The 106,886-nt window shown below is 48.1% G+C and overlaps 7 protein-coding genes across 21 annotated transcripts; 2 read left to right on the top strand and 5 right to left on the bottom strand.

The window, feature by feature from the left end:
* Positions 1-23,180: 23,180 nt before the first annotated feature.
* Positions 23,181-39,500, top strand: NPR2 (natriuretic peptide receptor 2). Of its 9 annotated transcripts, XM_032396757.1 has the most exons (23): positions 23,276-23,590; positions 23,705-24,214; positions 25,023-25,228; positions 30,168-30,281; positions 30,586-30,721; positions 30,951-31,045; positions 31,273-31,405; positions 31,630-31,714; positions 32,179-32,308; positions 32,471-32,545; positions 32,754-32,831; positions 33,057-33,161; positions 33,259-33,330; positions 35,182-35,341; positions 35,506-35,661; positions 35,740-35,908; positions 36,068-36,214; positions 36,688-36,811; positions 37,002-37,070; positions 38,322-38,496; positions 38,568-38,666; positions 38,940-39,031; positions 39,162-39,494. In XM_032396757.1, exons 1-23 carry the CDS (start codon positions 23,548-23,550, stop codon positions 39,225-39,227), a joined length of 3,039 nt encoding a protein of 1,012 aa, XP_032252648.1. In that variant the 5' UTR covers positions 23,276-23,547; the 3' UTR covers positions 39,228-39,494. The 9 variants fall into 9 exon arrangements, 8 of the variants coding, with proteins under 8 accessions (XP_032252645.1, XP_032252648.1, XP_032252644.1 ...); XM_032396754.1 differs by having other exon boundaries at positions 23,181-24,214; positions 32,188-32,308; positions 39,162-39,499; XM_032396753.1 differs by having other exon boundaries at positions 23,276-24,214.
* A 94-nt stretch (positions 39,501-39,594) lies between these two features.
* Positions 39,595-41,838, bottom strand: SPAG8 (sperm associated antigen 8). The gene is made up of 7 exons (XM_032396768.1): positions 41,742-41,838; positions 40,932-41,643; positions 40,637-40,811; positions 40,392-40,437; positions 40,195-40,309; positions 40,016-40,078; positions 39,595-39,911 (listed from the first exon to the last, which is right to left on the bottom strand). The coding sequence occupies exons 1-7, from the start codon at positions 41,804-41,806 to the stop codon at positions 39,723-39,725; spliced, it is 1,365 nt and encodes a 454-aa protein (XP_032252659.1). The 5' UTR covers positions 41,807-41,838; the 3' UTR covers positions 39,595-39,722.
* Positions 41,839-41,885: 47 nt separating this feature from the next.
* On the top strand, positions 41,886-85,095 carry TMEM8B (transmembrane protein 8B). 7 transcript variants are annotated; one of them, XM_032396767.1, is made up of 14 exons: positions 58,628-58,945; positions 58,982-59,385; positions 63,656-63,845; positions 64,194-64,401; positions 70,453-70,586; positions 70,918-71,186; positions 71,796-72,121; positions 75,085-75,178; positions 75,366-75,489; positions 75,584-75,726; positions 75,961-76,139; positions 83,530-83,676; positions 83,810-83,926; positions 84,177-85,095. In XM_032396767.1, exons 1-14 carry the CDS (start codon positions 58,842-58,844, stop codon positions 84,510-84,512), a joined length of 2,775 nt encoding a protein of 924 aa, XP_032252658.1. In that variant the 5' UTR covers positions 58,628-58,841; the 3' UTR covers positions 84,513-85,095. The 7 variants fall into 7 exon arrangements, with proteins under 7 accessions (XP_032252652.1, XP_032252653.1, XP_032252655.1 ...); XM_032396761.1 differs by lacking the exons at positions 58,628-58,945; positions 58,982-59,385 and adding an exon at positions 41,886-42,003 and having other exon boundaries at positions 84,181-85,095; XM_032396762.1 differs by lacking the exons at positions 58,628-58,945; positions 58,982-59,385 and adding an exon at positions 41,889-42,003.
* HINT2 (histidine triad nucleotide binding protein 2) lies at positions 42,207-45,101 on the bottom strand. Its single transcript, XM_032396771.1, has 5 exons — positions 44,798-45,101; positions 43,488-43,628; positions 43,287-43,391; positions 43,116-43,188; positions 42,207-42,994 (listed from the first exon to the last, which is right to left on the bottom strand). The coding sequence occupies exons 1-5, from the start codon at positions 45,008-45,010 to the stop codon at positions 42,903-42,905; spliced, it is 624 nt and encodes a 207-aa protein (XP_032252662.1). The 5' UTR covers positions 45,011-45,101; the 3' UTR covers positions 42,207-42,902.
* On the bottom strand, positions 47,526-56,981 carry FAM221B (family with sequence similarity 221 member B). The gene is made up of 5 exons (XM_032396772.1): positions 55,232-56,981; positions 54,916-55,056; positions 49,542-49,652; positions 49,185-49,382; positions 47,526-48,783 (listed from the first exon to the last, which is right to left on the bottom strand). Exons 1-5 carry the CDS (start codon positions 56,226-56,228, stop codon positions 48,647-48,649), a joined length of 1,584 nt encoding a protein of 527 aa, XP_032252663.1. The 5' UTR covers positions 56,229-56,981; the 3' UTR covers positions 47,526-48,646.
* Positions 85,096-85,180: 85 nt separating the features above from the next.
* Positions 85,181-89,072, bottom strand: LOC116627100 (olfactory receptor 13C7-like). Its single transcript, XM_032396769.1, has one exon. The coding sequence runs from the start codon at positions 88,412-88,414 to the stop codon at positions 87,449-87,451; it is 966 nt and encodes a 321-aa protein (XP_032252660.1). The 5' UTR covers positions 88,415-89,072; the 3' UTR covers positions 85,181-87,448.
* Positions 89,073-96,733: 7,661 nt separating this feature from the next.
* Positions 96,734-98,109, bottom strand: LOC116627102 (olfactory receptor 13J1). Its single transcript, XM_032396770.1, has one exon. The coding sequence runs from the start codon at positions 97,720-97,722 to the stop codon at positions 96,763-96,765; it is 960 nt and encodes a 319-aa protein (XP_032252661.1). The 5' UTR covers positions 97,723-98,109; the 3' UTR covers positions 96,734-96,762.
* Positions 98,110-106,886: the final 8,777 nt, after the last annotated feature.

The following is a 106,886-nucleotide window of genomic DNA, read 5'->3' as shown; positions in this document are numbered from 1 at the left end:
TAATAACCAGATAATAAGTGGTGTTAATTTATAGCAGAATGAGATCACTATGACTGAGGTTGACCTTCGTGGAAGAAATAAAGATTGAACTAGTTCTGAAAGATGAGTAAGATTTTGATGGATGCAAAGAGGGCAGATTAATTTGGATTAACCGATGTGAGGAAGAAGAGATTAAGGACCGGTACATATAGCATTCATGGTGTGACTCCCCTATCATCTATCTGTGGCAGACATCATTAATGCATCATGGTACTCGTTCTTGCTGGTAAGACTGGAACTAGATAATCGGGAAAGAAATGTAGACATCAAGTGGAGAGATATTTTGAAAGGCATCAGTGAGACTTTGTGAAAATGTCTGACGTAGGAGGTCAAGCTTTTCCTGGGGGGAGTAGGGAAGCCCTTGGTGCAGAGGCTATGAAGGGTTTCTGCTGCAGCTGTACCGAATGTACAAGCATCTGAGGGCTGTGATAGGCATCATAACCAGACTCAGAAAAATAGTGCCAGGGGAAGACAGTGCCATTTATTCTGTCAGGGGGCACCACTCAGGCTATTTTGGGCTGAGAGAGACCGTAGAATTATACCAGCCACAGAGTTGGGCCACGATTGCGGAGTAAGCAGCAAAGGCAAAAGAACATTGCTCTAGAGATCTGGCAAGTCAGAGGACCACTTGCTCAAGGAGTCCAACTTTTTCTTGCTACTACAAAGCCCCCTTCCCCTCATACAACCAGATCCATTTCAGATAGAAAAGCAGGGGAGAGGTGGCTCTCTAAGAGATCAAGCAATTTTTATTCAAGAGTTTAAAGTCATTTAAACACTTTAAATGATCAGATCTGACTATGTTAAACTGGTTGGGAACTTCTGAAGGATGTGGTGTCAGCAACTGTGAAGGTGTACAAGACCTTCATGTGAGTAAAGGGTACCAGTCAGCTCATCTCCCGACTTTGATGACGTAAGGCAGGACTGAATGTGGAATGCTGCAGGCCTGTGCACCTGCTGCCAAGAGGAGCCGACTGGGCCCATCTAGGCAGGTTAGGATAGGTGCCAGAGGAGTCTGCTTGAGACTCTCCCTCTCATTCTCCCCCCACTCACACACACACTCACTCTCTCTCAAATAAATCTTTAAAGAAGTAGCTATGTTTACGTGGTGATCTTAATGATTTTGAGGTGATCATGTGGAAGGTAAGAAGAATGTCTCAGGCAGAGGGAACAGATCACGGAGCACCTTGAAATCCATGATAAGGTGTTTATAGTTCATCCTATAAAGGGGAGGCCAGTCTAGGGTTTTACGAAGAGGAGTGAGTTGGCCAGTGCTGCATCTTGGCTGTTTTATAGACATATTGGAGAGGATCAACACTAGACTCTGGGAGACAAGTTAAAGGGCAGTTACATTGGTTCAGATGAAAGATGATGGTGGTTTGCCCTGTGTAGTGTAGAGCAGTGGAGAAGTGGATGGATTTGAGGGAATATTTTCGAGGTCTATCCAGCAAGACTTAGATGTGGACAGTGAGGGAGATGAGAATTCAAGGATGGCTTTGAGGTTTTGGCTTGAGCATGTAGGTGGATGATGGTGCCAGTTACCAGAAAGAGAACTTTGGGGTGGGAAAATCATGTGTCTAATTTTGGACATTGAGTTTGAAGTGCTAGCAAGTCCATCAAGTGAAGAGATCCAGTAGGCGACTGGATATATTAATGTAGAGGTGACAGAATCCATGCTTGGCACATGGAGATAGTTACTGGAGTTATGCATGGGTGTAGATAGAATTATTGAGAGTTGAGTGGAGAAAAAAAAGAAAATTAGGAATAAAGCCTCCAGGAATACCAATGAACCCAAGGGACAGGCAGAGGAGGAAAAGCCAGTAAGAGACTGAGAGAGCTGCCAGGTGTTTGGAAGAAACCTATGGTATGGTGGTGTCACAGAAGGTGTCCCACTACAGTCTATTGTAGAGAAATGTCAGAGTATTTGGCTGGACTCCTGGTGCTGCTGAAGTTACCTATAATATTTGATAGGGTGGGTGGGCTACAGAGGATCAGAGGAGTAGACCCAGAGTTCCCAGTCACCTTAAGTGTCTCCTTAATAACATGGCAGCCTTCTGCCTGTCAAATCTGAAGAAACCTGGACTCCGGGAGGTAGCAGGGGCTCAGAGGAAGGAGAAGGCTCCCACACAGCTGTATTACCTTCAAAGCTCCACCTTTAACCTGGTCAAGTTCAGCAGGATCCAGGGGAATCCCAGTCTAGGGACCTGAACCATCCCACAAATTTTGTTAAAACCTTACCACTTCCCCAGAGCTGATCCTCACCCTTTTTTCTGTCTTTGCCACTCTGATTCTGATGCCTAATTCATTCCCCTTGGTTCTTGATCTTTGGTTTAGTTTGGCTAGCTCTCCCTTTCTGAGTAGTAACTTCCATATATACATACTTCTTTTTTAAAAATAATTTTATTTATTTATGAGAGAGAGAGAGAGGGCATGAGCATGAGCAGGGGGAGGAGCAGAGGAAGAAGGAGAAGCAGACTCCCCACTGAGCAGGAAGCCTGACCCCAGGACTCTGGGATCATGACCTGAGCCAAAGGCAGACGCTTAACTGACAGGCGCCCCACCATATATACATACTTCTAATAACCCCTATGCATGGCTGGCAAGCCCCAGATGCTGCCTCTTTACGTACCGCCCTAATAAGCAGTCACCACAGAGTATGGCCCAGGACTCTAGATATCTAGGGTGTTAGTGGCTCTGACTCTTAGAAGTTTTGTTTTCTTCAACCATCTCCTTTTCTCCTGTTTTGCTTGTCTGAAGCTTATTTATTTATTTTTATTTTTTTAAAGATTTTTTGATTCTTTATTGACAGAGAGAGGGAGAGAGAGAACAAGCACAAGCAGGGGGAGGGTGAAGTAGGCTCCCTACCAAGCAGGGAGCCCGACGTGGGGCTTGATCCCAGGACCCTGGGATCATGACCTGAGCTGAAGGCAGACGCTTAACCAACTGAGCCACCCAGGCGCCCCATTGAAGCTTATTTATTAGCTAGATGTTAAAGGCTTATTCTACCCTTCAACAAATCTTGGCTTTTATTGCTATTCCTAGCTACTATCTGGGCCTAGTCTTGCTCATGGCCATAAGGGTTTTGATAACCTTTTCTATGGAGTAATATTCTGTGGAGCTTGCTAACACGTGCTTTCTTTCCTGCTGGGATTAGTCAAAAATTAATAAAAAGTTCTATCTTCCTATTCCAAAAGTCTATAACCTCTTTGTTCTGTGTATTGGGTCTGAGGAATGCCTATAGCCCTTAAATTATTTCAGGACCTATGATTAATATACTGGGGTCTAAATAATAAATTTGCATGCCCCCTGTAGCTTGCAGATTCATATATGAAAAGTTTAAGGGCAGAAATCTGATTGGAAGGGGAGGGAGGGAGTTAGAAGGTTTGTCTTGAAACTGAGTCCACAAGAGTAATGTGATCAGCTGACTAGGACTGACTACCAGCAAAATAATAAAACAAAGGTGTGATTAATAAAAATATGTGCTTTCTTCATTTAAGTGAGTTTTATAAATGTAGAATCTAGAGCCTTAAAAAAAAAATCTTCTGTTGGCCAATTAATTCATTTACTTAGTTTTTTCCTTCCCGCAAACAAGGTATACCATTACCTGAGAATTTCAAAGACATGCTTTGCTCACTTTTCTAGTATTTATGTATTTTTATTTGGTTTACTTTATGAAGAGGGGGAAGGAATTCATTGCCACTGATGCCAACAACTCTTGCTCAGATCCTCCAGGCAATCTTTTCCTTGGGGAGCTGTGTAAAATGCTGATCGTTACCATTGCACAACACCAAAATACCTCTTATATGTAGCAGTGACAGCGCACACGCCCACACGCAGTGGAACAAGGTCATGTTCCACCCGAAATTATCTGCATGGAGTGATGGGTGATGATGCCATGACTGCAGGTGAACTCACCAAGGAAATGAGCATGGAAAGAAGCATGCAGAGAGCTGAGGACCAGGTTGGTGGCGGGGGCTTGGGGGAAGCTCACAGTTCAGAGGAGGAAGAGGATCTTCACCACAGTAAGAGATTAGTGGACACTGAGATGGGAGGGTAACTAGGCGAAGGCGCTGTGGTAGAAGTCTTGAGAGTTTCAAGAACAAGGTGGTGGTGAACAGTGTCAAATGTGATTGAAATATAAACAGAGGAACTTAACTGTCATGTGTAAGCCAGGGACGTCTCTGTGTGCTTCCTTATCTAAATCACTTATAAAAATTTTATGCTAGATGATTCAACAAGTATTTATTGAGCTGCACACTAAGTGTAATGCAGTTGTATAAAAGAAGTATGAAGTGTTTTAAGTAAATATACTGGTAATTTATACATAAAAACTCCCCCATCAGTTTTATCTGGTATATTTGTTAAATGGAAACTACAGACCTATTTCAGTGAAATTAAAAAAAATCTTTTGGGGGTGCCTGGGTGGCTCAGTCAGTTAAGTGTCTGACTCTTGACTTCAGCTCAGATCATGATCTCAGGGTGGTGAAATCGAGCCCCACGTTGGGCTCCATCCTGGGCATGGAGCCTGCTTAAGATTCTCTCTCTCCTTCTGCCCCCCCCCCCTCCCTCTCTAAAAAAAAAAAAAGTACTTTTCTTTCTTTTTATTATTATTTATTTATTATTTATTTTTTTTATTATGTTATGTTAGTCACCATACAATACATGATTAGTTTTTGATGTGGTGATCCATGATTCATTGTTTTCGTATAACACCCAGTGCTCCATGCAGTACGTGCCCTCCTTAATACCCATCACCAGGCTAACCCATCCCCCCACCCCCCTCCCCTCTAGAATCCTCAGTTTGTTTCTCAGAGTCCAGTCTCTCATGGTTCATCTCTCCCTCCGATTTCCCCCCCTTCATTTTTCCCTTCCTTCTCCTAATGTCCTCCATGCTATTCCTTATGTTCCACAAATAAATGAAACCATATGATAATTGACTTTCTCTGCTTGACTTATTTCACTTAGCATAATCTCCTCCAGTCCCATCCATGTTGATATAAAAGTTGGGTACTCATCCTTTCTGATGGCTGCGTAATATTCCACTGTATATATATACCACATCTTCTTTATCCATTCATCTGTTGAAGGGCATCGCAGCTCTTTCCACAGTTTGGCTATTGCGGACATTGCTGCTATGAACATTGGGGTGCATATGGCCCTTCTTTTCACTACATCTATGTCTTTGGGGTAAATACGCAGTAGTGCAATTGCTTTTCTTAAAAAAAAAAATCTTTTGGTATCCTTTCATCTCTGATACCTTTTTAAAAAATCTTGTAATTTTGGGGCGCCTGGGTGGCTCAGTCGTTAAGCGTCTGCCTTCGGCTCAGGTCATGATCCCAGGGTCCTGGGATCGAGCCCCACATCGGGCTCCCTGCTTGGCGGGAAGCCTGCTTCTCCCTCTCCCACTCCCCCCTGCTTGTGTTCCCTCTCTCACTGTCTCTCTCTCTGTCAAATAAATAAAATCTTAAAAAAAAAAAAAAATTAAAAAATCTTGTAATTTTTTCTTATTACAAGAGTAATACATATCATTGAAAATAGAGTTATATAGGGGTGCCTGGGTGGCTTAGTTGAGCATCTGCCTGCGGCTCAGGTCATGATCTCAGGGTCCTGGGATCAAGCCCCATGTTGGGCTTCCTGCTTATGGGAGAGTCTACTTCTCTCCCTCTCCCTCTGCCCTTCCCCCTGCTCGTGCTCACTCTCTCTCATTCTCTCTCTCTCAAATAAATAAATAAAATCTTTAAAACACATCTTAAAAAAGGAAAAAATACAGTTATTATTTTTTTTTAAAGATTTTATTTATTTGACAGAGAGACAGCGAGAGAGGGAACACAAGCAGGGGGAGTGGGAGAGGGAGAAGCAGGCTTCCCGCTGAGCAGGGAGCCCGATGCGGGGCTCGATCCCAGGACCCTGAGATCATGACCTGAGCCAAAGGCAGACACTTAATGACTGAGCCACCCAGGTGCCCCCCAAAATACAGTTATATATAAAAGTCTAAACCATACTATCCCCAAGAGATAGCCATTCTCAACACTTGGATTTATACTGTTCCAGATTTCTACTCTGTGTGTGTGTGTGTGTGTGTGTATTTTTAATGAAACTTGGCTTGTTCCATACATGTTTCAACTTTCTGTTTTCACTTAGTGATGTGTGGTGAACAATCTTTGATATCATATATATCTGAAACAATGTTTAATGGGCTGCTCAGATTAATTATGTATGAATATAACATAGTTTAATTATACAGTGCCCTATTATTAGAAATTTAGATCTTTCCTGATTTTTTTTTATTAGTATGAACAATGCTGTGTTGGGGATCTTTGAGGCTAAATCTGTGATTGGTTTCTTTAGCTAAATTCTTGAAATGGAATCGATGGATTAATGGTAAACATTTTTTTAATTTTATATTTATTTATTTCGGTAAAAATATTTTAAAGATGTTTGATGGAAATTGGCAGGTTGCTCTCTAAAGTTGTATCAGATTTAGGGGCGCCTCTCTGGCTCAGTCAGTAGAGCATGTGACTTTTGATCTTAGGGTAATAAGTTCAAGCCCCACATTGGATGTGGAGCCTACTTTAAAAAAAAAAAAAAGAAGGGGCCCACCTGGGTGGCTCAGTCATTTGGGCGTCGGACTCTTGGTTTCGGCTCGGTTCATGATCTTGTGGTTGTGGGATTGAGCCCCAGGTTGGGCTCTGCGCTCAGCGTGGAGTCTGCTTTCGGTTCTTTCTCCCTCTCCCTCCCACTCATTCTCTCTCTAATAAATAAATAAATCTTTAAAAATAAAATAAGAATGAAAAATTATCCTCATTATTGAAGTTGTACCAGATTGTACTCCCACAGGCTGTGTATGAGAGTACCATTTTCCTGCACGCTTGCTAATATTGGGTATTATTACAAAAATTTTTTCTATAGGTAAAAAAAGTAGTCCTTCATTGTTATTTCAATTTTAAAGCCACTATAAAAAATATATGTATATGGTAAATATACTAGTGGTAAATACTTATCCTTTGAAGATAAATTTTATTTAAAAAGCTAAAAATTATTCTGAATTGATTTAATGAAGTGAATGAACAGTCTGCATACTATTGTTTTTGACTGAATGTGGATGTGACTCTGAAGTGATCGTATCCTAGTTCTGTCACTTCCTGGGTAGTCTTTGGGTAACATCTCTAAGCCTCAGTGTCTTTACCAGATGGGGACTATAATAGTACCTGTCTCAGAGGATTGTTAGGCAGATTAAATGAGGTACTAGATGCAAAGTTCATGGCCCAGTAGTTGACATATGGCAAAAATAAATATTAGCAATAATTATTGGTGAGACTGATTTTCTTGTGTGACTCTTAAGCTGAAAGGAGCATCAAAAGTGGAGTTGCAGGAACACTTTTTATTCTATTTTTTTAAAAAATATTTTGTTTATTTTTATTTTAGAGAGAGAAAGAGTGCACAAACAGGAGAGGAACAGAGGGAGAGGGGGATAATCTGCAGCAGACTCCATGCCGAATGCATAGCCCGATGCAGGGCTTGATCCCAGGACCCTGAGATCATGACCTGAGCCAAAACCAAGAGTCAGTCGCTCAAACGACTGAGCCACCCAGACTGCCCCTCAGGAACAGTTTTTAAAGACATCATCTTAGGAGTAATCATCTAGACTCTGAAGGATAGTGTTCTTCCCATCAACAAATACTGTAGGTGCTAAGGGGGTCCAAAGATGAATAAAAAGTGTCTTCTGTTTTCAAGTAGCTTACTGCGTAGCAGGAAGAATGAGATATACCCATATTGCTCTTATATGAGGCCAAAAGTTAAAGCCTCCATGGAAGAGAGGCAGATAAAACACTGTGAAGGTTCAAGTAAAAGACAATTCTCTACAGAAGGCGGCACTTGAACCAGACTTTGAAGCATTAGGATTTGAATATGCAAAACGTGGGATGGGAGTGGGGAGGGTATTCTTGGCAGAAGGAATCACCTGAGCAAGAAGGCAAAGTAAAGCTGGAGATGGAAATGTAGGCATTATTAACCTCTGGCACTAGCTAAAATCATGGAAGTGGGTAAATACGTAATTGCAGAGTCACAGACTTGGACATGCAGAGATTTTAACTTTTGTTTTTAGAACAGATGTCCTCCACCCCACCCCACCCCTGCCCCCCAACTGATAGAAGAAAACTTAGTGTTGTATGTTTCCGGTATATTTGGTTCAATTCAGTGGTGTGTGTGTGTGTGTGTGTGTGTGTGTGTGTGTGCGCGTGCATGCGTGGAAACTAAGATTCATGATTTATAACTCCCAGTCCAATTCAAAGCTCCATCTCTGGGCTTTCTGCCTGTTCCCTGCCTATTTGGTTCTATCTGTCAGAACTTGTACACAGCCAGGTCCTTATAGGGGAGGCTTATACTCTTGTTATTGGTCTCTTCTTAGTTGTTTCCTTTCTCTCTGCAACAGCATGTCATGCCCTCCCCTCTGCCACAGTTGGTTCTAAGATGATGGCCAGTGGTGGTTTTGATGGATGATGATTTTGATGGATGGTGCTTTAGCTTTTTCCATATATGGATAACCCTTTGGAAATATATCCACTGTAAACCTTACCACCAGCAGGTGACCCCGGCACATCCTCTTGCTCTTTCAGAGACCCTTAGGGTTGGCACACCAGCTGACCTTCCCTTCTAAAGCCCACAACTCCCTCTGGGCCCATGTGAACTTTTCCCTTTTCTCCACTCCTGGGTCCTCAGATGACTCAGCCTCCAACCCCCTGCACTGCATAGAAACCTGTGATGCACCATCCCGAGAAGCTGGCCACTGGAGCTGTGGACAAGGCAGGCTACACAGAGTCATCACTGGCTGACCCAATGGGCAGACTAAGTGTGTGCTTAGGGTACCAGCAAAGCAGGGCTATCAAATAGATTTAGGAGGATAAGATTTGATGTATTTTTTAAAATGTGAAAGTAATTACTTTGGAAAGAAACCAATTTATTATACTTCGTGTAAAGGATTGATTTTATTTATTTGAGGTGGGGGGAATGGAGTACTATAATATTTCAGTGCTTTGGGTTTCTAAAGGCCTTCTAAAGACCCTGTGCAGGTCCACTCTTTGACTCATCCCAGATTTTAAGGAGAGATTCAGTTATGTCCTTCAGCCCCTTCCCCATATTATCCTGAGGACCAGAAGTAGGAAACCCATAATGCTCCCATCTCTCTCATTTCCCCAAACTCTTTTTCTCTCCTGTGCTCTTTTGGGAAAAGAGGAAAATCAGTTCTTTCTCTGCACTTCTCTGCATAACTCATCTGGACTCACACCGATAGCAGTCAACTTTGAATTTAGCAGATTTTGGAATCAGGGTCTTTGCTCTCCATACCAGTAAATTCATTTTTGATTTAGTTGCCACATTTAGGGTCCAGCCGGGAAAACAGAAATCACTCTAAGTGTTTAAACCCCAGAGGGAACTTCATCCAGAGAAACAGCTATAAAAGTGAAGGAAGAGTTGAGAAGCCGTTCAAGGGAAGGTGAGGCAACCCAGAGAATTGCAAGAGCAGGAATCTTCTGTCATCCCTAGGCGGAAGGAACAAGAGGAGGAAGCCCAGAGGCCAGGGTGGGTGAGAAGCTGGAACTTTGGAGGGCCACCTAGGGCCGCTGGAGCCATCCACGTCATACAGCTTCTGTCAGAGCTGCTGGCCAAGACGCAGGGAGGAGGGGAACAGAAGTTTGGCTTCTGGCTTCCTCCCAACTCCAGTCTTCTGCCGGTGCCTCTCATGGACTGAATTCGGCAGGGACTCAGTCTGTGAGTGCCGGCCTCACTGGAGAGGGAGACGAGTGGATCGGGTAAGAAACAGACCAAGGACTGACTGGGGTGGGTTGGACATAATCACGTAATCACTTTGCCACATAAATGGGCTTTTGTCTCTTCCTAGTTAGTACACTTCTTAAGGGTGGGTGAGGCAGGGAACTGCATTCTTACTTAACTTTGTATCTTCTGAAGGCCCCTCAACAAATATTTGTTCTATTGAACTGAACTTCACAGTTTCTAAACTCTTTTGGTCACGTGTCACTGACCAGCTCCTCTTTTCAGACTTTGCAACGAAGAGATGAAAAGTTGAAAACCTTGTGCACTGTTACAAAAACAAACAAACACATTCTTTTAAAATACTTCACCTTCCAGAAGATGACCTCAAACTGCTGATGGTGGGGTCTAGTTCATTTTTGGGTAGGAAATATCCCTGAGAATTACCATCATAATTAACACGTATACAATGCTTGACAATTTACAAAGTACATTTACATTTGTTTTCTTTATGAGGAGGTTTTAGTCTGGGGATCCTGGAATCTGTTTATTTGACCCCTGTCAGGTTAGTGTAAAGCTTAGATTTGAAAGAAAAACTTTAGGGTTCTTTTCTTCTGAACCTCACATGATGGACAACCTTCTATGCCCTTTTTGTTAGACAGTTTAGTTCCTCTCAGTAGCTGATGAGGGCTGTTCTCAGCTGTCATTTGGCTGGAGACGCCCGCATCAGGTTACCACTCCATTTTTCTCTTTCAGGGACCTAGCAGGTGTTTGAGGACGATGACTGACTCATCTACTCACATGGAGTAGTCATGTAGTCATACACATCACACTTGTTGTTTTTAGCGCCCTGTTCTCATCTGACTGTCCATGAATGTACTTATGTGTTTTAATAATCAGGCTCAGTCCTCAAGAAAGAGTCTAAATCAGCCTTACAGTTCGTGTCCTGTGTTTGGTCAAGATTTGGTCTGTGGAAAAGCAGACTGCTTTCATGACTTTATTCTTGGGCCAGAGATACCCCAACCAATCTTAGCTTTGTTTTTATCACATTATACATGAAGTTATCTAAATCATGTTTGGAGAGTTTAAGTACCCATTTCTTGTAAAACATTCTAGTCCTAACTCTAAGATCTGCTAATATTGGATTATGCTTTTTCATAAAACTTTATTATCTTTTTGCCCCAAGTTACTGGTTTTCAGAAAAAGCCTCTTAGCTCTTGTCTTAGTGCATTCAGGCTGCTTTAACAAACCACCACAGACTGAGTGGCTTATAAACAACAAACATTTATTTATCACAGTTCTAGAGGCTGGGAAGTCCAAGACCAAGGTGCCGGCAGATTCTGTGTCTGGTGAGGACCTGCTTCCTCATAGACAGTGATCTTTTTGTTGTGTCCGCACATGGGTGAAGGAGCTCTTTGGGGTCTATTTTTTTTTTTTAAAGATTTTATTTATTTATTTGACAGGGAAAGACACAGCGAGAGAGGGAACACAGCTGGGCGAGTGAGAGAGAGAGAAGCAGGCTTCCCGCCGAGCAGGGAGCCCGATGTGGGGCTCGATCCCAGGACCCTGGGATCATGACCTGAGCCGAAGGCAGACGCCTAACCATCTGAGCCACCCAGGCGCCCCTGGGGTCTATTTTATAAAGGCACTAATCCCACTCATGAGGACTCACTCTCATGACCTAATCACCTGCCAGAGGTCCCACTTCCTAATACCATCACCTTGGAGGTTAGGATTTCGACATAGGGATTTGGGAGGACACAAACATTTAATCTACAACAGCTCTGATGTCACCATTCCACCCTCTAATAATTTAAATATTCCTAGTGCAGTTATGAGGAACTCATATGTGGATTTACCTATTTAAGGAAATGCCATCTTTCTCTTTGATGTCCCATTACCTTCCTGTAAAACATTTAAGGTACCGAGTACCCTATATCAACATTATATTTTTTACACTTTTTGTTTATGATTAATATTAATTTTCAACTGAAGTTTTTGAGTAATACTTGCACATGTTACAAAATTAAAGAAATACAAAATGATATATAATAAAAAAAAAAATCTGTCCCTTCTTGCCCCTTAGATACCTCATTCCTCTCATGGAGGCAATCAGTGTTACTGATTTCTAGTCTAACAACTATATTTAATTTTTAAAATTTTTTAATTTTTTTAAAGATTTTATTTATTCATTTGAGACACAGAGATACAGAGAGAGAGAGACAGCATGAACAGGGAGAGAGGCAGAGGGAGAAGGAGAAGCAGGCTCCCCGCTGAGCCAGGAGCCTGATGTGGGGCTCGATCCCAGGACCCTGGGATCATGACCTGAGCCAAAGGCAGATGCTTAACATTCTGAGCCACCCAGGCGCACCTAACAACTATATTTTAAGGCATAATCAAATACTTGGTCCTTTTTCTGAAGTCCCTCAATTATTTGTTATATTTACTATATAGAAGGATGCATCATGGCATGATACTGAAAAGTAAGTTGAATAGTGTTAAGCAATCAGAATAGTTTGGATTAAACATTGCATTTAGAAAACTGGCATCTGGCATGGACTGCTTCTGGGTGTATGCATGTCCCTAAATGTCTGACCTTCTAGCATTACTTTATCTGCATAAATAGCACTCCTTCCTCCTACATATACAAACAATCAACTGTTACCTTCCTGCTTGCTTTCTCTTAGCCTAAAATTTGTTTATCTGGGGTCCTTTGGCCCCTTCGGATGTTTTAGAGATCCTGGATCTATGTGCCCCTGAAATGATATGCAAAATTTTGTGTGTAATATGTATATGTGCCTTTATTTTTTTAATTGGGGGGAAATTGGGGCACCTGGGTGGCTCAGATGGTTAAGCGCCTGCCTTTGGCCCAGGTCATGATCCCGGGGTCCTGGGATCGAACCCTGCGTTGGGCTCCTGACTCAGCGGGGAGCCTGCTTCTCCCTCTCCCTCTGCCTCTCCCCGTGCTCATGCTCTCTCTCTCTCTGTATCTCTGTGTCTCAAATGAATAAATAAAATCTTTAAAAAAAATTGGGGGAAAATTATCCATGGCTTTTATCTGATGTTCTATCCACAGTCTGTGTCTGTCTTCTTTATTCTGCCTGAACTTTTTTTTTTTCTTAAAGATTTTATTTATTTATTTGAGAGACAGAGAGAGAGAGCTAGAGAGCACAAATGGGGGAGACAGAGAAGCAGAGAGCCTGCAGGGAGCCTGATTCGGGGCTCGATCCCAGGAGGGATCTGAGCCGAAGGCAGGTGCGTAACCAACTGAGCCACCCGGGCACCCCATATTCTGCCTGAACTTTTTTTTTTTTTTAAATGTTTTATTTATTTATTCATGAGAGTCAGAGAGAGAGAGAGAGAGAGGCAGAGGCAGAGGGAGAAGCAGGCTCCCCGCCCAGCGGGGAGCCCGATGCGGGACTCAATCCCAGGACCCTGGGATCATGACCCGAGCCGAAGGCAGACGCTTAACCATCTGAGCCACCCAGGCGCCCTCTGCCTGAACTTTTAACTCCTGGTTCTTTCTCTCACTCAGAAGATGACCTTGCCTCCTTATTTAGGAATGCAGCTGAGCTGCTTATTTCATACAACCTTTCATTCAGTTCGGCATATTGTAGCAGATATTGAGTTGAGTCCTTCCTTTTGCCCTGTAATTGGTGACTAGGGTCCAAAGATGGGGACAAAGAAACACTAAGTAACACACATTCTAGAGAGAGTTGCTAGTAATTGGGATCAGTCACCCTCTCGAGGGCTTACAAAGAAGTATCAGAACTGGCCCTGGTACCTCCAACCACTAACCCCACCCATTCCTCATTACCCCACCTCATTCCCAGTCTATATAAGATATAAGATGACTCAAGGGGGAGGGAGTCATGACCCTAGCAGGGAATACTTTCCCCTCCTTTAGCCCCCAGACCAAGCAAGAAGCTGTCAAAGAGAGTCTGCATAAAGGAGAGACTGATTTCTCATTTCCTGGTTAGATTGTTTGGACAGTGGATTTGTTCAGCTCTGCATTTATCTGAGAAGAGGAAAGGCAATTAGAGAGAGGTGGAAGGACAGGGAAGGGGGTTAGCAGTGGAATAACCTTTATTCCTTCTGTTTGGCTTAGCAAGGTTATTTGTGTTTCTTGTGGTCAAATGGACCTGAGAAGGATAGCTCGCTTCATCCATCTTGCTGGTAGCCCATACAAGAGGCTGCCTACTGGACAGAAGTTAGGAGGGTTAAGGGAAATGACTTGGAACAGGATTGTCTACATTAGGGCACAACTCAGTGGAGAGTCCTCATGGGACTTTATAAAGAACTCACTGTATGAGAGATCTGGTATTTTGATATCTGCCAAGCAACAGGCTGGAATGGCCTGTCATCCACGGCCGGGAGTGGTTTGCAATAACTACCTCGTTTAGTAAAGAGACAGTTACTTCTTTCCTTTCTGCTCTCCTCCTGGTTCCCAACCCCTGAAGAGCTAGAACCTTCCTAGAGAACCTTCTAGAGAACTAGAAGAAGAGGAGAAGCCATAGAAGGGACCATACTCCCCTTCCAACTTCAGGTTCCTTAAGCCACAGCTCAAGCTTCGGCTGGAAGAAGGGAGGAGATGAGTTATCACTGGACCTGAGATGGGCTTTTAAACCAGTCAGATTGGATTGAGTTTTTACCTAAAACCTAAAAGGGAACAGAGAGTTATAGAATCTGTCCATGCTGGTGAGTGAGAAGGAGAGACATTTGTCATGGCACAGATCAAGACTGTGATAGGGTGGGAGGTTATGTTTATGCCCAACTGAGTTCAATGCTCAACAAAGAAGTTAAATTTACCTGCCTATCACTAATTCCATCCTTGTATCCATTGTCCCATCTTTCCCTGCCATCTCAGAGGAAATAACTCTTTTTCTTGTAAAGCGAATCCCTTCATCTGTACTCTTGTTTATTCATTGATAAAACATTTCTATGACATCTAAAATGTCTTGCTCATGTTGAGGTACAAAGATTAACCATGACAGAATTATTTCCCTCATGGAATTCACAGTCTAGCGGGGTAGGTAGAAAGTAACTACCTACTTTAAAGACAATGTAGGCAGTGCTACAAAAAGTGGCCTGAAAGGCCTCAAAAGATGAGCGGTTAGTCAGAAGGCAAGGAAAGAGAAGACCTTTTAGGCTGTTGGAAAAACCGTGGGCATGGACTAGTGTGGCCCACTTAGGGAACTACAGATAGCTCTGTATGTTTCGAAGGCATTTTCGCTGCAGAGGAGGCTGGAAAGAAAAGCAGGCACCGGACTCTGATGGGCTAATGAGCTTGTTCTTTATCTTGTAGGCCAGCAGTTCGTAACAGCAGTGCTACTGCTCGTGGAGGGGCATTTTGGACATTGGTGGGACATTTTTCGTTGCTGTAGTGATGGGAGGTGGGTCTACAGGCCTTTTAGTAGTTGGGGCCACGGATGCTAGACCTCAATGGGAGAGCAAATCCACATAAGTAAGAATATTGGTTTTTTTGTTTTGTTTTGTTTTAAGATTTTATTTATTTATTCATGAGAGACAGAGAGAGAGAGAGAGGCAGAGGGAGAAGCAGGCTCCCAAGCAGCAGAGAGTCCGATGCGGGACTCGATCCCAGGACCCTGGGATCATGACCTGAGCCAAAGGCAGACGCTTAGCCATCTGAGCCACCCAGGCGCCCAGTAAGAATATTGTTTTAAAGCAGGTATTTCCTTTTCTACCTATGCTACTAGGTCATGCATTCCACAAGAGAAGGAATTTTGTCTTGTCAATCTTTGTACTTCAACACTGGCAATATATTTTCATTGTCAAAAGCCCTGGATTCTTCATGATTTAGATCTCCTGAGTTCTGTATGATTCGCAATTGTTCCACCAAACATTTGTGTAGGGTATCATATATAAATAAATTTGGTCTGTTATTACTTATCCTAACACTGGTGTTTAATCTAGTTTTTTTTTTTTTTTTTTAATGGGATGGCTTCTGATCGTCTCTTAAATCCTTATTTACTCATTCCCTTATAATTAGGTGCAAACATATGAGTGCTTCCTTGAGTGTTCTATCATAGTCCTGTCCAACCACTTATGTATTGAAATACCTATTATTTTACTACCAGTTATTGTCTTTTATTTGTTTTCTATTACAGCTAGGACATTTTATTGGTGTTTTGAAATTATGTGTATAGATAGCTTATATTATCTATGAATTTCATTTTAGGTTAGTAAGTTGCTGTTATTTAAAATATTTATTAGCAGAAGAGAGACTAACATCTGATAGGATCAAGAGTCACTATGTAGCCATTGATTTTCTTTTTATTTATTTATTTATTTATTTTTTATTTATTTATTTATTTTTATTTATTTTTTTGACAGAGACAGAGAGAGGAAACACAAGCAGGGGGAGTGGGAGAGAGAGAAGCAGGCTCTCCGCTGAGCGGGGAGCCCGATGCGGGGCTCGATCCCAGGACCCTGGGATCATGACCTGAGCCGAAGGCAGACGCTTAACGACTGAGCCACTCAGGCGCCCCGCCATTGATTTTCAAAGTGTTGTTTTATTTTATTTTTTAAAGTGGGCTCCATGCCCAATGTGGGGCTTGACCTCACGAGTCACATGCTCTTCTGACTGAGCCAGCCAGGTGCCCCTCAAAGTGTTATTTTGAGCCACAGACCTCCAGCTTGTTTGCTCGTAGCTCCCTAAAATAATAATAACCCCCTTACACAATTTTAAGTTGAAATCTCACATTTATAATCCAAGCTTACCTTTATATATTGTTAATAGGCGATGGAAAACGTCATTTTACAAGTTGGAATGAACTGAGGATTGACTGTAATTGTAACAGATATCTCATGGCGATTCGATAAAGTAGACTTTTAACTATCTTATAAATAAAGCACACTAAATACTAAATAAGTTAACTGTTTACCCGTGGTTTTTATTTAATGTATTGAATTTTTTGATGACCTGCAGAACTTTCCAGTTACAATTTTTTGGTTTATTTAAGTTAAGTTACTGGGGTCTAATTTATATATAGTAATATCCAATTATTTTAGTGTATTTCAGTTACTTTTAAGACAAAATATGTCACTAATGTATCCTCTTTTGGCTAATGAATCCCAGCCTGGGCTAAACATGCCATTTCCTTTCTCTTTCCTTTTTTTTTTTTTTTTTTAAGATTTATTTATTTGGAGGGGGAGGGGCAGAGGGAGATAGAGAGAGTCTTAAGCAGACTCTGCACTGAGTGCGGAGCCCAACGTAGGGCTTGATCTCAATCATGACTCTGAATGAGATCACGAACTGACCTGAAACCAAGAGTTGGACACTTAACCAACTGCACCACCCAGGCGCCCCTAAACATGCCATTTCCAATGCTTTTTTACCCTTTACAGAATTACGTGTATGGAGGGAAAAGGCAGGAAGCCCTATCAACTTAAGGCACCTTGATTCATCTTTAAAAGTTTTCCTAGATCAATGTCTTCATTTATGTATCCCTTTGCTTGGTGTCCCAGCATTTTTCACACCCCAGAACAACTCCTCATAATTAGCTTTGGCATGAGCGAGGGACGTGGCTTTCTTTTGTAAAGTGGGAGGTCTCTGTGAGCGCAAGGTCATTCTTTGGCAGATCAGTTTTAGGAAAGAGTACATATGGAAGACGAGGATCTGGAAGTGGATTCCTTGAAACCATCTTACATATATACACTTTGGAAAATCTGTGCTCCCCTGGTTTGAAGGGTAGAGGCCCAGAGGCTTGGGGGCTGTGTGTGAGAAGGCACTAAGGGCAGGCGGGAGGGGGTCTGGGCCTGCCCCTGCTATTGCATCTGGAACAGCTGTGCTTCATTTCTGTTTTACATTTAAGTTTGCGTTTGAAGGAAGAGTTTTGATGCTAAAAATAACAGTTTGAAAAACACATCTTCCATGGAGAACCATTTAAGGATTTTGAGCAGGGAAGCGACATACTTGGGTTTTTGTTTCAAAAGGTCACTTTGGCATCTGAGCACATTGTGGGGGATGGCTTGGAGGGAGGTGAGACTGGAGGCCCAGAGAGTTGTCACAGAGGCTGTCGAAACAGTCCTAAGGAAAAATTATAACAGCTGACAACTCTGGGTTCCATCCCAGAGTGGGGGCATCCACATTAGATGGAGCAGGGGCTTCACGGTTTGCAAACCCCCACTCAGCTGCTTCTCACATTTACATTTTCTGCCTGGCCTTTGCCTGTGTGCCCCCACCTTAGAGTAGTCTTTGACTCCTTCCTCTTCATCCTGTGGATCTAGTCTGCCACCAAGTCCTGTTGTTTCTTCCTTCATATTATCTCATATTTGATTCTCTCTCTCCATTACTCTTCCATTTTCCTAAATCAGGCACTTAGCAGTTCATGCTTGGATTTCTCCAGGAGCCTCAGAATGGTCTTCCTGCTTTTAGTCTGTCTCCCAACCAATTCTACATTGCCACAGCTAGCTACTCTTTTTGTTTTTCATGACATACTGTAGCCATGCAAAAAGAGTACAGTTTTGTCAGATCCTGTTTCAGATTTCTCCTCCTCTTCCCAGTCTTTGGTTTCTCTAGGAAATTCTAAGTAGAGCAAAAGATTTAAAAAGTGATTAATACATTTCCATTCTCTAGAAGCTGTTGTGGTCATGTTTCCTTTGCTGCTTTTTTTTTTTTTTTTTTTTAGGATTTATTTATTCATGAGAGACAGAGAGAGAGAAAGAGAGAGAGTGAGTGGTGGGAGGGGGAGGGACAGAAGGAGAAGGAGAGAGAGAGAATCTCAAGCAGACTCCCCACAGAGCATGGAGCCCGATGTAGGGCTCCTTCCCAGGACCCTGAGATCATAACCTGAGCTGAAACCAAGAGTTGGATGCTTAACCGACTGAGCCACCCAGGCGCCCCTCCATTACTTCTTTTTATGTGACGTATTTGTGGTGCAGGGAACATATGCCTCTTTTTCTCAGTGAAAGACTTTGTGAAGAAAGTAGACTTTTAAGTGGAGTGGAGAAAGAAATATAACAGAGAATATTATATCTGAAGCTTTATGTTAGCAGGTGCTCCCAGCGGGTGCTAAGTAATTACTGGGGTTGGTAATAATGGTGAAGGGTGGTATTAGGAACATAGAGAAGCAGTATATGTACCTGGGAAAACAGGCCATGTGTGGAAGAACAATGGAAACCACTGGGAATGCGTAGAGGTGGTGATCCAGGCTTTGATGGAGTAGATGGGTAAAAAATAGGGTTCACCTGGAGCTTGAATTATCATGAAGATAAACATATACAGTTGCTTCTCCTGACAATTCTTAAACTTCTCAGGAATTCCTTGAAAAACCACCCATGTGGACTGTCTTTTCACAAAACCAGTATTTCTGGCCCTCAGAGTACGGTACCAGTTCAACTTTCAGCATACATATTGGGACAGGTACCTTAGAAGCTGGGATCTGATTTGAAAATATTTTAAATTCAAAACCTTTTCAACTTATAAAAGAAAAAATGATGTGTGAATTCAAAGTAAAACCCCTTGATCCTTTAAACAATAATAGCTGCTCTTGGAGGATATTGAATATTATGAGAAGGTGAACTGGACCCAGGGTCTAGAGCCATCTTGTGCACTGCTGTATAGAGCATAAGGGGAGTAAGGAGGTGGAGGGGAGTGGGCTACATGAGCAATAATGGGGTTTGACCTGTTTTCAGGATTCTGTCTCTCCCTTACTGGGGCTAAAAGAAACAATGCAGAATTTTTGTAAACTCTCTCTTTGCCTTCAATATGTTTCACTTGTATGTATTTCTCTTTTTACACTGCCTCCTCCCCTCCCTTTATTGAAATGCTGCATTTGAAATGTATCTTTTCTCCTTTACTTTATCCTACTTTCCATGGCTGTTCTCTGCCCTCTGTTGGCAGGTTCCTTTGGACCTGTCTGTCTTGTGTGCAGGAGAAAGTTCACAAATACTTAAAGCCCCTTTCTGCAGATCGGGTCAGTCAAGCAGAGAGAAGACTGGAAGGTGTGTGGTTTTTGTTTTTTGTTTGTTTTGTTTTTGTTCTTGTTTTGCTGGAATCCTTCAGGTCTGGAGGCATGGTCTGGGGTAGAGCAAACCTGGTGTGGTCCAGAGTTAGCTGGGAAATCAGGTAAGTTGTAAAACTGTTTGGTGCTGAACTGGGAGTCAGTTTGGGGCCTCAGGCCCTGCCATGGAGAGGATTAGCATGAGCCCAAATCCCATGGTGGTCCCAGAACTCAGCAAGGGTCTTGAGCCTCCTTTGGCCTGAGTGTGACTGGAGGTAGGATTTTTTTTTTTTTTCCTGCTAAGGAACTGGGCATTTTGGAAACCACAGCAGCTTCTAGCAGCTAGCTGATTTGATGCTCGGCAGTTTAGTTCTGAATGAGAAAAGAGGTGTTTGGGCTGGTCCTATCCTAGAAGAAATTATAGGTGGTGTCTGCGAAGTAGTGGAAGGCCATACCAACCCTATAGAGAGAAAGGTGGAGCCTGGCTGGGTGCTGCTCAGGCTAGCAGTGTCTTTAGATGTCTCAGGTTTTCTATGAATTACAGTGGGGTCACCAAATATTACAGCCAAAATCTTTTTGTCCACATCAATGAGAGCAGTGATAATGGGAACTTAGATAATGGGGATATATAGATAACCAAAGTTTTCATTTATATAATATTTTCAGCCTGTCCTCAAAAATGAAAAAACAAAAACCTTTCACTGGATGTTAATAAGAAGCTGCGTTAAGCATTAACTTTTATTTCCCTGCCCTTTCCCACTTTCTAGTATTAGTGGCCAGTTGGAAAGAAGAGGGCAAGATGATTGAAAGTTTAATCCCTAACATAATCAAGAGTTGTTCTTAATATTCAGAATAATGACCTATCAGGTACTTGAACTTGTGTGGGAATCTAGGCAACAGAGGTGTTGGTGCTCACTAGGGTCTGCAGGTGTTCCAGAGAGACTTGTCTGGGTCTTTGGTGGCCATTATCCTAAAAGCATGGCTTCATACCGTAAGTTCATGAGTTAGCACAGTATCTATACAGAGCCCCACCTTAGAGAATATCTATATAGAGCCTTGCCTGGATTCCAGTCTCTGCTATTAAAAAGCCATGTAGGGTTGGGAGAGGAGTGGTTTCCCTCTCTGGGACTTAGTTTTCTGTAACTTTTTTTTTTTTTAGTAGGTTCTATGGCCAACCTGGGGCTTGAACTCACAACTCCTAGATCGAGAGTCACATGCTCTACCAATTGAGCCAGCCTGGGATCCCAGGTTTCAGTTATCTTTAAATAAGGGAATTGAACGATGTATTTATAAGACTCCTCCTAGCCCTGAAATTCAGTGATTCTGGCAAAGATTGTTTTATAGATTTGCTTCTCTTATTAAGCTGTGTATAGTTGCTTAAAACATATTTGGTTGATGTGATCTGAAGTTAGAACCTTGTCTTTTTCAGGTTGTCCCATCACCCTTTTGACTGTTTTGTCCTTCTCTTCCTTGCTCAGATAGGACAAAATTCCTTTTTACTAACAGTGTCAGGAGCTGGAATTGGAGTTATCATCCCTCTGTGTTAAAGAAGTCCTAAGGCTTCCATTTCTACTGCACTTGGGGCAAGTTGTTGCTGGGGGCTTGCCTTTGGCCCCTGTGCCCCATGGATTCCAACTACATGCTCCTCCAAGGTAAGGGCTGTGTTATTCAGCTTTTCTTGTATTCATCCCTACAGCTTGTGCAAGTCAGCTAGTGTTCAATAAAGAAATAATCACACCTAAGAATAAAATGTCATTGTCCTTAATTTCCCCCCAAACCACTAGGTGTCGCCTTCATCTCAGAGAAACTAGGCCCCTCCTCTCTCCCTGCACACCTACACCCCTCCCTCTACTTTTGGAGCTCTCAGCTTCTTGGCACTGTGATTTCTGGAGGAGAGGCTTGAAGGGGGGAGACAAACTGTGGCGCTTAGGAGGGGGAGGAGAATGGATTTATATGCATCTCCTTTATGACCGTTTGAGAGAAACTCCCCAAGGTCCCATAGCAGTCCCTCCCAGCAACCATGATATCATCCCTCATAAGCTGTTCTCAGGATCAGATTGGCATGCCAGATATGGGGTATCTGGGGAGAGCCTTCTAGGTTGGAGGCTTGGGAGCAGGGTGGAACCCAAGGGGGATACAATGGGCTTCCATTGCCAGGGGGGAATGTTCTGCTTAGTCAGTCCATGAGCTGTTATCAGGTGCAAGCCTGGGCTGTGCAGGGAGACAAAAGAGGAGAGGCTGTTCCTGGCCTGGGTCCCTGGAGCAGATGGTGTGGTAGAGGCCTAGCAGGCTATGGAGGGCCTCTGAGGACTTGGGAGACTACAGAAGGGAGCATGGGGAAGGAAGAGGGAGGTTGGAGGGTTGAGTTCTAAGGAAGAAGGAGACCCACCTATGGACTTTGTAAGGACTCAGGAAAAATCAGTCATCGGAGTCCCTTGGTCCCGGAGGGGTCAATCTTCCAGGTAGCAGGCATGTCTTCCTGGTGAGGGAGTGAGAGGTTCCTGCAATGGGAAGTGTGCTATGGTTTACTAGGTGGAGGACTAGTGAGGATACCAAATATGTGGGGATTCCTGACTGCTTCCTGGAGACTGGAGTGTTGGAGGGACTCAGGGGAGTAGAGAGGGGACCCTAAGAACAGCGGGATACGCGAGTGGGGAGAAGTTCTGGGCTCGTGGCACTGTGCAAGATGGGCAGAGTGGCGGAGTGGGCCAGGGGCTTGGGGGAGATAGGGGTAGGCCCTTAAAGTGAGAGGACGCCCAGGAACCTCGCCGGCCTGAGAGGCCCTTGCGCGGAGCCCCCGAGTTGTCACTGGGTGGGTATGAGACCTGGGATGTCCCTGGGCGCCAGGCAAGGGGGTGGGGGGAGACAGCAGGCGCCGGAGGGTGGGGCCGGAGGGGGAGGAGGAGGGGCCGCGGGGGCGGGGAAGGCGCGGGGCGGGGGCGGGCGCGGGCGGCCTGCCCGGGGAGTCACACTCGGCCGCCGCCGCCGGCGCAGCGAGCGGAGACGGGCCCGGCCGCGGCGACCTGACCTGGACGAGCGGCGCGCCTGGGGGCCCAGGCGGGGGGCGGGAGGAAGCGCCGGGCAGCGCCGGCCGCGCGGGCCCAGGAGGAGCGGAGCAGAGAGGAGCTGGGACACGGGCGGGGCCGCCGCAGCTCCGGATGGGACCAGCGCCCTGGGCCCGTTAGTCCAAGCAGGAGCTTCAGGAGAAGCCTTCACAGGGAGATTCACCCCTGCCTTTCCCTCTCCTCCGGCCCAGGCCTCGCTTCGCTCCCCGCCCGCCCATGGTCCCAGTCCTTCCGCGGCGCGGGCCCCCTCCCACCTTACCCCCTTGGTCCTCCTTTTTGCGGCTCTCAGCCCTCCTAGTCCCTTCAGCGGCGAGGTCCCCCCGGGCCTTTTCTTTGTACCAGCCTCCCCCCCACCCCCACCCCATCCCAGTCTCGGATCCCCCTTTCCTTCTCAGCTTTATCAGGCTCCTTCACCTCTCACTGTCCCCACCCCAGTCGCAGGCCCCCTTGGTCCCTCCCTTTTCCTGCCACCCTACTCAGCCCTCAGTCCTTGCCCCAGGCTGGTAGACCCACCCCCTGCCTCTACCGCTGGGGCTTCCTCCCATCTCCTCCTCTCCCGTCCCCACCACTTTCTGTACCCCAGCCTACCTAGCTGCTCCGCACTTCTCTTCCTGGCCATCTTCCCCCCAGGTTCCAGGCTGGGTGGTGCTTGTGCCTCCCCTGGAGGCCAGAGTGGCGCCGGGGTCTGGGGGTGGCGGGGCTGCTGCTTTCTCCCCATGGCACTGCCATCACTGCTGCTGTTGGTGGCGGCCCTGGCAGGTGGGGTGCGTCCTCCCGGGGCGCGGAACCTGACACTGGCGGTGGTGCTGCCAGAGCACAACCTGAGCTACGCCTGGGCCTGGCCCCGGGTGGGTCCTGCCGTGGCCCTGGCAGTGGAGGCGCTGGGCCGGGCGCTGCCCGTGGACCTCCGGTTTGTCAGCTCCGAACTAGATGGCGCCTGCTCTGAGTACCTGGCACCGCTGCGCGCCGTGGACCTCAAGCTGTACCATGACCCCGATCTTCTGTTGGGCCCCGGTTGCGTGTACCCTGCTGCCTCCGTGGCCCGCTTTGCCTCACACTGGCGTCTTCCCCTGCTGACTGCGGGTGCCGTGGCGTCTGGTTTCGCAGCTAAGAGTGAGCATTATCGTACCCTGGTGCGCACTGGCCCCTCTGCTCCCAAGCTGGGTGAGTTTGTGGTGACATTACACGGGCACTTCAACTGGACTGCCCGCGCTGCCTTGCTGTATCTGGACGCTCGCACAGATGACCGGCCTCACTACTTCACCATCGAGGGCGTCTTTGAGGCCCTGCAGGGCAGCAACCTCAGTGTGCAGCACCAGGTGTATGCCCGTGAGCCGGGGGGCCCTGAGCAGGCCACCCACTTCATCCGGGCCAACGGGCGCAGTGAGTGTGGCCCAGGCTATCTTAGGGTCAGGGGGAGGAGGGTCGCCGCATCCCTGGAGCTCAGCACTGGGAAATAAATGGTGGATGGACGTGGTGGTTGGGGTCAAGAGGCACCTGTGGACAGAGCACCTGTGACGAAGGTGAGGGCGTTGTATTAGGGGAGCCCGTGGATGGCACAGGTAGATGTAAACCAGGGATAAGATTTCAGGTAGAATGAGAAGCGAATCCTGTGTCAGGGAAGAATGTGGGATTGGGCAGAAACTGAATTTGGGGAGCAATATGAAACGAGTGCCCTGGAGTAGTGAATGTGTATCCATCTGTGAGCAGAGACTTCTTAGACTGGGGCACCAAGAGCCCTTGGTCGCAGAAAAATCGTGAGGACTCCATAAATGAACTTTCGGGTTCAGCAGATTTGTTTGGGAAAGACGGGGTAAAGCTGACACTGAGAGAAATTCTGAGCAGTCAGTGCCTTTGAGCCTAGGGAAGGGCAGGGCAGAGTGGGGCAGTGAGGAGGGCTGGGTGGGGGGCAACAAGCAGAGCTCTGGGAAGAGGAGGGGCTTAAAGCTGATAGCTCCCTTCCTCTGGGGTCTGGAGTCAGACTCTGACCTCTGCCAGATGGTCCATAAGGCCCCAGGGTACTTACGACATAGACTCCAAGGGGGAGGGATGGGGAGCATATGTTGGGTGGTTGATAGGTTAGGGCACTCTCTTCCTTGCTAAAGATGGAAATGCAGATGGTTCAGAGAGGGGGCTGTGTGGGGACCGGATCCTTTCTCAGAATGCCCCTCTGTCTTGTACCTGTTCCCAGTCGTGTATATCTGTGGCCCTCTGGAGATGCTGCATGAGATCCTTCTTCAGGCCCAGAGGGAGAACCTGACCAATGGGGATTATGTCTTCTTTTACCTGGACGTCTTTGGGGAGAGTCTCCGTGCCGGCCCCACACGCTCAACAGGCCGGCCCTGGCAAGACAATCGCACCCGGGAACAGGCCCAGGCCCTCAGAGAGGCCTTTCAGGTATCAGTTGAGCCAAACTTGGAGGAGGGGGAAGAGGAGCTTCTTTGAAGATTCTCTGTCTCTCATAAGACCCACAGAAACCCCGGGAACAGGGCAGGAATTATGAGCTACAAGGAGGGAAACGAACAGAGGCTTTTTGAGTTTCATATCGTTCTTTCTTACTTCTCCACTTTTGTGACTCTCCTGAGTGTCAGCGCTACCTCCCAAGATCCTGGAACACCCTCCTAAAGTCTCATTAGTAGACTATACTGTGAGGGAGAAAAGTTCTAGAAAAGACCTGGTCCCAGACCCCGAGAGGACTTCCATCCTTTCTGGATAAGCGAGGCATGATTGTGGTGCAGTTAACTACAAGTCTGCGAAAGAAAATGATTATGTGTCCTGGAACAGATATTAAGAACTTCAGGGGGTTCAGAGGAGGGAGAATCAATGTCAGCTGGGTTTAGGAAAGCCTTTTTATAAAGGAATAAGAATCTGTCGTGACTTGAAAGGTAGATGTCATATTCCTAGTCTGAGTGGGAGACAGGATCCAGGCAGCCTGAGCAAAGAGAAAAAGATAGGAATGGGCATATTTGGGGGACCAAGAAGATACTGACCTGCCAAGAAAGAAGGGTTGGCTTGAAGCAGATATAGGAAATAATGTTGCAGAGGTATAATCAAATTAAGGAGAGCTCTGAACCTAAGATTAAGGTACTTGGACTTGAATGTGAGGTCCTTGAGATTTTTTTGCAAAGAGAAATATAGAGACAGAATTCAGGTTGGATTAGGAGAGGAGTACTTGGGTCTCGAATGGGGTGAGGTGATGTGGGCTCCTACGCTGGTGGCAGTGGTAGGAATGCAAAGAAATGAATTTACGAAATAATTTGTAGGGGTAATTGACATGACTCTGTTCATTTCACTCCTCTGCTCAAAACTGTCAATGACTTACTTTCTACAGAATAAAGTCCTGACTCCTTATCACGACATTTCAGACCTTCTACAGTCTGTGTTCAGCTCAATTTTTCAGTCTTGCCTCCTGGTGCCCCTCATACCCTGTACTCCAGCCAACCAGACCTCTCTCAGTTCCCCAACCCCTGGGCCTCCCCGTCCTCTTGCCTTTGTGCTCTTTGCTCCTTTTTTTCTGGAACGCTCTTCCTTCCTCATCCCAAATCTCTGCCTCTTCAAATCACACCCATGAACTGTTCCCTGATTCTCTCACCAATTTTTCACTAATTTATGTATATGTGTTTCTTTCTTTCTTTTTTTTTTTAAGATTTTATTTATTTGACAGAGAGAGACAGCGAGAGAGGGAACACAAGCAGGGGGAGTGGGAGAGGGAGAAGCAGGCTTCCCACTGAGCAGGCAGCCCGACGCGGGGCTCGATCCCGGGACCCTGGGATCATGACCTGAGCCGAAGGCAGACGCTTAACGACTGAGCCACCCAGGCGCCCCTATATGTGTTTCTTATTTATTTATCCATATCTCTCCTTTTCCTGAAAAGGATTTGAGGTGGCCTATGGGCTAACTTTAAGGTCTTTTCACCTGGGATTCTTTGAGTCTGAAATTCAGTAGATGTGTATAAGGGCTGGACTTTGGTGGTCATCATCTCCAATGAGTAAAGTTTTATGTGGCTGTCATTATATATTTGGTTGTATCTGACTGTGAATGACATGTCTGGGTCGAGTCCGTGACTGTCACACTTGAACATGGGCAGTGGCAGGACAGGTTTCGTTTATGCTGTAACTTTTGCCTGAAATGACCTTCTCACCTTTGTCTGTCTGGATAATGTGTGCGTATTCTCTAAGACTCAGATGAGTTATTTTCCCTTTGAGGAAACAATCCTCGAATCCCCAGGTTGCACTGAATTTCCTGTGCTTGTGCTTAACTCTGTCTCCTGTAGAATTTACCACATTATTCGGTCGATATTTGATTCATTTGAAGATTGACTCATTCTATTAGTATCTATTGAGTACCTCTTATGTCCCGGTCACTCTGCTAGGTTCTGGTGTACAGTGGAGAACGTAATAGATGTAGTCCTTGCCTGGAACTTACATTTAATAGGATGGACAGACACTAAATAAGCAAATAAATACAAACATAGGGCAACTTGCGATGAGTGTTACTTAAAAAACCCACAAAAAACGAAGATCAAAACAAAACCAAACCAAGGCCTCTCATGTGAAGGGAATAACGAGGGAATTGTACTTTAGCTAGTGTGGTCGAGGAAGATCTCTATGGTGCTCCTAAATGGGATGACTCCAGGGCCTTTTGGGCTGTATTTTTTTTGGTGGAAGGAATACCTTTCTTTCTCATCTGGGAATTCCTACCAGTCAAGGGGCCCCAGCACTTCGGGTGGGGGAAATGAGATCTAGTCAGCTGACAGTTAGATAAATTAATTCTCAGTTTTCACACTCACTACAGGCATTATTCAGATAGAAAAACAAAGGGAGATTTTGCTAGGACACAAGAGAAGGGGGGAATCAGCAATCAAGAATATGCTGAGGGGGGAATCAAGGCTTTGGGGTGGGGTGAAGGTAAGGGGGTAACGAGGTGTTCTCTGGAAAAGCTACTTATCCTGTTCCAATGCTGGAGCAGGGCAGGGGGTGAGGGAAGGTGGGTGGTCAGCTACAACCAAGGGTGAAAGAGCAGAGAGCCCTTACCCCGGAGATACCTGGCCTACTGGGGGGAGAGGGCTCTGAAATTAAGTATATTGATATGACTTTTCTCTCATTAAGCCATAGCTGCGTGATCATGCTCAGTTTTGTATTCTACGTGCCTAGCATGGACTTACTAAACTGCATTAAGGTGCGTGTTGGGGAGAAGTGGGGAGAGGACTAGGAATTCATTTACAGAGGAGTAGGGCTAGCAGGTACCGTAAACCAAGGTGATCAACTAGGATAGGGAAGAATAAGTGGATACAATAGAACTAAGTAAGCAAACGACAGCTAAACACGTTTTTGGCAGCCTTTGCTTGTTTTTCTTCTCACCTGGGGTCCACTGTGAAAAGGGCCACCATTACTTACCTTTACCTTCTTCTCTCTATGTAGCCCTGAGCAAGCACAGAAATTCTTTGGAGGTTCTTCTTTTTTCTTTTCTTTTCCTTTTTTTACATAGCTAGTAACCACAGCAAAAACAGTCTAGCATAGCAGTTTTCAAAATGTGGTCTTGGAACCCTGGGGGCCTCTGAAATCCTTTCAGAAGGACCGTGAGGTCAAAACTATTTAAAACATAATACTAAGATGTTTATTTGCCTCCTCACTCTTATCCCTCCGCGATTGTACAGTGGAGTTTTCCAGAGGCTACATGACATGTGATGCTCTTGTCAGCCTGGCAGCTGGAGAAGGTGTACTTGTGTATTCTTGTGTTCTAAATATTTGTCAGTTTTAATTTCTAAAATGTAAATATTGATAGATATAATCCGTGTAATCAAAAGCTCTTTGTGGTCCTCAGTAATTTTTAGTAGTGTAAAGGGGGTCATGAAATCAAAAAGTTTGAGAACTGCTAGTCTAGCAAACAGAGAAGCCTAGAGAATTATGAAGTGTCTAAAAAGCATTAAAAACCTGTTATCAGCCTTTATATTGAGATATAAATTGTGTTAAGCACGATCTTTTTGAGCTCTTTTACTGATTTTTTAACATTGTCAACAATATCCTACCCTTCTATTTTTCTTTTATTCTTGAAATAGGTGTTACTGAACAAACCCTTCCAACCCCATCCTCAGCCCCCTTCTCCTTTTAAATTTTACCCGAGGGTGGGAGAGTATTACAAGCGTGTGATCAAGGACCCAAATGCTCCAGGAAGAATAATTACATTATGAAGCAAACGCTAGTCTAATGTAATGATTACATATTAGAGATTAACTTTATTATTTCCTACCTAGAATGAATTGATACAAAGTAAATCACATATATGTGATTTATCTAGTATCTCCATGTCCATACGTACTTTCAGTGACAGGAATGAACAAAACTGGTAGAAGTGAGTAGATTTTAATCTATCATTTCACAAAACGCATTGATCTGAATGAAGTCTTGCCCTGAAGTTGTGACGCCAGTTTCCCATCCAAGGCAAAGGCTGGTCTCAGTCACTGTGCAGGCCTGAGGTGTAGACAGAGGCCAATATGTCCATCAGCAAAGCAAGGGGAAATGAGTGAGGTCAGTGGGCGCCAGGAGGGCATCCCAGAGGGAGACAGAGATGCGCTGACCCAAGGCCAGTGATGTGGACCTGGCTGAGATCACGTGTGTCATTTGCGTAGCTATGAAATGTGTGTGGGCATGCGTCTATGTGTTTTCTCTGTGACACATGTCTATTACTTAGTGACGTATAGGACCATGCCCGTATGCAGGACAGTGCTGCTTAGGGTGGGTATTCCACACACGTTCAGTGAATGGGCCCACAACTTTTCACTGATGGACTCATTGTCTCCAAGTGTTACCCTCAGGTGTCCTGAAATCTGTTTAATTCACTGGGTGGAGGCACTGTGTCCAAGTGGCCCAGAGGAAAATATCAATACTTTACTGATCACATTAACAGTAATTAACACCTCAGAGAGGAGCTGTTGATCCGTGTTGTCCTTGATAGTGAGTATGTCCCCAGAAAGGATGGGACAGAGCAGCTGTGAGTGCCGTGGCCGCCTGGAAGGGGGAGGGGACAGGGAAGACAAGGGCACAGGTTTGGGGGATGGAGCTGATATCTCTATTTCCCAGGCTCCACCTTCCCAGAACCGTGCACTTTTCATGGAGGGTGCCACTCCCCTCTTCCCAGATGTAGTAAACGTACACCGCACGGACCTCCCACGCACAGGTGCATGCACAACACAGAGCTTAGTGTCCTTTCAGCCTTCAGACTCATCTGTGTATATTTTGTATCATGAATATTTCACCGAGCTTCCCTGTCCTGCTTCCTCTCTTCCCCAATGCCTATCTTGAATCCTGTTCACTCTCCCCATGTGCTGTTGGTACAGACAGTATTGGTGATCACTTACCGAGAACCCCCAAATCCCGAGTATCAGGAATTCCAGAATCGTCTGCTGATAAGAGCCCGGGAAGATTTTGGTGTGGAGCTGGCCCCCTCCCTGGTAAGTAGATCTCTCTTTCCTGAGAGTCGGGCCAGGCTTTGAGGAAAGGCTCTTCTCCCTAACTCAGCATCAAGCCTTGGCCTTGGAGCCAGCCCAATTTGGGGACTGTCTGCTGTCATCCAGGCTTTTTCCTTCTGCTCTTCTGTCCAGTGGAAGTAGGGATGGCATGTTAGGAATGACAGGAGGGAAGGAAGCAAACCAGAAGAGAGAGAAGAGGTAGAAGGAGACCCCAGAGACGGGAAAGGGGGCTGGGGAGGGGCCTGGCAGGACATTTGGAGACCCCTACTGAAGTTGCCACCCCTAGATGAACCTCATTGCTGGCTGCTTCTACGATGGGATCCTGCTGTATGCTGAAGTCCTGAACGAGACAATCCAGGAGGGAGGCACCCGGGAAGACGGACTTCGAATTGTGGAGAAGATGCAGGGACGAAGATACCATGGTAATGGAGAGGGTCAGGCAGGGGCCAGAGCGCTGCTGACGGGCCTGGGAGTGGAGTAGGCAGAAGAAAATACAGATGCCAGGGGCAGAGGAAGAGTTAGGAGGGGTCAGAGAACATGGTGGAGATGGACGTGTATTAAGAACAGGGGCAGGAGGGATCTGAGGAATTGGGGCACAGGAGAGGGGCCGAGGGTAGATCTCAAAGTAAGGGCTGCTCTTTTCTATCTTAGGTGTAACTGGACTGGTTGTTATGGACAAGAACAATGACCGAGAGACTGACTTTGTCCTGTGGGCCATGGGAGACCTGGATTCTGGGGACTTCCAGGTAACGGGGGAGGAGGCAGGGAGGAGACTGTGGGCCCTGAATATCCAGCTTTCAAGGGTTTGGTGGGGCAGAATCAAAGGTACTAGAGGCAGGGACTTATTTGCTGGACCTCTATCCTGGGTGGGTGGTAGGCTGGGGAGAAAAGCAGCCAAAGAAAAGCAGCCAGGGGTCTGGGGGAGAGGCTGGTGGGAGCAGGCCCGTGGGCCCAGTTTTCTCCTTCCTCACAGCCTGCAGCCCACTACTCAGGAGCTGAGAAGCAGATTTGGTGGACAGGACGGCCTATTCCCTGGGTGAAGGGGGCCCCCCCCTTGGACAATCCCCCCTGTGCCTTTGACTTGGACGACCCATCCTGTGATAAAAGTGGGTGTGTGCGGGGGCTGGGAGTCACCCTTCCTCCCCTAACTTCCATCCTTTCATCTCCTCTCCCTGACTCCCCACCCTTAGCTCTGTTTTCCCCTCTACTTGCAGACCCCCTCCTCACTCCTTTCCCTCAAGAAATCTGTCTGCTCCCTGCACCCTGAGCACTGCCCCCTCCCTGTCCACAACTCCACACAGTCTTCCTCAGGGTCCCCTCTCTCCTTCAGCTCCACTTTCAACTCTGGCCATTGTGGCGCTGGGAACAGGAATCACCTTCATCATGTTTGGTGTTTCCAGCTTCCTCATTTTCCGGTGAGTTCTGGGCTTCCCACTGACCTACCCCCTTCCCTCCCACCGCTCAGGCCTTCTGGGGGTTAGCGGGATTCTTAGTTTGATGGTTGTCTCTTAGGCCTAACACCTTCCTCTCTAGCCTTTCTCGTTAAGCTTTTAGCCTAGGTGTAGTTTTCCCACTTTTGGTCCAAGCCTGGGTGTCCTAGTGACAGGTTTCACGTGGGGTCTTCTAAGGGCAAAGGTGAATTTTCCATCAATGCTACCATTTTAAGAAAGAACTTTTACCTTCAGCCTCTGTGTTTTCAAATGAGCACAGGGCATGTATCCCACGTGTAGAGAATGCATCCTCCTGAGGCAGTCCTGCACCGAGTCCCACCTCGAGTGTAATGGTTGCAGCTCCTGGCGCTGCAGGGAAGCCCCCCGCAACCCCACTGTTGGCTCCCGGGGTGGTAGGATCGGGCTTGCCAGTCAACTGAGGTGTGCAGTCCTTACAGAAAGCTGATGCTGGAGAAGGAGCTGGCTAGCATGTTGTGGCGCATTCGCTGGGAAGAACTGCAATTTGGCAATTCAGAACGATATCATAAAGGTGCAGGCAGTCGCCTCACACTGTCGCTGGTGAGCTCTGGTCTCAGCTGTCCCTCTGCTTCCCTCTGAGTGCCTGTCCTTTCGTACCCTGGACCTTTCCCAGCACATTGGCTTGTAATGATAGCCCTTGCACTGCCACCATCATCTAATGTTCCTTTCATCCTTCCGCCTCCATGTTGCCCTTGGCCCCAGCGGGGATCCAGTTACGGCTCGCTCATGACAGCCCATGGGAAATACCAGATCTTTGCCAACACCGGTCACTTCAAGGTGAACAGTCATCCGCTTGTTCTGGTCCCCACCATTTCATCCTCTCTCATCCCCATATGTCACCTCTTGCCATGAACCTCTGCCCCTCATAACCTTCCTTTCTATGTCTAGCTGAGCTCCTGGATGTTCCCATGCTTCTCCAGGATTTCCTAGCACTTGGGAACTCCTGATACTAACTTCCCTTTTCCTCTTTCACTCCCACCATCAGGGAAATGTTGTTGCCATCAAACATGTGAATAAGAAGCGCATTGAGCTGACCCGGCAGGTTCTGTTTGAGCTCAAACATGTATGTAATGTTGTATGGGTTAAGGGTGAGGGGTAGATAGGGATGGAGAAGAGGAGAGGGGAATAGTAAAATTGGCTAGGGAGGCAAGGGGCTTATTTATAAGGGATTTTAAGTTGTAGGTACAATTAAGAGAAAGGTCCTGTCATGCAGTGCTTTATTTCTGTATCTGATTTTTAATCTCCTTAAATTCTTTTTTCCTTTCCCACCTTTTGTTGTTGTTCTTAGATGAGAGATGTTCAGTTCAACCATCTCACTCGCTTCATTGGTGCCTGCATTGACCCCCCCAACATTTGCATCGTGACTGAGTATTGTCCTCGGGGGAGTTTACAGGTAAGGGAAAGGTGGAGATTCTAGGGATAGGGCAGATAAGCATGTGATAGCTAGTGGGACTAGAATAGTCATATAATCTATTCCATGTCACTACCAGGATATTCTGGAAAATGACAGCATCAACTTGGACTGGATGTTTCGTTATTCCCTCATTAATGACCTTGTTAAGGTGAGTCTTCCCTGCTCTTCCATAAGAGTTCATTTGCTTTAAAATGCCTTTCTTTTTTTTTTTTTTTAAGGTTTTATTTATTTATTAGAGAGAGAGTGCACATGTGCACGAACGGGGTGGGGAGGGGCAGAGGGAGAAAGACTCCTCGCTGAGCAGGGAGCCCGATGTGGGGCTCCATCCCAGGATCCTGGGATCATGACCTGAGCTGACGGCAGATGCTTAACTGACCTAGCCACCCAGGCACCCCTAAAATGCCTTTGTTTCTTGATCTTTGCTTTCAATTTCTCCTTCTAGTCCTGTGAAAGTCCTGTTCTCTCCAGTTCCCCTTATTCCTATGGTTGGATAATAAAGGGTCTGGAGTTTTTAACTGGGGGAGATTTATCTGCCACAAAGAGTCCTGACAAAGAATTTTTGTCATCCTGCCCTAGATATCTCAGATCTCTCACCATCATCTTTTTTTTTTTAAAACTCTAAGAGTTTATATTAAGATTTCTCAGCAGGAAAAAGATGAATGGGGTCTCCAAACAAACTGAAATTTAAAAAAAGAACATTTACTAGTAAAATTAAGAGAAATGAAGGAAAATTATACTAGACCTTTGGTATCTTCCCATATATTAGTTTTTAGCTATTTTCAGGTGACCCAGTGGTGCATGGATTTGCAGAGGTATGAGTTTGAATCTTGGAAGGATTGGATAAGTGTTTAGAGCAATTCTTATAGCCAGTGAGCTAGCCTAGTGGATCACTTGTACCACACCTGAAGCTGGCTTTGGTTTTTCTGTTTAATTCTCATGAGGTTATTTAAAAAATTTTTTGTGTGTATGCATGAAAATTTGCCATCAAGTGAGAGATAAAATATTAGGTAAAGTTGATGTGGTGGCTGACTGTGATGATAAATATAAGAAAAACAGGACTCTTGAGAGTACCATGATTTGATGGAAAAGTGATTTAGGAAAAAGCCAGAAGCCTAATCCTTTCTGTATTCACAAATTTGGTGATTCCCAAATTTGTTGATATCAAAAGGAATAAAAAGGAGGAGTTCACAGAGACTAGAGTTATGATTTTTTAGGTCCAGAGCTAAATATTTAGACAGAGGTGTTTTGGTTAGCATACAGATCACTGCATCCTTTTTCTGTTCCACCTGAATTGACTGGGGCGGGCTCCCAGGGTTTCATTTTGGGAAGCACCACTCTGCCTTCTTGGGACCTGCCTGATAGTCCCTCATAGGCAAAGGTTTTTCTCTTCTGGCTCTGCATTGGCTTGGCAGCTGTCTCCCACTTTTGTCCATTGTCCAGGGCTTTACTAATTTACTATTTTTTCCACTTTCTCTCTGGCCTAGCATTCTCTCTAGTAGATTGCTTTCCTCCTCTATCCTGACTCGCCTGCCTACACATGGCTATATGTTAAAGTTTACAACTGGCTAGTCTTCGTTGGTGCATCTAGGTACTCTTGATACCTGGGTCTCTAGCCATGTCTTCCTAAGTAGTGGCCATACATTTGAGGCCATCATGGATGTCAGACATATCATTTTTGGAGTTCACCCTCGTAGTTCTGTTTACTACTCAGAAGACTGACTGCCCTTTCCAGTCCTCCCCTTGTCCCTCCCCTTAAACATTTCTCCTGTCCCTGGTGCCATGGTGCCAATATACAGTTTATGGTACCAAGAAGGGATGACTCTCCTATTCTGCCTGCTTCTTTGGGTAGGAACTTACTGTAAAGGATGCCTTCCAAAAGTAGCTTATTGTTTTTATGGTCCCGAGATCTTTAGACAGCTAGCTAATGCCCATCTCATGGAGAGGGGGGTATCTTAAGCCAGATATAATCCAAACCCATGACTTGATCTGTATCCTGCAGGGCATGGCCTTTCTCCATAACAGCATTATTGCATCCCATGGGAGTCTCAAGTCCTCCAACTGTGTGGTGGATAGTCGTTTTGTGCTCAAAATCACAGACTATGGCCTGGCCAGCTTCCGTTCAGCTGCTGAACCCGATGACAGCCACGCCCTCTATGCCAGTGAGGCCTTCCCCCACAACCCCCTTTTATATTTCTCCTCTGGCCTTGATCATTTCCACCTAGGGAGGGTGGGAGAGGGAGATGGAATGACAGTAATATGGGGAGCATTATGGGCTTGGGGATACTCTTTTTGAGGACTTGGCCAGCCTTTTCCCTCTTTTCAGAGAAGCTGTGGACTGCCCCAGAATTGCTTGGTGGGAACCCACTGCCAACCACAGGCATGCAGAAGGCTGATGTCTATAGCTTTGGGATCATCTTACAGGAGATAGCACTTCGCAGTGGCCCTTTCTACTTGGAGGGCCTGGACCTCAGCCCCAAAGGTAAGAGTCAATCTACTGCCCATAGACTCCTCTACCTGGGGGACCCTATTCTTCATCCAAAGCCTTTATCACCCTCAGAGATTGTCCAAAAGGTCCGAAATGGTCAGCGGCCATATTTCCGGCCAAGCATTGACCGGACCCAACTGAATGAAGAGTTAGTATTGCTGATGGAGCGATGTTGGGCCCAGGAACCAGCTGAGCGGCCAGACTTTGGACAAATTAAGGGCTTCATTCGCCGCTTTAACAAGTGAGAGGGCACTAAGGGGCGAGGGCTCCCCAGGGATAGAAGCCTCATCAGTGTTGGTGGATGAGGTGGGGCTGGTGGGGCCAAGAGGGTGGGTTGGGTAGGAAGTCCTGGGAGTCTTGAGAGTCTGGGAGCAGGTACCATATCCTGGCCTCCCTCCAGGGAGGGCGGCACAAGCATATTGGACAACCTGCTGTTGCGCATGGAGCAGTATGCCAATAACCTGGAGAAGCTGGTGGAGGAGCGCACACAGGCCTATCTGGAGGAGAAGCGCAAGGCTGAAGCTCTGCTCTACCAAATTCTACCCCAGTGAGACTTTGGTCACCTTCCCAAATTTTCCTTTAGTATTCTACTCTTTGGGTTCTCCCAGATCAAGCTCCTGAGAACTCACTTTCCAACTCTTAGAACCCTGTTTTGTTTCACCTTGACACAGTGAGCCTTTCTGGCTATTGACCGTGTGTTTTCATTCTGTCTCCAAATGAGCTACGCTGCCTTCTTCCTGGCTTCCCAACCCTTCCTTTTAGGACACGGCTCTACCGTGCCTTTGCTCTAGCAAGTGGATGTAGAACACTCCCAACTTGAGACATTTAGCCCCCATCCCTAGGGGTCCCCTTGCAACCCCCCACCACTTAAATACTTTACCTTGAGCTAGTCCCAGTCACCTTCCTTCTCTTCTACCCGGCTTAGCTTTCATGTTGCAACGCATCTCTGCTCCAGCCATGCACTCCTTGCCTCTCTCCTCCACCCATCCTCTCTCTCTGAGTTTGGCCCTTGCTTCCTAGTTCAGTGGCAGAGCAGTTAAAACGGGGAGAGACTGTACAGGCTGAGGCCTTTGACAGTGTTACCATCTACTTCAGTGACATTGTTGGCTTCACAGCTTTGTCAGCAGAGAGCACCCCCATGCAGGTGAGAACCAGAAGTGAGAAGTAGGGGGTGGGATAGGGATCTGGGGGAGCTTCGTTGGGGCATAGGGAGCCTTGATAGTAGGGGAGATTCATTTGTTCTGGAGTTCCCATCTTTTGTTAGGGCTTATGGGTTAAGAATCTTAGAAAGTTAGGCTCAAGTCTCAGGGGCTCTACTTTCCCATCCTTGTTAGGTGGTGACACTTCTCAATGACCTGTATACCTGCTTTGATGCCATAATTGACAACTTTGACGTCTACAAGGTGAGAGCTGGGGCTACCCTTCTCCTGAGACCACCTTGAAAATCCAGTCTCCCTGAACCCTACGTGCCTTACCCCACTCAATGGTCAGTTTGCCCTCCTGGGGGCCCTTTGTAGACAAATGAGGCTCTGGCACTCTTATTGTATCTTTCAGTCTGATTTCTTGTGAATCTTAGGCTGCCCTAATCAGAACCATCACAGGATTTAGCCCCTATCCGCCACTTTTTGCCTAGGAGTATAAACACAGCCTATCCATTTTTTCTCATCTCTCCATCCCTTCTAGACATGGAAGAATCATATGGGATGTCGGTACAGAATGATTTATTAGGGTGAGGGACATGCTGCCTTGTAAAAGATTTTGTTACATCATTGAGTTGGCACAGAGTGGGCTTTATTGTACTTCAGAGTAAAAACCATTGGGATTTAGGTGTTGATTTTGTGACTAATTGTGTGGCCTTGGGCAAGTAACTGGAAAGCTCCTTGAGCCTGAGATATTTTACCTATAAGTTGGGAATAATAGATTTATTGTGGCAAGTGCACATTGCACAGATAATACTATTTCTGTCTCTTTCCTTTGGACTTACTCTACCATGTCTGTTATTACTATAACATAGAGCTACCATAAACCCTTTACCAGATTCACCAGTTATTTATATTCACCCCACTTCCTTTATTTAAAAAAAAATCTATATATCTATGTAATTATTTTCTGGACTATTTGAGGGTAAGTTGCAGGCACGGTGCCCCTTTATCCCTAAACGGTTCAGTGTCTGGTTCCTAAAAATAGGCCATTCTTTTGTATAGCTTCAGCACAATTAACAAAGCCAAGCGGCTGCTTTCTTACCTTGCACAGTTCAGGCTGTCTGAGGCCTAGTTCAGTGGGCCTGCCTGCCCTCCTCACTAGCCTCTGTGCTCTTCAGGTCAGCCCTGTTTTCTTGCTTCCCGTTTCCTGACAGCAGAACCTATTTGTCTGTGTGTTGTTGTAGACAGGGTATCCATTCATTCAGCAAACGTTTACTGGGTGTTCGCCAGGTACAGGGGTGGGGTAGGAGGATTTAAAGATTCCCTTAATTGCACCTTTCCCCCCTCCCCCCTCCGCCAATTCTCAGGACCGTGGCACTTACTTTCTAGTCAATGTTCTGGCCTCCCAGGCTGTTAGGATGACTCATAGTGGTGTTCAGCTTATCTCCTTCTACGCTTCCCCATTCCCACTGATCCACATAGAGGTGACATTTTCATCCCCATCTCAATCAGGTAGAAACGATTGGAGATGCCTACATGGTGGTGTCTGGCCTCCCAGGCCGAAATGGTCAACGCCATGCCCCAGAAATTGCTCGTATGGCCCTAGCATTACTGGATGCAGTTTCTTCCTTCCGCATCCGCCACCGACCCCATGACCAGCTGAGGCTACGCATAGGGGTCCACACGGGTAAGGCTGACTCTCACTCCAGCCCTTGTGTCTGCTTTTCCCAGGCTCTCCCAACCTGTTTCTTCTCCTAGGGCCTGTCTGTGCTGGGGTTGTTGGCCTGAAGATGCCCCGCTATTGTCTTTTCGGAGACACGGTGAACACTGCTTCCCGCATGGAGTCTAACGGTCAAGGTAAAACATTAGCCCTCAACCCCAGCCTCAGCCTCAATGTGTGTTGTCCTTTTCTTCTTTTCAGAGTTCCTCCAAATCTCTCAATCTGAGAGATCACAGTTCCTGACTGCCCCATCCTTGGACATATTTTGGTTCTAGTGCATGCCCTGGGAAGACTGAGAGCCTCCTGAGGGGTGGTGGTTTGGTAAAGCTCTCTCCGATACCGCCAATTCTTCTATTGTCTTTTCTTTGATTCATCTTCCCACCATCCCTGCAACCTCATCCCACCCCCAGCCCTGAAGATCCATGTCTCCTCTACCACCAAGGATGCCCTGGATGAGCTAGGATGCTTCCAGCTAGAGCTTCGGGGGGATGTGGAGATGAAGGTGATGGCAGGCCATGGGGAAGGGTCATGGAAAGGGAGGATGAAAGCAATTATGGGGACCATGGGGAAAAGAGAGAGATAAAGAGAATAACATCAAAGAATTTGAATTATCTTCACTCCCCCACTTCTAGGGAAAAGGAAAGATGCGAACTTACTGGCTCCTAGGAGAGCAGAAAGGACCCCCTGGACTCCTGTAAACCCTACTTCTTCCCAAATCAGACAGTCTCCTGCTGCTGGGACCTGGGTGGGCAGTGGTCACCATCTCTCCACACACCAGAAATGGACATTGTCGTGTAAGATGGAAACCAATGTGCACAAAAACCCGACCTTATATGGAAATTGTTGCTCTTTGCAGCTCAGCCTTGTACATATACCTGCTTCGCTCTGGCCTGGTCCCCTTCTTCCTTACCTTATGTAAATATCTGTATCTAAACCAGAATATTTTGGCCAAATATAAAACAACAAAAAATTTCATGGTGTCAAGAGTCTGGGTTAGGGGCAAGTCCAAGGAAAGGTGATGGGGTGTGAACATGGTAACGCCTAGAATAACTGAAATCGCAATCTCAGGACAAGAGAGAACCCTTTATGGAAAGCCCCTTTACCAAGTACAGACAGAATGTACTTCCTTCCCACCTCTCCAATACAGACGGAAATAGATTCCATATTCCACATCCCTCTTCCCTCCTCAACCCTTAGATAGTGGTTCTACGCATTTCACCACCCTGTTCTCCCTGACAGGCAAGGGAAGATATTTCTCCCAGTTGGTGGGAATAATTCTCAGGTTCATAGGGCAAAGGCTGCCCCAGAGACAAAGGCACTGGTGTTGAGAAACTGCAGTTCTTCCGGAATGGCGTGTCCAGTGTCTTGATGTTACTGACACCCTGGAGGAGGGCCAGAATGAGGACAGATCCTGCTCTGCGCCAAGGTGGAACAGAAGAGCCCCTTCCCCTCCTTCTTCTCCCGCACTCCCAACACCCTCACACACCGGTAGCTGTGGGGCCCTCTGCATCCAGAAGGTTTCAGGCTGCTCCTGACGGTAGTCGTGAGGCTGTAAGGGAGAAAACCTGAAAAGCGCTTGGTTTGAATCTCCCTCTCTTAACCTCTGCTACTTTCCCACAGCCCATTAGAGCCCAGCTGTACAAGTGGGATGGGATAAGCTCTCACCTTGGTTGGGGCAGGAGGCCCGGCATGTACCAGCTCCTTTCGGTAGTCACGGTGTGTCACAGACTCGACCTCAAAGTGCTTCCTTGTGGGTTCCTGCTCTGCCTGCACCTCTTTACTATACAGTTCTCGGGGGCATCAGAGCCATTCTTCCCAGCTTTGTCTTTCCCCTCCCCTTTACCCTTCCCCCAGCCTCTCACCAGATCTGATGGTGCAGGAGCATCTCCATCATGGCTTCACGCTTTCCTGTGGGAGGGCAGGGAGGGGACAGAATGGGGGAGTCTGGTTAAGAAGCAGGCCCAGAAGAAACAAATGTGAGAAAAGGAAGAAAAATCATGGGGTTTTACCCTTATACCCATTGGACAATCCATAGTCCTACTAGAAATTCCTTCCTCTCTCTTTTCTCTAATGGGCTCATGCTGGCCCGTTCTCTCATGCTTCCCACCTCGAATTGGCTGATAGTAGTTTTGTGGGGGCTGGTATGAGTCTTTCTGGGTGGTGCTGAAGGACGTGGGTGACTGTGGCTGCAGGGTCAGCAGTCCCTGGTGTCCGTGTCGGAAGAAGAAACTCTCAGAGCCATCCTGCATACTTGGAACTTGATCCAGGTGGTTGGTGGCTCTCTGTGGGCCCCAAGTTGAGTGACCATGATATCCTTTATGGTACCCACCCTCATCATAAACTACTGCCTCCCCCAAGAAACGGGGCAGTCTTCAGGAAAAGGGAGCAGGTCAAAACAATACCTCCTCCTCCCAGTTGTAGAGAAGGCAGTGGCCCCGTGGCAATGTTTCACTGAGAACCTTACAGTTCCCTTCAACCTGGGGGGTCTTCCAGTGCCCTCGGGCACCAGGTTCTGAGACTTGCAAAAATTTCCAGAGTTGTTTCCGAGGTTCCCAGTGGCAGTAGTGATTCCAGGAGGCACAATTAGGGACCAGCTCTGCCCTGAGGTTTCTGAAGCTTGGGAGATTGGAGGGGCTGAGCTCAGGGTCATGGCCACCATCTGGACTAGGCCCAGAGTCAGTGGCAGGACCAGGGCCAGAACCAGGACCAGTGCCTCGACCAGAGTCACAGCCAGGACCAGAGCCATGGCCAGGACCAGAACCGGAGCCAGGAACAGGGCCAGGACTAGAGCTAAGGTCATTTGTAGTACAGGGATCCTGGGTGAAACGGGAAACATAGACAGGCTCAAAGCCAAGTCTCCTATGGCCTGTCTTGTGGGTAAAGCTGGCTCCAGTGCAGGGCTCCCCAGGAAGACTGTCAGAGGAGCGGTCCAGGAGAACCCTCGGCTCAGAGTAGCGCGCTAGGGTCTTCGTAGATAACGCATCAGTTTTGGCGGTGGAGGCGGCTGCAGCTGCAGTGATGGCGGCTGCCAAGACCGACCCAGGACGGCCATCCGAAGGAAACGGTTCTGAAGCAGACCTGAGCCCTCCAGCACCAGGCTGTATGTCCAAAGATCTAAAAGAAAGCGAATGCGTCAAAGTCCTCAAAAGCGCAGCCCAGTAAGTCCTCTGACCCTTCTTGCTTACACCTGCAGCCAAAGCTGCCGCTCTCACCGAGACCGCGATCCCTTGGTAGACTCGGTGGTCTCCATCTTCAGGCACCAGCTACCGGTTGCCATAGAGACGGCAAATAATTCCAGGAGACTGCGCAGAACTAGAGTTGGGCGGAAGTGTTGGATGGGGGTGGAGGCAGATTCTCTGCGGGGCGGAAGTCTTCGACCTGCCGCTGTCTGGGAAGTCTGCTTTCCGTTCAGACTCCGTTCCGCCTCAGCTCAGCTTTTAAGGTTCCGCTGGCCTAGGGTCCTGCCTTCTACGCGTAAGCATGGTTTTTTGTTTGTTTTTTTTTTTAAAGATTTTATTTATTTATTTGACAGAGACACAGCGAGAGAGGGAACACAAGCAGGGGGAGTGGGAGAGGGAGAAGCAGGCTTCCCGCCGAGCAGGGAGCCGGATGCGGGGCTCGATCCCAGCACCCTGGGATCATGACCTGAGCCGAAGGCAGACGCTTAACAACTGAGCCTCCCAGGCGCCCCAAGCATGGTTCTTTTGAGGCTTTCTAAGGTGGTTCTTTGTGTTGGAGACAAGCACAGGGCTGGGGTATCAGAGTAAAGCATACCTGGTGTGCTTGTGTAGGGGCAACAGTAACTTCCCCTTAGTTCATTCTCAGAAGTGGAGGGAGTCTTTTTAAAATGTTTAAGGTTGAAAATACATCAAACAACTCAAAAGCAAAATGGTGAGACATGGGGATCTGTCAAAGGGTAGAGGCCTTTTTTGGTGTGATTACTTCTCCTTCAGTAAAAGGCCCTCACATTGACCATCCTCCTCTCAGACTCCCTTAGCACTTGGCTTGGCATCTGAGTGAGTGCAAGGATTGAGCAAGCCTCACTCCTGGGTTTCAGTCTCTTCCTACTCACACAAGCTTATTCCTACTGCTACTTTTCTAGAAGCTTGATCCAGGTGAACCATTAGTCATGAGGACTCACAGATCTATAGGCAAATGCTTCTTTAACTGCAGGATGGGCCACCTTAATGTCTCTCACTGACCATAGTCAAGAGAGATGATTATCTTTAATCAGTTTTCTTTCCTATTTGTGGTATCTTTATATATTTAAGACAGTGATCCAAAATCGAGGGTGAGTAAGTTTATTATCATAGGGTCCCTTTCCCCCCACCCTCCAAGCATCCAGGTCTGAGGTTCTTGGTCAGTTGGTAGGTTCAACCTGGAGGCCACTGGAGCTGTCGGCCCCCAAGTACATGAATGTGCAGATGATACACAGACTGTGCGCCCAGCTTCCCATCATTGATCACTGAAACAGAACTTGGGGTTAGGAGGTCAGGATCATGGAAAAGGTCAAAGATTAAAGATCATATTGAGGGGTAGTTTTGAGAATTTATACGTGAGGGGCTCAAGGTCCAAAAGTCACTCACCAAGTCGGTATCCATCTCCCAGGCCCTCAGCCTTTGCTGTCTTCTTGGCCACAAGAAGAAGGTGTCCTAGAAGCTACAGGGAAAGGGGTTGGAGACAGGTGGCTTCATTCACAGGGAGCAAAACCTCTAGCTCCACCCCCCGAAGCCAAACCTTGGCCCTGGTCTTCCCACCTGCTGGTCCTCTTCTTCAGCCTGGCTAATCCGAGGAATGGGCTTCTTAGGAATGACCAGGAAATGCACAGGAGCTTGAGGGGCCACATCACGGAATACGAGACACTGGGAGTAGTGACAGGCCAGAGGCCACCATGTTACTTCAACAGGCTGATGGTATCTCAGCAGTTCCTAAGAGGATGAGTCCTAAGGGCACCCCACCTGCTGGTCCTCATATAGAATGTCAGCTGGGAGACTTCGATCCAGGATCCGGGAGAAGACAGTTGGGGCTGCTCCCCTAGGAGCTGTCTGCTGGGCATTGGCCACTTCATTTCCGTCAGTCACACCTGCAGCTCCTCGGACCTGAAGGTGGGTCAGACATACCCAAGGGAGGGCGCTGACACTACCTCTCCCATATAGTGAGTCGGGGCTGGCAGAGGCTGGGCTCTGTTAGTCATTAACTTCATCCTTCTAAGAACCTATTTGTGGTTCTCATCCAAAAGAAAAGTTCCTCAATTTCAGAGCATCAGTAGCAGAGAGTAGGGTCAGATAGTGCTGAGCTTGGTTAGATAAAGGCTGTATTACAATGCAGGACTCAGCAGTGCAAATGATTCCTGTTCCTAATGTGTCTAGTAAATTTAGTTGCTGTTCAGAGGAAAGGACACAGGATGAGAACTGGAAACTTAGGTCCCAGTTCTCCTTTTACCACTGAATTACCTTAGATAAATCCCTCCTCTTGGCTTCAAATATAAAATAAAGGGAGTGGTCTGTATCACCTTTGAGAAGACTGGAGCTCTTCCCATTTACTCATACCTTGTTACTAAGTTTCCACTAATTTCCACTACTTGTTGCCTGGTCTTTAAGCTATGTTACCCGTTTTATTCAGGTTTGACACAGCACGTCTAGGTGTCACATCCGACCTCTTACTGTGAATTTTACCTCCAGTCCCTTAAATCAGTGAAGGGAAGAATTAAGTGAACTCAGCACCCCCAGCCCCAGGGGATGTGGGTAGGGAAGCCCCAGTTTCCCAGGGGCTCAGAGAAGGCTGAAGTCAGTGCTGTCACATTGTGGGAGAAAGAGCTGGGATGAACCTGACCCCTCTGACAAGTGGGGAAGATGAGAGGTTAACACTTGTGCTCAGAAGGCCAGGGGCCTGACAGAGGCTGGAGACTGGCTCCGAGAAGACAAACCTCACTTCCTGCAGGGGGCGCTGAGGAGGCTGCCCGGAGCAGGCGTTCGGTCAGCTGGGCTTCAGGTAGGCTTAGAAGGCAGCAGCCAATGCACTGACCCTGCGGCGACCTCGGCGCCCGGGGCGGTGCACGGCGTCGGCCACCGCCGAGAGGCTGCCGCCGCCCACCAGCCCGATCTCACCGCACAGCTCGGGAGGGGCGGCGTTCCCTGCCCGGCGTTCGTGCTCCGTCCCCGCGAGGCCGCAGGGCCGCGCGCGCCTGGGGGAGGAACGCCGATCTCCCGGCCCGGAAGGGCGGCCGAGCCCGCGGGACGCCCTCCGCGCGCCTACGGCCGCTTCTCACCTGTGCCCCCCGCGGCCCCGCCACCGCCACCGCCCTGCGCGCCACGCGCAGCCCGGCAGCCAGCACCGGGGCTGCCGCCATCTTGCCCCTCAGCCGCCGAATCTCTCCCCGGGCCAGTACGCCGGCCCCGCCGCCAGGCCGAGGTGGGGCTGCCACGGAGCCGGCGAGCGGCAGCCATTGGCTCCGCCGGCGGCCGCGAGCGAGCCATACCATCCCATTGGTCGCGCTCCTGGGCCCCCGCTTGCTGCCCTTTAGCCCGGAGGGTGGCGCCGTTCACTGCTCTGGCTCCGCCGCCACCGTGGAGGTGGACTCTTTTCAGCCCATTGGCTTCTTCTGCCAGCTGGAGGGCGAGCGTTCCGCTCCATTGGCTTAGACTTCTGGTCAGAGTGACGGTTCCTTCGCCATTGGGCCCCCTAAGTTTCGCCAAGAGAGTGTCTCACTCCATTGGAAGGATTAAGAGACCCAGAGGTGGGATTTTCCTCCAGTTGGCTCCGCCGCACCACACTGGTGTGGCACCGAGCCCCGAAGGTCGTAGACCGTCTCCCGGCATTGGCCGGGGGGAGGGCGGGTTCTGAGGGCGCGCGGCGCTGGCTGGCTCCGGGAAGCGCCGCACCCCGGGGAGGCCAAGGCCACAGAGGGGGGCCGGGCGGGGGCGCCAGGCGGGTGGGCTGAAGGTGAACTGGGACGGGGTCCTTTCTTTAACTGGTGGGACAGATACCCAACTTCTTCCCTACAAGGGCATTTCAGCCTCTTGAGCATTTCAGAGATTTTTAACTTACTCATCTAAGGGCAGTTCCTCCTTAGTTTATGTTCTTGTGTACATACTCCAAGATTGAGGATTCTGCAGTTTGTTTTCAGGGCATTTTTTCCCTTTTTTCCCCTTTCTTTTTAAACGGGGGTGCGGCGGGAGTGTCCTGTCTTTGCCACATGACTAATAAGCAAAGTAATAGGTATCCAGTGTTCTTTCCTTATCAGAAATGGTGTGTGATGCAGTTAGCCTTGCGCCTGGCATTTTTAGGTAGGTTTGAAGGACCAGGGAAATGCATCATGGCTAGGTCAGAAGTATATTTCGTTTTGCTGGAATGTATATTTTTGACAGAGGAACGGGGGTCACAAAATGCTAATATTCTCACACAGGTAAGTTTTAGTACGACAATTAACACTTAGGACAGAAGCCACCACTGTATCTTTAGGGTTTTTTTGTTTTTTTGTTTTTGTTTTTGTTTTAGCACAGGTCCTTGACATAGATAGGTGCTCAATGATTGTGGAATGAATAACATTTGGTGTTTCATTTGCTTTCATAATATGTAATACATATGTATTGCATATATATTCTTATTCTGCCCCTTACAATCAATTTTCCACATTATTACATAGTCTATGTAAATATATTTGTAATGTCTGCGTTTTATTTATTTACTTATTTATTTTTAAGATTTTATTTATTTGAGAGAGAGAGAATGAGCGGTGGGATGGGGCAGAGGGAGAGAGAGAGAAGCCGACTCCCCACTGAGCAGAAAGCCCTGATGCCATCCCAAGACCTGGAGGTCACAACCTGAGCCCAAGGTAGATGCCCAACTGACTAAGCCACCCAGGCACCCTCTGCATATTATTTATTTGAATGAGTTTATCACAGTAATCATTCCTTTATTGTTGACTATTGAATTAGTTTTAATGAATGGTCATTATGGCGCTAATTGCATATCACCCGTCAAGAACAACTCTTTACTTCCAGGGATAGTAACAATCTTTGCTATAGCCATATTATTGTTAGAAAGTCCTTTTTCCCTCCAAAGGGCAGACATTTGACCCTGTGATTTCCCCCTAGGAGTTCTAGCAGTCCAGATTGCATCCCTTCCTTTGGAAGTATAGACAGCTTCCCCAAATGTGGGGAAATGTAGACTGGCCTTTTCTGTGCCCCAGAGGCTACATGCAGTTCTCTGTGGTGCCTCTGAGACCACATGGAGCTGCTCTGGAGAAGCGCAAGAGATAAGAGGAGCTGGCATCTAGGAAGGGGAAGGAAACCGGCCAGGCACGGTAGACGACGACAAGGCACTTTGAAACTGGTTATTTCTTTGGGTTCTCAGGGAGAGCAGGTAGCACAGAGATTATTCTTTTACAGAGCCAGAAACTGAGGCCCAGAGAGTGACTTGCCTAGGATCACAGAGCCCATTAGTGCCAGAATCTCCTACTCCTCATAAAAATAACTATGATTCACTGATTTTGGCCACAGTCACTGATTTTGGCTGCTCGCCCACAGTTCTTTACTCCAAGCCTTTGTGATACCTGGCAGCTGCTCTCTGAGCTGCAGCTCTCTGGAGGCTCTGACCACTGTCTCCAGTACTGATCCCCACCGCTACATTGGCTACTGGACCTCATTAGAGACTTCTGTTCCTTTGTTCTTTTTTTTCAATTTGTCAGTTGCTTCCTGGCTTTACTTTCTTTCCGTTTGTATGGTCAACTCTCTCCACATTCTCAAGCCTTCTTTTTGCTTTCTTTTCCTGATCATCCTCCCTGACACCCTCCCATCATCAACCATCAATCTAACTATTGTGTTTCTTTTCCTCTTTAGGTTCCTGCTTCCAGCTGTACCCGAATCCTCAACTACCCACTGATTAGGTTTTTCTGTGATTCCCCACATTAGCCTTCCCAAACCTTCTCCTCTCTCTTCCTGTCTCCTACTCCCCACTCTTACCCCTTTCCTTCACAACCAGCAACTGACCTTGTCTCCTATTTCACAGGGGAGCTTCCACAAGATCCTGCTTCCTGCAGCTCCGTGAAGGCCCATCATTTTCTTTCTCCCTTCCTCTTGGTCTTAGGGGGTGGTACTTCTCCTGTCCAGAGCAAATCCCTTCACCTCTGCCCTGATCTCATTCCTTCCCTCCATCTCTGGGATGTCTCACCAGGCATCTCTCTCTCTTCTGCATCCTTCAAGATCTTTTTCTCTACTGATTCCTCCCCTTTTTTCCCTCCTAAAAAATGCTTCCTTGACTCCACATCTCCCTCTGGATATTGTCTGACTTCTCTCCTGCTCTTTTCATCCAAGCTTCCTAAACAAACTCTTTCAAACTTACCGCTGTTTGGTTTCTGCCTCCACTGCACCACTGAAACCACATTATCTGAAGTACCCAAAGACCTAATTATAAAATCCAATGGACATTTTCCAGTCTTTATTACTGGCATCCCCACCTGCATCTAACATCAGTGTTCACTCTATCCTTCTGGAAACCCCCTCCCTCCTTGGCTTGCTTGAAGCCACTCTGTCCTTCTGATGCCAGAGCTAGCATCTTGAATGTGGGTTTGGTGGAGGCAGGTGGCTTGATCCAGCCTGTCTCCTGTGTGGTGCTCTCTCTTGGCCCCATTAGGTGCCAACTCTAAGGTCCTAGGGTGTCTATTCCTGGGCTGGGATCTATCTGCCCCATACAGAACCAGGCCAGATTCCAGAGGCTTCCTTTTTATTGCTGATTTGAGCCAGGTTCAAAGAGGCCTGCGCCAGGTGTTGACACTGTCTGTCCCTGGAGGAGGGAAAAGCAGAGGTGAAAGGGTCAGGTATGGGGGTCAGACACAGGGTCAGGCCAGAGGCTGTGTGGGCCAGGAGGCCCAGGGGGTCTGGGGTGGGAGCCAGGACGGCCAGAGGGCCCCTGCTCCTGTAGAGCCGCAGAGTCAGAGTTGCTGACAATGGCTTCTCGGAGGGTAGGCATCTCTGCAAAAGGCACATAGTCTGCTCCTGGGGGTGGAAACCAGGGCAAGTATGGGGTGCAGCAGGTGAGAGGGTGAGATAGTCCTGGATGGGATGGTTGAGGGTGGGAGCACCTTCCTGCCCAGCCTTCTGACTATGACCCCCCCGTTCTAGGTTGCCCCCTCACCATGAGGCCTCCCTCCTCGTCGCCGGGTCTCCTCAGTCTCAAAGAAAGTCTCGTGTTCCTCCCAGCGCCGGTCACAGGCCGCACAGAGGAAATTAGACTCAAAGCAGTTGCAGCAACAGCCTAGGGCGAGGAGGAAGCCAAGACAAGTATAGGGAATTGGGGCTTCCTCACGGGCTGACTGTATTCTCATCTCTTCCGTACCAACCACAAACCCGAGTTTCTTCTTTTTTTTTTTTTTTTTAAAGATTTTTTATTTATTTGACAGAGACATAGCGAGAGAGGGAACACAAGCAGGGGGAGTGGGAGAGGGAGAAGCAGGCTTCCTGCGGAGCAGGGAGCCCGATGCGGGGCTCGATCCCAGGAACCCAGGATCATGACCTGAGCCGAAGGCAGACGCTTAACGACTGAGCCACCCAGGCGCCCCAACCCGAGTTTCTTCTACCAGTTCCCCTATCCTTATCCCCAAACTATTTGCATCCTACCCATGCCCACCCCTGTACTCCCCTCACCCTAGAAATTACCTTTCACCCTGCAGGGATGGGACCCAGTAGCTGCATGGTCTTCATGGCTGTGTTTGCAGCGACATTGGGCCCTCCAGGCCTTGGGGTCAAAGGTAGCTCGTCTTTTGAGCCAGAACTCACCCACCTCCTCTGGGCGTGATGGGATAAAGCAGAACGTGAGGCAGCGACACTGGCCCACATTGCAGGGCACAGATATGTCTGTGGTAATGGGGAAAGATGGAGGATTAGAATGGCACCTAATAGGGCCTGGCCTTCCCGTGCCAACCCCCTCCCTCGTACCATCACGCACACTTTCTCTCATATGGCCAGAGTACAGTTATCCCTCCCCGCTGGCAGGGGCTGGTCAGTTCTCCCTACCTGAGATGATCTGGTGCTCTTTCAACAAGTGTCCACAAAAGCATTTGGACTCATTTCCAATCCGGAAACAGTCCCATAGGTAATGGGGGCAGCGCCAGCCAATGTAGAGACCTGAGTGTGGAGGGATTAACAAGGAAAAGTGAGAAGGAAAAATAGCCTACACCTCCTACCCAAGGCATTCTCACCTCTCCCCCTAGGTGTATTCACCTCCACCCATGAGTTCTCATCCCCACCCCTTTAGACATTTTCTCGCCAGGTTTTCTCAGGGTTCCACAAGTGTTTCAGTTCCTTTTCCACCCCAGGATCCACTCCATCTCTGTTAGCCTGTCAGAAATGACTGAGGACAGTCTTCAAGATTATAAATGAAATTTTGTTTGAAGATAAACACGAATCTCGCCAAATTCTCTGTGACTGTGAAGATTCCCATCTCCTCCCCTTCCCACATTAGAAACCAACTTTGTTTTGTTTCCTTGAAGTGTCTAAGGTGAGGGAAGGGAAGATGATTGGCCAGGGGTAGAAGAGATGGTGAGGACTGGCACCTAAGAAGCATGGTTGTTGACAGGACAGAGGCAGAGGAGGAGGAGGTTGGGCAGCTCTGGGACCAGGAGGAGGGCTTTCCTCACTTTTCAAGGTTCGCACCTTCATATTTCCTTTCTTTGTTCCTGGTGTTACTGAACGAACGCTATCTATGAATTTGAGAAGGGCTGCCTGTGGTTCTCTAAGAATCAGGAGAAAGAGGTAGGCCGGAAGTCATGAGTGGTGAAGGTCAAGAAATCGAAGCTTGTGAGGCTAAGAAGTATCCCTGAGAGCAGGCACCAGCAAAACGCCACAAACCTTGAGAGCCTGGTTTCAGCTGTGGGATCTGAAACTGGCTTCATGGTCAGCCTTACTAAAAGGCAAGGGTGGAGCCATGTAAATGTGGGAGGAGAACCAGAGAGCACATCCCACTCAGATTTTCTCACCCTTCAGGAGACCTGAGAGTACTCCAACTTCTAGGCAAGAATCCTAGATGAGTCCTCATGGAGTGGGACCTTCGGCCGTAGGACCCATTCCCATTTAAAGGCTACAGTGAAGTGTTACCTCCACCAAAAAGTTGTCCCTGACTTCCTCTGTCTGTTTAGGGGCCTCTTCTCTTTTTTTGACTCCTTGTGCTACTCCTATCACAGTACTATACATGAGAATGGACTTTCCACTTGTATTCCTCTTAAACTGTAAGTTCCTCCAAGGAAGGGTCTGTCTTTTCGCCTATATCTCTAGTCCTAGCTTAGGGCCTGGCCAAAATAGGTGCCCAGAGAGCACAGACTCCTCGACTGACGAAATGAAGGAGCAAGTTCCTTCAGGAGGGAAGACAGACCCAGTATTCTAGGCATAGCCCTGAAGTTAGTGTCCTCTGGTCTTTGACTCTGGCCAGGGCCACAATTCACAATTTTGTGCCTAATTGTCAGTCTAGGTTTTCTTGCCTCACCCATGGTCTTTCAGGGTCTAAAGCCTGTCCAGATGTGGCTTTTGGCTTTGCTACTTCTGTCCTGATACTGACAGCCTATAGTGCGACTGCCCCATCACACCAGCGAGTCTTGGTCAAAGGGGCGGAGTACAGGCAGAGTCACAATGGAGGTGAGTGGGGGCCAGAATTCCACTAGAGGAATTCTGAGCTCTGTCCAGAGCAGCAGGACAGGCTGAGCAGATGAGGTGTGGAGGTGAACGAGGGTCAGTGCCCATAGATCAAGGTCCTGCCTGAGGGCCTGGGAGAGTCAAGTCCAAGCACTGATATGGGAGTCAGTGTCCAGCTCTCAGATGAAGACTAGAGTTTAAACAGACTAGCAACTATACCTCAGATTCCATTATAGGTGTCAGTGGTCTTAAAGTGGGACAACTGACATCAGGCCATGTAGTCCAGAGTGGGACCCTCTTCTCTCTGCTCTGATTCCAAATACTCTTAGGACCGGCAGGGTGAGGAGACATTATCTGGGATGCCATTTTGACCCTGTATAAGGTGATTCTACGTAGTTTCGCCTTAAGAATCTTTGCCTCAAGCATTTTCACTGCAAACGTTTTCACTGCATGATTAATTGGCCATAGGCAATTTTGCCACAAAAGAAAAAATTATGAAAAATAAAAGGGCATTCATTAAAAAGGACATAATGAAAAATGGAAAATGAATATCAAAATTAAAAATGGCTTTATTGCAAAATGCAATATATTTGAATTTAAAATGTATAGAATAGATTCATGGCAATACTATACAAATAACTGATTTTATTTTGTGGATTGTACCTAAGCACTTGTCTTCAAAGTTTTTCATTCATAGTATTATACGTTTTTGTTTTTTGTTTTGTTTTGCTTGTTGATTCATCTCCTTGTTTGGCATCACACTTTTTCTTTTTTTGCTAAAATTTCTTCCTTCATTAAGAGAGGTATCAGTTTCCAAATACTAGGATACATATTTGTAACTGAACTTTGTATTGTGTTGTGAAAGCTTTCTACACTGCTGTTTTTTCTTGGCACATTGTCACATGTCCATCGATAGACATTCCAAAGTTGTATGGGAAGTTGTGTGGGTTCAAAACTCTGTGTCACTGTGTAGACAATTATGAAGGCTAAGATCTATGTAATATAAAAATGGGAGTACTAGTGTCAACAGAGAAATGAAACCAAACTGTCAACCAGTTGATGAAACCAACAAACTGTCAAACCAAACTATCAACTAGTTTATCTTTTTTTTAAATCTTTTTAAAAATATTTTATGGCAAATTGCCTTATGGTTAATTAATTTTGTGGCACCCTATTTGTGGCAAAGGTGTCTACAGCACAGATGCTTACTCTGAAAATACCAGACAGGGTACAACACAGTCGATTCCATGGTCATATAATCACATTTGCATGATAACATCTATTTTTGCTTAGAACATCTCCATACAACATACAGTTGTCTTTACATGAAGGATGTCTCCAGTCCAGACCTCTCTCCTGAGCTTCAGACCCATATATATAGCCAGCTGTCTCCAGACTCTTTCACCAGCATGTTCCACCAGCACGTCTAATGTGGTACAGCCAATTATTCCTTTCAAACCTGGCCCTCATCCTTTGTCCTCTGTTCATCCAACACATACTTATCATGAATCTACTCTGTTTTAGGCATTCATTAATGGTATCATCATCAAATCAGTCTCTAAGCCAAAAACCTAGAGGTCATTCCAGGCATGTCCTTCTCTCTTATCCCATACATCCAAAGATCCAAAAGTCAGTTTTACCTTCTTAACATTTCTTGAACATTCTATTTCTCTCCACCTCTACCCATCTACTTCTTACCTGGATTATTATTACCAGTGACCAATGTAGTCTCCTATGTCCAGTCTTATCTTTCTCCAGTCTACAATACTGCCAGAGCAGTCTTTCAAAAACACAAATTTGTTCATGTTATTGTCCCACTTAAAATCTTTTAGTGACTCTCAGCTACCCTTAGATATAATCCCAACTCTTGAGCTTTGCACAGAAATGCCTGTACAGTTCTGCCCTTCCAGAGCTGAGCCTTGTCCAACATTTCTTGCACTTTCCTACTGGTGCCTTGCCCTGTCAGATCTCACCTGGATATATCCCACTTTTTACCTGGCCACCTCTTTTTACTCACCTTTTTTTTTTTTTTAAAGATTTTGTTTATTTATTGAGAGAGAGAACGAGTGGGGGGGGGAGGGGTAGAGGGAGAGGCAGACTCCCTGCAGAGCAGGGAGCCCGATTTGGGGCTCGATCCCAGGACCCTGGGATCATGACCTGAGCTGAAGGCAGACACTTAGCTGACTGAGCCACCCAGGTGCCCCTCTTTTTACTCATCTTATAGATTTCAGCTGAGAAGTCATCCCTTCCAAGGCTTATTCCCTGAGCCCCCAAGACTGGGTGCCCTTTTTTTCTGCTCGTGTGGCACTGTGGGCTGACCTCAATCATAGCAATTAGAATGAATTATAATTATCCTTTTACTTACTGGTGTCTCTCATTAGAGTACAAATTACTTGAGAGATTTTGTTTTTGACATCCCACCAGCCACTGCCTCCGCATCTGGCTCACTGACTGGCACACAGTTGGTGCTCAGTAAATGCTGAATAAGTAAAAGAAAAGTTTACACTTGATCCTTCTCTACACAGCACACATTCTGATTCTCTAGGGACTCAAGATCCCCAATATTAGGAGGGAACCCTAAATACCTTTTTCAGGATTGAATGACACTTAAATTACTACATAAACTGCCCATTTAAACAGGAAAATGAAGAAGTTCCATGTGAAGAAGTATAGCAGCCTTGAAGAGTGGGGAGCAGGCAGGAGGTTCTGAGAAGGAGATCAGGGACTGAATGACCCTGTATTTGCAGGAAGAATAAGAGTGACAGAAGATGTTAAAATAAGCAAACAAAGTCATTTAAATGCCTGAATTGAGACTGAGAAACAAATGAGATCATTATGACTTTCTTGGCCAGGGGTGGAGGGGAAGGGTCCCAGCATGAGAATGAGGAAAGTAAATTGCATGGAGAAGGGAGGACATAGGATTGCCTGGTTGTCTTTATATCTTAGGCCCATCTAGTTTCAACATAACTCTCTTCCTATCATAAGGGGAAAAGGAAGTATAAAAGACAAAAGTAAATGCACTGATGTCTACTGAATTCAGTTTAGAAGCCCCCAGAATCTGCAGAGCAGGTCAGGGTTGCTTTCTGAAGGTATTTGCTATAGACATGAAGTTAGCAACACAGGTACACATGCTCGCACCGGATGGCACGGGTTTACATAGTACATCTGCACACCTTTTATATGCAGGCCCAGATAAGCATAGCGTGCCACTAATGGGGCTGGCAAGAGTACTAATTCTGGGCTGAGACTTGGAATCAGTAGGGCTTGAAGATACGACGCTTCTCTTTGGCGAAGAGACTCATAGCTTTTGGGTACCCACGTGATAATGGTCTGGCATGCGGGGTGACAGCCTTTTAGTGGAGTTCCACCAAGGGGACCAAGGCCTTTTGCCATGTCAGAGCCACAAGTCTCCTGGACTGTCTAGGGTCCTGGGCCATCTCTGCCTTAAGGTCGGTTTGGTGCAGGCTCTCAGAGCCCTAGATGTGGGGCTGGCCTATGACCCTTCTTTTTTTTCTTCCTTTTAACAACTTTAGTTTAGCTGCCTGTCCCTACCTGGGCTTTATATGAATATCCCCACTTTTTTCTGTACTCATGCTGTCCACTTTGGCCCACCTGGCTTCTTCCCTCCTAGATTACAGGCAGTTAGCATTGCCATTTCCACAAGGGGCAGTGATCCATTGATCAGGTCAGGATCCCCGATCCAGTCAGATTGGAGGATGGCCACCGGCCTGTCACAGGCTTCTGAAGGGCTTTCTGGGCTCACCTGTCTGGATGGTACTTAGGGCTGCATTCTTCTCCCATTGGAAAAGATAATTCACCTGAGCACCAAACTTCTCTCTGGGCATTGCCTTAGCCACTTCCACCAGCTCTGCTCGCTTGGCAGGGACCACTGGGTGGACTGTGTAATCTGGGAAGGGAAAAGCTGAGTAACCAAGGGGAAGTGAGGAGGCCCTAAAACTAAGAGAAGGGGCCAGGTTAAAGAGTAACCCAATCCCCTCCTCCCGGGGCAGGTGTAAGACAGTGATGGGAACGGGGAAAAGTGCAGGCACAATTACGGCTAACTCCTTTCTCCTTCGTCTTGCCCAGCTGTTGTCCAGGCTGCGCCGTGGCTGCGGTGCTGTCCGTGGCATCCACCTGCTCTTTGTCTTCTCCTTCCTCTTCCTTTTCCTTTGCAGATGTGTCCAGGTGGATCGGGGCTGAAGGGCTTGAAAGGGAGTGCTTTTGAAGGATCTCAGACTCAGAGATCTGGATGGACCTCCTTGACCATGAGACCTCACTGGGAGAATACTTAGAGAGGTCTTCCTTCAGAGTATCAGGGGAAGATACAGGGACATAGTCTTGTGATGAGGTAGGAGAAGAAAGGTGTTTCTCTGGGACCTTAAAGATGTGAGTTTCCAACAGGGTCTCAGGGATAAGGATTTCTAAAGGGATCTCAGAGTATCCTACAGGTATCTCAGAGATGGAGGGCTCCAAAAGGGATTCAGAGGTGTAGGTCTCTAAAGGAGCCAGGGAAGTGGATGGAACCAGATGAGATTCAGAGGTGTGGGCCTCTAAAGGGGTCTCAGAGATGGAAGGTTCCAAAGGGGTTTTAGAGGTGTGGGTCTCTAAAGGGGCCTGGGAAGTGGATGGAACCAGATGAGATTCAGAGGTGTGGGCCTCTAAAGGGGTCTCAGAGATGGAAGGTTCCAAAGAGGTTTCGGAGGCATGGTTCTCTAAAGGGGCCGGGGAAGTGGATGGAACTAGATGAGATTCAGAGGTGTGGGCCTCTAAAGGGGTCTCAGAGATGGAAGGTTTCAAAGAGGTTTCAGAGCCATGGTTCTCTAAAGGGGCCTGGGAAGTGGATGGAACTAGATGAGATTCAGAGGTGTGGGGCTCTAAGGGAGTCTCAGAGATGGAAGGCTCCAAAAGGGTTTCAGAGGTAAGGGGCTCTAAAGGGGTCTTAGAGATGGAAGGCTCAAAGCCCGTTTCAGGGATAGGGGGCTCCTGTGAGTCCTCGGCGGAGGGGTCCTTTGAAGAGGGGTGCTTCTCTGTTTCCATGGTGGTATGAGGCGCTTCTATGACCTTGTCTGCTTCCATCTAGTGGTAGAAGAGGGTATAGTCTTCATTAGGTTGGGACTGGAGGGTCTGCAAGTCAGAGTTCACTGGGGGTTATGGAATTAGGGTAAGGTTTTCAGTGCACCTGAGATATAAGGAGGAAGCAAAATGAACTTTGGGTCAGGGTATGGTGCCAGGAGGTTCACCTGTGTGCCTAGACCCCATGTGACATGTGGCTACAGATTGTGAGGGAGCTGGAACTTAAAGACAGAAAGGCTGAAGCAGTCAGAATCCCATCAGTAGATGGTAGCAGAGGACCGTGACCCAGGAGGGAGCCTGAACATAGCAACTTGACTAGTCCAAGAGCAGGGTCCTGGGCCTTAGGACCATGGAGGTCAGGCAGTGGAGTTCTAGAGACTGGGATACCAAGCCAAAGTGGGGGTTTGCTCCTAAGAGTGCAGGACAATGCCATGATGCATTAGGCAGGGCCCTGACTGCAGTCTGGTTTTGTCTAGGGACCACATACACCCTCCCTTGATGATGTCACTCATGTTCAAGGCTTCAGTTACTTCCAGCTGGTATGCGGATGATTCCTAAATCCATATTTCCAGTTCAGACCTCTTTAAATCCCTGTGTTTAACACTCGTACCCAACTGCTTGCTAGACATTGCTAAATGGATGTCCCCCAGGGCATGAAAGCTGAACTCTGGGAATTATTTTGGTCTTACCCTTTCCCCTCAAACCTCATCTTCAAATAGGCACCAAGGACTATATTTCCTATCTTCTAAATAATCCCGAAAGCCATTCTCTTCTTTCTTTTCTCTCTAATTTTGTTTAAGTTCTTATCATTTTCTACCTGGATTATGTAGTAACTTCACTCCTCTGCCTCCTCCAGCATATTAATCCATTCAGCCATTCTTTCATTGATTTATGTAACTTATACTTTTATAAACAACCCAATCTTACACTTTTGCCCAGGCACCGTGCTAAGCATTGGACTCAGTTGAAAGAATCTGGGAAAGAGACCAGGCTAACCAAAATGACAATACAGATGAGTTGGTGGCGTGCTGGGGTAAGCTTAGGATGCTGTGGAGTGGGGTGTGACAAATTTGTCTTGGAAGGATGTCCAAAAGAAGTCAGTCCTCCTTAATGACCCAATGGAGATCTTTCTTTAAAAATGTAAACCTAACAATGGCATTCCTTTGCTTAAAAACACTCAATTGTGTCAGCCTAAGGATTAAGTCTAAATTTCTTGGCCCTGACATTCAAGGCTTGTCATTATTTGCAACACTGCCTAAGGATTCCAGCTTTAGCCTTCTGTGCTCCCTACTTTCTTCCCATGCTCCAGAGATGCTAAACACATCACTTAACATTCATTAGAGTCTTTCCAAAGGGGAAGTTTGGGACAAGAAGTAGGGAGAGAGGTAGGATGATAGGAATCTGACCAGACATTCAGCAAGAGGAAAAAGATACTTGAAGGTGGAGAACCAAGGATGGGAGGAGAAGAAGGATAAAAAGAAGGGGAAGGAGGGAACTGGGCGGAGAAGCATGGTGGAGGGGGAGTGTAAGGATGAAAAGTAGAGAATGGGAGGGGTTTCGACTGAGGTGGGAAGGGGCAGAAGGTGTTAGGAGCGAAATGAGATGAGAGTTTGGAGGAGGAACCTTTGGAGAAACCATATACCTCTGGGCTTTGGCTTGGCTATTACAAGTCCTTAGGTCACGATCTCGTCTGAAGCTGGGAAGGGGAAATGTTAGGGAAGGATGGAAGGCTCTTGGATGAGACTCGCCTTGCAGTTGTTATGTAATGAGAGGCCTTGCCTTCAAGTCTACCACTTGGGGAGGGAAGTTGGACACCTGCAGAAATTCGCAAAGGAACTCTGGCCAGATCTGGGGGAGGGTGGGAGGGGAAGGGACGAGGGGTTCCGCGGCCGATGAGGGAGGAGCTTGACTGAAACCTCTGGAACCCCAGCCGGGAGAGGAGGGATCCGTCACCAGGGCAACCAGACGCCCAGGAGTCTCCGTGGCAACAGCACTGGTCTCCATATGAGGCTGCATTGGACCTAGAGGGGACAAGCCTAGAGGGCTCACTTTTAAAGGGGTTTTGCGGGATCTCTGTGAGAGTGTTCGGGTAGTCTGCGGACGTCTGTGGGGACGTCCGTAGGTGTCTGGGTTTGTGAGGGTCTCTGTAGGTTTCCTATGAGATGTGTGTGGCTCTATCAGTGGGGGCTGTGAGCATCTGAGGTTGGCATAGGGGCTCCGAGGTTGGGGTGAGAAAGGCAGGGGATCAAGGAGCTGGGGCTGGGGCGGAGTCTGTCCTCGGAGGCCCGCAGAATCAAGTTGGAGACCAATAGAATAGGGCAGAGGGTGGGCTCTACTGACAAGAACCAATCGAGGTGATAGATGGGCGGAGCGTCATAACTACGTCAGACAGAGGCCGCAGCCGCGGGGCCTGGTTATCGCCGGTCCAGCGCAGCCCGGAGTCGCCCAGGCCTGAACTCCTACCCAGGTCCCCGGCCCGGCCTTAGCCGGCCTGACCCCGGCCCGGGGCCCACGAGGACACCGAAAGCCACCCCCTTGGGGGTGGGGAGCGGAGCCGTGGGTCAGCTCTGAGCGCACCCCGCGCTGGCCTGTCCGGCCCCGCCCCCGCCCCGGGCCATGGCCCAGCCCTGGTCCCGGCCCCTCGTCCTATCCTCATCCAGCCCTTGGCCCCCAGCCCCGCCCTCGCCCCGCTTCCCAAATCGGCCCCTGCCCCGGCCTGGGTCCCAGCGAATGCCCAGATCCGAGTCCCAACCCAGGCCCCCCCTCCAGTCCCAGTCCCAGTCCCTGTGCCTGTCCTGGCCCCCAACCCCTCCTCTGCCCTTGTTTCACCTCCTGTCACAAATCCCAGCCGAAACCCTGTCCCAACCCCATTCCCAGTGTTTGCTTAAACCCGGTGCCCAAACCCTGCCCTTGCCCCAGTCCCCATTACATCCCCTGCTTCAATCCCATTCCCTGCCCTTGTTCAAGCCCCAGTGCCCAGCACAGCCCAATCCATTATCTCAGCCTTTGCCCTCATCTCTGTGTTTACCCAAGTCTCTCCCACTATCCACCCCCCTCTCTCATACCCTGCCCCTCTCCCAGCCTCGACTCAGGTCTGGGCTCCAGCTGCCGCCAGCCTTATTGCTGCTGTTGCTGTTCTCTGTCCTTGGCCCGGGGGCTGGTGAGTGCAGAAGCAGGAAGCACTGAGGCAGGGAGGGGTGGACTGGAGGGATTCAGGAGAGGTGGGTCCTGGGCAACTAGATCACTGGGGAAGAAGTCCGGAGAAATAGGGAGGAGAGAGGTCTTACACAAGGGAGAGAAATTGGGAGGGTCAGAAGAGAGGAAACCGAGGGCTTGAGGCTCAGCAGGTGCCTAATAATCCCCAGGACAGAGACTCCAAGGTTTTCTTTCCTGGTGGCCATCCTGACCCCGCTTTGACTCTTGCTTTTCCAAGGAAGGAAACTTGGAACTTCTTCTGCAAGGGAAGTTTGATGGGGGAGACATAATCCTATATCAGAGAGCCTCTAGTCCAGTGTGGGAAGTTCTAGCCTAAACTTTGAGATATTGGGCATGCATTAAAACAGGGTTAAGAAAACAGTTTTGAGAACAATGTAGCAAACAGTTGGACATGGGTTAGTTTTCTTCTTGTAATGAGTCTTGTTCCAGATAAGTTTGTTTTGCTTAGGAATAATTCCTGACACTTTTAGAGCAGTCTTGAAATATAGAGGGCCATTTTATAGATGGGGAAACTGAGGCTCGGTTGGGGGGCAGTTTTCCCAAGGTCATACAGCTTGTAAATGGCAGTACTGGGGCTAAAAAAAGTTTCCTAATTCCTGTTTTATACTAGTGTTTTGTTTTTTTTTTCACTGCAACATATGCCTAATAGGAAAATAGCCAGTTGAGAGAAGACTCAAAGCACAACCTGTCCTCTCCCATGTCTGCCCACAGTGGGGCTTCCTCATTTGCCAGTTGTCAGCCTAGGACCACCATCCAGGGAGGAAGTGATTCGGAGAGGGGGAGGTCCAACTTCTTAATGGGTGGAATGTGGGAGCAGGCGGGGTTCCTGGCTGTAGGAGATATGCCATAAAGTTGGCCCCATCTTAAGGAGATGACTGTGGTCTTCACAGCCTCAGCCCCCAGTCCCCTCTGGCACTCTAGACAAGATGGAGATATACCTAAGGGAGTCTTTGGCAATAATAACAGAGCAACTGGGGTGGGAGTTGGGTTTCAGTGAGCTTTGGGGGCCTAGTTCAGTGTATAAACTTGAGGAGATCGGTACATGCCAAAGGTCATGCCGCTGCAGAGGTGTCCAAGCTCTACATGTATGTTCACTGGCATCTGGGTACCTATGTGTGTGTGTACCTGAGGGGTCTGGGGGAATGCTTGTCGTGTGCAGTGCGTATACATGCTTATGTGTTAGTATGTTCTGTGGCATGCATGGGAGCCCCTGCGTGTCCTCTGAGCGCCTATGTGATTGCGTGAAGGGGAGAGTACATGTTGTGGCCACACATGTTCCTCTTCAGCAGTTCTTGCTCCTCCTATAGACAGATCACCGAAGTGTCACCTTCCAAATGGATTTCTTAGTTGGAGGCAGTGTTTGCTGCCTCCCACAACATATAGGATAATCCATGTGCCCCTAGCCTGACTCTTTGAAGGAAGGAGCTATAGAGGGGCTCAGTGTTGATGACTGCTGCTGGCAAATTAGGCAATCAGTAGAGGTAATAGCCAGGCCAGTTTTTCAGTTTAGGTGAAGGAGAATCTACTGTTGAGCCCAATTCGTAGCATCCATCCCTGCCACCATGGCTTCTTTGTTCACGAGCCCACTGAGCAAGCCTGGGCTGGCTAGGGGCGGAGGGTGGCTGACAGCCATGGAACTGTAGGAAGCTGAAAGATGTGGATTAAAAGATGATTGTCCAGAAGCAGGTTCAGGTGCTTTGGGGAGAATTGTAATGAAGTTGGAAAAGAGCTCTGAATAGGCTCTACTAAGGGCTGCCCTTAGTGTTGTTAATAATCCCTGCCTTGGTGGCTGTGGCCTGGCCCGCAGGGGTGCTCTGTGACCTGGTGGTGGTGACAGGTTTCACCTGAGGAGAGGCTGGCAGTGTCACAGGACCATCAGAGCATATCAGAGCGCATAGCGTAGTCTTAACGAAAGCTTATTGTTGGCTTTAGTCTCATTTCAGGAATGGAAGGTACCTCCTGGGTCTCCTGGTCTACCCCAATCCTTGGGTCTTTTCCTTGGGCTCAGCTGACTATAGTTGCATAGCCCAGGGGTGCCTTGCCATCCCAGGAAGTCGCCTTTTGTTCCACCTAGTGCTATCACTAGCAGGGCCAGCCTCTGCCTGTATGTGTATTTGCGTGTGTGCGTGTGCGTGTGTGTTTCAGACGGTGGTGGAGAATCACCCTAGCTTCATGTGGAAGTATGGAGCATCCAGGACGGGTTCCTCTTGGCTTGACTAGGGCTTTACTCATGCTTCCTCTGGGACACAGCTCTGTAGGCTGTTGTGAAATGCCAAACCAAAGCTTGGAGTGAATGGGGCTGTAGACACTTTCTCAAGCATCTGCCCTTAGAACTTCTCGGCTCCTCCCACCATGTCAGTTGCTGCTCACTCCCTTTCCCACCAGCCCATTCTGTGACCTCTGTAGCCCCTGGCCACTTTTTGGGTGGCTTAACCAGTTTCCCAGTTCTCCAGGCCATGCCATGTTCCTTTGAATCACAAGGGTTTTTTGTACTTATACTTTTGTACTTTGTACTTATCCCTTTTTTTCCAAAAGTCATTAGCTGCTTTTCACCACCAATTCTCGGCGGGTCTGCACTGGGGGACTGGCCAACATTTCTTCCTCACAATAGCAGTGGCCCCTCCGATGACCTGGTACCAGCTTTGGGGAGGAGAAGCTCTCCCCTAACCCCAGTAGAGGGTGCTCCAGAGCTCCACTTTCTTGTAAACAATAGCAGCCAGGCTATTCAGCTCTTGGCTTTCTGCCTCCATTATCAGTGCTCAGCTCGCAAAGGTGGCAGGTTTTCCTTGCTGACCGTTGAGGCCCATCATGTGGTCTGAACTGGACTGACTAGTCCTTGGGTCTAGCCATGGCTTTGAAGATGAGCATAGGCCAGTCTAGGGCCCGTGGCCTCTACATACTTAGGGCAGCTCCCTGCAGGGTGACCTTGAAGTTCAGTGGTGCCTTCCTTACCTGTGTTCCCTCCTTCAGCAGGCTCCCTTTCCCAGATGCCTCTTTCTCTCTTATTTCAAATACCTCATCTTGAGTTATAGCTCCCATTTCTGGAAGGGAGATTGTCAGACTAGGTAAGCCCTGTGTGTATTTCCTATTTGGCTGAAAGCTCCCCTCCACGGTCTTCCCTCTACCCCCTGCTCTGTCCTGAAGCTGCTGGAGTTCCCAGCCTTCTCATCTGTCCTGGGGGCATCCTTCTGTGCTTCTCTAGGGCTGATCTTAGGTCTCCAGAGCAGTCAGATTCTCCAGAACTTTGCCTGCCATCGGGGACATTCTTCTATGCAGCTGAGCTACTGGGTTATTTTCACTGTCACGGCAGTCCTAGTGCCCATGCATTTGCCTGGAGAGCTGCTGACACCAGACTTTTTTGCTCACCTTGGCTCTGCTCTGAACAACCATGATCAGGTACTTGTATCTTGGCGCTTCAGTTAGAGATAACCAGTGCCCCCAACCCCAAGTGTGAATATTTCCAAGTGGTTTGAGATTCTCCTGAGTCGCCAGCTGATTGCCTCACCGGGACTCCCTCTGGGGAAACGCCCTCTGATTGCTCATTCTGAATCCTACAGGGCCTGATGACTCCCCTCCTCTCCTGGGAGTTCTCATGGTGGCCTACCAGCTCCTGTTCTTGCCTCTGCCACCCAAGCAGGCCCCTTGCATCCTCACCACACTTTCCCCTTCCCCCTCCTGCCCTGAGCCAGTATACAGACAGCTTTTGTGAAGCTTCTGAGGGTTTTTACTGCTCCTGGAACCACAGGCGAACAGAAAGGGGAAGAAAATAAACAAGGAAGTTACACATTCAGTGCTGACTCCCAAGCTCCACAGGTGGAGTTCTAGCCTGCTCAGTGGCCAAAGAGCCCATGTCCCCCACCCCCCACCCCAGCACACGCCATTCACACCTCTGTTTTGTTAAGCTTGCTAAGAAGAGAACAATGATTCCTCAGTGAGGGACAGCTGTGGGGGCATATAAAGGGTCCTGGTTTGGGATGTAGATAGATCTAAGTTTGAATCCTCAGTTGGTCTAGGTTTGAGCCTCAGTTTCCTTATCTGTAAAAACAAGTCATTTTTCCCAAGGTCATTATAAGGAGTAAAGCAGATGGCTAGGGCAGCATGAGCCCCAGCTCCTGGCTCAGAGGAGAATATTTGTTGAGTTGGTGCTATTCCTGTTGCTTAACGAAAGTGCCCTGTGTCCTACCCTGCTCCTTTCTCTCTTGCCTGCTCCCCAGGAGGCCTCTTCCTGACTGACTACTCCACCTGCTCACCCCGCAAGCTGAGTCCCTTCCGCTCCTTTGCCAGCACCGAGCTCTTCCACTTCCATGTTCCCGAGGACACATTCCTGGCTGTTTGGAACCTCATCATCTTCAAGGAGCAGGGGGGAACCTTTGGGGACCACTGCCCAGACCAAAGTGTGACTGTGTGAGTGTCCGAGTTAACATCCTGACCCCCACCTCCAACTCCAGAGCACTTTCCAAACTAAAGTGTGACTGTATGAGTATCTAAACTGACCCAACCCCTCACCTATGTCCAGATTGAAGTATGACTAAGTGAGGGACCTCTGGCTCCTGACTACTGTTTGACTGTGTGAGAGCCTGAGCTGACTTACTCTTTATGCCCTGACTCCTGACCTGGAACCACTTTGCTATATGTATCAGTATAGGGAATTCACTTGTGTTATTGCTGATGAGTGACAGTTCTTTCTTTTCCCCATTTCCCATCTCCCACCCCATTGCCTGTTGTCTTCCTCTCCTCATTCTGGTCCCCCAGGTATTTCCGGTCCGGGGCACCCCCTGTCATCAATCCCCTGCACACACACTTCCCAGGGGACACGGCTGTGCCTGGGGTTTTCTCACTGACCCTCAGCTGGACACTGCCCAACCGCACCTCAGGCATCTTTAACGTCAGCAGCCCCTTACCTGGGGACTGGTTCTTGGCTGCCCACCTTCCCCAGGCCCATGGCCACATCTCTGTCAAGGTGGGTTGATGCTGCCCAGGGTAGGAGGGGCCAAAGCTGCTTCTCCATGCCTGCAGAATCCCCCTCAGGCTACCTGGCATACCAGCCTTGTTCCAGGGTGGGCAACAGCATAAGGGTGGCTAGGGTGGGGTGTAGCTAGAGGCCGGCAGTTCACCTGGTGGGCCAGAGGTCAGGATCTCTAGGAGGCAATTTGGGAGCCTTAGGAGGACATAGTGGGTGCAGGTAGCTGAAGGGAAAGTGCAGAGTCTGGAATCGGTCAGAGGCCCTGGCACTGTGGAGTAGTGTCCCTGTTAGAAGGTGTGAGGGTTATTCAAGGTGATCAGAAGCCAGCCAGGGACTGGTCATATGCTGCTGCACAAACCCAAGACTGATCTTGTTCTACATCTTGATTGGTGATAGCCCTGCAGACTCTCATAGGCTCCAGCCCAGTTGTTGGTCCATCTGGGAGAAAACATTCCTCTTCTATCATAGTTTCAGCTCCCTACACCCTCTGGAAGACCATAGGAGAACACTTGGGGGCAGGGAAGCCCTTTCCTGTTAAAAGGAGGCCTTGGGCAGCTGGTGTCCATCCCAACTGTTGCTTCCTTTTCTCCAAATGTCAGCTCTGATTTCATAGAACAGAGGTTTTTAAAGTCTGAAGTGTAGGTTCAAAGGTCAGTTTGCTTCTCCATTCTGATTTGGAGGGGAAAGAAATGCCACAAAGTTTTCCTGCCCCTCCCAGGTACAGGCCAGATATCCTCCTTGTAGTGAGAGGATCTATAGGTTTCTTACTCTTGTCCATTGGCAGGAAGGGAGGGTATGATAAGCTGGCCCTTGGCAGAGTGGGATGGCCACATGTGTGGGGCCAGTGGTAAGGGTGAAGGACTGAGCATAAGCAGAGCAAGGCTTTAAAGAACAGGATGCTCAAGAACACGAAAGCTAGTGGGACTTGGCCATTGAGAAATTTCCAGTTGGGAAGATTTGACTCAGCTATCTCTCTCCAGGCTGAGTTCCTTGAGGGCAGTGGCTCTTTGTCCACGCCAGACTCACCTCTCCTCCTCCTGCTATAGCGCAGTGCTCAGAGAAGGTGTTATGATGCTTTTGAATGAGTTGAGAATTGTACAGGGACAGGTGCACTGGTCTGCTGTTGTCAGCGATGGGAACTATGGCTGAGAAAGCAACTTGAGGCCTCAGTGATAGGCCTCTCTTTCCTGAGAGGGTTGTACCAGAGAATTTCCTGTCAAGGCCTGGGAGCCCTGTGGATGACAGCATGTTGGGAACTCACCTGGAAATGGCTCTGGGTTCTAGGTAGATCTTGACTCTCATCAGAACTAGGGGTTATTCTATTCCAAGGAATGCCTTAGGTCTTTGGCCAAATCCCAAAGAGCACATTCCTGATTGTAACTTTGATCCTTGATTCTCTTTGTGAGAACTGACAGGGAAAATCTTTCTGAAGCCCTGCTCTAGTTATCCAGAAACCTTTCTGGATGAGTAGGAGGAACTGGGGGCCTGGTTAGGAGAGGTCAGAACTAGCCTTGACGTAGCCATTTGCATCTAGATATAGCAAGTGGAGTCTGGGGACTCGGAACTGCAAGCTGGAGGGCTAGCTGGCAGAACTCCTGAGGTATGGCGATATCAGAGACAAGGGGACACTGTTACACCTTGCCCATGAATGACAGCAGACCTGAATACCATGAGAGATGTAGATCTTTAGTTAAGGCGTCTTCTAGAGGCTTGGGGGTGAGGGACGGGCAAGAAATCATCCTTGTGGTTTCTCTAAGAATTTGATTATCTTTTGGAATCTTATATGGGCCTCTAAGGATTCTTGTTCTCTGGTTAATTCCCTAAACTCCAGCCTGTGAATTAATTGTCCAGAGCATTCCTCCAGGGCTCCATCTTCTTGACTTACTTTCTCCTCATACTATTGTCCTGACTTCCTGTGAGGCTTGGCCTCAGGTGGGGACTGAAGAGTCCCAACCATAAGAAGGCAGCACTGTTTCTACGGCCCTCCTCAGCTTTGGGGATGAGGTCGGACCTCCCTTTAGACCTTAGTCCTTGGGCACCTGCTTTGTCCCAGACCTTGGGTGTGAGGGACACAGATAAATAAGATGTATATTAGTGAGATACAGGAGATGTTTTAAGAGGACAAAGGAGAGATGGCTAACTCAGTTTGGTAATATGGTAGAGGTGGTTTTAGGAAACAGGAAGGGAGGCCTGATGTTGAAAAAGCAAGGGAAGCCATTCCAGGTGGTGGGAGTAGCATGGGCTAAGGCGCAGAGGGAAGAACTGAAGCGGTTCAGTGTGGAGTGCTTGTTGGACTGGGTAAGGGAGCTGCGTGGGTGAGCAGAGGCCAGATCATGAAGGACCTAGAAGTTTGAACTTTATCCTGAGAGTGATTGGGCCCTTTAAGAGGTTGTAGAAGGGTAGTGACTTACCTGGTCCATGCCGTTCTCCTGAGCTCTGGTCGCACACGTCTGCAAGCTCCTGTGTCTGTGCCACGGGCTACTGTATTCCTAGCACCTGGCACAGAGCCTGGCACACAGCGGCGGCATGGCCAGTTTTCGTTGTTCTTCTGCTATCTTCTCAAATTCATAGGGTCCAAAACTGATCTCACTTCTCCTTTCCTTTTCCCCTTTTCCCTGTCAACCTCTTCTGTCTTGACCCATGCCCTCCATTGCCTTGCCCTCCCTGTCTTGGAGCATGTGTTCATTCTGTGGTGCCCAGTCTGCCCTGAGGGACTGACCTTTGGATTGTAGGTAACATCTGGTACCACCTGGCTCATTAGGGGAAAGTTTTCCAAATTTCTGGAGCAGGGTTCTCCTCAAATGCTTCCTCTTTCCAGCTCCAAGATTTGAAAGTAAATGAAAGCAGGTAAAGTAATGAAAACAAGGATAAGGAAAGCAAAGAAGCAGATGGTAGGGAAGAAAGGATCCGACTGAATCCATCAACCAGACCAAGTATAGCTCTGTATCTCAACTTGAAGAGATTAAAATCTGCTAACAGTGCTCATTCTGCTCTTCCTCCTCCTTCTAAATTATTATATTTGTGTCTCGAATAGGTAATATATGCACCTGGTACAACATTCGAAAGGTACAAAAGGCATACAGTGAAAAGTAAGTCTTCCTCTTCCCTTCACTCCTTCCAGTCCCCACTTCCTCTCTCCAGAGTTAAGTAGTAACTAGCTATTAACTAGTTCCTTCTATGACTCTTTCCTTCTTAAAACACTTTCTCCTTGTGGCCTTTATGACTTTATAGAACTGTCCTGATTTTCCTCCTACCCACCACTCCTTCTCTGTCTCCTTTCTTGGTGTCTCCTCTGCTTGGTGCATTTTGTGGGGCCCCAATGTTTGGTCCTGAGACGGTTCCTTTTATTCCTTTTTATTTCTCCATTCTCTTGCTAGGTATCTCCAGTTTTAAATACCACCTATAAGTTATGTTTTCCAAGTGTATTCCATGAGTCCTAATTTCTTTAAATCTCAGACTTTATATTTAATGGCTTGGTATCTCTGATTGGATGTCCAAGAAATGTCTCAAACTTAGCATGTACAAATCAAAGCAGAGCCCAAAGTGAAAATCTCATTGATTCTCATTTTACTTCTCCCAGCCCGAGCCTCTTCTCTCTAGTCTTCTTCTCAGTCAGTGGCACTGCCATTCTCCATTTGCTCAAGCCCCCAATTTAGGTGTCATACTTGATTCTTCTTTTCCCTTTATTTCTCTATAGCTAGTCCGTAAAGAAAAAGTCTTGTTGATTCTACTTCTAAAGTATGCTCTGAATGCATCTGCTTCTCTCTTTCCATTCTGAGCAAACCTTCCCTGAGCTTTCTCCAGGGCCACCGCAGTAGCCTCCCAGTCATCTCTCTGCTTGCACTCTTGCCCCCTGCAGGCTGTCCGGCACTCTTCTGTGTTGATTGGTGCTGACTGACTGTGGGCCAGGGGCTGTCCTGGGTATTGGGATATTCCTACAGGGAAGGGCAAGCGTCTTTGGGCATCTTAGTCCATAAGCCCTATCCAGAGTCTGGCACTGGCCACCCTGCTGAGGCCTTCCACAGGAAACTCAGCCTTGCTGAGGACAGTCTGGGGTTCAGTCAAAGGCCTTCCTCCCTAGCTCCTTTCAGACTAGTTCCCACTCTACTTCTCAGTTTGGCCCTCCTGGTTTCTCAAGTGTCCTTGCTTTGACCCCATTCCTTACATGACTGCTGATGTTGGCTCAGTTTGGACTCTCTCACTTGGCTTATGCCTTGGCAGCTCCTGAAGACCTGGCTTCTGGTGCCCTTTCTCTGGCCCTATCAAGGGTGAAGGCTGCTGCATCTCTGCACCTTCCCTGCTCTCCACTGATTGAATGCTTCCCTCCGCAATAAGGGATGTGCGCATTATACAGTTTAAGGAAGGAGCACATTTTAACCATTGAGGTCATGTCCATTGATCCTTCAGTTAAGCCAACAACAAGAAAGATGTAGAGCAAAGTGTTTCTTCCCCCTGGATTGTCCATCCAGCAAGGAAATGGGCCACCTCCTGCGTGTGAGCCCCCACCCTTGGGGCTCGCTTACTGCAAGGTTATTGTGGTGGTGACTGCTCCCATAGGAAGTGGGGTTGATGAGATGACTTGTGGTAGTACTTCTGGTCCTTAGGGTTTGACACCAAAAATGAAGGACATCTGCTTTGGGTATCAGAGATGGAGGTCTTCGAGCAACTAGGTAGGTTGAAGAGCTCTCTGAAAGGACCCTCTTTTTGTCACCCACTCTTTAACTGAACAGATATTTTCTTAGTGCCTAGTATTTGCCAGGTAGTGTGCTGGGCATTGGGGATGCAGTGGTGCAAAAGGCACAGAAGAATTCCAGGCAGAGGGTAGTGAGGTCTTTGGCCTGGCCTCATCAAGGCCTCCCTACTTCCAGCCTTGGGGAGCTTTGCTGGAAGTCAGTGCCTTGGCTGGCTCATTCCACGGTATGGAACCCAGAGGGACGTCAGAGCCTGGAACTTCTGTCAGAATGAGGTTTAGAGGTTTGTCTCGGTCAGAATAACCACATAAGTAAACAGTGGCCTTCAGTTTCTTGGGCCAGCATAAGGCCATTTGTCCAGAAGAACTGAGAAGCCTCATCAGGAGCCCTGTCCTCCTCTGACCTGCTGGGATCAGAGGGCTTAGGTAGCTGCAGATGCTGCAGAGGAGGGGCCAGAAGGGACTGTGCCCACAGAGGAGTGAGGAGGCTGTGCGTGCCAGGGCGGTGCCAACTCAGTCGACAAGGGTCAGGGATCTCACCCAGAAGAGCAGCTTAGATGTGGCTGTCGTGTCCGGTAATGGAAGAAACCCAGCTTGATTCAGAAGGAGCAGATGTATCTGTGGGTCCCCTGAGGCAGAGCAGTGGGAGGGGAGACAGAAAACAGGCTCTGGCTTCATAAACATCAGAGCTGCCCACAGCTGTGTTGATTCGTTTATTCATTCATTTATTCAGCCGACGTTCATCTGTGAGGCATGCACTTTACATTAGGCTTCATGTCTTGGGGAGCAAAAATAAAATAAGACAAGGTTCCTGTTTTCAAGTTGCCTACAGTCTGGAGATTGCCTAGGAGGTAGAGTGGCCCTTCCCCAGGGGGTGTTAATGCAGAGGCTGGACAAACACTTGGGAGGGCCAAGTAGGGAATAAAGGAAATGAAAGATTCAGATTAGGAAGGCTGGGTTGGTTTGGACTAGAGGCCTCAGGGAGCTTTCTAACCCCAAAAGAGAGCCAGTGTTCTGAGTTCTTGAGGGCTTGGAGGGGAAATGGGGTGTTTTGAAATTACCTCGAGGGGCTGTCTGGGAGTGTCCAGGAGGAGGGGTTAGAGTGGAGGAGGTGCAGGCCTGATTGTCTGGGGGGCGTGGCTCTGAGTCCCCGGACGTCAGCCAGTGCGGAGGATCGGAGTAGATCCTGTGCACCTAGAAAGACAGAAGTGGAGACCAGGCAGGAGGGACCCAGAGCTTAGAGAGACCTCAGTCCTAGCCCTGGGAGCTTTGTCCCCCACCCTTCAGCAGATTCTGTTTGCCTTGCTGTAGTAGCACCCTTGCCGTCTCTCCTCCCACCACTCCTGCTTTTGTCTCAGGGTCTCCGGGATGAGTGTCAGTACCTCCTTCAGCCGCAGCTGATTGTCCGGCGTTTGCTGGACGTTGCCGTGCTGGTGCCTGGCCGTCCCTCAGAGCAAACCCTCTCGGCCCACAATCGCTCAGCCCTGTACAAGTAAGTCAAATACTCCCCCGAACCTGACCCTTTCCCGCTTCCTTCCTTGGCTTCAAACAGGGAACAGGGTTCTTGTGGCTTCTCAGCCTGTCTACCTGTTCCTACTTTTCCACTGGCCAACCTGGGCTACGGGGCCACCCAGAGCCCCCAGGGGGGGTTGGACCCCTGCCTCCCTCTCTCCCGGCACAGAGGGGAGGAAGCAAAAAGGCCTCCTGTTCTCCTGTTTCCCCTGTCCCTCCATGCCGCCTTCTTCCTGAGTGTTTGCCTCAGTCTGGTGTCCCTCTCACCCTCTCGCCTGTCCTTTCTTACCCCCAACCTCCCCTCTGCCCAGGGTCTTTGTGCCCAGCTTTACTTACAGGGTTTCAGCACAGCTGGCGTGTGTGGGGAGCCGCGGGGCATCAGCCTGCCCCCTGACGTTGCGCCTGCGCCCCAAGGCCCCACCCCTGCACAACTCAAGCTCTTTGTCCTGTGGAGGTGCCTCGGTGTGCCAGCTGGAGCTGGCACTGCCCCCCTGGGGGCACTGGGTCTACGTGCGTGTGGAGATCCCATCCCGGGGTCCTGGCAGGACCATCCGCTTCCAGCTCTGTGTGCGGTTGCAAGGTCAGAAGCCCCACATCTGCCTTGGCCACTCAGCCTGTGCCGACATCTGTGGCTGGGAAGAGGCAGCCATGGTGGTTGTGTTCAACTGACCCTCTGCCATGGCCCTATAATCTCCCTAACCCCCCAGGCTCCTTCACACTCCCAAAAGCCCTTCCACTTGAACCTTCGATTCATTGGAAGGCCTTTAGATAATTTTTTGCATTTGACTGGGGCTAACTAAGGGACCTCATTACTGTCCTTGATTTAATCTCGTTCAGTTCCTGGGGGTAGGCAGGGGCATCTAAAACCTCTGGGACACTGTCCTTGCCAAAGCCCATGCATATCAGTGAGAGAGCCCATCATCTGTTTCTACAGTGTCTTCACTGTCCTTGGGGAGGGAGAGATGACCTTGACTCCCTCCACATGACATTCCGTTGGTTGTGACCACTAGGAACCCCCTGGGCCCTATCTTGTGACCCTGGATGCCCCATACTTCCAAAGGACATTTGATTCTAGTTCTCATCCCTCCCTACTCTTTGCTAATTCCTGTCTGGCTCAGCTCTGGTTTGTGGTGGGGCTGCAGGGCTTGTGAGGGCGGCAGTCCCCAGCACTGATTTCCTCTGCCCACAGAGTGCCCACAGCCCAGCCTGTCCCGTGTCCTCGTCCCTGGAGCTGCCATGAACATGCCCCAGTCACTGGGCAACCAGCCACTGCCCCCAGAGCCGCCATCCCTGGGGGCCTCTGCGGAGGGGCCTGGGGCCACATCCCCACCAGAGCACTGCTGGCCAGTGCGCCCGACACTGCGCAATGAGCTGGACACCTTCTCTGTCCACTTCTACATCTTCTTTGGCCCCAGCGTGGCCCTGCCCCCTGAGCGCCCCGCAGTGTTTGCCCTGAGGCTGCTGCCAGTGCTGGACAGCGGAGGCGTCCTCAGCCTGGAGCTCCAGCTCAATGTGGTACTCTTGGTGGAAAACAGGGAGGCGGGGGGGTTGCCCTGGAGGGGAACTTGAAGGAGAAGATGTCAGGGTTGCTTTGGGCCCACTTTACGATTAGGGACAATGTCTCAGCCCAAGTCTGATCAATAAACATACAGACATTCCCCTGAGTGTTGACTCTACTACAGATAGGGCTAGGTCAGCCAGGGCGACTCACAGTGGGCTAAGTTATCCCAGTTTTATAGGCTAACCTTCTACTTCCCCAGGGCTTCTATGGCAGGTGTTCACTTTTCTTGCATATCTTCTGTGATGGGGAGTTCACCACCTCTTGAGGCCATGCAGTCCATATTTAGACAGCTCTGATTGCTAAAGGAAGTCGTGACATTCCATGAAAATCTGCCTCCAGGAATTCTACCCACCAATCTTTGTTTTGCCCCAGAAGCTATATCCAGTAAATCTATCCTTGTCCTTTTTTTTCTTTTCTTTTTTTAAATTAATAGACTTGATTTTTTCAGAGCAGTTTTAAGCTTACAGAAAAATTGGGCAGAAAGTACAGGGAGTTCCCATATCCCCCCTCTTTCCCTGCACAGTTTCCCCTATTATTTTACATCTTCTGTGTGGTACAGTTGTTACATTCCTATCCTGTTAAGTAGTCCTTCAGATGCCCCTCATCTCCCCAAAGCTGAACAACCTCAGCATCTTAGACCTCTCCCCATCCTCTGCTGTCTCCTCTGGTCCTAGTGTCTCTGAGATAAGTGATCCAAGGGGGTCTGACCAGCGTGGCAGGCGGTGTTTGTGCAGCCTGAGGTCAGGTTCCCTCTTTGAGCTGCCACATCACACTGGGGGATCACCTGGGGTTGTGGTGAACTAAGATTTCAGAGTCTTTTCCTTTTTTCTTTTTATTTTTTTCAAACCAGTTGTGTACATTTACTTTTTTATTATAAGAGTAATAGGATCACATGTAAAAACTTTGGAAAATTGAAGAAGACCTAAAACTGTGTGTCTTCTCAGTCCTTTTTCACATTAACTTCTATATTTATCTACTCGTCACTAAGGGACGCACACATTTTTGTGTCCTGAGCTGGTTCATGTGAACTCCTGCCAATTCCCACCTCGTATTTTTGCAGTGAACTTTTTAACTTCAGTGAAAGAATTTATGTCCATCTTTGAGGCATTGCCTAGTACTAGTTTGGGTCTTGGGTCTTCCCTGCTTTATGTAATTCACACTTGAAAAGCCAGCCTTCTGTACCTCTTAGTTATTATTTTCAGCATTAAATAAGACTGGGCTTAGGGCAGAGCCCTGTGTCAGGCCATTAGTGACTGTCTTAAATTGACATTGATCCAATAATTTATGTACTATTCCCCAGCTCTGGGGAGCAGGCACCATTTCCCTACCAGCCAACCTGAGACCTGGTCTGTGGCTAGATGTGGTCTTTTGTAGGACATGGCTCAGAACTTTTTAGTCCTCCTGCTGGTCAGGACAGATCAGATTCTTAAGCCCAAAGACATTCCTTATTTTCATACTTAAATTCTCTGTGACTCTTACTGCCTTTGGGCCGTGACAGTGAGGTCTTGATTTGACCTTGAAACTATAGAGCCTGTTTCAGAGACCAGTAAGACCCATACTTGTTCTTCCTCAGTATCTTTAGAGTAGAGGCCCAACCCCCCTGCAACCTCTCACCCTGTCCCTTTGTGCATTCATCTGCTTATATTACACCCATCTGCATGCCATGACACTTGTTACACACCTCAAACAGCCTATTATATTTATTCTGAAAGATATATTGGCTCATCTATTCTGATTTTTCCCTCCGAGTATTTTGATTTTTCCCCTTGGAATCAAGAACTGAACATTTGGATCAGAGAACTGCATACCTAGAGGACATTTCCCCCCCATTTGGCTTCCAACTAGAATGACTTTTATGGTATAATACTTTGGTATATTACCCTGGCTTGCATTGAGGGAAGTTATAAGCAAGTTGTATGAAATTCACTCTTGTGGTTGAGGACAGGATGCATGACAGAACACAGTGCTTCTTTGATGAGAATTTTCCTGAGAACCACCGGTTTGGATGCTGTGCTTCTCTTGAGACTCTAATTAAATTTTATCTTATGGACTCGTAAGATAAAATCTGGTAACTCATTATGTTTCCTTTTTTTGCTTTGGTTGCTTGGAAGTTAGCATCAAATATATGGCTCACATCTAGGGACAGACTTTATTTTTTTATCTTGATTTTTAAATTTCCCTCATGCATTTATTTTATCCTATTATATGCATTTAATAAGCTACCTCAAATCCTTTTTGAATGAGGTGAGCTTATGGCATTCTGTTACTTTTATTCTTGTAGACACTCCTTACATTTACTCCTGTGGATATCTGGTTTCTTTAAATCCCAGACAGGTTGATACATTAACCCCCCAGGCGTTCTATTACCGCTGTTCAGTACCTAGGATCATTTTACCTGGGGAAGAGTACATTTCTTTACACTCCTCCTGCCTTCAGACCCAAGTGAAGATGATTGAAAACCTTACAGTTTCCTTTGTTCACAACTAGTTTCTACATCCAGCAACAAGCCCCCTCTCACTCCCCCCTCAGTAAGCTAGATGGGACTGAAACAGGGTGTTCTCTCTTGTCTGGACAGAGTTTAAACAATTCTGCTCAGTGACAACGTTCAGAACTGGGCCTTGCCTTCTCATCAGTCTTTGAAAGATCTCTGCTGTGGAGGATCTGGTGTTCTCCAGTTTTTCTGTTCTAAGAATAGGGGTGAGAGAGGGAGAAAAGAGAGAGAAGGACAGAGAAAGAGAAAGAGGGAGAAAGAGAAAGGCAGGCTTTGGTGTGGAGAGAACCTGCAGGAATGGGATGTCCAGTGAGCTCCCGGAGGGGTTTCTGGAGAGGTGTTAACAGGTGTAGGAGTCTGGGGGCGGTGGGGTGGTGGTAGGGTCTGGAGGGTGTGACCTCTTCGTTTTCATACCTGCCCTCGCAGAGCTCCCTGCTCCAGGAGAATGTGACGGTGTTTGGATGCCTGACTCACGAGGTGCCCTTGAGCCTGGGGGATGCAGCGGTGACCTGTTCTAAAGGTGGGGGTGAGGAATGGGGGAAGCAGAAGAGGCTTTAACTCTGGGGCTGGGGCCAGTGGGGGGATGGTATGGAGGAAGGATGGGCTAGGGAAATGTGGTCAGGTGGGTGAAGGTTCTTTAGGTCTTGACCCCACACTGACTCCTCCTCCCTCTCGCTGATACCCGCTCTTTTCCCTTCTCCCCTAAGAGTCCCTGGCTGGCTTCCTCCTGTCCGTCAGTGCCACTTCCAGAGTGGCCAGGCTGCGAATCCCTTTCCCACAGACTGGGACCTGGTTCCTGACCCTGCGCTCCCTGTGCGGGGTGGGGCCTCGGTGAGCGGGGCGGGGCCGGGCGGGGCCGGGCGGGGCCGGGCTGGGGAAGGCGCGGCTTGGGACCCCGCTGACGGCCCGGTGTGTGTGCGCGCAGGTACGTGCGGTGCCGGAACGCGACGGCCGAGGTGCGGCTGCGCACTTTCCTCTCCCCCTGCGTGGACGACTGCGGGCCCTACGGCCAGTGCAAGCTGCTGCGCACGCACAACTACCTGTACGCGGCCTGCGAGTGCAAGGCCGGTGAGCGGGCTGGGCTGGTGAGGGAGCCGTGGGCGGGCTTCCTGGGTTGGAGGGGCGGCCTGGACGGGCGGAGGCACCTTGAATTGAAGATGGGTTTGGAGAGAATGGGAGGGCGGAGACCACCCTTCCCTGGCAATGTCTAGGGCCTGGCGAGAGGCCGCCAGCAGGAGTGCCGAACCTGTGGCTGCCTTGGGCCCTCTTCCACCTTCCACCTTGTGCCCTCCCCACTCGCAGGGTGGAGGGGCTGGGGCTGCACCGACAGTGCCGATGCGCTCACCTATGGATTCCAGCTGCTGTCTACGCTACTGCTCTGCCTGAGCAACCTCATGTTTTTGCCACCCGTGGTCCTGGCCATTCGGAGCCGATATGTGCTGGAAGCTGCTGTCTACACCTTCACCATGTTCTTCTCCACGGTATGCGGTGCATCTGTGTCTTCACCGAGTCCTTATTCATGGTGATGGGTGAGGGTCTGCATTTCCACCGTGTTTTCCACGGGTTTGGGGATGTCTACGCCTTCATTACATGAGGATGTCTCCCTCCTCACAATGTCTTCTACGGCAGGGTCACGGCACGCCTATAATATGGTAATTTTTGTAAGGCCCATCAGGCTAAATGAACAGGGCTGTTTGTAACTTAAGATAACCAAGCCGCTTGAAATAGTGTGTGGTCTCCGGCTGTCTCACACACTGAGGGCCACGGGGACCTTTACCTCAATATACTGGCTGTCCTACAGTATGGAATGGTGTCTACAACTTCCCCTTTTCTCCTCCTTATGGTGACAAGAGATCTGTACTTTCTCCCGTGTCTCTATATGGAGTCTCCACTTTCATCTCTCATGATGTGAGGGCTAGCTATACTGTGCCCATGTTCTTCATTGTACTGGGCATTTCTGTATCTTTAGCTTCTTCTTTCTTATGGTATGAAAAGGTGTCTCCCCATTCAGTCACCATGGCCTCCTTGATTTCTTATGGGGACTTTTGGAAGACAGAGAGGATCTCTATAACTGGGTAATTTATAGAACATTCTGGCTCTTGGGATCCTAAGACATTTTATGGACTCAACTATGTCCTGAGACAACATGGGAAGTGGCAGTGTGATATAAAATTCCAGCTCAAAGGAACATATTTTAATGAAGCTTAATATAGTTTTAAATTCTTCCCTTCCCATTACAGAATGTCCACAGTCCCTTCTCTGTGTTTTCCCACTCCTCCATAATCAGAAAAGTTCATATTAACCAGCAAGCTTCATAAATAGTATAAGGAAAAGGTAGAGGAGTGAGTCTGCTAATGTGACTTAACCCCCGTGTAGAGTCTCCCCTTGAGATGCTGCATCTAGGGATCTTTTCAGCTCATCTCTGGGCTCTTGGCATCTCATGACATACAGTGCCTGCCTATGAGCCCTGCAAAAATCTTAGATGGACTCACACTTTCTTCATGTCTTGGCAACAAGAATACCACAAAAACCAATACGTGCTTCCCTTTTGTTCAGCATTAATGGATCAGACATATGTCCAAATTACGAAAATCCTACTTTTCATTTAGCAGAAAGTGGAGGGGGGTGAATGCTCTGAAACTGAGGGGCATGTTGTCAGGTCCTCCAGGATGTTCATGCACAGATGAGGAAGAGGAGGCTAGAACCATGCTGTGTAGAGAGACCTTCTCTTTAGCTGGGTGAGAAGAGCACACTCTAATTTTGCTTGGCTGCCCCCTTTTTTAGACCTGCTTTGACAGTGCTTCATTCTATTTTTATAGCAGACACTGTTTCTCTCTCTCTCCTTTTTTTTTTTTTTTTAACTGCCAGATGCCCTTTATACTGTGGCTCACCAAATCCTCTAGCAACAGCTGCTCCACCAGCCTACTCTTGGCTGCATGCAGATCTAATAGAAGTCACAATCAGTAACAGTACCTAAGTGTATCAGGAGCCTGGAACATGTGGGGAGAGTGTGTTCGTTCTCCTGTACTTTGCACAAGCATCCTGGACGTTGGCTCTAGAGTGTTTAGTACCAGATGACTCCTTATATTCTGGATACAACGGCAAATCGTCCTTGAAAGAAAAGACCTTTTCCCCAGTTGGAACACCAGAGGAGCGGGCTACAGTGGCTGACGTCACATACAGAGCTTCCACTTTCTTAACGAGAATAATAAGCAGAGCGCCTGGCTGGCTTAGTTAGTAGAGCATGCGACTCTTAATCTCGGGCTTGTGAGTTCAAGCCCCATGTTGGGTGTGGAGCTAACTTAAGAAAAAGAATAAGATAATCAAAAGATCAAGGAAAAGATGCTGGCTCTGCGGTACTGCCTGAAGTCTTGCTCTAACTCCTCTTCTTTTTCCGCATGGGCCAAAATGTAGAGCTACTGGTCATCCAGTTTTCCTGGGCAGGTTCCCCATTGCTCTTCCTTTCTCATTCTTTACTTAGTTTAGACTTACTTCATTCCTCAACAGTCTCCATTTAAGGACCCACTGGTCATACTGCAGGTAACAGTACCAGGGCGTAGATGACAGTCTTCTTCCCTGTCTTCAAAGCCAGGACAGTCTACAGCTAGAGTGGTGCATTGATTCCTATCCAGGGCATGGGAGCAGACAGTAGGTTTGTTCTTCAAGAGTTTAGAGTGTAAATATGTAAAATATTTAAAATGCAAAATATGTTGCATAATATGTAAAATATGTTAAAAGAAAAACAGGTCACAAATCCAGCACTTGATTTTGTGTATAGCCAGACCAGTTCAGATCACGGAAACAGCAAAATAACATCTAGTGTGTCAGACACTGCAAATTGAGTCCTCACAATACCCCTAGAGCAATAGATAGGCACTTATATCATCATCATCATCATCCTCATCATCCCTTTTTGCAGATGAGGGCAGTTTAAATACTTTGAGGTGTAACGTGAGTGGTAGAACCAGAATTCTCGGGCAGCCTGGCTCTAGGTTCCTTACATGTGATCACTAAACTATATTGTCTCCTCCTACCAGAGCAGAGAGGACGCGTTGGTAAATTTCCAACCTGACGTCAGTTTCTCAGAAGTCCTGGAGTCTGTAGAGAAACTTATGACCTCAGTTTAATAGTTCTCACATTCTTCTTTAAAAATAGTTCTCAAATTCTTAAAAGAAGAGCCAATCAAAAGATCAAAAAATATAACCAAATGCAGGAAGTCATCACGGGAAATCTATCGAACATTGCAGTTGTACAGCTCTAACCCATACAGTTCAAGCCGTGAATCCTTCCCAGTGCTAGTCGAAGCCTCATAATCCATTCCCACGAACTGACGTCCTGGGGCCCCACGGGGCCTTTCTCACTGATTGCTGACATCCTGTCTACAAGCACACCTTGCAAGTAATTCTTAGTGGCCCCTGGCAAAATCCCATGACTGTTTCCAAGAGGAAATGGAGGCAGATAATAAGGAAATAGCCATAAATTCCATTATATCCTGAGTGCAAATATTCCAGCCACTGCGTGGATTGAATGTATTTGCATTTCCAGTTTTACATTCTGTAGTGCCTGGATACTCCATTTTGAAGCATTAGATGAACTATATAGTTACGTTATAAAAATATGAAATCTCACAGAAAACAATTTAGGTTAATTTTAAAAAAATTACCTCATAAATGTCCAAAGCTGAGGGAGGTGTCAAATTAGATTAAAATTATATTAACAGAAGCCAGTTTGTAGTCTGAATTTGTTTTTTTAAATTTCCCAATCTTTGTGTTATTTCTATCACTTCTTTTTATTTCTGTTGACAAAAGGAATACCAATGTAAAAATCAGCCCATAATTTTCAGTGGATCGATAATGTTGCAAGTTTCTTTCTTTGCTTCTGCATGGAGGAAAGTTTATTAGTGTAGGGATGTTCTCTCACGAACATACATGGCATAAAGTATGAGATGACTAAAGCTTACTTTAGCTTTGGTAAGCTTGCTCTTCTATATATTTGGCACGCACTGTGCACCAAACATACAGGAGAGTATTACAGACATACGGAGTAGTCTCCCAGGTGACGCCATAACTAAGCCTTCAGTAGGCCATTCCCGTGTTTCCTTCAGCTGGGTGCTCCTAGGTATTGGGCAGTATGTTTACACCAGTGAATTCTATGGTGGTGAGTGATTTGCTTTACTTTGTTTACTGTCAGTTGTATCTCCTGGTTAAAGATGGTAATGAGTGGGGTGCCGTGGCAATGGAGAGTGGATTCTGCTCCATGAATAATAAAGCAGGAGGAAGCACTGCAGGTAGAAGGGACAAATATATACCCAGAATATATGATGACAATAGGCTGTCTTCTCCAGGTTGACAAGTTTCAGTGAAGTAAGCTGACACAGGTTGTTGGTTGGTTTCCCTAGTGGATTGAGCCCCGTGAAGGAGTCAGTGATGGACTTTACCAATGATGTTTTTAGACATTCAGCAACAACCATAGCCACATCAGGATTGGTGAAAGGTCCATCATCTTGTTCACCTCACACTGCAATTTTAACTTAACTCTACTCCTGTAGGTTTTCTACAACCTTAAAAATCTCTCTGACCTTTTAGTATGCTTAGAGAATAATCAGTCATAGAATACTAGTGCAATGATTTCTCCCCAAACCTCTCTATTCCAGGGACAATCTCTCCATTATCCCCTACTCTTTTTTCATTGCAGAGAAATTCCTAGGAGGACAATCAGCCTTCAATTAATTATTCCCTTATATGTGTCTTCAATATTAGGTGATTTAGCTTTGCTTTTTTTCTGATATAGATCTTCTCTTATCTGAGATTGAAGGATTTATTACAAGTCCCTCTTCCAGAAATGTTTGGACATTTCCTTTTATATACTTGAAAGTCAGGCAGATGGAGCAAGCTTGGTGAAGGCTGAAATGTAAAATTAATGTTTTAAAATAAAATCCAAGGGGCGCCTGGGTGGCTCAGTCGTTAAGTGTCTGCCTTTGGCTCAGGTCATGATCCCAGGGTCCTGGGATCGAGCCCCACATCAGGCTCCCTGCTCGGCGGGAAGCCTGCTTCTCCCTCTCCCTCTCCCGCTCCCCCTGCTTGTGTTCCTGTTCTCGCTATCTCTCTCTCTGTCAAATAAATAAATAAAATCTTTAAACAAAATAAAATCCAAATCAGAAAATAGTAATGGGTAATTTAGTAGCTATAGTACTTATATCTGATTTTAGACGTAGAGGATAGTCAATATCCAATAGCTAAAATAGCAAAAGACCAAAATACTGATTTGCCTAGGAACTAAATTAACTCCATCAATTGATCAGCACATACAAGAGAAAGAAAGAATTGAAAAAAATCAATCTTTTAGGTGTGTTCAGATACTAATTCTAATGCAGATGTGAACTCCCATGAAAAGTCTCTCAGTTTCCCAGTAAGAGCTTACTTTCTCAATTTAATAATATGTAAGAGGGAGCCATGGTTGCTAAACTTGCAAGCCCTTTCAAAAGCTTGGAGTACTCAAAACCTGATCATTCCAAAGCAGTCTCTTCCTGAAGGGGCAGCATTATTTACCTCCAAAGTGAAGGGAAAGACAGAGGATAGGTACACAAGCTTAAGACTTTAAAATTTGAAGGAATCAAACCCAAGGTTTCCCAATGCCAATTAATATCCCTAAGTTTTCTTTTTCTTTTTTTTTTTTTTCTTTTTCTAAACTCCTAGCTTCTCCCTGTTCTTACATTATTCACCTTTTCCAAAGTTACAAATTTTGCAATTTGAATGACTGGATAAACTCTTCAACAGGTTCAAAAGAAACTTAGCAATTTCTTTCTCATCCTTTGTCTCTAGAGACTGAACTTTCGAGTCTGCTTTCCCACTCTATTGTTGGCACCTCGGCTCCTGGACTGGATTCTGCTAGTTTTCACAACAGACTTGCTTCAGTTTCCCACCTGCTTTTTTCTAAGGGGGATGCTGTTTGATTAAGGTTGGGGTGTCATGATTTGTGATTTGAGTTCAGGATAGAATGCTCCTTTTCCCTGAACTCATCTTCCTGACCTCACCTCTACCTTCTCATTCTCAACAGTAATACATCCAAACAGACCAGGTTCTCCCATTTCCATTCTTCCCCAAAGTTACAGAGACGTGAATGACCTGTGATATTGCTCAGCTACCTCTTTCCTTCGCTGTGGGCTAGATCTCCCTGCCCTCCATCCACAGTTAAGGATACGCCTCTGGAGTGCCGGGCTGCCTGTCTCACTGAGGTCTGTAAGGCCATCTCTCTTCTGGACTCAGAGCCCTTGTGACTTAGGGTTGCTTTTCAATAGAATGATGAAGAAATTGACCTGGGCTGAAAGTAGTACCTAAAGCCTCCCTTCAGTCAAGGATCAAGCCACTTCCAAGGCCATGTTTGGGTGGTACAACACGTAGCCTTCCTGCCCCGGTTTCAGTTCAGCCTGATGAACTTCAGTCCAACCGTGGCAACTCCAGCAGCTTGTTCCTGCTATCGAGAGATGCCCTCAGCAGCCACGGCTCTCTAAGGACCGGGTGTAACATGCAGGGGACAGAGATAAAGCAGATTGAGTCACAGGATCTTAAGAAACTTTTTTGATCCTGTAAAATCTGCTGGTATGTCTCAAGGTCAGCTCCAATGAGTAGTTTTTCACCAAGTTTATATAGGTCAAAAACCTTTTCTCTCCCATTATAGCATTTTAATTTTCTTTTTTTCATCACTATAACAGTCTGTTCTTCCTGACATGGAGCAGGGGCAATATCAGGTGATGGGGGGAGTGCGCATGCCACTGTGATGTTTGTTCTTGGTCTGGAGCTGTTTGTCCTCATAGGTCTTACCCAGTATCTTGTCTTGGGGTGGGCTCATAGGGATACATGATCCTGTCATCTTCACACCAAAGATAGTCTTAAAACCATACATGTTCTTAGTGTTTGCCATCAATAAGAAAATCACATAAATTCCACACAGAAGTTCAGAGAAAGGTGACAGCAAATGTTCTAAGGTAAAAAGAACTCAGGTCATTTTTGGGTAGCCCCTTTTACAAGTAAGGGAACACAGGATGCTCGAGGCCATGATAGCATTGTCCAGAGAGGCACAGGAGTTGGGACCACAGACCAAGGGGGGCTGACTGCAGACCTTGGTTCCCTAATTGGGGTGCCCACTATAGTCTCATCCAATCCCACCTGTGTCCCCTGTGCCTCCTTTGTAGCTCTTCTTTACCGTCTTTCCCACAGTGGAGGATAGGTGGGCATACTCCCTTCCCTAGTTTCTTCTCCATGCTGTAAAGTGACATGCTCTTCTCCATGGCCCAGGGACTGCCTTTTTTCTTACTTTCCCCCCCCCCCCCCACACCTCCACCCATGACATTGGGTGGGAGGGGATGAAGAGGGTCAGTTAGTGTAAGGCCTGAAGATGAATCCTAACTTAGGGTCTGAGCTATCAGGGGAGACTGGGATATGCAGGGGAGGCTTAGGGTCTGGGTTGGCCAAAAGAGCAGCGTCTAGCCCCATAGCTTGGGCCAGGGATGGGGATTATAGGTGGGACCCATGGTGAGCATGAGAAGTAAGGGAAGATTGGCCTCAGTTTGATGGACCTGGAATCCCCACTGGCCTGGTGCTCTCCATAGTACATTCCAGAAGCAGGAAAATCAGGAAGGTAAGGACAGGGTCAGGGCTGGCAGATACATAGGGCTTGTGAGGCAGACCAGGCTTCCCTACCACATTCTTCTCAGGAGCAGGGAGTCAGGCATGTCCCAATTATGCTCAGCCTGTGACCTCTGACCTCTGCTTTGCTGACAGCAGCACACCACCCTCGTGACCTCTTTCTCCTGTTTCATGGACCTGGACTGTTGACCCAAGTTCTCTCAATGCCTGTCATTTCTTCCTCCAGTTTTACCATGCCTGTGACCAGCCAGGCATTGTGGTTTTCTGCATCATGGACTACGATGTGCTGCAGTTCTGTGATTTCCTGGGCTCCTTAATGTCCGTGTGGGTCACTGTCATTGCCATGGCTCGTTTACAGCCTGTGGTCAAGCAGGTCAGTCCAGAGTGGGCCCTGGGGGACAACCGTAGGCAAAGTCTACTTGAAATTCACTCCCCACCTCTCCCTGGGGGCACTGCCAAGTGCTTCCCGCCCACCCGGCCCAGACCCTGGAGTCCTCTTTCTCCAGGTGCTGTATTTGCTGGGGGCTATGCTGCTGTCTATGGCTCTGCAGCTTGACCGGCATGGACTCTGGAACCTGCTTGGACCCAGTCTCTTCGCCCTGGGGATCTTGGCCACAGCCTGGGTAAGGTTGGGAGGGCTTCGGGAGGGGGGCGTCCCAGCAGGACTTGGGTGCAGGGCCCTAAGGATCTGGTCCCCAGTTTAAGATGGGCTTGGACCCTGTCATCATCACTGTGCTGTTCGTGGTGCCCACTCCAGACTTGGCAGGTGCCTTCAGGTCATGACCAGGGCTCCAGGGAAGCCTGAGAATGACCAGTTCTGGCTTGGGTTCCAAGGCCTTGTATTCCTGAGTCCCACCTCTCTGCTTCCCCCAGACAGTACGCAGCGTCCGCCGCCGGCACTGCTACCCACCCACGTGGCGCCGCTGGCTTTTCTACCTGTGTCCTGGCAGCCTTATTGCAGGCAGTGCTGTCCTACTCTATGCTTTTGTGGAGACCCGAGACAACTACTTCTACATTCACAGCATTTGGCATATGCTCATCGCTGGCAGTGTGGGCTTCTTGCTGCCCCCACGTGCCAAGACTGACCACCGGGTCCCATCTGGAGCCCGGGCCCGGGGCTGCGGTTACCAGCTGTGCATCAATGAGCAGGAGGAGCTGGGCCTTGTGGGCCCAGGGGGGGCCACTGTCAGCAGCATCTGTTCCAGCTGAGAGGGGCTTTGGGCCTGGCCCTTGGGGAACATGAACCCTTCCTAGGGGCAGAGAGCCCTTCCTGGGAGTGTGGAACCCTCCCTGATAAGAGACAGGTTGTATTTTTGAGGACATGGTGTCTTTCTTAAGGACGTGGAGCTCTTCTAGGGACCTGGCGCACTTCCTGAAGGCCTGGAGTCTTCCTGCATCCATGGAGTCCTTCTTAAGGACTGGAGCCTGTGCAGGCCCCTAGAGCCCCTCAGGACCAAGGAGTCCCTCCTAGGGGTGTGGAGTCCTTCCCAGGGATGTGGAGCCCCCCTAAGGACATGGATTCCTTCCCAGGGAGACAAAGCCCTCTCAGGACGTGGCATCATTCTCGAGGAAATGGAGTCCATCTTGGGGAAACTGAGTCTCCAGATCTTCCCAGCATCTCAGCAACTCTGGCCTCAGGCTTCCTTCCCAAGGCAGCGTCTGGGCCGTGCCGTGCCCTGCTGTGCCGTGCTGGGAGGGGGATTGGAGGACAGCTGGGGCTGGGGCTGGGGTGACTGGTATCCTGAGTCGATGCAGGCGGAGTCTGGTGTGTCTCCAATGAAGTATTTGCTGGTTTTGTGCTGCCTTTTTTCCTGGGGCCAAGGGTGTGGGGAGGAGAGGGAAAGAGAGGGTCTGAGGAAATCAGCGGGGGTGGTGGGAGCCCAGCTGGAATGAGCTGCTGGAGCTTTTGCCGGAGCCTTTTGCCCCATCACGGCAGGCTGCAGCCCCTGGGAGTAGGGAGTTGTGTGTGTGTATATGTGTGTGTCTGTGTGTGTGTACGTGCTGAGAGGATTTAAGTTAGTGAGACAGACCTCCGTTGTGGTGCCCACACCCAACAGGAAAGGAAGCTGAGGTCTCAGGAAATTGGACTAGCAGGTACAAGTCACAAATATGCAAGAAATATCGCAAGAATGTAGCTTCTATTTTGAGCCCCCATTTTGCCTGAGTGTCATCTTTTTTGCCTGAGAGACATCCTTTGTCATTTGGGATTTCTTCTCTTTCTACAAGGGTCACAGCTGAGTCTTGAGGATCTTAGATAATGGGAAGATGTTGGGAGGTTGTTTTCTGGTCACTGGGGTCCACACTGCACCCATCTCCTGAGAGTTCCATCATTCCACCTGGTCCCCAGTCAGCGGCGTAGGCAGGCCATCCCAGAGTGCTTTCTTGTTCCCGTCTGCATAACCATTTTCAGTGCTGAGGCCCTCCCCGACTTCTGTGCTACCCACAAAGACCTGTGAGGCCTGGGCTGCCCAGACACACCTTGAAGCCATTTCTACTCTGGCGGCCTGCTCTGGGTTTTACTTGACCAACAAGGCATGAATTGCTCCATCTTTCAGATCCTACAAATCTGTCCAGGGGTTTGGCGTAGGGAGTGGGGCTCAGGGCCTCTTCTTCTTGGGACCCTTCTGTGCCAGTGGTCTTATTGCATCCCCTCCTCTCTCTTTTCCCTAGCTTAGAGCATTAATCTGGAGGTGGGGAAACCTCCCTTTTACTTAGGTTTTCTCCCAAATCTTATCTGTGCCTTCAGTCTCTCCTGTTAAGACTTCAGAGCCTAGGCTTTTGAAGCTCAAAAGCCAGGAAAAATCCCTTTGTTCTCTGCTTTCTGTAATTCTGTCTCTTCCTTGGGGCCCTGAGCAGAGTGATGTAGCCGACTGAATGGTGAGCCAAGAGGTGTGGGTTTGGTGTTTGTTCTGGTATCAGAAATATTAGTCCTTCATATTAGGATGTATAGAGTCAGGTCACTAGGATGCATAAACCCAAATAGCTGGGATTCAGGACAGAGTCAGCAGAGTACAGAAGGCACTAAGGAGGGACATAGAGCTGGGATAGACCTCACCCTGCTAGGAGGGGTCAGAAGGGTTTTCTGGAAGAGGGGGGCAGATTTGAGTAAGGATTGAATGAGTTTCTGTAATGCCAAGATGTTGGGAGAGGGTTCTCTCTGGTCACTATGTCCATATTGTATTCATCCACTGAGATTTCTCTCATTCCAAGTGGTCCCCAGTCAGTAAAGCACTTAGGACACAGAATAATGCTTGGCCTGGTCTGTGGTCCAGTACATATTAGCTAAAGGTCAAGAAGCATCTGGACATGAGAGGGAAGAGCAAGGGGGAGACAGAGGCAGGAAAGACTGATACTTGCTGGGGAACTGGGAATAGTTCGGGGGACCCTGGACCCAGAGAGTGTGTGTGGGTGGAGCAGGCCTGAGGCAAGCAGCCGGGCTGAGGTTGGATGGAGAGGTGGGGTCTGGTTTTTATCCCATGGGAAGTGAGCCATTGGCAGGATTTAAGCAGGAGAGTGGCATGATCTGATTGGTGTTTTGTTTTTTGGATTTTTTTCTGATTGGCGTTTTGACAGCCGGTGCAGAGGGTGGATTCTGAAGGGAGTTTGCAGGATCCGAGTGCGGTGACATAGCTGTTGCAGTATTAGAGAGAGAGGGAGCTTCTTGAGGAGGCGTATCAGTAGAAAGGAGGGGACCCATCTAGGGTTCTCATGACTGACTGCATGTGTGGGGCGGTGATGGTCTGAGAACAGGAAGGCAGATCTCTTGTGGCTCTTGGGTTGACTGTAGGATACTGTGGCAGCCATTAGACCATTCACACATTTCTCAGTCTTCCTGCTCCTTCCCGACAAATGTGAACGTGCTTCGCCTGCCCCTTGATGTTGGCTGTGGCCCGTGCTTGCGTTGGCGGATGAAGTAGAGGTGGAAGCGAAGCTCGAGAGCCAGTGCAGGCTTTGTCATGGTGACCAGTAATGTTCCAGATGGTGGCTGCTTATCCTGACGCCCCAGGGATGAGGACAGTGATTCAGAGCAGACCCCACCCACCCAGTCAACTGCTAATGGACCTGCAGTGAGAATGAGAAACCCATGTGGGTTTCAGCCCCTGCAATTCGAAGGCATTACCATGATGGACCTAGCTTGCTGTGCATTATAGAGCTGAAGAGCAACAGGGAGGGTGGGACATTTTCCTGGAGAGCAGGTCTCCCCACAGCAGGGCTATGGCAGCCGCTTTCACCTCTGCGTTCCTCAGGCTGTAGATGATGGGGTTCAGTGAGGGTGTCACGACCCCATAGAACAATGCAATAATCTTATCCAGGTCAGGGTTCTTGGCCTTGGGCTTGAAATACATGAAGGAGATGGTTCCATAGAAAACCACCACCACTGTGATGTGGGCAGAGCAGGTGGAGAAGGCTTTGTGCCGGCCTGCAGCAGAGGGCACCCTAAGGATGGTAGCAAGGATGAAAATGTAGGACAGGCAAATGAGCAGGAGCGGGGCCAGCGTCAGGACCGCTGTGGCCACCATTAACATCAGTGCGTTGAGAGAGATGTCCCCACAGGCCAGTTTCAGCACTGCCAAGATCTCACAGAAGAAGTGGTTGATGATATTGTGGCCACAGAAGGGGAGGCTCCAGGTGAGAAGGGACTGCAGCAGTGAGTTGGCAAAGCCTGTCCCCCAGCTCAGCACTGCCATCCACACACACGTCTGCCCGCTCATGATCTCTGGGTACCTAAGCGGCTGGCAGATAGCCACATAACGGTCATATGCCATCACGGCCAGGAGCAGGCACTCCGTGGAACCCAGGGCCAGGGTCAGGTACATCTGCAGGGCACAGCCAGGGAAGGAGATGGTCTTCCGGGCTTCCAGGAAGTCGACCAGCATGAGAGGCACAAAGGAGGATGTGCCACAGATGTCCATGAGGGACAGGTTGCTGAGAAAGAAGTACATGGGGCTGTGCAGGCGGGGGTCCAGCATGCTCAGCCCTATGAGGAGGGAGTTCCCCAGCACATTCACGGAGTAGATGGCCAGGCAGAGCAGAAACAGGACCGTCTCGAGGTTATGGTGCTCGCGGAGTCCTAGCAAGACGTATTCGGTCACAGCCGTCCAGTTTGCCATCTCATTCTCCCTCCTTCCTGTCTAGACCACACAGGTGTCAGAAAAAGCTCTTGCTGGCCTGGAAACCAAGCAACCTGACCTGGGGCAGGTCATCTCTGCCTCTGCGATTAAGTTTCACCATCTGAATAATGAGAGGATTGGACTTCAGGCCTGCAAGCTGGCCCTCTCAGCTCTGCAGCTCTGATGTAACTTAGGGAGATGAGACACATTCTAGCCCCCTAGGATCCTCATTGTTCTCCCCATGGTGGGGGCAGGGGAGACAGGAGAGGAGGACTCATGTTTGGCACACTCTTGTAATCTAAAGAGTTCTTGGCTGTTAAAGGAAGCTTCTTTTCTAGGTTATGACCCCATATGGCTGAATTATGCTCATGGTCTTTTAGATTCATTCATTTGCTGAATGTGCTTTGAATACTTATTCTGTGCTAGATCTTGTTTAGGTGCTGGGGTACAGCAGTAAGAAAAATAAGTGGACAGAAACATACCATACCTATCATAAGGCTGTCGTCCCTTCCCTGAACTAGGTGATATGAGCTCTTGCAGGCCCGTGGGTGATGGATGATGCTTACCTGGTGGTTCTTTTGGGCATTAAGGATCAATCATCCTCACTCCACAGGATGTGTAAGCTTGAAGTCCAGGACCATTGTTGATTTTTTTTCCCTTTCCCTCATCTGTTGATTTTTTTTTTAAAGAATTATTTATTTATTTTAGAGAGACAGAACATGAGCAGGGGGAGGGGCAGAGGGAGAGAGAGACAAGCAGACTCCCCACTGAGCGGGGAGCCCAATGTGGGGCTCGATCACAGGATCCTGAGATCATGACCTGAGCCGAAATCAAGAGTCAGACTCTTAACCGACTGAGCCACTCAGGCAGCCCCCTCATCCATTGATTTTTAAAAGAACCTACAAGAACATATATATTCCAGTGGTCATGCAAGCCAAATGACTCCCTTCTTGGCCTCCATATTGCCTTGTGGGATAAATGATACTGGCAGTGATGTCACAGGAGGAGGGAAAACCAGGTTCTAATCTGGCAGGGGCATTGTCAGTCAGTGACTAGTTCTAAAAAGAAGGGGGAGTTGGGGAGGGCCTCAGTTTTCTCCCAGGTGGCTTTCATTGCTCTTCTGAGCTGGTCTCACTGCCTCCTGGGGAAATGCCAATGTCAGGCATTCACAGGAGGGAGCCCTAATGTCCCCAAGGCACGGCAGTCTTGTTAGGCAGGAAGGCTGTCTTATGGACCGGGTGACCCCTGGTCTAAAGCAGAAACAGGAGCTGAGTATGAAATTTAACATACAGAAGATACAGTCACCTCCTCATTCCTGGGTTGGCTGAGAGGCTGATGTCCTGTGACAGCACTGGAGCCCTGTCTGTCCTTTAGGGCTAGATTTTCCTCCTCATTCCTCCTCTCCGGTGCATCTAGCATTTGTTAGGGGCTGGTGGCCTCACTCTCTGCTGAATAAACCTTGTCTTTTCCCAGTGCTACATCTTGCCCAAGAAGTTCCCTTTTATTTTGTTTTGTTTTAAAGTTTGTTTATTTTAGAGAGAGAAAGAACGAGCAAGCAGGGGGAGGGGCAGAGGGAGAAAGAGAATCCTGAAGCAGACTCCCTGCTGAGCGTGGAGCCCAACTCGAGGCTCGATCCCAGGACCCTGAGATCATGACCTGAGCTGAAATCAAGAGTCAGCAGCTTAACTGGCTGAGCCACCCAGGTGCCCCAAGAAGTGCCCTTTTAGAGGCATGTCCTCCCTTCCTTACCCCCGTGGGGGCTTCCTGCTCGTCCCTCAGAGCACAGTTCCATCTCTCTGTCTCCCCTCTCCCTCCTGCTCCTTGAGGGGTTACCTGCTCCCTTCTTGCACTCCCTTAGCCCTTGGCTGTCCCTCTGTGTTCATCTACCGTGTGCTGTGTGACCATCTCCTCTACTACACTTGAGAGCAGGACCTGTCTCCTTCCTTCCCACACTCCCACAGTGCGTGCTGCCAAGAGCAATCACTCGACAGATATTCAAGCTTTGCACCCCAGTGTCAGTGTCAGTACTAATTAGCTGTGTGAGGTTGACTAAGTCACGTGGCTTCTCTGAGACTCAGTGTCCCTTTGAAAAATGGAAGTGCTGTGTAGCTCAGAGGAGACATACCCGCAAAGGTGCTTGTGAGCCGCCCAGCACTACCTGTTGTCTGAGGATCCTGAGCAAAGACTGCATATCTTCAGCCACAGGGCTCCTGCCGGATCTGCGCTTGCCGCCTCCCGACGAGCTCCAGCTTCTGTCATGACCCCCTCCATCCCCAGAGCCTGTGCCACTTTCCCCTCCTCCGGCCTGAATCAGGGTGATTATTAAGGGGGTTTCTGGAGTGTACGGGGGCCGCGGTTTAATCTGGGTCAGCACCTGACTTTAGATCTTAAACACACGAACAACTAAGGGTAAGGTTTCTCTTGCTGAGGTTCGGCAAAAAGAGAATTGCCTGAGTGTGATGGTGGCTCGTTCATTCACTCATTAAACAAATAGTTGTGGGACACTTACTATGTGCCAGGCCCTGTGCTAGGAGGTGGGAATACAGCAGAAGCAGATGTGGTTTCCGCCCTAACGGAGTTTACACTCATTCCCTCATGCTAGGTGAACTTGGACACGTCCCTTCCTCTCTCTGGACTTTAGAAACCGGAGGTTCTCTTTGAGAACTTGGGATGGAAAGACAAAGTAAAACTTGAAATCTGTAAAGAAGTTAAAAGGAAGCACCTTTTCTAGGTTATGACTTCATGTGTCTAGATTATGCCCACAGCATTTCAGATGCAAGTATAAGGGTTTGGTCCTTATTGGGTGTGTTATTACAAAATGACCTATATTAACCTCGAATTCTGACACCTGACATAGGGGTGTGTGTGTGTGTGGGGTAGGTCTCAAGTAGGTGAAAGGTGGGAAACCACCTGTCTCCATATTTCTCTTCCTTGCCCTTGTCTCTAACAAAAAGACCAAGACGGAATGGCAGAGGCATTTAAGGGCTTTTGAGAACAGGCTCCGGCCCGCCCCCTTGCCTCATCTCCCTTCCATCCCTTCACGTACACCTGCTCCAACCTCACCAGACCACCTCCCATTAATGGTCAAACTCGCACACTCCTGTCTCGTCCCTCTTCTCATGTTCTTGCCTCAGCCTGGAGCGGCCTTTCCCTTCCACTCATCCTTCGAGGCTCGGCTCTCACACCCCTTCTCTGCAGTCTGCTCAGATGCCCTCGTAGGACTGACCAGCCCAACAACACGATGCTCACAGCTCTAAGCACAGGGTAATCGCATTCTGCCTTGCATGGTAGTGTGTGGTCTCTCTCTCAATAGACTGAGCTCTCGTAATCAGAGGCTTGTGTCCGATCCATCACTGCTGCCCTCCAGTGCCTGCACCCAGGAGGTGCTGGGGATTGCCATCGAGATCCCGTACTGTTCCGCTGCCCCAAATCTGCCGCCCCCCCACAGCCCAGTCCCAGACGTCTCGCCTTGAGAGCACCTCCCCCACCAGCACACACACAGCAAGCGAGGAAGCAGCTGTTGTCATTGCTGGAGAAGAGCGGGGGGGGGTGTGGGGGGGGTACCGGGCTTCTCCCTGCTCTTTCAGAGGAGCTACTCAGAGAGGAGTGGGTCTCCTGACAATTTAAGAGTCTGATCATCACACATTCATGGAAATTAGAACCCGCTCATGGAGCCACAGGCTTATGGCCCCAAAGAAACAAGTCTGTGTCTAGGAAATACCATGCTTCCAGGTAACCGACAGCTTTGACTCTGCACCCTGGGCATGGGAGGGGACGTCAGGGAGCAGCTGCTGTTCCCTGGGTGCGTCAGTGACGATGAGCTAGGTTTTGCTGCAGTAACACACATCATCTTAGTGGCTTACCATGACGACGGTTTCTTTCTTTCTCATGCTCCATGTCCTTTGTAGCTTTTCAGGGGGCTCTGTTCCATGTCGAGCTGCTCAGAGACCCTGGCTGAGGGAGCCTCCGCCATCCCGACGTCACCAGCTGTTATGGCTGGGGAAGGACACACTAGGCGTTCATACCAGCAGTTACATGCCCCGCCCCAGAAGTGGCATGGGTCACATCCGCCCACACCCCACTGGCCCTGGGTGATCCTACCACATGCCAGGAGAAGGAAAACCCGAAATCTCCTGAATATTTGGGTATGAGGTGGTTTCCCAAAACACTCGGAAAACCACTCTGACTTGTATCCGCCAGTGTCTCACACGCGAGATAGCAAACCGAGTGTCTCTGAGAATAATTGTCGAATTCCACACCCCAGTTTTAGACCTCCTGAAAGGTAGGGTGATGCCATGAACCAAGACTGGGAGCCGTGGGACAGGAGTGAGGGATCCAGGTTTGATTGTTGCCTTTGTTCCGATTCTGCTGTATGACCTTGGTCAGATTTCTCCTGTGAATGGAACCACTCAATTAGGTGACCTCTAGTACCCTGTCACCTCTAAAACATTTCCTCACTCTGTCTAGCAACTTCCAACCCTGAAATCTGACAGACCCAGGGTTACTTTGCAAGGTAAATATTATATCAATTTCATTGGCTGGCGAATCTAGTTTGAACCATTTAATATTTTATTTTAGGCTTCACAAATTATTTTAAAAGAAAGGGGATGGGCATAAAAGGACCGAAGCTTCTGTTGCAATTTCCCTGACATGCCTGGATCTAGGATTCCCGCTTGACCACTTCCTTGCTAGATGGCAGAGCAGGTGAGTGTGGGCTTTGGAGTCACACCCACCAGGGCTCAAGTCCCAGAGCTGCCACTTGCTAGCAGTTTTCTCAGCCTCACCTCCCTTACCTGTAAAGTAGAGATAAGCATAGTGTTTCCTTGTGGGGTTGTTTTGAGGATCCAGTGAGATGAGGCGTGCAGAGCTCTTAGCACAGAGCCTGGCACATGGTAAGTAATCAGTACGTGGTAACCAGTATCACTTGTATCATTATGTCCTCTTTCACAAGCAGATATTCTAGTTTTCATATGTTTAAAGAAGATTTCATGAGAATAGTCCACAGGCTAGATGGATCATCCTTACCTCATCATACCTATTGCCCAGTGGCATAAGCACATGCAGGTAGCTGGAGCAGGCTGCCAGGTGTCCTGACCCAGGGCTTGGGAGAGCAGAGCCCGCAAGTGCTGAGCTCATTACTGGCAGACACACTGTGCTGGGATGGGCCAGGGCCAAAGCCTCGAGGACCAGCCTCCTGGTCCCTTGCCACATAGCTCTCTGCTCCGTGCCCTGGGGAACCTCGCAGTCCCTGCCCAATTTAAAGTTCAGACTCTGGAACTACGCAAGTTTGTGGGTTTGGCAGCTGTGGGGCTCAGAGACCCCAGGATTCTTGTGCTTCCCTGGGAGGGCCTGGCTGCGGTGAGATGGGTGCAGGAGAAACACTGGACAGAATCTGATCGGGTCTCGGTGCCGCCCTGCCACTTGGATCCGAGGATTGAAGTCTGGGGCCCCCTGTCCTAGGCATGGGTGTCTTGGTCTGTGAGAAGGGGTGTCTCCATTCGAGAATGTTGTGAGGATCGGGACTCATGAAAGTTCCGGAAAGCGCATTGCTGTATAGAGTATGAGGCCGCGAGCACTTGTGAGGGACTTTACGTCAGGGATTCAGTCAGGTTTCTTCAGGTTTCCTCTCCCTTCCCTTCATAAAGACTAACAACCGACACAGTTGTTGTAAAGACTACAACACAGCCTTAAATAAATCAGCAGCAGCGACAGAGTTTTCCCTTATACTATGATTTGTCCTTCTGAATCTTTATCAAGATCCCAGGTCAAAGTCAAACATTCGAAGACTGTTACCACTTGTTTTCTCTGTGCTCGTGGAACAGTGCCCTCTTGCCACCCGTGGACACCTGGAACTCAACACCATCCCCCTGCATCTCTCATCTTCCCCATCTTTGTCTCAGCGGGCAGCAAATAAGCCAGAAACACAGGCTGCACCTCACAGGCCTCTCTCTCCATCTTCCAGCTCTGCAGTCGCCTGCGTATCCCAAGTATTTCTCAGCTGCCCTCTCTCTGCTTGGTTGCCCAGTGGGTCAGGTTGCCCCTGACTTATTCCCATCCCCACCATGAGAGCCTGGAATAGGGGAGCAGCTTCCTCACTTCCTGCCTCTCGGGCTGGAGGCCTTCTCATCAGTGCTCTATTCTGGAACCAGGTGATCTTGCATTTCTTAAAAATGTATCACCTTATTTTTAAATTCAAAATTAGAACATGACTTTTAAGTTCAAAGTCATGTTCATATTATATAAATATTGGAAATATTGGAATTAGTTAAATAAGAAAACAATTGGCTCTAACCGATCAATCCTATTTAACCCCACCACCCAGTGGAAACAACTCTTAATATTTTGTCCTGGTTTCCCAGGATTTTTTGCATATATACTAACTCATAAATCCATAACAGAAATACTTTAAAAAATAACATTGGGATCATTTTCTATTAATTACATTGTGAGCATTTCTCATTATCAAATATTCTTCAGAAGATAAGAATTTTTTGAAGTCTGTATCACATTCTATCATTGGACACCACCAGTATTTATTTGGACATTCTTCTATGATTGGATGTTAAGATTCTTACAACTTTTTGTTACTATAAATAATGCTATGATTGATGTCCTCATACATATCCTTGTTCATAAATCTTTATGCTTCTAATGATCATATTAGACTAATTCTTAGAAGTAGATGGGTTAGGTCATAGAGTCTAGCAATTTTTAAAGTCTTTTGGATCATACTTCCAACTGACTTTTCAGGAAGTTTATATTAACTTATTGCCATCCCCACCAGCAGCGTAGGGCATTACTTCTTCACTGCACCTTCATTACCAACAGAAATTAAAAAAATTCTTCACCAATTTCATGGGTGGAAAATGGTATCTAATCAGTGAGCTATTTAAAAGTAAATGTGATTGTAAACCCCAGTGCCCACATGATAACGTCCAAACTCCTGTCGTGGCCTCAAAGACTGGACATCTTGGTGGGTAGGCTTCAGTGTGGCTTGGTCAGAGAGGGTAGAGCTTCAGGGGGCAGGCTGGGCTTCTCTCCTACCAACATGGGAAGCAGAAAGAGGGACTGGAGCGGAACTGAGGGCCCTAGCAAGGACTGGGCTTCCCCGTGGCAGGGGGCAGGAGAGCTGGACTGCTTCTTGGAGGCCAAGGCCCGTGTCCCCATCATATAGATGGTGCAACTGAGGCAGGGTGGGGGTGGGCAGGGAAGGAGTTACTCTGTGAATCTGCATCCGTTTCTACTGCGTGCTCACTGAGTTGTCAGAAAGGAAAGCTGGGAAGAGGCTGGGCACCAGGAAGGGGCAGCTCTGGCAGGATCCCTGTGATGAGGTAAGGAAGGGTAAAGCAAGTCTCCCCAAAGCGAGATGAGGCCTGGATGCTGGGCTGGGAGGCATGGCAACAGCTGCTGTTCCTGCTCAAGACCGATGTTGGGAACACAGGTCCTGGGCTGCTCAGTGTCACCGGTACTCCTGTGGCTGGACCGCTCTGGGGATCATGGACTCTGGGCCTCATCACTGCCTCTACTGTCACCTCCCAGGGCACCAGGCCATGCCTGTCTCCGCTCTGCTCAGGTTCAGGAAGGACGCCAGGCTCTGCCAGCATCTCCCCTACACTGTTGTGTTCATGTATTTATTTACAAAACCTATGGGGGGCCTACGGTTGGGCAGGGCTGGACCTTGGGACACAGTAGATTCTGACCATCCCTGCTTTTACAGTAACACTGAAAATAAAACAGGAGGAGCTCAGTGAGGAGGCTTCCTGGGGGAGGTGGCATTTGAGCTGGGCCTCGAGGGTCCGGCCATCCTGGAGGTGTGTGCTGGGTGTGGCTGCCTCGTGGGAAGCACAGAGCTGGGCAGGGCTGGGCAACACTGGGGCTCACACCTGGCTGGTCAGGTGGGAGAATGTGGGGCAGAAGGTTGGGGGTTAGTCAGGACCAGCAGGGCCAGCTTGTGAAGGCCTAGAATGCCCCACGGAGGAGCTTACACTTTGTCCTGAGAGTAGGGGGAGATTTTTGGGGGCTTCAGTCAGGAGAGGATGTGATCACATTTGCCTTTCACAGAGGTCCCTCTGGATGCTCCAGGGAGGATAGAGTGGAAGGACCACTAGGAGTGCGGTCTTGAGGCCAGCCAGGAGCTGGCGTGAAGGTACAGGAAGTGATGTGGAGAGCCGGCCAGGGTGATGCCAGGGAAGGAGCCGAGGGTGCTTTATGAGCAATTCTGGCGCAGCATCAGTGGGACTCGGTGCTGCCTTTCTGGGATGAAGATTCCAGACAGCCCTGCGCCCCGCCTGTCCTCACTGTAGGCCTATGAAGGCCTCACCTACTAATCTGAAGATCCCAGGCCTCCCTCACTGGGTCCAACTCCTACCCCACACTTTCTTGGCAGCCTCCCTCACCTCCTTGTTCCTCAGGCTATAGATGACAGGGTTCAGCATGGGCGTGACCACGGCATAGAGGACCGTGAAGACCTCATCAGAGATGCGGGCCTCCTTGCTCCTGGGTTTCAGGTACATGAATATGACGGTGCCATAGAAAAGCATCACCACAGCCAGGTGCGCCGAGCAGGTGGAGAAGGCTTTGCGGCGTCCTGCAGCTGAGGGCACTCTCAGGACGGTGGCCAGGATAAGTGTGTAGGACAGGCAGACGAATGCCAGGGGTATAGGCAGCAGCAGGATGGCCCCCACCAGCAGGAAGACGTCACTGACAGAGGTGTCACTGCATGCCAGCTTCAGCACTGCCAGGATCTCACAGGTGAAGTGACTAACCACGTGGTGGCCGCAGAAGGGCAGCCTCATGGCAATGACTGTCTCAGTCACTGACTTGAAGAGACAGAGGACCCAGGCGGTTCCCGCCAGCGACAAGCAGAGCCGGGGGCTCATGAGCACGGGGTACCTGAGTGGCCGGCAAATGGCCAGGTAGCGATCATAGGCCATGATGGCAAGAAGCAGACACTCTGTGGAGCCCGTGGAGAGGCTCAGACACATCTGGATGGCGCAGCCAGTAAAGGAGATAGTCTTCTGGGCTGACAGGAGGTGGACCAGCATCAGAGGCACAAAGGTAGACGTGTAGCAGATGTCCAGGATAGAGAGGTTGCCCAGGAAGAAGTACATGGGCGTGTGCAGGCGGACGTCCAGGACACTCACTGCCACGATGGCTGTGTTCCCCAGCAGGGTCACCAGGTACATGGTTGAGCACAGAGGGAAGAGCAGGTGCTCCAGGGCTGGGTAACCAGAAAATCCTTTCAGAAAGAACTCAGAGATCTCTGTCCTATTGACCAGCTCCATATTGCTGTGCTCAAGGGGGCACATGGCTGGGATGGAGGGAAAGAGGGTGCAGGGTGGTGGGAGAGCCCATAGAGCCTCTTTTGGGTGGGGGTATGTTGCTAGGGCCTTTTCCAGTTCTTACACACACTCTGTTCTTGAGTTTGGGCAATCTGTGCACTTCTGGGCTGCAATTCATCCATGTGAAAAGTGAGCATTGATCTGGATCAGCATTTCCCTGAGAGAGTGTTAATGAAAATGTTAGTAGGCAATCTGAAAAATTAATTTGAGACAACACTAAATTAATTGAAAGTAAATAAAGCCCTTTACTGCAGGAGTTCTTATATGCCAATGTGATTTGTGACCTTCCAAAAGTGGTGTAGGGCAAGTAATTCCCAAACTTACTTGACCATGGGTCCTCTTTTTATATTAATCTACAGCAGATAAGTATTCTTTTTTTTTTTTTTAAGATTTATTTACTTATTTATTTATTTGAGAGCGAGAGAGTGAGAGAGAGTATGTGCACAAGAGGGGAGGGGCAAAGGGAGAGAGAGAATCTCCAGCAGACTTCCTGCTGAGCATAGCTGGACACAGGGCTCAGCTCACGACCCTGAGATCATGACCTGAGCTGAAACCAAGAGTCACCCAGACACCCCTACAGCAGATAAGTGTTCTACTAACATAGTTTGGGGGAAAATCAGAGGTCCTCAAATCTTAATGTGTAGCAGAATCACCTGGAAAGTTTGTTAAAACACAGATTGCTGGGCTCCATCCCCAGAGCTTCTGACTCAGTTTGTGTGGGTGACGCTGCTTCTGCTGGCCACGGTAGCACACTTGAGAATCTGGGCTAGATGGTTCCTGAGTGTTCTCCTGGCTTTCAGGAAGCCTCTGAGCTGCTTTACACTCTTCCCACTGTTGGGAATGCCCTTCTCCTTTATTTCTCAACCTGCAGACGTCTGGTTGTGTCTTCAGCTTGGCTCTGGTCTCCATGCATGAGGCATGCCTCTCCTCGGAGGGGCTGCTGAACTCTGAGCCTCTCAGCAGGCTCATCCACCTGTCCCTCCACAGGGTCTGTTCGTCAGCTACTGTGTGCGGACTGACCTTCAGAATCTGCCTTCATCGTGGGCTTTTGAGCTGCAATTTGAAGGAGTAGCTGGACTGGCCCCCAAACTCCTATTTTCTCTGGGTCGGAGCCAGAGCCACTTTGCCCCCATGAACTTGTAGGGCATCAGCATGGAAAGCTCCCTGAGAGGCGAACCTGTTGGATCTCACTGAAGGTAGGAAACTGAGATCATGTCGTGGGTCCGTGGCAAGGTGAGTCTAGAATCCAGTCCTCCCCACTGTGTGACACCTACATCATGCTCACAGCAGATGTTTGCTTCTGTCAAGGGCCAAATGTTGGTGGTCCTTTTATCCTACTGGGTGAACATCTTTCTCCCACATTCTCCCCCAATCTTCCCGCCAGGTAATGAACATAAGTCAACTTTTCCTTAGTGTTTTGGGCACCTGGCATTGATGTCAGTAAACCCATGGGACACGCTGCCCACACCTGGGTCTGGAGGGAGCCCCAATTCTTGTGAGCGCCTCACTTGCATGAGATAGTTCCCTTTTATTCGTCCTGCGTTTATCCGTTCCAGAATGAAGAAGAGATTGAGTTTCTACCAGACACCAGGCACCGTGCTAGGCATCAGGGGAATGAATGAGGACGTGCTCAATACGTGCTCCCAGACTACTAAATTCAAACCATTCCTAGGGAGAAATCCTCTCCAATTTCTGTGGCTAGCCTCATCCTGCTTCTGTCTGCAGGCCCTTAGTGATAAGGAGCCTGTTTCTCCCATGGACATACTTTTCTTCTCCCCCCCCCCCTTTTTTTTCTCTTTCTGTCAAGCCATGCTAAGGGTCACAAGAATCCTTCCTGATATGCAGTCTTTGAGCGTTACTGGGCCTACACCATCCCGCAGGGTGCAGGCTGAGTGGCCCCTGTGGACACTTCCCTCTCACACAGAACAAACACAGTGTGCTGGGTGCTGGGCCAGGCACAGGGGTGAAGGGCCCTTTCTGCAGCAGGGAGAGCTCTGCCCTAGCCTTTGGACCTCAGGTAGAAGGTCTTGCCTCTGCTTGGCTGTGTCTAGAGACATTGTGGGGTCAGGGGAGCGTGATCTGCAAGCTCCCTCCAAGATGCCGCTGGGAAACCTGAGACTGGGCTCCTGGAGGGGCACCTCTATTTAACCGAGTGTCAGTAGCAGTAGACGTTGTGCCAGGGGCATGGGTGGCAGAGAGGTGGCATTGTGTGCAGCCCCATTAGTCGGGTCATGCATAGCTTCCTCTTCGCATGGTTACACATACTGTAATCTATCCCCTAAAGTCACTAACAAACGTGGGCGGCCATTGGCTCTCTGTTGCAATATACACACAGCTACATCATGTCCCCACATATGGCCCCCAACTACAAGTGTATGCACAAACAACTGTTTGAGCCCCACGTACACACAAATGTGCCTGTGTGAATACGTGCCGCATATCGGCTCATGTGTGTCCCTGTACGGTCGTTCATGTGAAGGTGTGCACATGTGTGGCAGGCACTCTCACTTTCTTGTGCACTAGCTCTCTCTCTCTCTCTCACACACACACACACACGCAGACACCAGTAGTGCAGACATTCGGACTTGTGGCCAGGGCTTCAGAGGACCAAGTAGGATGACTAGGATGAGTGGAAACCAAGCAGGGGCCATGGAAGTGCCAGGAGAGAAGGAACAGCCCTTGGGGTGGGGAGCATACTTTGTCTGGGTTGAACCAGGAGGAGAAAGAAACATCAGAGCAGGGACATGGTCACGGAACCAGCTCAATGTCTTGTCTGCTTTCTAGCCTGAGTGCTGAGTTGCTGGGTTTCCCTGCTCTGCTGTCTCTCCTTCAGCTGGGGGATGGGGGCCTATAGGAAGAGGGGCCAAGAAGGGATGTGGCTGGATGCTGGGGAACTCTGGTTCCCAAAGCAGGGCTAGGAAGCTTTGTCTGCAGAGCCCACAGTGTCCTTTCTGCCTTCGCCTCACTCCTGGACATAGGCTACTTAAAAAAAACAGTTCAGATGCCACCTCCCCCAGGAAGCCTTGTTTTATTTCTCCCAGGCCAGCTTGAACCCTCTCTCCTTTGTGCACCATGGCCCTGTGTTGGCATTTCCAAGGTGGTGCTCACCTCTCTCACTCACTCTTTGCCTCTTGCCTACCCTGCCAGCCCATAGGGATGCCACCTCCTTCCCCTCCTCACCCAGGTTCTGAAGGCCAAGTTGAAGTCCCCAGCCTGACCACAGCCAACTTCTTCCTGTCTTGCTGTGACTTCGTGGGGCTAAGACAAATTGAGAGTGAGCAGCTGGGTGACAATCATGAACTGTTCCTAATCTGGAAGACAGCCTGGCAGAGCCCCGAGGGTCTTGCAGCTCATGGAGACCACCCTCTTTTTACATATGGAAACTGAGACCCAGAGAGGAGAAGGGGCTTGCCCAGCATCATCACACACTGAGTTGGGGGGAAGCCAAGGCTCCAGTAATTCCTTGGGGCTCTTGACTCCCAGCCAAGGCCCCTTCCCCTGTCCCCACATCTCCACTTTTTTACTTACCTTGAGGCTCTTCCAGACCCATGTTTCCTGTTTCCCAGAAGATAATTCAGAGACCAGGAGCCTTCTTTGGCTCCAGCTTGGAGAACACAGTTGAAAGAAGCGGGTGCACAGGGAACCCTGGTGGGCAGGACGGAGGGTTTCACACTGACCCAGCTTCCCAAACTAAGAACACATGCCTAGATTTGTGCAGAATTTAGGGAAGTGTTTGCAACTTGATAGAATTAAGTGGAGCTTTTAGAACTGGGTGGAATTAGGCAAAGTACTCAGAATTCAGTGGAGGTTCTCTAAAGGGTGTCAGGTTTGGTGGAATTAGGAAATGCTGACATGCTCAAGGCTGCGCAGGGTCCTCAGTAGCTTACTGTGGGCAGCCAGGGTCTCCCTGACCTGGGCAGCTCCCAGCTCCATCGTGACTGACAGCCTCCCAGGGAGTAGGCAGGCCAAATGGAGTAGGCACTTTTCAAAGCTCCCTATGTGCCAAGGGACTGTGCAATCCCCAAGGCAATTTAGAGGGAGAAGGGGAAATGCGCCCAGCTTAGAAACTTTGGGATGCTTCAGGGATGATGTCCCAAAGACCCAATTACACAGAGTCTAGTTGGAAATCTTAATTGGTGTGAAAAAGTTGGAGAAAGTGACTCAGGGTCAGGATCCACACTCATAGGTCAGCCCCCAACCAGTGTGGCTTGTGCACGTGTACAGAATGAGTAAATGAGTGGAGGGATGAATAATTGAATAAATGCATAAACACTTCTTGGTGAATAAATTAAAAAAAATTGATGAACGGCTGAGAACACAAATGGGAGGCAGAGGTGCTTTCCAGGAGTTAGAGGTCCTGCCAACTTTCATAGGGATCTCAAGAAAATGCAAAATTTGGAAAGAATATAACGGGGAGGGAACTGGGTGAAGAGAGACAGAGAGAATTACAGAATATCAGAGCATGGGAGTCCGTATCTACCATCCTGGCACACCCTCATTGGATGGACAGGAAAACTGCTCTAGGGAGGCGGAGCGGCTGGCTCAGGGTCCTGGGTTTGCTCTGTGACGCTGATGTGTCCGCTCTTGAATGCATCACCCTCGGTCAATGCCAAGCAGGTCTGCCCAGGTCAGGTAGTGACTGGGTGCCTCTCACTGCACCTGGCTCCTCCTCTCCACGCTCAGCACAAGCATCCTGATGGTGGCTCCTTGAGGTTCCTTCCAGTTCTCAAAGTCCATACTTCTGTGGGGCTTGAGGGCCTCGTTATCAAATATGGTCATATCTGTATCTAGATAGATATGCATATCTACACAGAAAGATTGATTTTGTAATCATATGTAAGTATGGCTTTTAAGCATGCTTTCTTGTTGTAGTCTTATTGACGATAAGTGATGAACAGTTGCATATATTTAAATCATATAATTTGATGAATTTTAACATAAGTGTACAGTCGTGAAACCATCAACGCAATCAAGACTGAGAATTTATCTGTCATCCCCAAAGTTTCCTCATGCCCCGGTGTAATCCAGTCCTCCCTCTCCCAACCAGGCCACCTTGGATGTGTTTTCTGTGACTAGATCATTTGCATTTTCTAGCATTATATTTGTTGCAGCCCTGTTTATCAATACTTATTTTTAATATATATATGGATTTCTTTCTAGACATGACATTAGGTTTAAAATAAATTTTATTGTTTCTCACAGTCCTCATACCACACTCTTTTAATTACTGTAGATTACTAGTGTATATTGATATTGATATCTGCTAGGTCAGATTCTCTCTTACTAGCCTTCTTCAATAGTGTCTTCGTTATTCTAGCACATTTCCTTTTCCAGAAAAATATTGCAGTCAGCCGTCAAATTTCATGACATCTCTTCTGGGATTTTGCCTTTAATTCATTGACAAATCTGGGGGGCAGAATTGACATCATTGTAAAATCAAGTTTTCTTATCCAGGAACATTGTCTCTCCATCAATCCAGGTCTTTTACTATGTCCTGGTCATATAGCTGTTCTTCTAATAGGTTCACGAAGTGATTTCCATCAATATATATATTTTCCCCAACGTCAAATTCTCCTTGTATTTCTGGATAAACCCTCTTAGTGTTTTATTCTTGTCATAGGTGCAAGATTGATCTGGGGGGTGAGCTGATATCTAGCTCCTGGGCTCCAACTGGTGGACATCAGTCCATTCTTGATGACCTTTGGGGAGGTGGGAGGAGGTGGTTGCAACAGCCATGAGGCCCTGAATTCCAGGGCTCAGGCCGAGGGAGATCACTCTGGCAGCAGGATGACAGATTGAGGACTCTGGGGGACATAAAATCTGTGTGCCCCAGTTATGTGGCTGTGTATTCTCTACTAGCTTCTAACTGCTAGGAGACCCTGAGGGAAGAGATTAAATCTGTATTCAAAGAATCTATTCTCTCAGAATCCAGCAGTTGATTCACTAACATGTCCTTTCTCTAAGCTTTATAATTATCTTTATGTCATTTCCAATGAGGCCAAAACCTCAAATATACTTTCACTTTTATGAATCTGGATGGCCTTTCATATCAATAAATTTACAAATCAGAAAACTGTATTTCATCTTTGGTCCAGAAAGTAAGATCCTGAGTCCTTGGCACCAGCCAGGTTTGGAGACTCAATACGTGTGTGGAGGTCTTACCAAAAAGTTGTAGAAGATAGAACTTGTACATGTTTAAATAAAAATAAATTCTTAACTGCCCTGAAAAATCAGGGAGAGTGCTACCAGCAGACCAGAAATGTTGAGAATTGCTGAGAAATGATAAGCGAATAAGATTGGATTGTTAGAAGAAACCACAGCCAAACAAAGTAAGGAAGGGATTACTGCAATAAGGACAGTGGTTTTGGGGGTTCTCGGCTCACAGGCAGTGGTTACAAGGAGCAGGAGGAAGGGCCTGAGGGAACCATCAGGATGACTGGTAAGGGACTGTATCAGCAAGCAGGCAGGTCCAGGTAGTGGGCACGGGAGATACGTGCCCTCAAACTGAGTCAGTAATTGTCAAGGCTTGAACCAGAGACACACAGAGAAGTCCTGGGAGGAATAGGGAGCCACCAAGCCCAACTGACATCCTCTCAGTAACTTCTTCAGCCCTTCAATCATCATTCCTGGAGGTGGTAAATGGAAACTGAGTTCATAGACAAGGCAATAGGGAATTGTAAATAAGAAGACAAGCCTACCATGTGGCATTATATGGTATTTATCTTTTTTGTGACTGGCTTATTTCAATTAGCATAATGCCTTCAAGGTTCATCCATGTTGTCGCCATTGTATTCCATTGTAAGGACATACCACTTTTTGCTTATACATTCACCAGCTGATGGAAACTTGGGTTGCTCTCACGTTTTAGCTGCTGTGAACAATGCTGTTAATGCTAACGTTAACCCTACTTTCAATTTTTTGGGGGTATATACCCAAAGTGGAGTTGCTGGCTGGTATCGCATTTCTTTTTTAAATTTTTGAGGAACCTCCAAAATTTTGAGGAGCCTCAACTATTTTCTACAGTGGCAGTACTATTATTTTACACTCCCATCAACAGTATGCAAGAGTTCCAATTTCTCCACATGCTTGCCAACACTTGTTAATTTCCATTTTTTCCTTAATAGTAGCCATCATAATGGGCGTGAGGTGGTATCTCATTGTGGTTTTGGTTTACATTTCCCTAATGATTCGTGATATTGAGCATCTTTTCATGTGCTTATTGGCCATTCATATATCATCTTGTAGAAATGTTGGTACAAGTCCTATGCCCATTTTTATTTTTTTATTTTATTTATTTATTATTATTATTTTTTGAGGAATAGCTTCTTTTTTTTATTATGTTCAGTTAGCCAACATATAGTACATCATTAGTTTTTGATGTAGTGTTCAACGATTCATTAGTTGTGTATAACACCCAGTGCTCATCACAACATGTGCCCTCCTTAATACCCATCATCCAGCTCCCCCAACCCCCCACCCCCCTTCCTTCTGTAACCCTCAGTTTGTTTCCCGGAGTCCAGAGTCTCTCATGGTTTGTCTCCCTCTCTGATTTCTTCCCATTCAGTTTTCCCTTCCATCCCCTATGGTCCTCCACGCTATCTCTTATGTTCCACATATGAGTGAAACCATATGATAATTGTCTTTCTCTGCTTGACTTATTTCACTTACCATAATCCCCTCCAGTTCCATCCATGTTGATGCAAATGGTAGGTATTCATCCTTTCTGATGCCTATGTCCATTTTTAAATTAAATTGTTTGTTTTTTTGTTGTTGTTGAGTTTTAGAAGATCTCTAGAGATTCTAGATATTAATTCCTTATCAGATATATGATTTGCAAATATTTCCTCCCATTTTGTAGGCTGCCTTTATACTCTGTAGATAGTGTTTTTTCGGTACACAAAGTTTTAAAATTCTCATGGGGTCCAGTTTGTCTAATGTTTTTTTTGTTACCTGTGTCCTTGGTGTCCTCTCTAAGAAATCATTGCCACATACAATGTCATGAAACTTCTGTCCTATGTTTTCTTTTAGGAGTTTTATTGTTTCAGGTCTTACATTTAGGTCTTTGATCCATTTTGAGTTAATTTCTGTATATGGTTTTAGGTAAGGGTTTAACTTCATTCTTTTCTTGTAGATACCCAGTTTTTCCAGTACCATTTGTTGAAAAGACTATCCTTTCCCCATTGAATGGTCTTGGCACCCTTGTCAATAGTCATTTGATCATATGTGTGGGGGTTTATTTCTGCACTCTCTATTTTATTCTATTGGTCTATAGATCTCTTTTTTTGCCAGTGCCATACTGTTTTGATTGCTGTAACTTTGTTTTTTTTTTTTAAAGATTTTATTTATTTATTTGACAGAGAGACAGAGAGAGCGCACAAGTAGGCAGAGTGGCAGGCAGAGGGAGAGGGAGAAGCAGGCTCTCGCTGAGCAGGGAGCCCGATGCAGAGCTCGATCCTGGGACCTTGGGATCATGACCTGAGCCAAAGGCAGCCACTTAACCGATTGAGCCACCCAGGCACCCTGGATTGCTGTAACTTTGTAGTGAGTTTTGGAATCAGGAAGTGTGTATCTTCCAGTTTTGTTCTTTTCTTTTTCAGGATTGTTTTGGTTACTTGCCATTCTTTGAGATTCCATTGAATTTTAGGATGAATTCTTCTATTTCTGTGAAACATGTCATTGGGATTTTCTTAGGGATTGCATTGAGTCTGTAGGGCACTTTGGGCAGTTTTTTTTTTTTCTTTTAAAGATTTTATTATTTACTTGTCAGAGAGAGAGAACACAAGCAGGGGGAGTGGTAGGCAGAACAGGCAGAACAGGCAGAGGGAGAAGCAGGCTCCCCATGGGGCAAGGAGCCCAATGTGGGACTCGATCCCAGGACCCTGGGATCATGACCTGAGCCGAAGGCAGACGCTTAAGTGACTGAGCCACCCAGGCATCCCTAAATCCAGGGTTCTTAAAAAAAATAAATTATGATACAACGCATTCTATTTCTCCCTTTTTTCAGGGTAAAGAAAAAAACTTACTAAGATGTTAATTCTCCACTGATCTTAAAGTAAAACAAAAGATAGAAAAATGTAGGATCCACTTCTTAATTTAGAAACACAAATATTTTGAGCACCCCCCTCCTGTTT

Source organism: Phoca vitulina, unplaced genomic scaffold (assembly GCF_004348235.1).
Source record: "Phoca vitulina isolate PV1807 unplaced genomic scaffold, GSC_HSeal_1.0 scaffold94, whole genome shotgun sequence".
In the NCBI taxonomy this organism is placed as follows: domain Eukaryota; kingdom Metazoa; phylum Chordata; class Mammalia; order Carnivora; family Phocidae; genus Phoca; species Phoca vitulina.
The sequence above is the reverse complement of the archived record's forward strand: the minus strand, read 5'-3'. Positions and strand labels throughout refer to the sequence as shown.

What these genes read in the sequence shown, in the direction of transcription:
- NPR2 (XM_032396753.1), top strand. Translation starts at nt 23,548, where the DNA reads ATGGCACTGCCATCACTGCTGCTGTTGGTGGCGGCCCTGGCAGGTGGG. An exon ending in CATCCGGGCCAACGGGCGCA is followed by an intron (nt 24,215 to 25,022) that starts GTGAGTGTGGCC and finishes ACCTGTTCCCAG; the next exon opens with TCGTGTATATCTGTGGCCCT. An exon ending in CCAACACCGGTCACTTCAAG is followed by an intron (nt 32,546 to 32,753) that starts GTGAACAGTCAT and finishes TCCCACCATCAG; the next exon opens with GGAAATGTTGTTGCCATCAA.
- SPAG8 (XM_032396768.1), bottom strand. Translation starts at nt 41,806, where the DNA reads ATGGCAACCGGTAGCTGGTGCCTGAAGATGGAGACCACCGAGTCTACC. An exon ending in TCTACAACTGGGAGGAGGAG is followed by an intron (nt 40,812 to 40,931) that starts GTATTGTTTTGA and finishes TGGGGCCCACAG; the next exon opens with AGAGCCACCAACCACCTGGA. An exon ending in CTCCTGCACCATCAGATCTG is followed by an intron (nt 40,310 to 40,391) that starts GTGAGAGGCTGG and finishes AGAACTGTATAG; the next exon opens with TAAAGAGGTGCAGGCAGAGC.
- HINT2 (XM_032396771.1), bottom strand. Translation starts at nt 45,010, where the DNA reads ATGGTATGGCTCGCTCGCGGCCGCCGGCGGAGCCAATGGCTGCCGCTC. An exon ending in TTCTATATGAGGACCAGCAG is followed by an intron (nt 43,392 to 43,487) that starts GTGGGGTGCCCT and finishes CACTACTCCCAG; the next exon opens with TGTCTCGTATTCCGTGATGT. An exon ending in CTGAAGAAGAGGACCAGCAG is followed by an intron (nt 43,189 to 43,286) that starts GTGGGAAGACCA and finishes CTTTCCCTGTAG; the next exon opens with CTTCTAGGACACCTTCTTCT.
- FAM221B (XM_032396772.1), bottom strand. Translation starts at nt 56,228, where the DNA reads ATGGAAGCAGACAAGGTCATAGAAGCGCCTCATACCACCATGGAAACA. An exon ending in CCTAAGTACCATCCAGACAG is followed by an intron (nt 49,653 to 54,915) that starts GTGAGCCCAGAA and finishes CTCCACACTCAG; the next exon opens with GTCTCTACATTGGCTGGCGC. An exon ending in AGAGCACCAGATCATCTCAG is followed by an intron (nt 49,383 to 49,541) that starts GTAGGGAGAACT and finishes CCATTACCACAG; the next exon opens with ACATATCTGTGCCCTGCAAT.
- TMEM8B (XM_032396767.1), top strand. Translation starts at nt 58,842, where the DNA reads ATGGCCCAGCCCTGGTCCCGGCCCCTCGTCCTATCCTCATCCAGCCCT. An exon ending in CTGTGCGGGGTGGGGCCTCG is followed by an intron (nt 75,490 to 75,583) that starts GTGAGCGGGGCG and finishes GTGTGCGCGCAG; the next exon opens with GTACGTGCGGTGCCGGAACG. An exon ending in GGCCTGCGAGTGCAAGGCCG is followed by an intron (nt 75,727 to 75,960) that starts GTGAGCGGGCTG and finishes CCCCACTCGCAG; the next exon opens with GGTGGAGGGGCTGGGGCTGC.
- LOC116627100 (XM_032396769.1), bottom strand. Translation starts at nt 88,414, where the DNA reads ATGGCAAACTGGACGGCTGTGACCGAATACGTCTTGCTAGGACTCCGC.
- LOC116627102 (XM_032396770.1), bottom strand. Translation starts at nt 97,722, where the DNA reads ATGTGCCCCCTTGAGCACAGCAATATGGAGCTGGTCAATAGGACAGAG.